The 142,967-nt window shown below is 45.0% G+C and overlaps 4 protein-coding genes and 1 non-coding gene across 16 annotated transcripts in view; 2 read left to right on the top strand and 3 right to left on the bottom strand.

Annotated features, from left to right (window-relative positions):
• The window catches only part of CSRNP1 (cysteine and serine rich nuclear protein 1), a 13,190-nt gene extending 9,356 nt beyond the window's left edge, over nucleotides 1-3,834 (top strand). For all 10 annotated transcript variants that reach the window (XM_072793279.1, XM_072793280.1, XM_072793282.1 and 7 more), the window contains exons 3-5: nucleotides 477-736; nucleotides 1,254-1,568; nucleotides 1,652-3,834. In XM_072793279.1, the coding sequence (XP_072649380.1) occupies nucleotides 477-736; nucleotides 1,254-1,568; nucleotides 1,652-2,632 (1,556 nt within the window). In that variant the 3' untranslated portion in view covers nucleotides 2,633-3,834. The remainder of the gene's footprint in view (nucleotides 1-476; nucleotides 737-1,253; nucleotides 1,569-1,651) is intronic.
• A 3,177-nt stretch (nucleotides 3,835-7,011) lies between these two features.
• Nucleotides 7,012-39,237, bottom strand: TTC21A (tetratricopeptide repeat domain 21A). Its single transcript, XM_072793290.1, has 29 exons — nucleotides 38,899-39,237; nucleotides 37,488-37,617; nucleotides 36,565-36,675; nucleotides 35,816-35,982; nucleotides 34,353-34,475; nucleotides 32,164-32,321; nucleotides 29,264-29,348; nucleotides 27,358-27,456; nucleotides 26,177-26,369; nucleotides 23,028-23,125; nucleotides 22,660-22,860; nucleotides 22,071-22,200; nucleotides 20,247-20,404; nucleotides 19,802-20,017; nucleotides 15,271-15,509; nucleotides 14,394-14,466; nucleotides 14,162-14,272; nucleotides 13,625-13,763; nucleotides 13,337-13,440; nucleotides 11,942-12,130; nucleotides 10,923-11,033; nucleotides 10,127-10,208; nucleotides 9,101-9,251; nucleotides 8,708-8,869; nucleotides 8,394-8,574; nucleotides 8,091-8,312; nucleotides 7,524-7,644; nucleotides 7,338-7,405; nucleotides 7,012-7,203 (listed from the first exon to the last, which is right to left on the bottom strand). The coding sequence occupies exons 1-29, from the start codon at nucleotides 39,220-39,222 to the stop codon at nucleotides 7,126-7,128; spliced, it is 4,224 nt and encodes a 1,407-aa protein (XP_072649391.1). The 5' UTR covers nucleotides 39,223-39,237; the 3' UTR covers nucleotides 7,012-7,125.
• Nucleotides 39,126-49,281, top strand: GORASP1 (golgi reassembly stacking protein 1). Of its 2 annotated transcripts, none has more exons than XM_072793292.1 (9): nucleotides 39,126-39,283; nucleotides 42,524-42,604; nucleotides 43,161-43,364; nucleotides 44,605-44,691; nucleotides 44,829-44,959; nucleotides 45,209-45,401; nucleotides 46,182-46,329; nucleotides 46,809-46,958; nucleotides 47,207-49,281. In XM_072793292.1, exons 1-9 carry the CDS (start codon nucleotides 39,221-39,223, stop codon nucleotides 47,458-47,460), a joined length of 1,311 nt encoding a protein of 436 aa, XP_072649393.1. In that variant the 5' UTR covers nucleotides 39,126-39,220; the 3' UTR covers nucleotides 47,461-49,281. The 2 variants fall into 2 exon arrangements, with proteins under 2 accessions (XP_072649393.1, XP_072649394.1); XM_072793293.1 differs by lacking the exon at nucleotides 39,126-39,283 and adding an exon at nucleotides 40,117-40,383.
• WDR48 (WD repeat domain 48) lies at nucleotides 49,282-98,948 on the bottom strand. 2 transcript variants are annotated; one of them, XR_012015139.1, is made up of 20 exons: nucleotides 98,798-98,948; nucleotides 83,263-83,403; nucleotides 80,996-81,074; nucleotides 79,649-79,731; nucleotides 79,404-79,533; nucleotides 77,402-77,490; nucleotides 76,914-77,015; nucleotides 71,765-71,989; nucleotides 69,709-69,783; nucleotides 68,096-68,198; nucleotides 66,871-66,968; nucleotides 62,731-62,838; nucleotides 62,101-62,197; nucleotides 59,819-59,914; nucleotides 57,481-57,586; nucleotides 56,460-56,547; nucleotides 54,003-54,079; nucleotides 51,934-52,126; nucleotides 51,078-51,288; nucleotides 49,282-49,379 (listed from the first exon to the last, which is right to left on the bottom strand). XR_012015139.1 is itself a non-coding variant. In XM_072793291.1 (19 exons), exons 1-19 carry the CDS (start codon nucleotides 98,843-98,845, stop codon nucleotides 51,193-51,195), a joined length of 2,034 nt encoding a protein of 677 aa, XP_072649392.1. In that variant the 5' UTR covers nucleotides 98,846-98,948; the 3' UTR covers nucleotides 49,282-51,192. The 2 variants fall into 2 exon arrangements, 1 of the variants encoding a protein (XP_072649392.1); XM_072793291.1 differs by having other exon boundaries at nucleotides 49,282-51,288.
• On the bottom strand, nucleotides 53,716-53,819 carry LOC140614561 (U6 spliceosomal RNA). The gene has a single exon (XR_012015398.1). It is a non-coding gene; the product is annotated as a U6 spliceosomal RNA (small nuclear RNA).
• Nucleotides 98,949-142,967: the final 44,019 nt, after the last annotated feature.

Here is a 142,967-nt window from a genome sequence, read left to right on the forward strand (position 1 = left end):
AGCTATAAAGGAAAAGATCAATATATTTTAAATTTCATGGCCTTAGAAGTTATTTGGTAAAATGCCTCGAACAAAAATAAAAGACTAAAATATTTCAAAGATAAAATATTAGATGATCAGTGTCTTTAATATCATATATAAAGAGCTCCTACAAATCAATAAAAAAACTATAGAAAACTGCATAAGGAACCTATAAATGGCCAGTAAAGATGGGAAAGATGTTTAATCCCACAGATGCTGTCATTTGGATTGGTAAATAATGGTAAGCCTGTGTTGACCTAGGAATGGCATTCAAATTTACCATTCTGGCTCTAATCTCAGCCAGGCTGGCTCTTAAATTCAGATCCATTTCTTTTTCCATGGTGGGAGGTCAGAGCGGGAAGTGTGAGGAGAGGCAAATGAGCGTCATCTTCCTGGAGGTTATGCAGTCCCTCATGGAGAACTAATGCCCTGCCCCTTCCCTCCCTGCCTTCTAGCCCTGTCCATCCTGAAGAGGGCTCCCCGGAAGCGTCCAGGCCGCGTAGCCTTCGATGGCATCACTGTCTTCTACTTTCCCCGGTGCCAAGGCTTCACCAGCGTGCCCAGCCGAGGTGGCTGCACTCTGGGTATGGCCCCCCGCCACACTGCCTGCCGCCGCTTCTCCTTGGCTGAATTTACACAGGAGCAAGCCCGGGCACGGCGTGAGAAGCTGCGCCTACGCTTGAAGGAGGAGAAGTTGGAGGCTCTACGGTGGAAGGTAGGGAGACCTTCTGCAGAGCCCGTGCCTTGGGCCGGCTTCTGAAGGCCTAGCCTGGAGGGGTGGAGCTTTGGGGTGGGGGCCAGTTAGCTCACTACATACGCATTTAGGGAAAGAGGCCCCTGGAGCCAGTATTGCTCCATCAGGGCCTGTTGACTGGATTATCTGCAGATAGAGTGGGATGTGGAAGGGCCTGCGTTTGCTGTGGGGGCTGGGGGTGTGGTGCCTGATGTTGTCTGACCACACTGCAGGGGGATGTGGAATTGATGGGACATCAGGGGTCAGTGAGTCGGGCGGGCTGTGGGGGGGGGAATGGGGGGGGGTTGTGCGCAAACTGGGGAATGGCAGGAACAGGAGATATCTTTACAGATGCCCTGAGGGTGGTGTTCCTGGCCTGAGGGTTCACGTGGTATCCGAGGTTCCCAGCCCAGAGTAAGCATGCAGGGAGCATTTGTCAAGTGACTAATGGTTGTGGGGGCCAAGACCCTCACGTCCCTCCTCTCTCCCATGCACACAGTTTGCGGAGTCTGGGGTACCCGAGACGGAGGCGAGCCTGCCACTCACAGTGGACGCCATCGATGACGCCTCTGTAGAAGAGGACCTGGCTGTGGCCGTGGCAGGTGGCCGATTGGAGGAAATGACCTTCCTACAGCCCTACCCGGCCCGGCGGCGACGGGCTCTGCTGCGGGCTGCTGGTGTGCGGAGGATTGATCGCGAGGAGAGGCGGGAGCTGCAGGCCCTACGCCAGTCCCGGGAGGACTGCGGCTGTCGCTGTGATCGGGTCTGTGACCCTGAGACCTGCAGCTGCAGTCTGGCAGGCATCAAGTGCCAGGTGTGGGCCGGGAAGGGGAGCTGGAACTCCAGGGCTCCTCCGCTCCGTGGGATCCCTGCTCACACTCTGCTTTCTCTCTGCAGATGGACCACACTGCGTTCCCTTGCGGCTGCTGCAGGGAGGGCTGCGAGAACCCCAAGGGCCGCGTGGAATTCAATCAGGCCCGGGTGCAGACTCACTTCCTGCACACGCTTACCCGCCTGCAGCTGGAGCAGGGGGCTGAGAGCCTGGGGGAGCTAGAGGCTCCTGCCCCGGGCAGCCCAGCCAGCCCCGCTGAGCAGGCCCTGGCTCCTGCTTTTCCTCTGGCCAAGCCCCCTGTGAGCAGTGAGCTGGGCGAGAACAGCTGTAGCAGCGACATGACCGACTCGTCCACAGCTTCGGGTACAAGTGAGGCCCCCAGCAGCGCCACGCACCCAGCCCTGCCTGTCCCTGGCTTCCAGCCTGACGTGGATGATGACAGCCTGGCCCGGGTCCTGAGTCTCAGTGACTCTGACCTAGGAGGAGAGGAGGAGGAGGAAGAGGAAGGGGGGGTGGGGGGCCTCGACAACCTCAGCTGTTTCCACCCCGCTGATATCTTTGGTACTGGTGACCCTGGTGGCCTGGCCGGCTGGACCCACAGCTATTCCAGCTCTAGCCTCACGTCGGGCATCCTGGATGAAAATGCCAACCTGGATGCCAGCTTCTTCCTAAATGGGGGCCTTGTGGGGTTGGGAGAAGGAAGCCTCCCTGGCACCTCGGTGCTGCCCAGCTCGGACGCTGGCCAGAGCGACTCTGTGGACCTCAGTTTGTCTTCCTGTGACTCCTTCGAGCTGCTCCAGGCCCTGCCGGACTATAGTCTGGGGCCTCACTACACCTCCCGGAAGGTGTCTGACAGCCTGGACAACCTCGAGGCACCCTGCTTCCCCTTGCCTGCCTTTTCTCCACCAGGGGACGCTGGCGCTTGCTTCCTGGAGTCCATCATGGGCCTGCCTGATGCAGCTGCTGAGGCCCTGACTCCCTTTGTGGACAGCCAGCTGTTTGAGGATACTGCCCCCGCGCCTCTGGTGGGGCCAGTGCCTGTGTGAGGACAAGGGTACCTCCCACGGTCCCGAGAGCCCCAAGAGCTGCCTTGTAGTAATAATGGGGACTCCCTGAGGTCTGTATGTTAAGGGTTTCCCTTTGGCTGGCTCATCCATGTGGGCACTCCTGATTTTTGTGCAACACTCTGGATTGATTTATTTATTTTTGTAACTTTCTGTGCTGGAGAGAGGGCGGGGAGGGGGCTTTCCTTTTCAGCCACTTGGCCCCCCACCCCCACCCCCCAAAGCCCATACAGTCTCTACTTCCACTTCCACGGTGTGTGCCAGGAACAGGAGGAAACAGGGCTCCTCTGGAGCTTTGCAGACCCCTTTTTGGTCTTGTGTGATGTTCCTTAGCCCGAACAATACAAGGCTGAGATCAGCCACTTCTAATGGCTTCTCCTGCTACCCTGAGCCCCAGACCCACCCAGGTGGCTGTATTTTCTGGACTGTGAAGACTATAATTTATTTCCATAATTTATTTGGAGACTAGATGGCACAGGCTTCTCCCCTCTGGATGGGGGGCCGTGCCGGGGTCAGGGTGGGGCACAGACCCCTGTAAGGCCCTTTTGCCTTGTAGTCCCACAACCCTGCCCTGCCTGGGCTTTGGTATAAAGCAGGTGTGAACCTGGGCCCTATGTCTCCTGGGGCAGATGCCTGGCTCTTGGTGGGTGGCTGAGGACAGCATTGCGGTAGGGGGCTGGGCCGGACTGCTCAACCGTGACCAAAACCCGCTTCTGCCCCACACAGCCCCCTCTGCTTCCTGTCCTCTGCCTCCTCATCTTCCTCCCTGAAGGCCACAGCCTTTACCTGGGCCAGTAATGTAGAAGGGAAGCAGGAGGCCCAGAGAGGGCAAGGGGCTAACCTTGGGGCCCGCAGCATGCCCCTGACTACTATCTCAGGGCTTTCTGGGCACTGCCTGCCTGCCTGGGCCACCTGCCCATGCTCTAAGGTCAGTTGGCTGGGGTGAGGGGTAGCCCCTTTGCAGCTCCTATGCCCTTCATTTGCTGGGGTTGAGTTTTGCATCCTTATTTCTGTATCGTCCTTGAGTGTTAGAACTATAATTTATTCATTTTTCTCTATGTCTGTGCCAAGAAGCCCAGGCTCTGGGCCTACCTTCTTGCCCAGGAGGCCTTGCCAGCCTGTGTGCTTGTGGGAACACCTTGTACGTGAGCTTACAGGTACCAATAAAGAGGCTCTATTTTTAACAGTGCGGCCTGCACTTTGAGGAGTTGGGAGATCGCGGTGGGGGGTACACCTTCAGGACGTAGCAAGGAGGGAGGGGGGATAGGCCCTGTGGGGCAGTGTGGACATTGAGGCTATGTTGGGGTAGGAGTGGGGGGCACAGCACAGTGGGCCTACTTCCATGCAGCCTGGTCACATCGGAGACAGGAAGCCAGCTGGGAGGTTGGCACTCCAGGTGGAGCCGGTTTCCCTCTCCCAGAACCCCTCTGTCTCCAGTGGTCACCTGGGATGGTGGGGAGCAGCAGAGCAGTCTCCGGAGACAGGGCTATCTGCTTAGGCTATTCCCCACTTGGTGACACTGAGCTGGGTGGGGCCTGACCCTGAGGGCAGGGTCCCCCCAGTCAGGGGCAGGCACCAGGATGTGGCTGGTGGAGGCCTTCTGTGGGGCTGAGCAGCTGAGGGCCCTGGGGACCAGAGCTGTAGGACCTCCTCCATCTGGGCCAGCCAGACCCGTCTGACCTGTCCCCAGCAGCCTTGTGGCCCGCAGGCCAGAGGAGCAAGCCACACCCTGCCCTGGGGAGTCCCAGCCAGGGCCTGAGGAGCAAGGTCCTTTCTCCCTTAGGAATAATGATTTCCAAGTGCTGGAAGTGAGGACCAAACAAGACCAGATTTGAGTCTCTTTCTCACTCTAATGCTGGGCCTTTTGCTCTGTGCTGGGCTCCCCTTATTTCATCTCAGTGGCTTACTGGGTAAGAGTATGGACTCAGAGTGCCAGGTTCAAATCCCAGCTCTTCTACTACGCAGCAGAGGTGACTTAGGCAAATCACTTCCTGTCTACTACTACTGTGTCTTTATGTCCTCAGTACTGTGCAAATAATAATGCTGCTTGTCTCAAAAGCTCGTTTAGTTCACACATACGAGTGCCTGGGGTGTGTAAGCCTCGCGTGCATGTTTGTAACTTCGTTTTGTTTTCATAGTTCTGCCTCTACTTCTACATTTTATTCTTTATCAGTTCTGACACTCTTTGGGTGTCTGTCTCTTGCCTCTGGACATGCATGGACATGGCCACCTGGCCATGAGAGGACCCATAGCATGGAGCCTGACCTATGGGCAGCCTGTTCCTGTAACCAGCGTAGCCAGGGGACAGCCTTAGGCTTCTCAGGGTGGAGTGTCCTGGTACATTCAGTTGTCCTGTCTCCCCTCTTGCTGGTCCCTGGGAAGCATCTTGCAGAGATTGCTTCAGCAAGCATAATTCAAACTCTGGGTCTCTCCAAGGGCTCTGAGGCCCTGCTTTGATTAGCCTGGCATTCTGGGCAGCAGCCCCTGAAGGCTCCAGTTCCCTGGCTGGAAGCCCCCATAGTCTCCTAACCCATGGACAGCCTGTGGCTGGACCGAACCTGCTGGCTTCCCTTCCAATGCAACAGTATCACTTCCTGGCTTTTTTTTTTTTCTTTTCAGATAAATGAAGACAATTTAAGTTTTACACCAATAAAAATGTGATTAATGTACAATCCTTTACAGCATCATTCTCCATACAGACAAACCTCTCTCTCAACAACCCGCCCCAAGAAACCAGATTGTAAAGCAGATGCTAGTAAAGGGACTGGTTTCCCATAGGAAAGGTGGTAGTAACCTGGAGAAAGCATTCCAGATCATTGACTCAGACCAAGAGGCCATGCATATGATCAACAGGATGTTATAAAAACAAGGCTCAGCTATCACTAAGGACAATTTTTTTTTTTTTTTTAGATTTTATTTATTTATGAGGCAGAGGGAGAAGCAGGCTCCTGCAGGGAGCCCGATGTGGAACTCAATCCCAGGACCCTGGGATCACACCCTGAGCCGAAGGCAGACAACCACTGAGCCTCCAGGTGCCCCAATTCTGTCTGTTCTAAAAGCAACCTCTACCTGTTCAGTTTCCAAACTGGTCACTGGACCACATCTCTTGAAAATATTGCCATAGCTGCATTCCACTCATAGTATATCGCTTTATATCAATTTTATCAATATGCTTAAAAATTAGAACCATTCTGAGTAACAGCACTCATGAATTCATGAGGTCATCATGCTAGTTACTTTTATCTAAAGATCATATTTAAACACCTAGTTATTAAACTTTAAAATATTTGCTCTCTATCATCAGCAGGGATTTGTATCATGGTTTGGGAACATGCAGATCGAGTCTAATTTCCTGCTACAGAGGGGGACACTGAGGCCCGAAGAGCAGAAGGTCTTGGGAAATTTATACTCCTGAGTTCCTTCCTCTAAGGCCAGACTGGCCCTTTATTGCCATCGTGAAAAACAAGGAGAGAGGTGTTGGGAGCTGCAGCAAGAGTGGCCTTCGTCACCCTCTTCCCAGTTACAAGTGACATAATTCATCTAATTAGGGACCACTGCTTTCATCCCCCAAGGTGCTGAAAGGGCTTCTGGAGGATAAATTTGTCAGTGTCTTTTATGAAATCTGAAGAGGGAACTATTTTTTCTTGGGCCGTATTTTCCTGCACCAGGCATGGGTAATCGATTGTGTCCCAAACCAGTGAGGACTAGCAGAGGCCAGCCGAGGACTTGGGGAGGCAACAAAATGTATGGACAGTGAGCCAATGGCCCTCACAACCTGCAAGATGGTGGTCTCCCTCACCCAGAGCCTCAGTGAGGACCTTTTGAGCTGGTCCTCCTCTCTGTGCCACAGCTGAGCAGGATGGTGTGGGCAGGGGTAGGGAGGAGTGGCTGCTTCTTGAGCTCTGGGAGTCTAGAGACCAGATAGGAGAGGGGAGGCAGGGCAGCCCCGGTGGCATAGCGATTTAATGCAGCCTGGGGTGTGATCCTGGAGACCCGGGCGGGCTTCCTGTATGGAGCCTGCTTCTCCCTCTGACTGTGTCTCTGTCTCTATGAATAAATAAAATCTTAAAAAAAAAAAAAAAAAAAAAAAGGATAGGGGAGGCATTTATAAACTGACATAACAATATTAAAATAGCTGTAGGAAATTTTTAAGGGCCACCTCTTAGTTCCCCTCTGCTCCCTTCCAGAGCTTGGAATAAAAATGCAGCTCAAAAGAAGGTGCTCTGAGCCCAGCATAGGCAAGGCCAATTGCAAACTTCTTTCTCAGAGCAAATTGCTTCTTGTGCCTTAAAAACAAAGCTTTGGGATGCCCCTTAGACGAGATGAGGCGTGATTCAAATAAACCACACACATTACAGAAATGGGTAAGAATATGTCATTTTTTAATCTCTTCTCCACTGACCCACTTCCTGACCCTTCCATGAAACCTGCGTAGGTTGATGGCTTCCACCCGCCCTGACTCCCACTGACCACAGCTATGGCCTCAGAGACCCTCGGGCCTTTTCCAAAATTTCTTCTCTGATTTTGGGGTAGTTAGGATGCTCTCTGAGGACCTGGAATGGAGAAAGGAAGAGTGTGCAGCATCAGGCCAGGGGTGCCCGTCTCAGCACCACGACCAGGCCACTGCACCAAGGTCCACCCCCCACCCCCCACCCCCAGTGTCTCACAGTGCCTTACAATGGCTTACATTGTGGCAGACTTCAATGGCCTCCACAAATCTCTTGTCCTTCAAGTAGTTGAAAGCGAGCTTGAAGCCTGTCAAGGGGGGCACAGGGCACACAGACAGTGGCACCGTAATGGCCCAAGAGCCAGGGTGCTGGTCCTCCTGCCCAGCACCCTCCTCGCCCATGTGCACCTTGGCCGGTTGCCTTACCAATAGCGGGGTTGGCATGATGACTGTACTTCCAGGCCAGTTCGTAGTTGGTGGCTGCGTCTTTGTAGGACTGCTCCTTCTCCATGATGAAGCCCATGTACTCATAGGCCTTGCAGCAGGACTGCAGGGAAAGTCACACCCGGTCCCAGCACAGGGGAGAACCCATGGGGGGGGGCAAAGGAGGGTGATGAACCGCATTAACCCAAACCTCTCAGGGAATCCAGCAGCATCTCCCACCTTTGCGAGGGGTCAACTGTGCACCCCCTCCTGGCTACCCTGACCCCCTGCATGACCCCTTTCCAGGTCTGACCCCCAGGCTCCTTGATTTCTTGAACCCTTCCTATCTCTCTCCCATCTCATATTCCCCTCTCAAGTCTGCCGGACCCTGTGCGCCTCCTCTTGCCTTGCCCCCCCCCCCCCCCATTTCCACTGGGCCCTAGCTTGTCTGGGCCCCCTTCTGCCCCGCCTCTTGTCATTGGGTTCCAACCCGCGTTTCCTCGGCCCTGACGCCTAGGCACCGCTCCTGGCATCCCCGCCTCCCCCTGGCCGCGGTGGGGGGCCCCCTGCCTTGTTGTACTGCACGCAGCTCCGCAGCAGCTCCGAAGCCAGGTCGAATTTGCCGCCCTGGCAGTAAATGTCAGCCAGCAGGAGCCAGCCCTTCTCCAGGTCCTCGGCCTTGGCCAGCGCCCACGGGGCCTTGGCCAGCCGCTTCAGCTGCATGCGCGCCTTGGGGACCTGGTTCAGCAGCACGTAGGCCTGCGCCACGGCCACCAGGGCGGAGACGCTGTCCTGCGGGAAGCGGGCCTGAGCGCGCTGCCCCCCCGCCCCCCCCCCCCCCCCGCCTCGCCCCCGCCCGCCCGCCGCGCCCACCTCGGCCTGCACCATCTGGGCGAAGGTGCGCAGCGCCGCCTCCATGCTGGCCCTGTCCCGGGTGGCCAGCAGGCAGAGGCTCTGCAGCAGCCGCAGCTGGGTCTGGCCCGCGGCCGAGTGCGGGTACGACTCCCGCAGCAGCTTCTCGGCCGTGCGCACGCCCTGCTGCTCCGCGTCCCTCCTGTCGGTGGAGCCAGGCGTGGGGCGTCGGAAGGGACGGCAGCCGCCCTCGCCCGCCGGCGCTCACGAGGCCTCCCCCCTTCCCTGGGTGCTGCCCTGCCCCGCCCTCCCACCCCGACACCGCCGGGCCCTACTTGCTCTCAGCCACCAGGTTCTCAAAAACCTCTCCGCCCACGACCTCGTTGTCCGGGTTCAGACAGATCTGCACCATGTAGTAGGTGGCACTCTGGCCCCAAGTGCTGTCCTTGCGCGCTTTGTTTAGGAACTTCAGTGCGTCGTTGGGTTGCCCGATGTGCCTGGAGTGGAGCAGAGACATACCAAGCACCAGAGGGGGAAACTGAGGCCCTGGGAGAGCAGGGAACGCCGCAGGGCTGCTCCCCTGCCTCCCTGATCTGCGAGCTGAATTTCTGTGGAAACCCAGCGTTTCTGTTAAGAAGGACCACACCCTCCCACCCACCCCCACCCACCCCCACCCGCCCGGGCCATTGCGGAACTGCCCAACACCCCCCACCCGCCCCCCAACTCACCAGCAGTAGATGCCTCTGCAGTAGTTGAAGCCTGGCTCTAAAGGAACGCGGCTGGACACCCTCTTGGCCAATTCAAAGAAGGCAGGGGCATCTTCAAGTCTGCCACTTCTCCATAGCAGATCAATTAGTTTATTCAATACCAAAAAATTGTCTAAAATAAGAGAGCAGAAATCTCCAGGCTGTGAATAGCCTATAGCTATGTCCAGTTGGGTGCCGCGGGCTGGCAGGGAGAAGCCAGGGGACCAGCAGACACAGAGCTTTGGGACTGAACGGGGACATCCCAGCAGCTTCAATGTCTCCACTGGTCTCCAGAGTTGAGAGGATAACAATAATCATACTGAAAAGCAGTAATAATAGCAGCTAACACTCACAGAGTGACCTAGCAGGAAGTGCTTTGACCTAGATATTAACTACATAACCAGGTGCTTGTTTTTCCCATTTCACAGGTGAGGAAACTAAGACATAAAGAAGTTATCTGCCAAAGGTTACACAGCTGGTAAGTAGAAGGGCAAGAGTTAGGCGGCGGAGTCTGGCTCCAGGACCTGCACTCCTGACACGCGCAGTCGGTGGGCCTCTGCAGAGCTGGCGGGGGGCCTGCAGGGGTTCTACTGAGCCTTGGGTGTGGCCCCTGCCCCCAGCAAGAGGGGTAGTTTGATACTGCAGTGAGGGGGAATATAGCTCCCTTTCAGGGAGAATTTCCAGCCACCTCCGGGTGATGTGACCTCAGAAGCAGGCCACGCCCAGTCCAGGGGCTGTGATGTGGGGACAGACAGGCTCTCCTGGGTTCAGTGCCAAGCGCTGCCCGGCCTGAGACCAGGAACTGGCCCCTCAGACTTGGGAAGGGCCAGCATGTTCCATCGGGGCTTTATCAGTTTCCTGTCTCTCTGGGAACAATCAGAGAGGAAGGGGCTTCCTCTGTCCAGTCAGGAAGGAGGGGAGGGGGCCCATCCTTGGGGAGAGCAGCCCTTGCAGGGCGGGGTACTGAAGCAGGCCATCTCAGTGGGCAGTCTTCATGCAGGCAGTTACCTGGCGCTTTCTCCAGGACTTGCTGGTAGAGATTGATGGCATCTTCGTATTTCTGTTTTCTAAACATCAGTTCGGCCATCATCTATCAGAAAACACACAGTGCTCCAGAGTTCCGGACAGAAGTTCACATGGGCATGGTGGGGAGGGGGGGTGAGGATGCAGATAAGTAGGGAAAGTAGGAAAGGACTTCCAGGGTAGCCTCTCTGGGCACTGGGAGAAACAGCCACAGAAGGAGCCCAGAGGGTAGAATCTGCCTGGGGTTGGGGCAGGGCTGGGGTGAGGACAGAAGCGAAAAGATAAGCCCAGGGGTAGACCCCAGTGGGACCCTTTGACAGCCATCAGAGGTAGCCTCTCCACCCATGTTTGAGAACTGCCAGCCACAGGCAGTGGAGGCAGAATGAGGGCCCCCCCCCTCTTCTGTGGAGTGGCCCTGGCAGTTGTCTGGGTGTTATGGAGGAGAGAAGCCAGACAGGAGAGGGTTTTTGCCACACACTTCTTTAAACCCAGGAACCTGTCCCACCCTTGCCTTCACCAAGTGTGGGTGTGGTTTCCTCTGGAGTGAATCAACCTCATAGCCTCCCCTTGGGTTGGCTCAGGAGGCTGGGATGTTGCCCCCTGCTGCCAGCCCACCCCTCCCATGTGGAGGGCAGCAGGCCCAGTGCTCAGTCCCCTCCACCCGGCAGCCCCTGCCCTGGGGGTGGGTCAGCCAGGCATCTGAGTTAGGGGGTGGGAAAGCAGCGCCTGTGTGATCCTGGGGACCTGGGGAAGGCAGGGAGAAGGTTCTGTGGCCCCATACCACTGAGGCAGACTCGTGGTTCTTCTCGGTCTGCAGGATGACGGCACAGTGCTGCTCACACAAGTCCAGGTGCCCCTGGAGCATGTAGAGCTTCGCCAGCTCCAGCACCACCTGAGACAAGACCAGATATAATCAACCAGTGAACACGGTGGGAAAACTCAGATTGCTGTCTCACTCTTTCATAATCTATTTCTGTTAGTTCTGCCTTCAGAATATGTCTCTAGCCAGCCCCTTTCCCCCACCAATATTCCAATCATACCATGTGTTTTACTAACTAACCTCTGAAGCTTGGGGTCTGGGTCACTCGCACTTACCCTTCGGTTTGGCTCTGACCTAACCTCCTCTGGGCCAACTTCTGAGCCCCAGACTCTGGGGCAGGTACCTATATTCTGAGTTCCCACAGTGGGCAGGCCCACATGTGGGCATGGAGCATGGAGACCTGGAACCACAAATGTGCTCATCTGTCCCCCTGCCTGAGGCAGTCTACGGGCAAGGGCAGGTCTTGGCCCACTGTCTCTGAGGCCTAGCACATATGAAACATCTGTTAAGTGAGTGCATGTTGAATGAATGAATTGAATGAATGAATGGCTCTGCCACTAAGCTCTTCTTCCGCTCTCCTAGTGTAGGCTCCAGCCACCATCGCCTCATCTGGGCCATGCCACCCTTACGACTCTAAATCTCCTTGGGGAGACTGTCCCCTGGCAGTCACAGCTCTGTGGCCCCACCTCACAGGGGCCCTGAAAATGCCAAACTGACATGACTTTCAGCAGCGTCTTCCCCACCCCACCTCCCACAAGTCAGTTTTGCAAGTGAAGCTTTCCAGCCTTGTCCAAGGGCTGTGATGGCTGAGGGCCCGGGGGTCAGCTGGAGCAGGCTCCCCACACCGGGGGGCCTGGGGCCCTACATCTGCAGCTCCTCAGGGAGGTACAGGGAAGGACCTGGCCTCTGCCCTTGTCAGGGGACTCTGTAAGGCATCATGGCTTGAGAGAAGGTACAGGCTCTGGCTCGGAGGAGCCCACCTTATTGTCAATGGGCGAGTAGACGAGGGCATCCTTGTAGGACCGCGCTGCCTTGGCAAACTGCTTCTCTGCCAGATAGTGCTCCCCAAATTGGACACAGATGGAGGCTGCCAGTTGCTTCTGGGAGGGGATCATCTCTGGCTGCTCCAGTGGAACACGCTTCAGTATCCGAGACTGGAGGTCCATGGCCTTGGGAAACCAATAAACTCGGGATCAGAAACTCAGAGCCCAATGTGCTAGGCCTCAGGCCAATTGACAAAAAAATCTCTACTTTTTGGACCTGTGGTCGGGTCAGCAGATTATCAGAAAGGGCATCTCAAGTGCCCTTGAACCAATCTGGGTCACTCCAGACAGGCCAGGCCACTGCTATGTACCTAAGAGGCAAGCTGCTCTGCCTCTGGGGCAGGAGTAGAAACAAAGGCACCCAAACAAAAACCCTATTGTACTGTACTTGTTTCCCTTTTTCCATCATGCCCTGATACTTACCATGTCTAATTTGCTCTGGCGGTCCTAAAGGTAGAACATGCACACAGTAGGTGCTCAGAGCAGGCTGGATTTTAAGAGATGCATTTGTTCTGAATACTGCCCCGCTGGGAGTTTGAGGCAGCCTCCGCACATATTTTCCACAGCATAAAATGATCAAGTGAGTAACCAGGGAGCACGGGAACAAGAGGAATTGATGATGCCACGATTAAGTTTTGGGCTTTCTGAGTGGGAATCCAGTGGAAACCAAAGGAATAAATCGTCTCGAGCAGTCAGACAGTGGGCTTTCCTGCTATTACTGAGGAATGTCCCCCCCCTCCCCCGGAACAAGTGGCAGGCCACACCCTTGCTAGAAAGAACAAGGAAGGTATGGGTAAGAATGGCCAGGAAGTGCCCCATCGAGGCAGCTTAATGGGGAAAGAGCTTCGGCCAGAGCAGGTCAGACCTGGTTCAAATCTCAGCTCCGCCACTTACTAAGAGTGTGACTTTGGGCACATTTTTTAACCTCCTGGAGCCTTATCTGTGAAATAGAAATGTCACAGTGCTTCCCTCAAATGGCTACGGCGAGAATTAATAAGAAAGCAAAAAACCTAATATAGCACTACTCAATGCTCGGGAGCTACTGGCTTTATCCAGTATTGTCACCACAGCATCCTGTGGACACGGGCACCTTCTTATGCCCTGCCTTCTCCAGCCAAGCCCAGCCCAGGTGGCCTTAGGGCACTTTGGTGGATCATCAAAGAAGAGCGCAGTGCAGGAATAAATGGAAGGCAGAGGTCTGAGGTAACCCAGGTCCTCTTTTGAGTGCCAGCCCTGGAGCCTTCCAGACCTGCAGTCCTCGCCCTCCCTTTTATAGCTCCCGTCAGGAAATGGCAGATAAAGAGCTGGAGTCTGTTGTCTCTTGTCAATTACCTTGTTTAAAGTTTCCATAACATCTTCTTTTTTATGACTCTTATAAACCTTTGCCAGCAAGAGCAAGTACTTGACATCGTTCATCATGGATGGGATGTCTTTGACTGCAAAATGGAAACTCAAATAAATCAGTGTTCTGGAGCCCCTGGGAAGCTGGGGATGGGCGAGGGAGGGAGGGGCCTGGGCTCAGGACCCCTGCATCATTCTATCATTCTGCAGGAGAAGAGAGTGCGGGTGTGGGGACGGGGGCCAGTATGCTGGGGAAGTGACTTTAGGACGTGACCTCACCAGAGTCATGTTCCAGTGCCTGTTTCAAAACTTTTTCTGCCTTGTTGAACTTCTTTAACTTCAGGAGCAATTCAGCCAGACTACAGCACAGAAAGTCCTGCCCACTGATCTTCTGGGCAGCCTCATAATAATTAATTGCCTTTAGGTGAACAAGAAATGTGGCATTGGGTCTGGTTCTACCTTGGAAGGGCCTCATGTTGTGTTCCCCGCAGCGGCCACCGCACCTGCGTGTCCCTCCAGGACACAGAAGCCTGAGATGAAAAGGCCCTCCCAGCTGGCAGGGAGCTCAAGCTGAGCAGGTGTGTGTGTGTGTGTGTGTGTGTGTGTGTGTGTGTGTGTGTGTGTGGCAAGGGTAGGGCTGAGGGGGTGGGGGGGGGGAGGTGAGTGGCTTCAGAATTCTCTCCTTGGTACCTCATTCAGCAGGGAGCTAGGGTGGAAATGCAGCTCCCATCCAGACCCTCCCACCCACACACCCTCCTCTCTCTTCCCTGCTAGGCTGCCCACCCCCCCACCTACCCCATCCCAACCTTGCCTGACCTTGGCGTACTGGTGGGTCTTCACATAGGCTTGCCCAATCCTGCTGACCAGGGAAGCATCATGTGGGTTCTTTCTATAGGCCTCGTCATAAACTTCCAGGGCCTTCTCAGGCTGGTGGGGAAAGTGTCCAGAGGTTTCTCTCTCTCTCTCTCTCTCTCTCTCTTTCTCCCCGCTCCCACTGGAGACATGAGACTGAGGGGCTGCTTGGCAAGGCCATGAGGCTTTCACTCACCTCCTGAATGTTCATGAAAGCATCACCCAGTAGCAGGCTGGTGTGGGGACCAGGCAGATGTTCACAGAGCTCCCTGCAAAAGTAACCAAAAACTTAGCTCAGACCTATGCATCCTTCATGTTTCTGAACCCATCTCCTTCTCTTCTTTTCCACTAATTCATCCATTCATTCCTTTATCACTCAATAGTTATTGGAAGCCCACTGTGCATGAGGCACTGGGCTAGCTACCTTAGTCTAGGCGCTCATCTGTTTTCTGGAGCATGCCAGAGCTTCCGCCCTTCCCTCTGGCCTCCACTTCTAACACTGTAGACTTCTCTGCATACGCAGGCATCCTGCTTTTTCTAAAACTCCAATATGACCACGTCACTCCACTCTATTGGTTTCCCACTGCTCTTGGCTTCGCCTCCTTCACCCTGGCCCACCAGCACTGCATCCCACTGGGATTGCCTAGACAGAGTTTGTTTGAGGGAGGGGCTGGGAAGATATTTTTGAGGCCCCCATGTCAAATCGTAAAGACAGGGCTTCTAATCCCAGCTCTTCAGCATCCTGCTCCTCACATTGGCCACATCAAGCCACTAGACATTTCTTCAAGGAGAGGCAGAGTCAGGGGCCAGGGCAGGAGTGCAAATGAGAGGCCACACAGGACAGGCAAGCAGGACAGATTCAGTTCTCTGTCTTCAGAACTCAGCAATGAGCTGGCCTGATTAACTTATCACATTCAAGTTCTGACCCATGGGTAGTTCCATACTTGCATCTGACACAGTTGGAGGAGGTGGCCTGAAGGTCCAGGTGGAAAAAACACAACCTTCAGGGAGGAAATACTCACTAAAACACTGCTGGAAATGGAGCTGTCAGGGGGTCACCGCCTGGGGCTTACCGGTAGCAGCTGATGTAGAGCCGGGTGTCTTTGCGGGTCTGCAGGTAGATATTGGCCATCTTCTCCTTGGCTTCCGTGTACCAGGGCTGCTTGGGTGTGATGTTCCTCAGCATGCTCAGTGCCATGTCCACGTTCCCCTTGCTCAGGGCCAAGTCCACGTTGGCAATGGTGATGCGGATCTCCTCTGGTGTGCCACTGAACTCATTGATGGCATCTTGCATGACCTTGGTGGCCTCGTGCTAGGACACAGGAACCCAACAGACCTGTTAGCTGTCACAACAGGTGGCCTGACGACCCTTGGAACCTCTTGGAGGAGACTTAGTGATCCCTTTTCCCACTCCTGCCCCCAGAGAGAAATGAAACACACACACAGCCAGAAGTAGTCCTGCTACATGGAAGCCAGGGATAGGATGGCTCACATTCATCTGCGGAGAGGCTCCAATGGCAGAAAGGAGAGAGCCCTTCAATGCCCACAACCACTGTTCCTGGGAGGGGGGGGCGGAGGAGGGACAGGTACCCAGATAGCTGGGGGTACAGAAACCCTCAACAGCAAGAACTGGCCTATTCCTTAGCATCTCAATGTCTGTTGGTGATTCCTTCCCGTTGGAGACCTTTGGACACATCTCCTTGTACTTTCCTGCTTTTGATCAAAGATATGCTTATTTATCTATTTAAAGATTTTATTTATTTGAGAGAGCGAGTGCACACGCATGTGCATGCATGTGCTTGTCCAGGAACAAGGGGCGGGGCAGAGGGAGGAGGAAGCTGGCACCAAGCTGAGGCTTGAGATCATGACCTGAGCTGAAGGCAGGCATTTAACCGACTGAGCCACCCAGGTACCCTGAAGGTTAATATTACAGTATTTGGCACATGAAAGTCTATTTGGATTTTTTTTTCATTATATTTGTACCCTAGATTATTTTAACAAAGTTATTCTCTTTCCCCATTTTGGTGTTTTTTTGACTTGGATCCAGCCTTACCAAATGTTTCTTCCTCAACCTCTGCTTTGTTTGCTTGGTATGTTTGTACCATCTTTTTACTTTCATTCTGGGTCCTTTGGTGTTTGAAACCTAGACAGTAGGGGTTCCTTTTGTTGTTGGCTTAAATCACTCTTACTCTTTTATGTAATAGGTACATTATTTCATTTACAATTTTATTTTATTTATTTTTTTTTAACAATTTTATTAATACAGATTCATTCTCGGGTTTTCTGCCAACTTGTTTTTCCACTTTTTCTTGTTGTTTTCATTTGTATATGCTGCTGTGTTTGGCTTTATTTCTGCCCTTATGTGTGGTCCTGCTTTCTTATCTTGATTAATGTGGTGGGAATCGTCTAAGTTCTAGCAAGAATCACCTCTCTATCAAGAAACATTTTTGGTAAAATTTTTTTTTTCACTCTATAAAGATGGAAAAAATTGGCTGCTTATAGTAACCCCACCTTCCCTTCACAGCCTCCTCCCTGAATTTTTTATGGGATACTATTTTTATTTTGACTTTAATAATAATTTTTATTTGAAGAACTTAGCAATTATGCTGGCTTTGAGTTGAAACGACTATAATTATTTCAATATAATTATATTTATTTAGGTTAGTTCTATGTGTCCTTTTAGAGCTTAAATTTTTTTCCCACTTATAAAAACTTTGTGTTTTGGTTGTCTGGATTATATCGACAAGTAGGTTTTCAAAAAAGTTTAGGGGTGCCTGGGCAGCCAGTTGCTTAAGCATCTGCCTTCAACTCAGGTCATGATCCTGGGGTCCTGGGATAGAGCCCCACATTGGGCCCCCTCCTCAGCGGAGAGTCTGCTTCTCCCTCTCCCTCTGCCTCTCCCCCCTGCTTGTGCTCTCTCTCTCTCAAATAAATAAAACCTTAAAAAAAAAGCTTAATTAACATCATAATTCTGGAGTTATTCAATTTTTTAGAGTATCCTTTATTTATTTTTTAATATTTTATTTATTTATGAGAGACACAGAGAGAGAGGCAGAGACTTAGAGGGAGAAGCAGGTTCCATGCAGGAAGACGCTTAACCACTGAGCCACCCAGGTGTCCCTAGGGTATCCTTTATTGTTTTCATATATGAAAGATACCCTGAGAGACATCCCTCCCCCATAGACATCGTATAAATACTGTTGTTGTCTTCCTGAATTTAGTATTGTTGAGTAAAAGTCTGAAGCCAGTGTTATTTTCTTTCTCACAGCAGCTAATATGCTGCTTACTCAGATGCTTGTTGGAACTTTCAATGACATTATGAATCCTTGATTCCCATAACTTTATTAGGATATTACTATTAGGAATTTCTCAGTCTTAATATTTTACTGCTATTTCTCCAGCACAGAGTGCCTTTGCATGTCACTGATTTGTTCTTCCCCAAAGGAACAGTTCTCTTGGTGTGTCTCTGACATGTCCTCTGTCCTGCATTTCTCCTGCAGGAACACTGATTTTGCTCTTGCTGGCTATCTGCTGTCTCTCCCTTTCTTATCCGTCATCCTCTCAAATCACTTCAATGACTTTCTCAACCTTTTCCTCCATCAGAGAGCCTCAGTGAGGGTTTAGCCACTTTATATTTTTAATTATGGGACTAAGGGAATCACTGCTTTCTGTGCTTAATTTCTTTAATTCCGCTAGCTGAACTGCTTTGTGGATCTCTGGTGCTCTGCTTTGAGCTGGTTTTACAAGATTCTGTGTTCTTTTTATTTTGAGTGCAGAAAAGTTGTTTTTTTTTTTTTAATTTTTTTTTTTAAGATTTTATTTATTTATTCATAGAGATGCAGGCAGAGAAGCAGGCAGAGGGAGAAGCAAGCTCCATGCAGGGAGCCCAACGTGGGACTCAATCCCGGATCTCCAGGATCACACCCCGGGCTGCAGGCAGCACTAAACCGCTGTGCCACCGGGGCTGCCCAGAAAAGTTGTTTTGTTTTGATTACTTCTTCTATTTTGTATAGTACTCTTTCTCCCAAAGTTGTCTTTGGATTTTGTTTCTTCTCTCCTTCTTCCCTTCTGCCTTTCTTTCCTTCCTACCTTCCTTCATCCCTTCCTGTCCTTCCTTCCCTCCTCCCTCGCCTCCCTCCTTCCCACCACCTTGTTGGACTCCTTCTGATCACCACTCATTCTCAAGTGAGATTTTCATTTCCTTTACTCAGGAACTAGGCTCGGGAGGGAGAGGGCGTACGGAACACAGCTCTACTAGAAGCATGTTTCCCCTGGGCTTTCTGTGGGTCTTCCCTTTTGGGATAGACTTCGTGAGAAGCTGGGGTTGGGATGGAACCCCTGGCTCACAGGTAAGGCCACAGTTTGCAGATCTGTTATCCTAGCAAAGCAAGGGGCAGAACTGATTTTCCAGTTATTTCCCTCCTTACTTTCCTCTGGCAATGTCTCCTAGAGAGGAGCCCAGACAGAGAGAAGCAAGGAGGCATTTTAGCAGAGTTCTTGTTCATTGGCTCTGCCCTTCCAAAAGTGGAATACCCTTTCCTGGCTTGACAGTTCAGAAATTTCAGTTCAGAAATTTCAAGCAAATGCAGGAATCAGGCCCCCACTCACAGCACCCAGCTTCCTCCCCTCCCCCCATGGTAAGTTCTGAAAGGACAGAGACCTTGCTGGTTGCTCTCCTCTACACCCCCCTACCCCTGCCGCCACATGGTGCCTGGCATGTAGCTGGCCCTCAATCACCAGCTGAATAAATGGCCAACTGAATCAACTATTCTGGGATGTGGCTCTTCCCTAATTTTGTTATAGATGGAGATTCCTTCTCCACTTTTAGTTCTTGTGTTCCTCTTGGCAGACTTAAAGGAGGAAAGTACAACAAGCAGGCTTCCACATTCCCATCTTTGCCCAGAAGGCAATTTTTAACTTTAAGGAGAAAGGGCCTCATGGGCTGTTCCTTCTCCATGGCAGGATCATCACAGGCAGCCAGATACCCCAGGACTGCTGGGTCACAGAGATGGTCCTGGAGCTATGCTGACAAACCCCTTTCTGGTGAGCAGGTGAGTGAGTGAGGACAGTGAGGATCCGAGGCAGCATGTGGGGCTAGCTCCGCCCCCACCCCTGCCTTAACCCCTGCCTCTGTGCTCTCCACTGTTCTTTTACAGCAGCTTCTGTCTTTGCCTTGACAGACCTTCCAAGGCCCCAGGGCTGCCTCATACAGTTGAGCAAACTGTATACTACAAAACTCCAAGGGACACAATTCGTAAAGATTGTGGTGTGATGATAGCGTCCATTGGAGCTGTGCAGTGCCCACTCTGCACAACCACCTGTGGCTGCCCTGATGGGTCTCTGGGCTCTGCCTTTATGAAATCCTCCTGGGGACAGTGAGGTAGGCAGGGCACAGATCATGCAGGACTCAGTAGGGTTTGGACTTTATCTTGAAGGCAGTGGGAGCCACTGAAGCTTTAGGCAGGGGGAAGATGTGCTCCCAGATGAATAACAGCTCAAATAATAGCACAAACAAACATCACCCAGAATTCAAAGAGCCTGGTGTGATTACCCTGGACCTCCAAATGCCCCAATCCCAAGGGAAGAGAGCACGGAATTTCTTACCAGCTCCCCATTCATCCGGAGGGCATCCACCAGTTCCAGTAAGATGGATACCCGCTCGCTGGGCCGTACAGAGGGCCCACGGAACTTCTTGCCTTCTTCCATCTTCCGAGTTGGTAGTTTTATGATCATTTTCAGTGTCTTTATGGCTTCTGGATGGTCTCCAGACTTGTTGAGGGCCTTGGCCTTGATGAAGTGGTACATGGGGTGGTCTCGCACCTAGAGGAGCATAGTGCAGCACGGGACTCCAGTGCACTCTGCTGCTACTCACCGCACTCAGATTGGAGGAAGCTACAGAAGCCCACTGAGCCTACATTTGCCTTTGGCCAGCAGAAGGGTCTGAGGGATGGAGGGAGTTCCTGGGGCTACTCTCCCAGGGGCAGGTAGGGGCTGCAGCTAGCTGAGCTTCAAGGTACTGAGTGGGCGACTGGGCACAGAGGACCCCCACCTGGAAGTTGTGGCTGACGCCCAGCTCTAAGCAGTGGGAACACATGGCAAAATTGCCCTGCGCCAGGTAGATGTGGGACATGAGGAGGTGGGCATCCACGTAGGTGGGGTCCAGCTCCAGGCAACGCTGCAGGGTACTCTGGGCATTCTCTAACTCTCCTAGAAATGATAAACAGGCCTCTATATCCAGGGATCCCTGGGAACTCCCAGGACCCAGTATATAAAGGCAGAATGAAGTTTATATGTCCAGTTACCCGGAAATACCCAAGTCAGCCATTTTACCTGGGTCTGTTCTGTTTCACTCAGAGGTCTCTTCTTAAAATTAGAACTCCAGTTTTTCCCTTGATGCAGACAAAAGCCAGGAAACTCAAACCATGGTGTAACCCTTCCTTTCTCTCTGTAACCCTCAGGGAGATGGCTAAGTCACATCACTGCTCTATTTGGAAGCTCGGGGGAACACTTAAGTCTTGATTCCCACACCTCATAGCAGAACAAAACCTAACAATAATAGCAACTATAATAGCCCTGACTTATGAAGCACCTGCTCTAGGCCCAGTACATGCAAAGCACTTTTAGAAAGGCTGGTTTAATATTTGCCCAGCCCTACAAGGTTGGCAGTATTATCTGTGTCTTTTAATTGTAGGACTAGAACCCAGTGATGTTAAGGCACTCAGCTTACAAGGGACAAAGTTAGCATTTAAATCCAGGGCCATTGGCTCCTGAGGCTGAGCTATGAATGCCTTGGCAATATGGGGATAAGAGGTCTTCCTGCAGCCAGGCTGGTGGCAGCCCAAGGCTGGGGAACACTGAGCTGGTAGGAGAGTCCTTCTTCCTCTGCATTCAGGCCTTTTGACAGCTCCTGCTCAGAGTCTGTAAGCTGGCGATCTGGGAGCACCTGTTTCTGGATCCCAAACTCCCTGCTCCTCCTTGTGTGCTGCAGAAATGTGAAGATGTCACTATGGCAACCTAAGCAGCTGGAGACCTGGCTTTGGCCCTAGACTTGCTTGCTGGCAGGTGCTAGCACCCCTGGGGGAGTGCTCCTGCCCTTGCCTTGTACCCAGGAGCTCTGGAAACTGTGGGTAAGGAAGAAGATGGGGGAACTCTCTGCACAGTGTGACCCACGCAAGGCAGTGCCAGAGGCCAGATGCATGCCGCGGCATTTGGGATTCTTCAGAAGCCCCGAGCACACCAGAGATTGGCCTGTCTTCCAGATGGATGGGAGTACAAGACCATAGGGGGAAAGCACTCAGAGAGGACTATAAGGCTCCCATGGAGATTTCTCCCACTTTCTCTCTTTCTCTAGGACCTGAGCCTTGAGATGGAAGAAGCTAGAAGGATATTGCTCAGGCTATCCTGAGGCTCTGAAAGCCGAAAGCTACAGGGTCTATCCTTCCCATGAGGCCCTCTGGGCCACCTTTTAAAAACTGCAACACTGCCATCCCATCCCTTCCCCTGCTTTAGTTTTCTCCGTGGCATTATTGTGTCTTAGCAAGCAACGCAATGTGTTTATTTGATATGTTAACTATTTCCCCTTACTAGAATCCAAACCTCATGAGGGAATCTCTGCTTGTTTTGAGGACTAGTCGATCCCAGTGTCTGCATGACCCCTGTGTATAATGGAAGTTCAGAGACTGTGACCTGGCTCAGAGCATGGAAGCCAACAGCAGCAGGCCAGGTGGGAGAGACCCCTGCTGGGGAGGGAAGTCAAACCGGTTTCAGGGGAGTGGAGACCAGAGATGGGTGTGTATGTACGCCTGTGAGACATCCCAGGCAGGCGGCCTGTGGATGCTAGCCCGGGGCAGTGTATTCAGACGAACAGGCTCACCTGAGAGGTACTTGACCTGAGCCATCACATACAGGGGGTCGATCAGGGCTGGCGCTGCTTTGACTACAGGATTCAGGATCACAGTGACTTGTTTGAGAAGCTGAGACACGATCTGGCCTGGCGACCGGGGCTGTAGGAACATGGGGCCTGGCTGTATGGTTTGTCCCATTGCAGACAGACTCCTAAAGCTCTTAGAAAACACTGTTTCAGTGAAGGAATTTTACTTTATTCCACATGTTTATTATCATCCACTCTGAGCCATCGAGTGCTAGAGTGTAGGCTCCAGAGAATGAGGCCTTGGCTTTGCTCACCCTTGTACCCCCCAGTACCTAACATGGTGTCAGGCGCACGGCCGTGAACTTAATATTTGTAGAGTGACTCATTCCTCTGCACTGGGGGCATATCTCAGGTGTGTGAGATATGACCCTTGCCCATAGGGGGATCTTGACTGGCTGTGAAAACAGGCAAACAAGTAAAGCAGACAAACAAGGAAAGAGTAATATACTCCCTAGAAGACATCTGGAAAAAAAGGAGCCTGATTATTCTCCAGGATAAAGGCAAGGGCATGGGGGCTAGGATGTGCTCTCACCTGCTTGGGGCAGAAGAACAAGTACTCCTTGGCGATGCATACCAGGAAGAGGGGGTCCAGTTTTTCAAAGTACTCACAGCCCAGGGGGAGGCCCTGCATGCTGGAGAAGTGCAGCTCTGCAGCCTCCTTCAGGAGGGCAGTGGCCTTCTGCCCCTCCTTGTGCTTCCTGGATGCCAAGAGGGCCTGGAGGAAAACCAGCACCTGTGGGAGGCAGGTCCAGGTCTTGGCACCAACACCGCCAGCTGGGTGGTGGGTGTGGGGGGCGAAGCAGGAGTCTAAGCCATGCTGGTTACTGGATTTTGGAAACTGAGTGGGAGGAGAGAAGGGACACGATCCTGGAGCAAGCCATTAGCCTCAAGAGCTCTGACCTCAGACTTCCCAAGGGACTGCTGCACCTCCTTCAGGAACTCCAGCTGCTGCTGAGCCTCCTCCAGGTGACCTTCCAGGATCTGGCACCAGGTGACCCCTGGGAATGGGAGAAAACAAGCATGGACAACTGGCTCTGACACAGAGCCAGCAGGTCAACAAGCCAAGGAGCACAGATGAGACAATGGAAGGAAGGGTGATACATGCTCATGGTTAGGAATTCAAAACAGGAGGCAAGATGGACAACCATACCTAGCTCCTGCTCGGTTTTACATGTGTCTCTCTCCAGAGGTAGCCACTATTAACAACTTGCGGTCCCTTCCTTTTTTTTTTTTTTTTTTTTGCGGTCCCTTCCTAATCATTCATTTGTTGGCGATGTGTACACATCTAAGGTATATGGCCCAGTTTATACACATCCACCTGGTTCTCTTTAATGACAACAGAATATTCCACTGTGGATGGGACACTGTATTTGATGACTGCCCCACTGAAGAGCACCTCATCTCACATTTGGTTTGCTCTTGATGTTCAAATGTTGTAGTGCCAGGGTAAACATATTTCTGTGTTCTAATTCCTGAAGTTGAGTTGATGGGTCAAAGGGCATGTATATCTAAAATGGTGATAGATAAGGCCACTTGTCCTCCAGAAATGTTTCAATTAATATTACTGCCAAGAACTTGAAAGTGGCCTTTCCCCACAACCTCGCAGACATGCTTTACTCTTTGCCAGACTAAAAAATGAATGGTAACTCATTTTAATTCACTCTTTTTTATTGCTAGGGAAAAGGAACATTTTTTTTTCCCATATATTGAATGGCTTTTTTCTTTTCTGCTATGAATCTCCTGCACACAGCTTTAGCCTGTTTTTTTTTTAAGCCTGTTTTTCTTTTTCTTTAGCCTGTTGTTTTCTTTTTTATATATTAGGATTATTAACCCTTTGTAGCAAAATTTTTCCATTAGTTTGCCATTTTATCTTTTTAGTATTTTTTTTAAGATTTTATTTATTTATTCATGAGAGACACACACACACACAGAGAGAGAGAGAGAGAGAGAGAGAGAGAGGCAGAGACACAGGCAGAAGAAGTAGGCTCCCTCTGGGGAGCCTGATGCAGCACTCCCTCCCAGGACCCCGGGATCATGCCCTGAGCTGAAGGCAGATGCTCAACCACTGAGCCACCCAGGCACCCTACCTCTTCAGCATTTTTCAGTGTCTTTTGCCATCCATTAGTTTTAAATTTTTACATAGTCCAAAAGGTAAGACATTTTCCTTTCCGATTTCTCAGTTTCCCTCAGGGAGCCCAAGTCTGATTGAATTTTTTGTTTAAGTATTTAATTCATCTGGAATTTATTTTTTTTTAAGATTTAATTTATTTATTCATGAGAGACACAGAGAGAGGCAGAGACACAGGCAGAGGGAGAAGCAGGCTCCATGCAAGGAGCCCAATGCGGAACTCGATCCCAGGACTCTGGGATCACGCCCTGGGCTGAAGGCAGATGCTCAACCGCTGAGCCACCCAGGTGCCCCTGGAATTTATTTTCTAACTACTCTTTACCCACCTCCTCCCAACATGGAGTTTGAACTCACAACCTCAAGATCCGAGTCATGTGCTCTATCAACTGAGCTAGCCAGGTGTCCTTGGAGTTTATTGAGAACGGTGGAGTTTATTAAGACCGGATAGTCAGATGCCCAACCACAAATTATTGAAACCTACCACAATATTGGTTTGAAAGGTCACCTTCGAAAGACCTGTTTCCGTGCCAGTGATGGGCTTCTTTATTCCATGTTGGCTTCAAGCTGACATTACTACTGTTGTTTCGTAATGTGTTTTGAATTTGGGAAGACAAATCCATCTATTCTTATTATTCATCCTTTAAAGATATTTCCTGGTCATTTCAGTGTATTTATTCCTGATTATCTTCTAATTACCATCTTGGTTTTCACTTATATCCATCCCACTATTTGGCTCGTCTGTGGAATATTTTACTTTGCAATCACATTTTTAATTTTCAGTAGCTTTTTTGTTCCCTAGAACCTTTTTCACAGTAGCCTGTTCTTTACTTATTGACTGACCTCAGGGCCCTTGCAAACACTGGAGGGGTTTTAGTGGGGGAGGGGAAGGGTTTCTGTATCCAGCTTTACCTTTTCTCCTCAGAGGGCCATGGCTTTGCTGCTCTACCTGGCCCCTCTTTCAAACTATTTGCAGATTTACTAATGGACTAGACTGATGAATATTAGCAGCTAGGGCAGATTTCCCAAATTGTTAAGGTCACTGATTTTCCCAGGCAGGTCAGATAAGAGGGGCACTCCAGGGATGCCAGGGTGGCTCAGCAGTTGAGCATCTGCCTTCTGCCCAGGGCATGATCCTGGAGTCCTGGGATCCAGTCCCATATCAGGCTCCCCACAGAGAGCCTGCTTCTCCCTCTGCCTAAGTCTCTGCTTCTCTCTGTGTCTCTCATGAATAAATAAAATCTTAAAAAAAAAAAAAAAAGAACAGGAGGAACTCCAGGACACACCTGAGAGGGCTGGCCTGGGCTGGTGTGTGGGAAGGGCATTCTGGCCAATGGCCTTCCCTTCTGGCTGACGGGCTAGGGGTCTCCCCTGAAAGTGGAAGTGGGGAAGGACTGAGCCAGGTGGGGGAATGTCTTACGGGATGTGGCTTGCCTGGGGAGCAGCAAGTCTTTTTGTCCTTCCTGTCCCTGGTGGCAGTGGGAAGCATCAGGGGCTTGGTTCTGCTCCCTCCAGCCCCACCCCTCCTTAAGGGCCTCCTTGATTCCATTCTCTGGTTGTCAATAATCCAACCATTATTTCGCTGACTGCCCCATGGCATGTTTTGCTCCCAGCCTCCACTGACCCTGAGCTTGGTTTTTGTTTTTTTTGTTTTTTTGTTTTTTTCTCTTTTCAACCTTTGTTTTTCCTGGAGCATTCTGGGAGAAAACGGGTCTACTCATTTCTTTAGCTGTTGCTTCTCTACCTATGTTGGCGTATAGGTTTCCATTTGTATGTTGTGGAAAGGCGCCCCATCATACAGTGTATGCCCACACTCACACAGCCTCTAGGGAGAATGCTTCCCTCTCTTCTGGATCCATGGAGGCTACCCTGCTACCTGCCTTCCTGCGCCTCCCACTCCCCACCCTGCCCAACCAGCACGGACCTGTCAAGGCAGCCACACTGTTCGCGTCCAATTTCATGGCCTCCGAGTACCACAAAGATGCCTCCTTCACTTGGTCCTGCAGGATGAAGAGGTAGCCCAGCTCTGTGGCCACATGGGCATAGGAGGATGTGGCCATGAATATGCGCTCGATGAAGCTGCACACTAGCTGTAGAACCGCCTGGTTCCTCCCACACTGCAAGGAACGGGCACATGGAAATAGGGAAACCAGTCAGTCCAACCTATCTCAACAAGGCCACACCAGAAATGGGGGACACTTTGGTAGGCCTGTTGGGTGCTGCTCAGGAGAGCCTAAGGGATGCCTGTGACCCATAGTCAGGTCTCTGCAGTTGACCGGCTGCCAAAGAACCTCACACTGGCCCCATCTGTGGAACCTGCCTCCAGACACAGGGCCCTCCAAAGGACCCATCTCCTGTTTGGCCACAATAATTGGTCCAAATCACCAAGAAGTTTTTCAAAAACTGAAGCTGGTGGAGAGAAGCTGTTTGTCTCCTGCTGATGGGAAGTGGGCCCAAAGGCTGTGAGCAGCCACATCCCCTGCCGGATGTGCAGAACAAGCAGAGAGTATCAGACACGGGTATGTGTTTCTGAGGGAGAGATTGCATCCCAATGGCATTTGACTCCACGGTTCTGGTTCCTAAGGCCCCAGAGCTACCCTAGTTTTTTGTAGCAATTCCTTCTAGTAAATCTTGCTTTGGGGCTGAATGGTCTGGCAGAGACAGATTATTTGGCAAGTTGGTCTGTTTGCTCCTGCCTGATGTCAGAGAGGTCCAGGCAGGCCCACCCTTCCAGGTCACTTCCACAGGAAGATTATAGCAGTTGGGTGCCCCTGCACCCTGAGCCAGAGCTGGGCATTGCTCTGCTGTGTGATAGCCATATGCTGCCCTCTACCCCAATTAGGGGCCTCCTACTCTAAAAGCACTTCTAGACTCAATTACTCTGATCTTTTACAGCATCTCCAAGCAGCATTTGGGTCTCTAAGCAGCACAGAGCCTACGTGATAGTTATTGGCCAGAGGCAGACAGGGGCTGCTGGGTATGGGCCACCAGCCTGAGAGGCCAAGTTTGAGCCAGGGAGGGGAGGACAGGGTACCCGGGAAGCTTCCAAAAGGGTGGGCATAGGGCTTAAGAAGCATATAAGAGACCTGGGAAGAACCTTCTTACCAGCCTGCTAACCACAAGAATTTTTTTAAGATGGAGGCTTGGATTTCGGGGCTCTCTTGTCTCCAGTGCTTTAATCAGATTTCTAACATGATTGGCAGCCTGCAGGGACAAAACAGACAATGTCAAAAGCAATATACAAAAATGGGAATTGGGCAGAGGTTTGCAACCCTGCTGCACATTATCATCCCCTGGGAGATCTTAAAATATCTACACTCAGAAGCCAGCCCCAGAGATTCGGATCCAACTGGGATGGGGAGATCCCAGGCACCAGCCTTATTTTAAGCCCCACAGGTGGAGCTTTCAGGAACACTGTTCACCCAAGAGCTGGCACTGCCTCTCTGTCTATGGATTTGTGAAGAGAAGCTGCCCTTTCCGACCCCTACCCCCAACCCCACCCCCAGCCAGAAGCCAGCTGTCATGGTGCCCACACATGCCCCCCAGGCTGACAGCACACCTGCTGGGCTGGCTCAGGAGCAGATGGTCATAGCGGGGGCCCTGGACCTGAGCCTCTGCTCCATGTTGACATGAGTCACCACATTGGTGCCTCTCTGTCACTCCAAAGAATCCTCCCTATGGCCCTGTAAGTCAGTACAACTATCTGAATTTTCCAGTAGACAAAGGGTCAGAAAGGTTAGGTGATTTGCCTGGGGACATTCAGTAACTGACTCCAAAGCCTGCGTTCTTTCCCATGGACTCCTCTGCCCCATTACCCACTAAGAGTGAGGAGTTCTTAGTTCCTGGCTGCAAAGAAGTGACAGAAGGGAAACCCTGGATGGGGCAGGCCTACTCTGCTCAGTAGATGCAAGCAAATCAGCACTGAGCATCCAGGGCTGGGGAGAAGCATAAAGCCTAGGGGTTAGGGTGGGGGGGTGAAGGAGAAGTATCAATGCTAACTCTGCCCTGGGGCTAAACCTCAGGCCAGGCCCTAGGAAGGCCCACCCAGGGTGCTTAGGACAGGCCCATTGTCCAGTTCCTACCCAGAGATGGCCTGGGCCCCTTGCTGAGGGTTCCTTTCAAATATGGACTGTCCCCTCCATCTCACCCCTGCCCCCACAAAACCCATAGTCTCAGAACTGGGCAGAAGGAACCAAAAGCTTCCTCTTTGCATCGTGAAACCCTTACAGACTCCTGATCTGCCACTCTTCACAGAGGCAGTGCATTTTTTCAAAAGGCAATGTTGTGGCTGAAAACACAAACTATTCTGGAAAATAAAGACCTGTCTGGGCATTGAAGTCTTCATAAAGAATTCCAGATATTTCTGTGTTTGAGGACAGGTTTGGGTTTCTTTGGAAAAACTACAGGGCTTAGGAGCAAGTCTGAGGCTAGGCTCTACCTGGCCAATACCTGAGCAATTCCAGCCACTCCTTAAAAAATGGCATTTCCCAGGACCTGGGTGGCTCAGTGGTTGAGTGTCTGCCTTTGGCTTGGGTTGTGTTTCTGGGGTCCTGGGATTGAGTCCCGCATCAGGCTCCCTGCAGGGAGCCTGTTTCTCCCTCTGTCTGTGTCTCTGCCTCTCTCTCTGTGTCTCTCATGAATAAATAAATAAAATATTTTTTTAAAAAGTGGCATTTCCCAGGCACTCCCACTAGTCATCCCATTTAGTCCCTCTAACAACCTCACAAAGTGGTTGGAATTATCTCCAATTTATGGATGCTGATCCCAGGGCTTTTCCAGGTGAACCTGCCCAGGCTCACATGAGGTAACTCATGGCAAAACCAGACTTAACCTCACTGCCTGCCCAAAGCAGTCCTTCCGACCTTCTTACAGGGAATATGAGGTGAAGGAGATGGGAGGGACTGAGATCCAGGGAGGACCCTCAAAGGCCCTGGGGATGGTGGAGCTCAGAGCGTTTCCTCCTAGGCTGCACTTGTTTCAAGGCCCAACTCCTGAGTCTTGAAGAACTTACTGTAGTCATATTTCCTTCTCTTGCAAGCTCATGCATTGCTAGAATTTGGCAGGCATCGATATTACCGTCGTCTTTTTCTAGGATTCTGAAAAAGGAAGAGGAGCCACATGAATTTTGAGTATGCATAGACCAGGCTAGCATGGCACTGCAGCCACTTCTGATTGTCTCCTAATATCCTGTCTCCCTTTCTCCTTTTAATAATGGAACTCCTGGGCAGCCCCGGTGGCACAGCAGTTTAGTGCCGCCTGCAGCCCAGGGTGTGATCCTGGAGACCTGGGATCGAGTTCCATGTCAGGCTTCCTGCATGGAGCCTGCTTCTTCCTCTGCCTATGTCTCTGCCTCTCTCTCTCTCTCTCTGAATAAATAAATAAATAAATCTTAAAAAAAAAATAATGGAACTCCTGATCTGGCTGGGCACACAGCTACCCAGCATAAAGACCACATCTCCCAGCCTTCCCCTGCAGCTCAAGTGTGGCCCTGTGGTTAAGTTCTGGCCAACAGGATGTGACTGCAAGTGCCCCAGTGACATCCAGCTGTTTCCTTACAGCACATCTCTTCTTTCTTCTCTTACTTCTTTCTGCTGGCTGAAACATGGACCATGTAATCAAAGTCCTAGGAATATAGAACAGTAAGACAGAAGGGTCCTGGGATCCTAACAGAGTTAAGCTGCTATGCCAGTCCTGGACAACCTCCCAGACTCTTATCTGATAGAGGAATAACCTTTCATGTTATTTAAGTCCATGCATCTGGGGCAATCTGTGACAGAAGCCTATTCATATGCCAACTAACATAGACTTGATCATGGCCCTGTGGTCCCAGGGTGGTGAAGAGGTCCTTGATGGGTCATCTGCAGCTATAAGATGGAAAGGGAACCTTGCTTTCCAACATGTGTCATTGTGAAGACACAGTTTCCGGTCATACATACTTTGGGGTTTTCAATATTCTGTTTCTTTATGGGAAACTTCCTATTTTTCAGCCTAGTTAGGGATGGCCCTGCACTTCATAGAGGGTTACTCTAATTAAGACACAAAATCCCAATATGATTAGTTAGGCAGTCAACATTCAAACAGTTCTAATCCTTTATGCTGATTCTGTAGGTACAGGGAAACAAATACATTTGGAAATTTAAAAAAAAAATTTTTTTTTGAAATAACCTACGGACTAAAGAAGAATCAGAATGGATATTAGAAAATTCTTAGAACCAAATGATACTGAAAATATCACATCCAAATGTGTAGATACTGCTAAAATAGTACCTTGAGGGACATGCACAAATCTAAACACATATATTCTAAAAGAAAATTGAGAATGGATGAGCCAAGCATCCCACTCAAGAGTTAGAAAACAAGAGCAGGATAGCCCCACAGGAAGGAGTTGGCAGGAAATCACAAAGAGCAGACATTAACACAGTAGCAAACAGATACTATAGAGACCATCAACAAAACTCAGAGTGGGGTTTTTAAAAAGACTAGTCAATGAAACAAATTACTTTGATGTTGATGAAGGAAATTTAAAGGGAGAAATAAATAATATTAGGGATGGAACAAGAAACACACCTAGAGGGGCACAGATTTAAAAAACAATAGGGGCAAGGTGCCTGGCTGGCTCAGTTGGTAGGGCCTCTGACTCCTGATCTCAAGGTTAGGAGTTTTAAGTTTTTAAAAATAAAAAACAATGGAGGAAGTTCTGTGAATGCCACTAGCTGCAAAAAACTCCATAAGGGCAGGCATCGGTTGTGGGACTCAGCCCGTTGGCACTAAACACTGTTCCCTGCAGGCAGGGCAGCAGGGCCTTGGGCGAGGGAGGCCACGCACACCACGGTTGTGGCCGTCAGCCAGGTGCTCCCAGGATCCCGCTGGCCGAAGGCCAAGCCTCCAAAGCAAGCTCTTCACCCAGTTCCTGCCAAGGACACTGGCCAGGTGTCAACTCTGAGACAGAGAAGCGAGGCCTGCACAGGCACCGCATGTGGGGGGCCCCAGTGCACTGAGCAGATCCCAATTACGTTCATTTGCTCCTGGGTGCCTCTCTCGGGGACTCAAATTCCAGTGATGATCATCAGAGGAATTGCCATCCCTCCACAGGGAAGAGGTCTGCTTGTGTTTTGTTTTGTTTTTGAACTGTGCTGTATAGTACCACAACTTAGTCATGATTCGTAGTGATGACTCGTGGTCACTCAGAAAAAAAGTAGTCTGTTAACTCTTTTTAGGGAGAAAGTTAGTAGCACACATTTTAGAATTACTTAATAAAACTAGTGAAAGCATTAGTTTAAGGAGATAAGCTTCAGTTATCTAGAAAATTCCATCCTCAAAAAACCTTCCATCTGACATCCCTCCCCCCAAGTGGTCTTTATTTCTAGAGACAGTGACAATGCTCCAAGGTCACCCACACTTGGTATCTGGCTTCCACAGCCCCAGGAGCTCCCCGGCTCTTGCTGTCTGGCTAGAAGTCTTCTCAGTCACCGATGACCTTTTTCCCTGAAGTTTTTATTACGGTGTATCATACCCATAATTTAAAAAAATTAAATAATGCAATAGTTCCTTTATGCCCCTCTAACCCCGCTCTTTAGAGGCAACTGCTTGTCAGCCTGTAATCCTGGTTGCTTTGGGTTCCTTGGGTCGCTCCTCTGTCTCTTTCTCCTAAATAACATGCTTATAGCTCTAGATATGCCTATTTCTTTGTCTATCAGGGGCCATGTCTTCCTGGCCTCCTCCCCATATGATCGCATCACTCTCTGTACCTCCTCTTGCCAATATTTACTTTTATGTCTTGTTGCATCAAACACACGCTGTCTCCCATGTCCCCATCTTGTAAGATGGGAACATGTTAGCACGCTTGGCTCGCAAAGAAAGGGAAGAAGCAGCGGTGTGGTGTAGTGGTGCCGGTGGACACCTGCCTCTCACCTGTGTCCCATTTCTACTGTCTGCTCCCAGTCCTGCCGTGCCAAGAACAGCTGCATCTTCAGGATCAGGGCAGGCAGGAAGCTCCCTGAGGTGACGGTGATCTGGTTCACCACCTCCAGGGCCCCTGAGTAGTTCTGCTGCATCATTAAGTATGTTGCCTGTTGAAAGCCCAACAGAAGAGCCTCCATCAGTGCCCACAGAGGGAGGTCCAGGGGTGTCAGGGTCTTGACCAGAACAGGAGCAGAGCCTGACATATGTGTGCTGCGGGAATCCCTCGAAGCCCCTGGGGAAGGAGTCACCATCACTCAGAGTGACAAATCAAAGTCCACACCAGTCCTGGCTTCTTGGACAGGTGAGGCCAGGGCTCCAGGGAGATTGGGGCACCCTGGCAGGTATGGGATACAGCAAGACCACGTGCGGGCCACCCCTAGAGGGAGACCTCAGGCTGCTGGGCACCTTCCACTTCTACTTTTCCTTTTCCATTCACTGTCTTGAACCTTATCAATGAAAATTGCTCCCTGGGGCCCTGGGTCAGTTAGGGCTTGCAGGGAACACTCTGGATTGGGGGGCTGAAGTGGCACTTTTTCTCCATCGAGGATCATGGGGCTGGAGTTCTGGCCTCTGCTGGTCAGTGCCAACCACCAGGTCCGAGTGCGTGAGTGAGTGATTCAGTGAGTCATGGCCCAGGTGCTTGAGGGGCAAAGAGCAATGCTCCTAAAGGACTTGAAACATGACTCTGAAAACCAGAGCGTATGTTAGACCTTTGGCAACCTGCCCTCAAGAGACTTAATAAAAACAAGAGGAAGAGGCACCTGGGTGGCTCAGTGGTTGAGCATCTGCCTTTGGCTCAGGTCGTGATCCCAGGGTCCTGGGATCAAGTCCCACATCGGGATCCCTGTAGGGAGCCTGCTTCTCCCTCTACCTATGTCTCTGCCTCTCTCTCTGTGTCTCTCATGAATAAATAAATAAAATCTTTAAAACAAAACAAGACGAGGATTGTCCCAGGTAAAGATTTATGCATATGCGTGTTCACAGCAGCACTCTTTCTAAGTGTAAACTGGGAACAATCTCAGTGTCCAAACAGTAGAGGACTGGCTTGGCAAATGATATTAGGCCCATACAACAGGGGATGGGCTTGATGGCACGGTTCAAAATGACAGTTACTTATGACAAAATCTTACATGAAGAAAAGGAAGTCAAATGATAAGATGCCCTATCATGACAACTCTATGCTCCTATTAAATGACCACAATATCTCCCGCCCAGTGGAGGGCACTCAGTGGGATCCCCTTCAGGACCAGGAGCAGCAGTAGCTCTCCGGGGAGCCTAGCCCTGGGGCTGCCCATGGCTAAAGGAAGCTGCCTCGTGCCAGGTCACGTCCTTTCCCAGGGGCAGCCCTCATCCAGCCTGTGGTCAGGGAGGGGGTCAGTGAGGGGCCACCCAAACTCTAGAACTCTGAGTTGGCTGAGACCTTTGCTATGGCCGCATCACAGCGCAACTTCTCCCCCCACAGGTCCTGCTTCTGTCCCTCTCCCCACAGATGCTGGTCCCAAGGGTGCCCCCTGGTAAACCTGCAGAAAGCCAAGTGAACGCACACTCTGAACCGCACACTCTGGAAAAAGCCTGAAAGACCCTAAAATGTCCACATGAGTTGTTTGGAGTGGGAGGGTGAAGGGTGTCATTTTAATTCCTCTTTTGACTTTTTCAGCCTTTTTTTTCTTAATGAGTACATATTCATTTTCTAAGAAGATATATAAGAGGAGAGAACGAGAGGGTCAGCTTTTCTTTCATAGATGGATTCAGTGGCGGCACATGAGAAAAAAGGGACTTCATTTAAATTGAGATAAAAAAAACACAAATCACATATCTCCCTTCTCTTACGGCCCACTGAACTGAGCAGGTGAGAAGAGAAAGCATGATAGAGAAAAAAGGACATCTCCTGAGATGACCCCATGCAGAACAAGACAGGCACTCAGACAGGGCGAGCCAGACTGTGAGAACCGAGTGGGCCCTGAGCTGTTGTGTGACTCTGATCCTCTGTGTGTGTATGTGTGTGGGAGGCCTGCTCCTCATCAGCCAGGTGAGGCCCTGGAGACAGAGGGTCTAGCCCAAAGTCACCTGGTGGGTCTTTGGCTCCAGTGGTCCCGGTGGGGATCCTCCTCCCCTCCCCTCTCCCTGCCACTGCCCACCTTTCCCATCAGCCCCAGCACATCTTTCGCATCCTGAATTCCTTGTTCCAGGAACTTGGTGGATTTCTTCACGATATGGGACTTGTCTGAGGTGAGGTCCACCCAGCCTCGGAGCACAAGGCCCTGGGATCAGAACAAGATGGAAGATAAAGTCATTGGTCTCACAGAGCCTTGACCCAACCTGCTCTCCCGCCTAATGTCCCATCCCTGTCACGCTGCACCCCGAGACCCTGCCAGGCACAACTATTTGCAAACCCCAGGGCAGCCCTGCTCCCTCTCACCACCAGGAATTCACTCTGCTCCTGTCCTGGCACAGCCCTCCCAACCAAAACCTTTCACCTGATTAACTACCACTAGTCTCTAAAATTCAACCTAGGAGGACCCTCCTGTCGAAGACCTTCCATGATATTCCAGACCCCTCCCTGGGACCCCCGGGGCTCTGCTACCTCTACTGACCACTCTCACCTGTCTTGTCATTGCCTATTTACTCTACACTGGGGTCAGGAGGCCACCATAGGCCACTGTGCATGGCCACTCCTGCTCCCTCCACACCTTAGCCCAGTAAGGGGAGGTGGGAATGCCTTCTAGGGGGTTAACAGGAGTCCTTCTGAGCTCTAGGGCCTCTCCGACTCTGCTCCAGCCTTCATCTAGCCTCTGCTGGCAGACAGGTGGCCAGACCTGCAAGGTGAGGTCAGAGGGGCACTTGGATAACATTGCCCTGAAGCATCCCTCATGCCTTAGACTGGTGTTTCTCAACTCTTTCCCATCGCTCCCATCCTAAGGAGCCTTTTCAGACCTTTTCCCTAATCCTTTTCTCTCCCTCCAAGACTTTTTAATATCACACATATAATATTTATTTATGCAGTGTGTAACTCTGTGTTTTATACATCAACAGTAAGATTTCTTTTCACTCCCTCCTTGGGGTACCAATTTTCACCCCTTTGCGGAGGGAGATCACCCCTGCTGAAGTGGTGACTACACTGAACCTAGATTGAGGCTTCAAACTCTACCAGGAGTCCCGACCTACCACATGTGAGATCTACTGTATGCGCCATCACGGATATCCAGCAGACCATTGCTAAGAGGGAGGGTAGGTCCAGTGCAGCCAATTCCTCTTATTTTCCCAAAGAGCCAGGAAATCTGGGCTTTTAGGTAAAGATCTTTTGCTTTCTAAATGTCGGCAACTAATTCAAGATTTAAAAAAAATATAGTACAGGCCACAGAACAGCTGTCTGCAGACTGGACTCTGGACACATGCCAGTGTGCACTTGGCTAAACCCTGACACAACGTGGGTGGGGGCTCCTGGGAGCCCTGGGATGGTGTCAGTGCCCAGGTGCGGACCTCTCCCAGTCCCAGGGTGCTCCGCAGGAGCTCCCAGTTAACTGGTTCAAAAGGACCAGTGGGGATGTGTTTGGACACTGCTTTCTGCAGCTGTTGTCCTCCTGATGCCCACAGCAGGTACCTCTCTGGAGTTGTTGGAGAGCTTCAAGTTGCAGTCGATGTACTCTCTGGCCTTGTCATAGTGGCCTATGAGCCAGAGGAAGAGGCCGGCATAGTACAGGGCCGTTGTGCTGGCGGTCTTGCGGATTTCCTTCAGGCTGCTCTCAAGCTCCTGAATGGCTTCTTGGTCTGGGAATCCGAGACGGGGAAGAGGGCGAGTCAGAGTGAGGAGGGCCGCCTGGGCCTACAGGATGCATTGAGGGCCCATCCTTCAACATGTGGCAGACTACTGTCAGCCTGGGGCCTGGAAACCACAGGAGCCGCTGCTGCCTAGACTTGGGTTTGCTGTCTGAGGGTTATCTTTTCTCCCCGGTACCCAGCAGTTTGCCAAATCCCCCACCTCAGGCCCACAATCCATCCCGAGAAGGGAGAGAGTTGTTTAGAGTGTGGAATTATTTATATCAGCTTGATTTGTTTCCACAAGGTCTTGGCGAAGGAAGCAGGATGTCTCCCCAACTCCTAGGATTTGGAAGGAGAGGACCTCTCCCATTGTCATGCTCTTTACCAGTGGCTCCCACGCAGCTGGATCTGGGCACAGGCCTTCCTTGAGGACCCCAAAGGGAGGGAATAGAAGCCACTCCTCCCTGGCTACCAGCCTGTGCGGTCACCAGTGCACCCACCTCCCGTGGCAGCCCTTGAGGGTGCTGCATCTCTGCAGTGGGGTTGTCTTCCCCCAGGGCACCAGGCCTTGTTGGGCATGGCTGCACTCACCGATGGTTTCACAGCGCTTGTGAGCATAAATGAGGGCCATGATGGAGCACAAGGACACATCTGGATGATTCCGGATGCTCTCCAGGTTACTGATGGCATCCTGTATGTGCTCTGCAAAGAAGAGCCCACCTGGTTATGCTCTTGGGCTCCAGGCCCAGAGGGCAGGAAGTCTATGGCCAACACAGGGGAGCCCTTGTCAGAGCTGACCCAAGGCTTGGCACTACCTGACTTCAACCAGAATCATTGGGTTAACTGGTCCAAAACATTTCTAATGACCCAAGTTCCCTGAAGGGGCTGCTGACACCATTGCCCATGCTGCCAGGTGCTGGAGGGGTTGGAGCTCAGATATACCTTTGAGTACTTGCAGGATGTGAGGCCAGGATTTGGGGCTGGGGGTCAGTTCTGAGAAAGGCCAGCAGGGTATTCCCAGCTAGCTGCTCAAGAGCCACAGGTTATACTTATCCCTCCATGTCCACTGTGGTTGGCCATGGGCAGCTCAGCCAGCCCTCAGCCCAGCACTACCTTCTGAATGTCAGCGAGTCAGCACCTGCATGAGGCTCACCCCTCCCCCTGCTCCTGTACCATACCTGTCTTGACCCATACCTACCACTTCCTCCTTTTCCTGCACTACCAGCTCTCAGTTTCCAAGCCTGGGATTCGTCCAATAATCATTCAGTCATGTCTCCCCACCCACTCACTTTCCAGATAGGGAAACTGAGGTGCAGAGCAAGGGTGGTGAGCTCTCTGATGTCTCAAAAGTCAACTAGATAATGTATTACACAGCCATCTGGGGGATTAACCTGGGTGTAAGACTCTTTCCATGGCAACACGGCTGGGGTATAAGCAGGCATCCAGGTAAAGCCAGAGTTGCTGGGGCTAGGCAAGTGCCGGAGGCCATGAGGCCGACCCTGGCAAGTCCTTACCTTCCCTGAGGATCCCATAGGTTTTAAAGAACTGCAGGACAGGGTCATTGCTGAATTTTTCCAGGCCCAAGGCCGCGGCCCGCTGCACATGGCGGAAGTACTGTTCCTGGCTGTAGTAAATGATCTCAGCCTGTGGGGAGGAAGACATAGTTGCAACAGCCCCAGTCCCTTCTTTCTGTTCTGAACCACTTTCTCCCTGACTCCCTGCTCTTCCTCCATTCTGCAGAAGGAAGGAGGGAAAGAGAACATTCAGGCTTCATTTTGCTCTTCATCAGCCCCAAGAGTAGCTCCATGCAGTTCCCTGGGAAGGAACTTGGAGGGTTCAAAAGTGATGGAGAATTCAACTGAGGCTTTGTCTTAGGAAGGGAATGAGGGAAAAGAGAGAGCACCAATAATAACAGGTACACCACTAGTTAGAGTTGTAAGTTACTGTGTGTTAAACACTTGTTGGGAACGGTATCAAGGGCTTTACACCCACTATCTTATGTATTATTCTCTCCATATCCTTCACAGTTAAAGAAGCTGAAACCCAGGGAGACTATGGCTTGACAAAGGTCATGCAGTATTAGGGGCTGAGATTTCAAAGTGAGGTCTCACTTCCCCTAAGGTTTGTGGGTGCTGGGCTTGGGGAGAGATGTGGTTGGCTTGTCAGTCTTGTGGGCCATATGAAAGAGCCCAGACATCATCCTCAGCGTAACAGGAATGGTTTTAAGTTGGAACGGTTTTAAGTCAGAGGAGGGATGTGTTCAGGTGTGTGTGTGCATGTGTGTGTGTGGTGGTGGTGGTGGTGGTGGTGGTGGTTCTGCTGCTGGTGCTGGTAAGGGGACTGCTGGTGAACAGAGAGCTGAAGCAGAGAACTGTTTGGGGTGTGTGTATGGGGGATACTGTTTCAGGTGCCTGCAGAGAGATGGTGTTGATCCTGGGCTAGGAGATGCAACGCCGTGGGTGCTGTCAGGGGACTTGTAAGAGCTGACATTTCCCGCTGATAGACAGGACCCGAGATGGGGACGGGGAAGAGTGAAGGCTGTGGGATCAAACAGTGGTGTGGTCTATCGAGGTGGGGGACTCAGAAGAGGCGGAGGCAGGGGAAGGGGAGATGACGGCAAAATGACAGGGATGGGTTTTGGATACGCTGGGTTAGGGGAGCTCGAGGACAGGACTAGGTGCGGATGCAGAACTGGAGCTCAGGGTGCACGAAGAACACGAGAGGGGAAAGATTCGCTCGCCAGGAACCGAGCGGCCGGAGGGGGCCAGGCCCTTCATTAGCGGCCGGCCCGGGACAGCGGAAGGCGGGTAAAGGGGACAGCAGGAGCGGTCCACGAGGTCCCAGGAGAGCCGCGGGGCGCGGGGTCTCGGGGCTGCGGGCAGGGAGGCCCGGAGGGAGCCGCCAGGCCGCGCTCGGGCCACGCACCATAAGGGAGTCATCGTTGCTCATCTCCGGGCGCCCGCGGCTCCGAGGCGGGGTCGGCTGCGGCGGCGCGAAACCGGATTCCCGAGTCGGGGTCCTGGGCGCGGCTCTCCCGGCCGGAAGTCGGCGGCGCGCGTCCTTGGACACGGAGGCCGGGCCCGTTGCTAGGAGCGTCGGTGCGCGGTGCGCGGTGCGCGGTGCGGGAGGGGCGCCCACGTGACAAGGCGCTGGCAGTCGAGCGCCGAGAGGGCGATGCGCGCTGGTGGCGCCGGCTCGGGCCGCGGGGAGGGAGGGCCCAGCCGTCCGGGACCCGGGCGCCGCCGCCATGGGCCTGGGCGCCAGCGCCGAGCAGTCCCCGGGCGGCGCCGAGGGCTTCCACCTGCACGGGGTGAGTCAGCCCCGCGGCGCCGGCGACCTTGGCGGGGCGCCCGCGCGGCGCCGAGGGTTCGCCTGATGGCCGGCTCCGGGGTCTCGGCCTCGAGCGTGCGCCGCGGCTCCCTGCCGCCCCCGCCCCGCCTCGGGTCCGGTGGGGCGGCCCCCGGGATGGCCCTGGCGGGGAGGAGCGCACCGCGGCCAGCCCGGACTGCCTGCTGCGCTTAGGTCGTCTGAGGGCTCCCGGGATGAGCCTGCGAGGCCGAGACCCCAGCCGCCGCCCTTGGGTCCGGGGGGGGGGGGCACGGGAGCGACCGGCGGAAACCCGCGGGGAGACGTGGCCGGGGGAGCCGCGGGAGGCCTGGGCGCGGCGGGGGCGCGGGGGGGCGGGGCGGGGCGCGGCCGAGGGGGCGGCCGAGGGGCTGTCGGAGCTCCGTGCCCGGCGCGGGGCGCGAGCGCTGAAGGGAAGGACCGGGCCGAGGGCGGGCTGTCGGGTGGGCGTCCGGGGCAGCTCCGCAGGGAGGGCGGGAAGCGGAGGACCCGAGGGCTTGGCGGGAGGAGGCGCGCGGCCTCGTCCGCAGCGCCGGGGACCTGCGCGCGCCGCCCTGGCAGGCGCTGTGGGCGCTGTGGGCGCTGTGGGCGCCGGAGACGGGCCTGCCCGGGACCCAGCGTCCCGCGTCTCGAGGCGCTCGCGGTGCTGCGGGCAGGGACAGGCGGGGCGCGCGGAGACGTGGCGCGGGGATCGGTGCGGGGATCGGTGCGGGGGGCAGTGCGAGCACCTGCGGGCGGAGCCTTCCAGCGGGGCGGGCGCTGAGCGGGTGGCGCTGGCGGTGGAGGAGGAGCCCGGGAGGAGGCTGCTGTGCAGTCACGGGCGGCCCGCAGGGGGCACAGGCCAGACTGTGTGGGGCCTCGGGGCATTTTCGTGGAAGTTGACATTACCTACTAAAAAGTTTTAAGGCTTTTATTTATTTATTCATGAGAGACCCCAAGAGGGGCAGAGACATAGGCGGAGGGAGAAGCAGGTTCTCTGTGGGGAGCCCGGTGTGGGACTCGATCCCAGGACCCCGGGATCACAACCTGAGCCCAAGGCAGATGCTCAACTGCTGAGCCAACTAGGTACCCATTTTTTTTTTTTTTTTAAGATTTTATCTATTTATTCATGAGAGACACAGAGACACAGGCAGAGGGAGACGCAGGCTCCATGCACCGGGAGCCCGACGTGGGACTCGATCCAGGGTCTCCAGCATCGCACTCTGGTCCAAAGGCAGGCGGCAAACCGCTGAGCCACCCAGGGATCCCCCCCCCCCTTTTTTTTTTAAACACTGAAGAACACGTGTGCAGCCTTCTATAAATACTGGCGTTCTCACTATGCACCAGGCACATGCAGAGGTCCCTGCCCTCCCTGAGATTAGAGGCGTGGAGGTTCCCCGGGAGATGGTCCTTACAGGGCAGCGGAACAGAGCAGGCTCTGGGTTGGACTTCCTGAGGTCAGATTTCTGACTAATGGAGTACTTCTCCGAAGTATTAGTACAAGGGCTAAATGCAGGGTAGCGCAGTCCCCTGGCACCGAGTCAATCCTCAGCAAGTGTCAGCTGTTGTCACTTTAATTACACTAGCTTCCCTGATGGGGGAGCACAGCGGAAAGTGTTATGAAAGCAGCAGGCATTGTGGGGCTGTGGGGGTGGGGGTGATGGGAGCCCCCAGGAGAGAGCTGGACAGTGGGCAGCACTTGTTGGGGAGGCAGTGGGGGGCGGTGGCAGCCACATAGGTTATTTCTGTGCTAGAGCCATAGTGGGTGATGGCAAGGCCCAGGGCAAGGGCAGTGGGGTACAGCCAGAGAGGACGGGTCATGGCAGAGGGTGGGGAGAGGGCTGGGGGATTGGAGGCCTGAGCCTCTGGGCCTCCATAATGACAGAGGGCAGCTGACCGCTGGCTGGGTGGCATCGGCCTCAGGAGCAGGGACCCTCCCAGAGGGAGGCCTAGTGGCATGGAAGTGGTCCTGAGCAGGCTGTCCCTGAGTAACTGTCCTATGGCTTTCAAGAAAACGCCTTGTTCCAGCCGTCCCATGAAGGGATGTGGCAGGGCTCAGAGCTCCCCTGTCGCAGGCCAGTTGGGCTGAAGTCAGTTTCTGGGCTCACTGTCATTGGAAGCCACAGCAGCTTCCGGGAGTGGCAAGCAGGGGGCTTGTGTCAGTTGGCGGTGACATGGCCAGAAGGGAGTCCTAATTCCAGGGGCGAGTCTGCCTTCGTCCCAGGGCTCTGAGCAGGGGAGCTCTCCTTCGGCTTGGGGACTCCCAAGACTACAGGCAGGTGGGTGGTGGGCGGCAGAAGCCGCAGGGCCTTCCTATTGTGGAAGCATCCAGAACCTGAGGCCACGTGAGCCCCGTGTCCTCTGGGCTGAGGCCTGACCAGCAGGATATCAAGTGCTCACAGCCAAAGGCCTGAGGGTGTGGGGCCCACCGCAGGGTCTGGCTGGGGATAAAGACTGCATTGTTCGAGTGAGGCTCCGTAAATGGGGCCTTTGAGAGGGATTTCCACCCCAGCTGGGAGGCCTGGTTGCTGTGTTTTTGGAGATGGCCGGGAGTTCCTGGATTTGGGCAGGAGGCACTCTCGGGCTGGGAGTGGACACCAGGCTGTGAGGCAGGGATCCGGCCCTGCTCCCTGTGAGGCTCCCTCTCACAGGCTCCCTGCTCAGGCATCCCTGCCGGTAGGGCTGCTGCCCTCAGCCACACTCCTCAGCTCCCACGCCCGCCCAACTGAGCCTGGATCTGTTACCACAGGCTCTGGGGCCCCTTGGGATCTGGCCACAGACTGCCTACCCTCTGTCTTTCTGAGCGCAGCCCTGGTTCCTTCTGTTCTGGGGCCCTCCCTTCCTGCCCACATCTAACCCTTTCTGGCAAACCTTCTGGCTTCCCCACGCCCCGAGCTTCCCCACAGGCCTAGGCTCCGCTGTGCCTGTGTGGCCTACTAGAAGCCCCCCGGGCTGCCCTGGGCTCTCCTCCTCTGAGGCAGCTCAGGAAGCAAGATCAGACAAGAGCCGTTTCCTACAGAGGAATGTCTGTGCCCAGGAAGGTAGCAAGAGGATGGAATTACCTTGACAGTGGCCACGTGTGACCTGCCTAGGGCAGTCAGTGTAGTGCCCGCGTCCTTGCTGGGACACGGGAAGTGGTGATGGCTGGTCTCTGGAATCGGGGGCTGGGGGTCTCTCGGGGTGTCATGAGGTTGGTGCAGTGACTGTGGCCTCCTCTGTGAGACAGGTGCAGGAGAACTCGCCAGCCCAGCAAGCGGGCCTGGAGCCCTACTTTGATTTCATCGTCACCATCGGGCACTCGAGGCTGGTGAGGCTCCCCCGTGCTGTGTCTGCCTTGCTTGTGTGTGTGTGTGTGTCTGTCTGTGTCTCCTGTCCCACAGCAGGCCCCACCCTGCTCCTCCCTCCCTCTCCTTCTGGAGGGAGGCCTAGCCCATCTCTCTTAGGCCTGTGCTCAGCCTGATTGGGGCCCTGCCCTGCTCCTGACCTTTCTGAGGTGTCTGGGCGGTGAGGGGACTCTTGGAGCCAGCCACCAGGTTTAAGGGGCCTGCCTCTCAGGGCATGAGAGGTATCAGGGTGGCCAAGGGGCATTTCAGTGAGGCGCAGCCCCACAGTGCTCTGGACCAAGGAGGCTCTTTGTCATATTTCCAGGGGGCTGAGGGAGGCGGGGTTAGTGGGGCTTAGGGATGGTAGGGGTTGCGGTGGTCACAGGCCCAGACCCCTACCCTGGTCCATGCCCACACCAGACCCTGCTGGGCAGCCGGCCACTGAGGCCCTGCCTCGTCTCTCAGACCCAGACTTGTCTGAGGGGCCCCAACCCGGGGTGTGGGTGGGGAGCCTTGGAGTCAGCCCCGCTGCCCCCACAGAACAAGGAGAATGACACACTGAAGGCTCTGCTGAAGGCCAATGTGGAGAAGCCTGTGAAGCTGGAGGTGTTCAATATGAAGACCATGAAGCTGCGCGAGGTGGAGGTGGTACCCAGCAACATGTGGGGTGGCCAGGGCCTGCTGGGAGCCAGCGTGCGCTTCTGCAGCTTCCGCAGGGCAAGCGAGCACGTGTGGCATGTGCTGGTGAGTGGCGCCGGGGAGGTGGTGCCTGAGCAGGGGGGAGGCAGGAGGCAGGGGGTAAGAGTAGGGTGTGGGAGCAACTGGGAGGTCCCTGAAGGCTGCCCATCATCACCTGAACCGTGTACCCTGCTTGTTAGCCAGGTGACTTTGGGCACCTTCTCACCCTCTAAACCTTGGTTTCTTGTTTTGGGAGGTAGGATAGCATCTGCTGGAGGGGTGCTTGTACTGCCAGAAGGCTGCTGCTGCTAGTCTTTAGGAATTGTGTCTTTTCTGGAATACTCTATAGTAGACCAGTATTGAGTCTTTTCTGGTGGGTCCCCTGAGAGCCCTTCTGGGCCTTGGGCTAGTGCCTGGGGGCTGGGTCTTCATGAATCTCAAGCGACTGAGTTGCACAAGTGTTGCCATTAGTGTCTGTTCTCACACACACACACACACACACACACACACACAAACACACACACACACACGAGATGTACATTAATTGATGGTGCCCACAATCTTGAATGCTTGGTCCCAAGGCTTGGTGGAAGGAGGGTGCTCTGAGCCGGGAATGGACCGACTTGATTTCTAGCCTCTGTTGCTCACTGACTTCTCATAGGAGACTTCTCCACCTCTCAGCCTACCTCAGTTTGTCCATGAGTGCAGTGGGGGTGATGATTCAAATCCCTTGACATTTCTCAGGGAGATTGGGAGTGGTAGTTTCCCAAAGGAGGAAGCGTTCCTTGTACCCAGTTCTGCTCGCTGCCCCCACGTCCAGCCCCTACGCAGGGTCTTCAGCCACATACCTGCAGCAGTAACGGCACTGCAGTTGGGCGCTTACTGTGGGCCACCGTGTGATTTTCATTCTTCTCCTATATTCTATTTGTAATCCCGGCAACCCTACGAGGAAGTACTGCATATCCTACTTCTAATCATGAAACAGACACTACGGGGTTAAGTATTTGTCCCTAGTCCCAGTTAGAGGTTGGTGGAGTCCAGGACTCCAGCTAGAGGTCTACCGGGTCAGATTCCAGAGCTCAGGGCTGTGAGCAGTGCCGTGGTGCTGCCCTCTGCTGGGCAGGCCCTGCACCTGGGGGAGGTCTGGAGGTGAGGGAGCAGAGTAGGAGGTCCTGGCCTGGAGACAGATGACAAGTGCCCTACTCAGTACCTGGAGAGGCAGCCTCCTCCATCCTCCCCGCCACCCACCCTTGCCTCCCCACCTGGAGGAGCAAGATAGGTAGGTAGTTGGTGATTCTTTCTCCAGGACGTGGAACCCTCTTCACCTGCCTCACTGGCTGGCCTGCGCCCCTACACAGACTATGTGGTTGGTTCAGATCAGATCCTCCAGGAGGTGAGCAACCTTTGATTTGCCCTCCCCAGGCCCCCTGGGTAGGGTGTGGAGATGGTTGCTGTCCTTGAGGAGGGCCTCGTGTTGAGGCATCCAATTCCAGTGCCGGGAGCGGGACTCAGGCGCTGGCTTTGTCGTAGTCCGAGGACTTCTTTACACTCATCGAGTCCCACGAGGGGAAGCCCTTGAAGCTGATGGTTTACAACTCCGAGTCCGACTCCTGCCGGGAGGTGACTGTAACTCCCAACGCAGCCTGGGGTGGAGAGGGCAGGTACTTCCTCAGTCGGAGGGCTGCAGGGTGGGGGCCCGGGACTCTGGCTGGACCTGGCCACTGGACATGGACCCCCAGAGTCCCACGGTGGGGGTGGAGGCTGGGCTCTGGGTCCAGGGATCCTGAGGTTGACCACTGGTCCAGGAGGCACCCTTTCCTGCCCCTCACTTCCAGTAGTGGGTGGGGTTGGCAGGCCTTGGAAGGGCTGTGAGACAACCCCCTGGATTGAATGTTTCTGGACTTTGGCAGTCTGGGGTGTGGTATCGGCTATGGGTATCTGCACCGGATCCCAACCCAGCCTTCCAGCCACCACAAGAAGCCACCTGGTACCCCGCCACCTGATGACCTGCCACCTGATATCCCACCAGCCAGACCCACACCCAAGGACTCTCCTGCCCCTCCTGGCCCAGAAAGAGGCTCCGGGCAGGGTGACTACATGGAGGTATGTGGGCAGCATCTGCCAGTGGGGAGAAGAGGGGGAACTGCATATGGGCAAAGGGGCCTGCCACCTGGGGAGAGGACTCGAGGTCGCTGTCACCAGGGGCCCATTTGCAGAGCCCTTGGGAGGCCTTTTCTTGTTTCTGGGACCCAATGGAAGTAGGTGGTTGCCCACCCCCTGCCCCAGGACAGTGAAGCCCACTTTAGTTCCCCTGCCACTTGGGTCTGGAGGTGAGGGTGATGACAAGGCACTAGTTGTCATTTTCCTTTCATGAGTAGGAAACTGAGGCGTGGGTGGGCAGAGCCTTGTGCCGTGCCTTGGTGAGTCTGGTAACATTGGGCCAGAGGCTGGGCATCTAGAGCCCCCCCGCTGGGCTGGTGGGCCAGCTCTGTAGGGGAATGCCAGACCTGCCTTCCTGCCTGTTGAAAAAGTCACCTGAGTGCCATGACACACTGGCCTGGTGCCTGGGGTCTGGACTAGGAGGCATGCGACGATTGCTCCCCAGGCATGCTGGAGTTTGGGGAAGGCCATCTCTTCTGGGTCATTGGAGGGGCCCAGCCAAGGGGGCCCCTGGGGCTCCTCAGCAGAGCAGGAAGCGCTCTCCCTCCTTGTCAGTACTGCAGGAGGGGCCCGTGATTCCCTGGAGGGGAAGGGGCAGACCACCAAGGCTGTGTGCTCCTTCGGGCAGTGCGGTACTTCCATGGCAAGTGTGGGCCAGGGGTTAGGTCGGACTCTGTCCCGGCTGCCCCTGCACTGTTCCCTTCTTCTCCCCGGGCCCCCTAGGCCCTGCTGCAAGCGCCCGGCTCCTCCATGGAGGGACAGCTTTCTGAGCCTGGGAGTCCCAGCCTCGGCGCTCCAGACCTTGGGGGACTTCCATGTCCCATGGAGACTCTTCAGCCTCCACCTCCAGTGCAGCGCGTCATGGACCCAGGTAGTGAGAGTGGGCTCTGGAGACGAGGCTGAGGACCCTGCCACGCCGGTGCTGAAGTGGGCCCCGGGTTTAGGGGGAGGCTTCAGTGGCAGTCCCAACACCTTCCTCAGCCCTGCTGACCCCTCCTAGCTTGTATGGCCCAGATGGCTGCAGAGGAGCCAGTCCACTGTGCAGATCTGGGGACTGGAGTCCACGGAAGAGAAGTGGCCTGCCTGAGGTGATGCAGCATAGTGGGAACAGAGCAGGGTATGGGCCCTCTGCCACTGTGCTATTCCCATGAGGCCCAACCCTAGACTCCTTTCTTTCCTCAGCAGCAGGCAGTGGGGACCTCTTTGGGGTTGGCGGAGGCACCCCCACAGGCTGAGATTACAGTTTGAGGCCGGGCCAGGTGTCCCAGGAACGGGGCTCAGTGAGCCCAGGGTACCGGCCTTCCAGCAGTGAGGGTTTTGTGCTGGTGAAGACGTGCACCCTTCCCCTAGGCTTCCTGGACGTGTCGGGTATCTCCCTCTTGGACAGCAGCAATGCCAGTGTCTGGCCCAGTCTGCCCTCTTCCACAGAGCTGATCTCCACAGCTCTCTCAGCCTCCGGGCCTGAGGACGTCTCCAGCAGTGGTTCTCACGAGCGTGGTGGTGAGTGGCCCTCACCTGTAGAAGCTTTCCAGGAAGACCCTGGATTAATGGCAAGGCTGCCCTGAATTTCTCAGCCAGGTGGGAGGCTGGCGTTTCGGTGAAATACAGCCACGTCAAAGTATCCGGACACTAGAGCTCCCGTTCCCCATCAGGACCTGGGGTGGCAGTGGGGGGTTAGTGGTGGCTGCCTCAGGCCAGGGTGGCCTGGGGTTCTGCAGGCCTCCTCAGCAACCCCCTGTATGTTTCAGGTGAGGCCACATGGTCTGGATCAGAGTTTGAGGTCTCCTTCCCGGACAGCCCAGGCATCCAGGCCCAGCCAGACCACCTGCCTCAGCTAACCCTTCCTGACAGCCTCACCTTTGCAGCCTCACCAGAAGATGGGCTGTCTGCTGAGCTGCTCGAAGCACAGGCTGAGGAGGAGCCGGCAAGCACAGAGAGTCCAGATTTCGGGGCAGAGGCTAAGGGGGCAGCCAGCCAGGCCCAGCTCTCCACCCCCGAATAACACCGTAGGCTGTGTTGAGGCCCCTGATGGCATCTCATGAGGCCTAGATGTGGGGAAGCAGCTTAGGCTACACTATGCAGCCCAGTCCCTCCCTGATCCCGGCCCAGCACATACAGCTTCCTAGGCAGTGGCTCCCCGGATGTGCAGTGACTTCTGCAGGGGAGGGCTTGTGTGTCCACATAGACCCTCCTGGTGTCCAAGAATGACCTCCCAGCATTAATTCTGCCTGATGGTCCTGGCTTTGGGGAATCTTGGGGCAGTGGGGGGCTGGGAGCAGTGCCCAGATGAAGTTTTGCAGGAGCTGGGGTAGGAGAGGAAAGGATTCTGCTGCTTGGGTGGTGCAGAGAGCTTCAGGGGGTAGGAGGAGGCAGCGTGGGCCTGGAGGAAGGGCATCTTTTGGCCGCATAGCTTGAAGTCCAGTGCTCCTGCTCTGGTCACTCTGGCCGCCCTGGAGACAGCAGGGTCCACACAGGGTCAGGTGTGCACATGGAGCGGAGGAGCAGGGAATAGGTTGGAGTGTTTGCCTGACATTTCGTAGGGCTTGCCTTCAATCTCGTACAGCTCAGCTAGCCGTGTGTGTGCTGGAAGGCAACCCCCTGCCCTGGGGACCCCTGAAACCCCCATGACTGTCCTGTCATGTGCTCTCATCTCTGTGCTACACTCCACAGTTGGCTCAGGCTGACCTGCACCATCCCAGCTGGAGAGAAGCAGTAAGCTTGTCCACCTCTCTGGAGAGACGGGCTGGAAATTTAGGCCCTTCAGCAAAGACTCACTTGTTCTTGGACTACAATGTTCTTCCCCAGGGCCTCCACCCCACAGGACCCCATATCCCTAGTGGTGACTTCTTTTGGCTCCCAACCTTAATTAAGACAACCATCTCTTCTAAACATAAAGGGCATCTGGTCAGTCCCAGTGGTGAATAAAAATGGCAAATTTAAGTTCACCATCCTGAGTAGACTCTCAAAGCTGGTCCTGACTTTATACATAGCTCTTTATACATAGCTCCCACCCAAAGGGGGAATGAGGGGCCTGGGACTAGAAGCCATTCTAGTCTTTCCCACAGTATGGGAGGAGGCTGTTCCCTCCACCACAGGTGCCCCGAGAGGCTGAGACCAGGCCAGGTCTTCGGCCCTACCTGGTTTATGAAGGAAGAGGAGGGCTCCATGCAGGAACAGCTCCACCTCCCCTCACCTTCCCACATGCTGGTTGCCATGAAAGCTGCCTCTGGCCTGGTCTTCTAGTTGCTACCCAGTTAAAAGTTCCGCCTCTGCCGCTTGATCTGTAATGTGTGCACTTAACAGGGCATTCAGAGTTGTTAGGCCCATAGGACAAGGACTGTCTGCTTTGGGGGGCACAGACCCAAGTATATGCAGGGAGGGCCCCCAATAAGCAAACACTAAAGATTTCTAGCACTGCCACTGCTTTTAAAGGCAGCCCTTGTTGAGCCTACCAGAGCAGCTGATACGCCTGCAGAACAGGGAGCCATTGTGTCTGAAACCGGGGCTGGAGCTTGTTTCTTGAATTGTCTGGGAGCCCAGTATCTGCCTGGAGGAATCCAGGAAGTAGAAGACAACCTCCACAGGACTAGCCGGAGGCCAGCTTCGTGAACTGCAGCCTGGCAGCCTGGCCCAAGGTCCCCCTCGCCCTAGGATGCTGGCTCTTCCTTCCCTCCTTTTACACACTCCCCACCCTACACAGGGGGATACAGTGGGTACTGACTCTAATTATTGCCAGGATAAACATGGAACCAGACGTTTCTCTGTAACCTGCTATGAAGGAAAATGACAAGTGATTAAGAAATAAATGTGTACTACACTGAAATATTGTAACTAAAGCCTTTATTTTATACAACTGTGAAATACAGATTTTTACCCTTTTGGCATTGCAGACTCAAATTCTCTGGAAACTTACTGGTTTGACTGGAAGGAAAAAAAAAAAGTAAAAGCATGCTGAGGGTCAGATCTGTGACAGGAAGGGAGCATAGATGCCCCTCACGGCTCGGCAAACGGGACGAAATGGCCCAGCAAAACCCATTCTGTTAGTCCAAGGGCCCCTCCTGCAAACCCAGTGGAGGGCTGATAAGTGAGTTGGGGGTTTGTTTTACCATTAATTCATAACTATTGCTAAAAAATGTGCACCAAAAGCACACTGTTGTATTCAACAGATAGAAAGAATTGATAAAAAAGAAGCCGGCTACTCTCTAAGGGAGAAAGACTCATTGGAAACGTGGCGTGTCTTTGCTCACTTCTTCAAAGTGACCAGTCCACTTTCCAAAGGAGGCTGACCAGCAGTGAGGGAACCCTGTCTCTATGGTTGTGCGGGTAAGAATATCTCAGTAAGTCTGGACCCAGGCCCATCAGCTGCCTCCAGCTGAACCTGTGAAGATGTAGAAAAGACAACACCTTCCTCCCACCCCCTTCCCCAGTCCCTGCTGTGTGGAGACCGACCACACACACTAAGCTGGAGAGGCAACTGGACTGGAATAAACTGCCCTCTGAAGGCACTTGTGCTTCTGGCTTCATACAGGAGGCTTGTCTTACATGGTTTTATGGGGCTGGACCACTGTTCTGTTCTGAATACAAATGACCTTGGGGAGAACCCAAAGTATTTTTTTTTCTGCCAAAAGTTGAAGTGTTTATCCCCAATAAGTTATATTCTGTACAAGACTCAAATGATTCTATGAAAGCTTTAGATTGTTACAAAGAACAATGAAAAGAACTCTGGATACAGGTACCACGGCAAAAACCTGCATATAAAACTCTGGAGAAAGAAATATGTATATTTCTGGATGTGAATATCAAATTAACCCACTAGGATATGCTTGTTCTCGGACACCATACATTTTAGGTAGCATTTGAATGAAGCTTGCATGTCCTCATGGTCTTGAGTTTTGATGGTGTCACACTGCTCACCCAGAGCAAAAGCTGTGGTGTCACCTGGCTTGGCCCATACACAAACCAGGACACAGTGGAGCAGGGAAAGCACTGCACCTGCCTGTGGTGGCCACACAGCTGGGAGCACTGGGGGGTGCAGCATCCCTGGGTGCTGCTGGGCATACTCCCATCTGGCGGTCCAAGTGCTACGGTCCGGCTCCCAGAATTTCTACACGTTTTCCTAAAAGAATGCATCTGAGATGCAATATTAAAACAAGCCCAACAAGGATAATTTATTACGAAATGGGCTGGGTTTTGAATTGTACAATAGCATATTCCTATTAAAAATAACTGTCTTAAATGTGAGAACAACTTGTCTGTTTTTCATGGCCGACTTGGAAAAAGCCTTCATAGGTGCTGCATGAATGGAATGTACTCGTTTAGAAAAGCTCCAGAGCGTGTGGGTTTGAAGTCAAAACACAGTGACAGATGTGGCTCTACCTATGTGTCTCTAACAAGTGCTAACAAAGATAAGGTCCTTTGAAAGAAAAGGAAGAAACCCAGTCTGTGCTGGCCTGTCGTCTGTTCTCTGTATATCTCACAAGACATGTCCGCCTTGGGGGGGGGGGGTCTTCTGCTCGCACTCTCTGCCTCCCTGGGGACAGCTTAATCTACACATGGAGACTGGTTTCTATTTTACATCTCAATTAGTCACTTCAACTGAAAGAGAATCTCGGTCCATACCAAATCAGCCATTAGAAGTCTTGCTCCCATTGGGGCTTGGTGGGCTTCCTAGGACTACTCTTGGGGCCAGAGAGGAAGGTCAATAAACGAATACCCAGGAGCACTCGCCCACACTTCACGTGGATTTCTGTCGGTAATGGAGGGTGAGGTCGCCACCACTCTTCCATATGAAGTGCTTCACTGTTCGGAGGTCCATGTTTGGATCCAAAACCTGAACAGCAAAAGATAAAGAATAAAAATGTCAAAGCCTCTACTTTGTAATATCCAAGACCTTTACTGTGAACTCAGGGACACTGGTGATCCAACCTGTCCTCCCCTCGCCCACACCTGGTGCCTGCTCTTGCCAACACAGCTCCCATGCAGGCAGACATGAACCCGGATGCTGAGAGACATGTGACTTGTGCAGCTAGGCCAGAAATCCCAACCTCAGCCATTCCTCTGAGGAAATGCCTCACAGGGAAGTGCACCTTTATTTAAAACTGCTCCCCCATTGCTCCATCCACCTCCACTTCAACACAGCAGATACTGCTCTGCAATCAAGGTGATCATGTGTCTTTTTCTTATCAGGGTAAAAGAAAAGCCACCAGTACCTTCACCATCTGTGTGTGTATTTAAATCTCCATGTCCTTTTCCCAAGAATCTCCCTGGGGTAAATAGAAACTTTAGGGTGGGCTGCGGAGTTCCTCCAGAAGGGGCCTCACCAATAGGTGGGAGAGACCCAGTATTCCTTAGAGCCCTCCCCAAAAGCAGAAGCACCCCTACGGGTAATAGATGTGGGAACCATAATCACACTACATGTAATTTTCTAAGCACTGGCACTAGAAAAAACGGGGCTATGGTCCTCAAGTGCATTTACCTGGTCCTGGCACAAAAGTTCAATTTTCTCTTCTGCCAACACAGCAATATCCTCTTCTTTTTCCTGTTCGCCTGGTTTTTCATTATTAGAAGAGCTGGTGGTTTGTGACTCGTTATCCAAGTTGATGATTTTTTCATAAACATGTTCCATTACTTTCCGGACTTGGAGCATGTCACTAGCAGAGAGTCTATCTCTAAAAAGCAAGGGCAGACTGTGCCATCAGGAAATCACTGGATATTGTCTCTTACATATTCTTTGGTGTTCATATTTGAGTGGTTTGTTTTTCTATTTTTTTTTTTAAGATTTTATTTATTTATTCATGAAAAACCCAGAGAGAGAGGCAGAGACATAGGCAGAGGGAGAAGCAGGCTCCCCAGGGTAGCCCAAAGCAGGACTTGATCCCAGGACCCCAGGATCACGCCCTGAGCCACCCAGGTGCTCCTGGTGTTCACATTTGATAAAGATTAAAGCACAGAAACATAAACCAAGAAATGTTTTTAGTCATTGCCTTAAATCTAATCTTAGAATTGCCAGCACATTTCCAGGATTTCCCTAAGACACAGATTATGTGTGAGATTAAATACATGTTCTTAAAATTTACATACACATCAAAAAGAGCCTCCTGGGTTTTATTCCCTTAAAGACGTTCCTACAGCATGGGCAAACTAAATGTTCCTGGGAGGGAAGGCAGCCCTCAGTGTTTATAAGGTTCCAGTGCCCTAGGTGCACATTTTTCCTGCAGCTCTCAGCCCTACAACCAAGACCTCCTGCCTGAACTCTAGGCCACAAGCTCAATAGCTGGCTGGGTATCTCCAGATGGACATCCCACAGGCACCTCAAACTCTATTGACGTGTCCCAAACTAGATTCATCAACTTCCTCACCCCCATACCTACTTCTGCATCGCTGACGTCAGTTATAAATGGCCAACCCAGGCAGCCCAGGTGGCTCAGTGGTTTAGCGCTGCCTTCAGCCCAGGGTGTGATACTGGAGACCCAGTATCGAGTCCCACGTAAAGCTCCCTGCATGGAGCCTGCTTCTCCCTCTGCTTGTGTCTCTGCCTCTCTCTCTCTCTGTCATGAATAAATAAATAAAATCTTAAAAAAAAAAAAAAAAAAGGCCAACCTAAGTAGCTCAGGCTCAAACTCTGAAAGCCATTTTAAACTTCAGTTATTAATCTAGTTGAAGTGCTATCTAGGACTTGCTTTAAAATAATCCAGGGTGTGTCTGTCTGTGTGTATGTAGGTGGGTGGAAGGGAGGCGAGGTAGAGGTAGAGATGAAGCACGGGTTAAGCCATGTGTCGAAAGCTCTGTGGAGCTGTTTGATAGGATGATGGGTGGGAGGGTTCATGCTCCTCATCTCTTTTTTGTATGTTTGGAAATTTCCCTAATAGAGGGTGATTTGACTTGCTCGAATATATATCTAGGACCCCTCGAATTTCCTTTTCCACTTCTGGCAACCCTTGCAACCTCTGCTATAGCACCAGTCCTTGTACATTTTCAGGATCTTGTGCATGCTACCACTTCAGTCCTTGCACATTTTCAGAATCTTGTGCATGCTACCACTTCCACATCCCCAATCAAACCATTTCCTGGACCTGGAATACCTCTCTCTGGAAATTCCATCCATCCCTACATGGCCAGCTCAAATTCCAGGTCTTTAAAGAAGGCTTTCTGGAAAGCTCTAGCCCACAATTCATTTCTTTCCTCTAATCTCACCATTCCCTAAGTATCCATAAAAGCAGTTCTTATACACAGATTGTGTCCTAAAGTATGCTGTAGCAAGAGACAGAAACTAATGTCATGTCATCCTTGCACAGGGGCCATGCTAATCTTATCTTCTCTGTATTGTTCCAATTTTAGTATATGTGCTGCCGAAGTGAGCAGGAGAAAGAAACAGTCTTACTTTTTTGAACATCTGTGGCCTACCACAGGAGGTCCCTGGTAAATGGTACTTTCAATATTACAAAACTAGCTTTCAATCTCTTTTACTATAAAAGCAATTATAAAGAATAAGAAAGCTCTGGTAATAATCAGATCAAGGCATCACATGACACGACAACTACTTACTTTTTTAGAGTTTTTGCTCCTGAAGATGCATGAGGTTGGAGGTAGAAAGGAATTTTGTTGAATTTGGGCATATTTTTCTGAAATATTAAAAGTAAAAAGAAAGGTATGATCATTGCTATTAGCTGATGAAGGAAAATGATGTCAATAGAAAAACATGATTTGCAAGTTAATAGTTATTTTACAATTAAAACTGACTTTCTAGGAGATTTATAGTAAGCTATCAAATTATCCAAGTCAGCTGTAACGAAATATATCAGAAAAGTATCACATGTAGTTTTGTAATAAAAGATATGTGAGACAAATGATATGTCAGTGGCAATATGAACTGCAGGATGGCTCTTCTCAAATAACAGTTCAAGATATGAAAGGAAAACAAATTTTATTCTAACTCTTAAAGCTGTAGAAATAAAAATCTCAATTCTACATTAAAACATTGAAGCTGATACCTAAGGGCCCAAACAAAAAAGTTCAGTGTCTTGAGAAAAACCTGCAACATTCACCTTTGAGCAAAACCATATACTCTATGCTGGTGAGGCCCATCATCCAGTCGAAAAGGCCACTCAGGTCCTCCTACTTTATTTCCCCTCTGCCATCAGGTCTGAGGTTTTAAGCAAGAGTGGAAACTTCAGCCAACCACCAAGAAGATGTCTACCATGAAGTAAACCACATCCTTAGATGAAGGATAAAATTAACTGGTCATCTTTTCTCTGGGTATTAGTTCCTTCCGAGTCTCCATGTCATAACCTGTCTGGATGTCTCCTCTCAGGAATAAGCCACAGGCCTAAAGTCAGCAATGCATCCGAGGTGACTTTCACACTCAAAGGAAGTAGTGGTTTTATGGGGAACTCGGACTTAGAGAGGAGCACAGAATATCCATCAGGTGTCACACTGGCTTTAAGTTCTTGGAGGTCTATCAGGGACAGAAAACAAATTTTCTCAAAGTTCTAGAGATTAAATCTCTTTTCATATGGCTTTAGAAATATATAAAACAGGTCAACAGCACATAAGACAGTCTAGAAACAGACCCATGTGTATATAGAAATTTAGTATATGATAAAGATAGCATTTCAAATTAGCAGGAAAAGGACAGATTATTCCAAAAACTTGTTTTGGCATGCTGGCTATCTATTTGGAAAAGTCAGCATCCTACTTCACACCAAACAGAATAAATTCTAATAGATTACAGATCTAGACATACACAATGATCACAGATGTACTAGAGAAGAATATATTTTTGCTACTTTGGATCAGGAAATACCCAAGCAAGACATGAAACTCAGAGCTATAAAACATCCTCTGATTACATAAAAATTCAAACTTTTTGCTTGGAAAAAGACACCAGCCATGAACCAAGTAAAACTTCAATTGAGAGACACAGATAATAGTCAAAGGGTTAATATTCAATATGACAAAAATCCTACATATCAGTAAGAAACATAAATTACCCAAAAGAAAAATGAGTGAAGAACAGAAAACAAGGCAACTCACAGAAGAAATACAAATGGCCAATGTGAAAAGATGCTTAACCTCACTACACATGAAAAAACAACATCCCACATTAAAATAAGATTTTTGTCATCTTTTAGTAAAGTTTCAAAGTACCCAGCATCAGTGAGAGTGTAGAAGAAATGGGCACTCATACAGTGTTGGTGAGAGGAAATGCTGCTATAGCTTTTGTCGGAAGCAACTTGGTAGTATCTATCAAAATTTAAAACATGCATTCCCTTTGATCCAGCAATTCCACTTCTAGGAATTTATACTAAAAAGCACATGAAGATACATGTACAAGGATGTTCACTGAAGCATTGTTTGTAATAGAAAACATTGGAAACAACCTTAATGTCCATCAATAGGAGACCAATTAAATAAATTATGGTACATTTATACAAAGACATACTACGTAGTCATTAAAGAGGAATGACCCATATGTACAGACATAAAAAGATGTCCAAGATATATTTTTAAATGAAAAACAAAACTAAACCAAGTTGCAGAACAGTATGTAGAACAGATCTTGTGCAAAATAATGAACTGTGTATGTATACACACAAAGGTACATACACACAAACCCTAGTAATATCTGCTTATGAACACACAGAAAAAAGCCCTGAAGATTATGCCCTGAACTAGGACTAGTTATCCCCGCTAGGGAGAAGGACAGGAATGAGTGGAAGAGAGGAATGACTGGGAAAGTGATGGGAGTTTCACTTTATTCATTTATTATTTTCTTTAATAAGCACATGTTACGTGTTTAACTAAATCCAACAAAGATATAAACAGATTCATAACTAATTACCAGTACTTCTTCTGCAACCTTGGGATGGCAGGGAAGCAGAGGAGGACTCCACTTGGCAGCCTAGATTTTACTAAGTAAGACTGTACAGTCTAAAGCTGCTCTTAATTTCCTTCATGATTTGGACAGAACAAAAGGGCAGAGCAGCAGTGGAGGACACTTACATCCACAGTGATGTCAATTACCCATTGTGGCACCGTCTCATTAAGAAGCATCGACTCAGTCTCACCCCCGGAGTCTCGGCAGAGCAGCCTAAACATAACCCGTCAGGTAGTCAGTGACACAAGAAGCACAAATGACAAACCACTGTCAGCAAATATTACAGGGAGGGGCCCTAGAGTTCATTTGGGATAACCCCCACTTGACAGCTGAGAAAATGAAGTGCACCCAGGCAGAATGACTCACTGCCTAAGAGGGGGAGCAGGGTCTAACACTCAGGCCCCCACATTCTGAGGCCACATATATACTAGAGCTGCTTCTCTGAGTCCTCAGGTGACGACAGGAACACTGACTGTAGGCAAAGCATTCAAGAAACATCCCCTGCCAGGGCTACAGTCCATGGTACTGGCCTCCACACATCATAGGGGTCAGTTTTAGTCATCACACTCTCAGGAAACCACCATAAAGGAAGAGAATTCTGAGCTTAAGGGCAAGACGAGCATTTTTTTTTTTTTTTTATTTCTGGCTCTACAGAAGCCTCTAGTGAGCTCTCCCCTGTGATTCCACCAGGGCCTTGCTGGCAACCTAGCTGAAGCTCTAGGCCAGCTTCCTGGCAGGGCCTCACAAAGGATGGCCTCACACCTAAGGTTGGGCACCTTAGGTTCGTTGAGCACATATGGCCCAGCCTGAGGGAAGTTATCTACTCTGATGCTGTTCTATGAGCAGGGACTTCTGGTGATTCCTTGACCCTAGCAGTTACATTGGCTAAGTGAGAGAAAGTGACAGCTTCCTATAGAAACCACCAGAGAAGCTGCCTTAAAGCAAAGTATCGACCTAAGTTTAACATGAGAGGCTCAGCTCTCAATTAGAATGTGGTCTAATAGCACCAGACACATAAATATCTCATGGAGATGGAAAAGCTTCCAAATCCCTCATATCCCTAGAGCAAGTTACCATGTTTGAATCAGTATTCTCAGCAAATGGGATGATTTCTTAGGCAGGGTCTCTAGCCTTCTTTATCCATACCTGAACAGTGTGCGTCCTCCAGCTTCACCAAAGATCACCGGGGTATGGGGGGGCACTTGAAAATATCCATTTCCCTTCTGTACCCGGTTCTCCTGCTCCCCATTTACTAGGAAAAAATGCAGATTGTGTCAGTATTTAGAACTAGTGCTAAAAACACGGATTCTAGATATTTTGTTTCCACAGGCTTCGAATACTGCAAACTTTTTAAAACTTAAAAGTCTGATAAATCAGCCAGTCAAATAATGACAAAAAAACAAATCAAAGTTAAATTTCTACACAGAATAAGAAGCAAAGCAACTTGTGATGTACTTTATGGGAAATGACTGCATAATTTTAGAGAATTTTAATAGAAGAGATTAATATTTGAGATTTGAAACAAAAAGAGAACCATCTACTTCAGCCATAGCAAAGTCTAGGACAGCCTGTTTGTGAATGTTTATAAATGTGTGTGTGTGTGTGTGTGTGTGTGTGTGTGTGTGAGAACACCAAGCTCAGAAAAATTTCTTGGGCCAGAAAAAAGTTTATGCTTAATGAAGCCATAACTAATGGCAGAGGTACTGGTGAAAAATAAAATCCTCAATGAACTGAAAATCTCTTTTTTATTATTCTCTGCAGATTTCATTTCACTCTGCTTTCTTTATAATCTTTTGACCAAGTACGGTTGAGTCCCACTCCAGTGCCACCTTGTTCATAGGCATCCCTAGTGAATATGGAAGCAACCTCACTCTCTGACCCTACAGCACTTTCAGACCCTCTCTTGTAGCAACAACCAACACTTCACTCTGACCTAATATTCTATCTGCTTCTCTGAGGAGCTCCCAGCCCTACCAGAATGTTATTCCCTAATGGATATAGTCCATACCCATGTATTTCTATCAACCCCGCGTATAACACCACAGGCCTCTGAGCACCTGAGATGCCCAGTGAGTAGAATATACACAACTCTGGACAGTCCATGATTATGGTGCTGGTACAGCAGATTACCACACAGCCATCTGGCTAGGAGGTGGGTGGGTCCTGCTCTGTCTTTACTATGGCAGTTTGATTTTAAGGATGATCTGGAATTTCCTGTAACTTTTCCCTTACTCCAATAACCAAAGCCTGGATGCCAGGGGATGCTGACTATACTACTGGTTTTTGACCTTCATCGTCTACTTGGGTCTCTGAGGGCATCCTGTCTGTCATGTTGCAGACAGAGAAGGATGAGCCAAGAACTGGAAATGACATGCCCACAGCTACACAGCTGATAAATGACAGAGCCCATACCAAAACTTAGCTTTTTCAAGCCTCTATAGAAAGACCTTTCCATTGAGTTTCTCTGGCTCAGAGCCTACTGTACAATTCTGATGGGGAGGGGAGTGGGCCAGGTGACATAAAAGAAAAGCCACCATAGCTGGGGGTCAGTGGCCTCTCTGACAGGGACTCAGACGAATGGCTTGCAGAGAAGTATGCCATCCTTGCACAAGAGATTTAAACTCCAAAAATCATTACAGATGAATCAGTCAGCCAGAACGAAGTCTCTGGCCAGAGGTCCTCATCACTGTTGACCACCAGAACTGGGCAATCTTCAGCAGAATCTTCAGAGAATTCAGAGAATATTCAGCAGAGTAAGCCCTTAGTAGGTGGGACTCAAGGACTCTTCAACCAGCTGTGGGTAACATATGAGCTGTGAAATTTTTAAGTTTTTTCCTTCTTCAATCAAACTGAACCAAACTTACAAATTCACAACATGTTCTCTGCTGCCCAGAGAAAGTTACTGTCACTGCCTGTGGCACACACAGCTTTTCACTGTCCTCAGTGACATTAATTCTTACACATACTTGTTCACTTATCCTGACACTTCTGAGTTGGAATTAGATTTTTTGAAACGTTTAGAGCCAAAATCACGTAGATCTTCAGACTTGGTAATGTCTATTTTTTAGGCCAACATGAACTATAACTAGGTAAGGACAGAAATGGCTTTCACTGTAGCTCATTAGCTAGCTCTGGAGATAAGTCTAGCAGGGCCACAGCTACTCTTAAAAATATCTTTGGAAGAAGGCTGCTAAGCTGCTTGCTTTTAAGGGCAAAGGTCATTTGAGTATGTAGGGTTTTTTTTAAAAATCCCTCTTGAACAGCTTCACTGATTGAAAATGCTCTTGGAATCTCAGTACAGACTGGATGTTCTTTGATATGTGGGAAGGAGGGTGATAAACTGAGCATACACACAACTATTATGTCATGACTTAGCAAATGCTTCTTAAATGTTTCTTAAATGATCTTGAAACAATAAACACTCCCAGGTATCTTAAACTTCTAAGTAATTTTAAAGCAATTATCCTGATATATAAATACGAACCATGGTTTACTTCATTTTCTTCTTCATCCATTGGATTCACATGTGTTCTAGGCCAATATTCTAGGAGTGCCTGGAGTAAAAGTCCTCCTAAGTTCACTGCAAAAGAGTTAATTAAAATGAAAAGAAATGGAAAAGAGTTATTAGTCTTAGCCTAAAAACAGAGAGATAGGAATAAAAGTTATGTTTCCACATGTCCTGATATTAAATTCTTAACCCAATGCCAACGATGTTCAAAAGCAAGACTTGAAAGATTTTGCCACGTCTATTAAAATGTATCTCAGAATTTTTTTTAATCTTAGAAGGTCTAAAGCAGTGATAATATGGAACAAACATATTCCATCTGGTTGTTTAGATATAGCTATTATTTAAAAATGAACAAACAAAAACAGGAATTACATTCTTTAAGGAACTATTTCCATATAGAGCCACTAAAACTATATTTATAGACATCAGGTATGCGTACATGCTACATTCTCAGAATAATACCAACCAAAGATATAATCAACAGAATATAATAGACTCTTAGGAGTTTCTTTTCACAATACACCAAAATTAACTCAAAACTGATTAACGACTTGAATGTCAGACCTGAAACCATAAAACTCCTAGAAGAAAACATTGGCAGCAAGCTTCCTGAGTTTGGTGATGATTGTTTGGATCTGACACCAAAAGCAAAAACAACAAAAGCAAAAGTAAGTTAGTAGGACTATATCAAACTAAAAAGCTCCTGCACAGCAAAGGAAACATCAATAAAATGAAAAGGCAGTAAGGGGTTAATATCCAAAATATATAAGAACTTCATACAGCTCAACAGGAAAAATACAAGCAATCCAATTAAAAAATAGGCAGAAAAAATAAAATAATAAAAAATAAAAATAAAAAATAGGCAGAAAGGGCACCCGGCTGGCTCAGAGGAATGTGCAACTCCTGATTTTGAGATTGTTAGTTTGAGCCCCACATTGAGTACTATTAAAAAATAAAATCTTCAAAAAAAAAAAAGGGGGGTGGGGGCAGAAGATCTGAATAGATATTTTTCCAAATAAGATACAGATGGCCAAAAAGTACATGAAAAAATGCTCACCATCACTAGTTATCAGGGAAATGCAAATCAAAACCACAAGCTATCACTTCACACATGTTAGAATGGCTATTATCAAAAAAGACAAAAAATAACAAGTGTTCATGAAAATGTGGAGAAAAGGGAACCTTTGTGCACTGTTGGTGAGAATGTAAACTGGCATAACTACTGTGGAAACGAAGTATGCAGGCTCCTCAAAAAATTAAAAACAGAACTGCTATATTATCTAGCAATTCTACTTCTGGGTACTTACCCAAAGAAAATGAAAACACTAACTTGAAAAGATACATGCACCCCCATGTTCACTGAAGCTGTATTTACGATAGCCAAGATACGGAAACAATCAATATTTATCAATGGATGAATGGATAAAGAAAAAGCATATGTATGTACAATGGAATTCTATTCACCTATAAACAAGAACAAAATCCTGCCATCTGTGATAACTTAGGTAGACCTTGAGGGCTGTGTGGAAGAAGTGAGACAGAGAAAGATAAATACTGTATGATCTCACTTATACATAGAATCTTAAACCAAAACCAAAACCCAAACACCAAATTCAAAGATACAGAGAACAGATTGCTGATTGCCAGAGGCAGGGGATATGGAAATGGAGGGAGTCAAAAGGTACAAACTTCCAGTTATAACAAATAAGTAACTTCCATTAAACAAATATGATATAATGTAGAGCATGGTGACTATAGTTAATAATACCGTACTGAAGTTGCTAAGAGAGTAGATCTTAAAAGTTCTCATCACAAGGGAAAAAACTGTGTAACTATGTACTGTGGTGACGAATATTAACTGGACTTTTGCAGTTAATCATTTTGCAGTATATACAAATATTAAATCATGTTGTACATGTGAAACTAACGTAATGTTATGTCAATTATACCTCCTTTAAAAAAAAAGAAAAACAACAGAACTGTTTCTTAGCTTCAGTTTTCCTAACAGATTTCCAGAAAGGCTTAAGGGCAGAAAGTGTATTGTGTGTTTATTAAAGCTAAACCACAGATTGTGAGAAAAATCAAGACCCCCCATTTTTGTTTTTTTAAAGATTTTATTTATTCATGAGAGACACACAGAAAGAGAGGCAGAGACACAGACAGAGGGAGGAGAAGCAGGCCCCATGCAGGGAGGCCAATGTGGGACTCCATCCTTCTTTTTTGGAAGGAGGAAGGGAAGGCAAGACACATAAACTCACATTTTGGATCTGACCCATCAGGGCTGCTGAAGCCAGCATCTTTTGCAGAAACCCAAGCAGCAAAACAATCACTCTCATCCAAAGTAATAGTCAACATCTGTCAAAAGAAAAAACTGTTAGTGGCGTTCCTGAATTTCAATACATTCTCCAAATAAGTCTTTAAGGCCCTATTTATCTGTACTATTTCATTAAAGTGCTAAGCTGCAGATTGAGACCCAAAATGATTCACTGCAACTACAATTTAATTTACTGGGATACCAAAAGGCATTTAAAAAAATTTATTTATTCATTCATTTATTTATTCATCCATTCATTCATTCATGAAAGATACAGAGAGAGAGGCAGAGACATAGGCAGGGAGAAAAGTAGGCTCCCTGTGGGAAACCGGATATGGGACTCAATCCTGGGACCTTGGGATCATGACCTGAGCCAAAGGCAGATGCTCAACCACTGAGCCACCCAGGTGCCGCCAAAATGCATTTTAAACTTCATTTTACAAGTATTAAGATGAAAAATGTACTGCTTTCACAATTAAAAACATAGGACTCTATAACTAGTAATACTTAATTTTGAACTGTATTAGAAACTTTCAACTATTCCAAATTGTATAAATATCAGGTGCTAACTTACCCCTGTTTTTAAGTCTACTGAGAACCAATTTGGCACATATACCATCTTAAATCTTTTCTTAATTTCATCTTCAAAATCCACTTTGCCCAAATCTTCAACTTTACAAGCCTATACAGTAATAAAGAAAGTATGATAATTATCAATAACAAGTGGTGAACTGATTCTGACTTAGGTATTCAAAATTTTACATTTTCACATCTGTGTCTAAATAAAATGGAGTCTAAAAACATCTTGGATGACACTGACATCCACTTAGGCCTCTCAAATCCTTGCTAATATTTCTACCATAAACATACAATCTCCAGCTGCAACACTGCTGCTACCTGGGGTCTCTGGGGTTTCCAAAGTCAGTTCCCCACAACATCTCAGCAAATCTTTGGCCTTGCCACTTCCCTCACTTTGCCTCAGCCCAGGACTCCTCAAAACAGGAGAAGCCTTGACAAAATCCCCTGAACTCTGTGCTACCACTCTTCCTGGCAGGAGATAAAAAGTGCCCCTCATTGCTGCTCTGGACCCCCTCACTTCTTGGGGACCCGGTGCCACCATCTACCCTCTCATGTCTCTCCTGGCTTCTCCCCATGAGTAGTGAACACACTCCAATTCCTCCCACCTCAAAAATACCCAAACACCAAAACAAGACCTTTGCTTCATCCTCCCATCCCTATATCCTCTCTCACTACTGCCTCTTCCTGCCCACCTCCCGAGAGTCAAGTTTCATTCAAAGACTGCTTCCCTACCTCCCAATCACTACTCTATCTGGCTTTTTCTCTTAGGACTCCCTTAAGACTGTCCCCAACACTATCCTCCCTACTGGTTAAACCCCAGGTACGTTATATTCCAAATCAGACGTGAACTCTCCTCTGCAGGCCAGTGCCAACTTGTGGTTACAAGCCCTTTCTGGAAATGCTTGCTTAGGTCTTGAGCCACCATTGGCTCTTGGTTTTCCAACCCCTTTTTATTATCCACCTCTTTTCTAACAGTTCCTAAAAGGGTGATGGCTGGTTTCTTCTCTCTTGAGTATAGATGTATCCCTTGGAAACTCTGATGTTCCCATCACTTCAGTTATAATCAATGAGCTGCTGACTGTGGAGCCAGTCTCTCCAGCCCATCTCATTTACTGGCGCATGACGTCATACCTACCTAGACATTTACATAAACTCAAACTCATTGTCTTTCTCAGCATGTCCCCTTCTAGGAACTACCCACTTTTCCTCTTACATTCCACCCCCCTCCCCCCCCACCGCCCCCTGCCATTACTTATCAAACTATCTGACCCAGGAACCTGGGACTCACTCTGCTGCTTTCTTTTATACTCCCTTTTATTCAAGCTCCCTCTTAACCATAGGCCTAAATATCTTTCTCATCATTCTGGGTTTTTCTCCATCCTAGTCCACATGAATACTTGATCTCTCACCTGCATTAGTATAACAGTCTCTTAACTATTATATGCCAGCCACTATGTATAAATACTTCTCGAATATCTCCTTAACCTTACCAATAATAGGTGCCACCCACATTTTAGGAATAAAGACAGGGGCTTAGAGAGGTTCAGCATGTTCTGGAGATCACTTGGCTAGTCGCTAGCAGAGCCAAGATCAGAATGTAACTCTATCTTACTCTGAGCCTATGTTCCTAAATAATCCTGACTCCCTACTTCTGTTTAATGTCATGTCCATTATGCCCAATCACTTGATCTTGACACTCCAGGGTCTAGTGTCTAGGTACTAAAAGCTGTTAGGGACACAAAAATGTCAATTATGGAACAGACCATGTCAGTGCCCCATCTAAGAGCTGCCTCCCATTCAGACAGCAGGACTCTACCAAGGCTTTGGCTAATTCGCCCAAGAGAGGATATCAGACCCCCAAGCCATTCAGCCCACCCTGAAAGAGTAGCTTGGCCCAATTAGATTGTTTTGTTCTGGAGAGCATCAGGTGTTGGGCAGCATGAAGCCCAGACACAGGGCAGAACTAGGGCTACGCAGTAGTGGAGTAGCAAAGTTCCTGCTGACAAGGTCCTCAGGGCTGCTCTGGTTCCTCCCAGTCTCCACAGGACCCCTCTCTGAAACAAACATGAGTCTTTAGTCCCATGAGAAGTGTATCTCTATCATAATAAAAACCAATTGGACTTTTGGAGTCTGCTGTAATTTAATTTTCCACTCAACTAATAAAGCCTCTTGTTCTGCCAACCATGCTCACCAGGCAACTGCTTCATTATATGACTTTTTGTACACCTGCCCCACTGGGAGGGAAAGTGTTATTCAGGTCAAAGTTTCTTTTTTCGTTTCTTTTCTTTTCTTTATTTATTTTTTAAAAGATTTTATTTATTCATGAGAGACACAGAAAGAGAGGCAGAGACAGAGGGAGAAGCAAAGCAGGCTCCTCACAGGGAGCCCCATGTGGGACTCAATCCCAGGACAGGGATCACGCCCTGAACCAAAGGCAGACACTCAACCGCTGAGCCACCCAGGTGGCCTTTTTTCGTTTCTTTATAGATTTTATTTATTTGAGAGAGAGAGAGAGAGAGAGAACGCACCCCAGCAGGAGTAGAGGGAGTGGCAGGCAGAGGGACAAGCAGACTTCCAGCCAAGAAGAACCTGACATGGGACTCAACCCCAGGATTATAACCCTAGCAGAAGGCAGACACTCAATGGCTCAACCAACTGAGCTACCCAGGTGCCTCTAGGCCAAGGTTTCTATTCAGAGACAGTCTCTTCTTCTCAGAAAGAAGCTGTTGGTCTTATTCTTTAGATATAGACATTTCTTCTAACTAGGAGTGTAATCAAAACACCAGAGCTTTTCAATTCTTTCTTATAATGTATCCAACATCTGTCTCTTCCTTTAGATCCTTATGTCATTATGCTGAAGACATGGCCTTCCAGCTTCTTCCCCTCACACAGACCACTGTCACTCTGGGCATGGGACTTTTCCTGCTCCAATAAGATCTAAGATTAAGATTCTTTAGGGAATAGCAAAGAAGGCCAACTGTGTGGCCTGAACTCAAGACTCTCTGGGAAATGACTTGAATGGCACCTTTCACCCTTGCATCCCCAGTGTCCCCCTACATTCACTCTAGTCTCCAATTACACAAAGCTCAAAGTCACTGAATGAGCATTATCTTCCCTCCTGTGTCTGTCACTCACTCCCTCTTCCTTAAAATGCCCTCCTAATAGTCATCTGCTGGAGTTCTGTAAGACCCTTCTTAAATGATTTCTCCACCACGAAGCTCACTTGATTTCTCTAGTTGTAAGTAACTGCCCTTGTCCAAAAACTACCCTTGTAATCCATCTGTTTTTATCTGTAAGGTGTTCCCATTCCCCATTCCCTCCCAGAGGGGAGAGGGGATCCCAGTACAGACATTCTGTCATCTATGACTCTCAACACAGTTCTCTGTACCTGATATTCATTCAGTCCAGGAAATATGTGTTGAACAAATATACCACCACCACCACCAAGAAAAGCAAACCTTTTGATTTGCCTATAAATTCTTTAGTGCTATTTAGAATGTGGCTGAATGGTTTAATACATCTAACTATCCCCCAGGGAACCATCTTAACATGACCCAGAGTTGTAACTGATGCTTACAGTGATGTCTATAAATCCTAAGCAACGGCTAAACTTATTTTGTGTAATCTAGGGGTTCTCAATCAGGGTGATTTTGTATCCTCCTTCTTCCTTCCTTCCGCTAAACATCTGGCAATGTCTAGAGAGATTTTTGGTTATCAAAACTTAACTTGGGGGTGGAAGGGAAGATGGTTACTGGCACCTAGTGAGTAGAAGCTAGGGATGATGCTTAACATCCTATAATGCACAAGACAGATCCCAATCTACCCTGTCCCCTCAACAAAGACTTATTTGGCTCAGAATATCAATAGCGTCAAGGATGAGGAACGGTGATATATTTACTGTAAGGTAAGGCAGCATTTAACACAGAGGAAATGGTTCCAATTTTAGGTATTTAAAAAGATAACTATGGCCTTATTAATATTTGTAAAAAAAAAAAAATCCACCCCCAAATTAAAGTATTACGGCAGATCTTAATTTACATACTTATTACTCTGGTTATTTCATATGTGTTTTATAATAAAAAATAAATGGGATACATGATCCAATAACTTATATTTAATACAAAAAGATACTCACCTTCAATACATCCCAATATGCCACATTATTATTGGTATCTTTGGTTAATATATGTCTCTTATCATTAAGAATGTGGCACTGAATAATACTCGCACCCCCTAAAGGAAAAAAAAACAACACAAAATTAGCAAAACTATTCTCTATTTAAATTCACCATATGGCAGTAACTACTAACTGGCATGTAACAACAGAAATCATTTTACCCACCAGAATGAAGGTGAGTCAAAAGATACACACATAGTAATATATGTACGTATAATTATATCTAAGGCAGTTTAAGGCCAACCAAAGAAAAACTGTCTGGTTTAAAAAACAGACTATAGATGAAAAAACTACCTCCTTCGAAGGCCTGCTAGTGGAAAATTGTTAAGGATGAACAGTTTTACCCATTGGGAAAAGTTCAAATGATGACAGGAAATCTCTGAATCAGTTCCATCTCTAACTTTTGCCTCCTGCATGGACATTTGATTCTAAAGGTAACAGCATGGACATGGATGGAGCTGCAGATGAATGCACTGGTCAGTATTCTACTCTACATTCGAGCATTCAATTAAGAATTGCTACTTCCAGCAGTGCTCTAGCTGGAAGTGGAAGGTCTGGTCAGGGACCAGATCTGACTTTCTCTGCCTTGTGCCAAAAGACAACATTCAACTCTCTCTATATTTTACAAAATGGTTCTTGGCTCAACCAAGACCATGACTAATCTGATGCTGGACAAAGAAAGTCCACTTTTTAAAGTTACTAAATCAAATTTTTTAAAAAAAATTTTTATTGGAGTTCAATTTGCCAACATATAGCATAACACCCAGTGCTCATCCCGCCAAGTGTCCCCCTTAGTGTCCATCACCCAGTCACCCCAACCACCCACCCCCCGCCCACCTCCCCTTCCACTACCCCTTGTTCATTTCCCAGAGTTAGGTGTCTCTCCTGTTTTGTCACTCTCACTGATATTTTCACTCATTTTCTCTCCTTTCCCTAATTCCCTTTCACTAATTTTTATATTCCCCAAATATAGTGTTTGACTAAATCGCATTTTAAAAATACTTTTCTTCTATTAGAAATAAACCAATATACTTGTCTTCTGTTCACCTCAGAATTACATTTAAAGAAGGTCATCTCCTTTATTTTTGACAATCCCTTAGTAACTATAATTAGCCTTGGTAAGAGGTATAATACCTTCTACCTTCCTTACTCATCTTTATTATTATTTTTTTTTCTTACTCACCTTTAATAACCTGGTCAGGCTGCGTACAAAGTGGTGTTATAGGATTTGTACAGTCATTGTCATAATCTCCAGAGGCTCTAAAATTATGAATTCCCTTCAAGGTCTAAAGGAACAAAATTAATTTTTTAATCATTTTGTGCTTTATAGGCCTTGCTGATCTGTTTAAAGCAGCAAGAAAAACAACAAATGAGAAAAACCAAAATAATAACATCAACCACAAAATATTCAGTCATAAAGTACAATTGTCTACCGTGATTTTAAAAAACAAAACAAGTGTTAAGAAGGGAATACTACTACTGTCTTTTTGGAGGGAAAAGTAGGCACTCTTCCAGGTAAAGCTATGTTGATCTCAAATTGGCAAAATTAAATTTAGACAAGACTTAAAATGTTTTTTACAAGTACCAATAAAGCCCATTTGGTGTATAAATAGAAATAAATGGAAACACTCTCCCTTTTGTTATCCCCATATAGTCTGGTAAGCAACAAAACTTCAATCTTCCTTAATTAACATTTAAGAATTAATAGCACTTTTGATGACTTCTCTCTGCTTACCCTCTATTTCTGTCCCTGTTCTTCATGCTATGAGGAGAAAGGAAATGAATCTAAAAGCACAATTTTCTACTTTCTCTAAACACTTGGAAAACAGAACCCTGGTACACCTGGGTGGCTCAGTGGTTAAGCGTCTGCCTTCAGCTCAGGGCATGATCCTGGAGTCCCAGGATGGAGTCCCACATCGGGCTCCCTGCAGGGAGTCTGCTTCTCCCTCCACCTGTGTCTCTGCCTGCCTCTCTCTCTCTCTCTCTCTCTCTGTGTGTGTGTGTGTGTGTGTCTCTCATGAATAAATAAAATCTTAAAAAACAAAACAAAACAGAATCCTAACAAGTGTACCAGTCATGTTGGTACAAGTATTCCCTGCTATCCAAAAGTAAAGTGTTGGGACGCCTGGGTGACTCAGTGGTTGAGCGTCTGCCTTCAGCTCAGGATATGATCCCAGAGGCCCGGGATCAAGTCCCACATTGGGATCCCTGCATGGAGCCTGCTTTTGCTCCCTCTGCCTGTGTCTCTGCTTTTCTCTGTGTCTCTCATGAATAGAATAAATAAATAAATCTTAAAAAAAAACAAAAACAAAAGTAAAGTGTTCATATGAAGCCTTTCGAAAGCTGAGATGGTGTAAAGACAAAGAAGCAATCACCAGTTCATAAAGGCAAAAATTCTCTTCTGATTTCTTTTGGTTAGAGAAAATGGTAATATAGGTCCTCTGCAAAAGTGAAGTGGCATAAAGTGAACTTTCCAATAGCAGGAGAAACCTGTACCTGGGCTACTTGTTTTCAAATGCAGTTTTGTGAGGTCAGACATTGTGCCAGTATTTATTGGTATTATCATACAACACTGCTTATTCTAAAGACACCAAATGTCTATCTTGGCTCCTGACTACTATCTTAATTTTAGTACAATCTTTATATTCATTCACACAGGCTTTCAGATTTTTGACACTGTTCAAAAGCATGCTGAGTGTCAGGTTCATCCTGACATTTGCTACTGGTATGTGGCAGGTCTGTGATAACAAACTACATGTTTACAAACCTTTGCCAGGGACACGGTGGTTTGCTTACCCATTTATTTACTGTAGACTTAGTCGTGGCAACCCAAATTGCAGGAGGGGGATCAGCTGATCTATCAAGCTCCATCTGAAAACAAAGCACAAAAACACTGCTTTGTGGAATGCTGACTCTCCTGAGCTGCCGGGACTAGCTATATATTATTATTAGGCAACAACATCTTCATTCAGTGTTTGTGTGCTGACTGTACTAGAGTATGTGCTAAAGGCTAGGGTTGCATAGGATAATGAGGGACTCTCTTTGCTAAAGGAAGCATGGCCTTATAAAAGTGTAATAGGGGTGACTTCTCACCAAAAACAGTGGCTGAAAGTTTCCAGTGTGATTTTAAATTAATTAATTAGTTAGGGAGTCTAAATGAGTACAGTCAAAAGGATGACTTACCATAATTTTGTTTTTGTTACTCTTTTGTTTTTATGTTCTTTTTTAATAACAAGGAAATGTCTTTTTCTCTTTGAAAATATTTGTAATAAAAAAAATTCTAACATAGCAAAAAGTGCAAAGTACCCACATAATTCACCTCCCTCACTTAAGAACAGTACACCTGCGAACAGTTTACTATGTGCCTTCTGTAGTTTTAAAATAGTACATGTATAGGAATACATATCCATACCCATTTATATAGCATGCACAGGAAATCACTCTACGGTCAGTTATCCACTATTCTTCCAGTGCCAGGAAACTGAAGGCTGGAGTCATGGGACAGGCTGCACTCCTAGCAAGTAGGAATCCTCTTCAGTTCAAAGTGACATTTCTTGTAATGCACAGTTATGTCACCACTAAGTTTTTTTGAAACTTTTCCTCCATAGCCAAGAGATTCTGGAAGCTACAGGACTCACACTGCAGTGTTTCTCCTCCCTGCTGTCTGCTCCTTGCAGCCTGCTTCCTGCACACAGGCTCTGATTTCAGCCTTAAATCCCTCACTCTCCTAGGACTATTGGTTTTGTCCTCTGCGATGTGCCACCTATTTTAAAGAGCTGTATTCAGGAGCACCTGGGTGGCTCAGTCAATTAAGTGTCTGCCTTAGGCTCAGGTCATGGTTTTAGGGTCCCAAGATCGAGCTTCTCTGCTCAGCGGGGAGTCTGCTTCTCCCTCTCTCTGCCCCTCCCCCTGCTCATGCTCTACCTCTGTCTCATTTGCTTTCTCTCGAAAATAAATAAAATCTTTAAAAGGAAAAAGAGAAAAAATAAAAAAAGAAAAAAATTGAAAGAAAAAAAGAGCTGTACTCAGACAGGATGTGTGTGCTCGCATGCCACAAGCATCCCCTCAACTGTTTCATTTGACTTCTGTTCTTTTTTTTCAGCTCTCTTCCTCTTCTACTGTGGTTTGGGTTTCAGATATCACTTAATTTTTCGGGTATTTGCAGTTTTATTTCATGCTTTCCTTGTTTTTGAATGATTTTTGTGAAAAGGATGTAGTGCTATCTTCATGCCTTCATTTTAAATCTCAAAATTCTTTTCAGTATGGTTTGAATGTGTAATTTTGTGATTATCAGGGAGGCCGAACATCTTGTCATATGACAATATGCCAATTTGCAGTCCAGGGTTCACTTTCAGCAGGTGTCAGTATGGATGGCTTTTCAAGTACCCTTTCACCCTACACAGTAGATGTTGATTTAGCAATCGGGACTACTCTGAGATAGGAACCCTTCGGAGTATGAGCTGGCTTGGTTCTCTCTTCTTTTGAATCACTCTTCCACATCCTCCCTCTTGAAGCAGTGGACACACTCGTGCTTTGCTCTGCTCACTCAAGTTGAGTGTTGTCTGCTTACAGATACCTGAACTTATCATATTCCTTCATTAAAGACAGGTTAGGAAAGCCAGGTGAGTTCAGGAGCAATGTGGGGCAATTGCACTAGGATTTGCTAGTGGGACAGCTACTGGTCTCTGAGGTACCCAAGAAGTCACAATTTCTTCTACAGGTAACTAATAAAAATCTAAATATATTCTTTTATCTATAACTCCACAACTGATTCCTGTTTTAATACAGATTTTGCTGGATTTGGCTGGTACACGTAACAGTTTTAACCACAAAACTAAAATATAGGACATACCTTGAGAACTGGTGCTTTTTCTTCACAAATTAGTACCCGAATGTCAGGGTTTCTAAGGTCTGTACAATAAATCTTCCTGTCCCTTCCTCCAGAATACACGTGCGTGAAGGCGTCATTGACTTGCAGAGCCCAGACACCTTCATCATGGACTCGGTATGTTGCTATACATCTCTGCTGGCCAAGGGACCAAAGGCGAATTGTCCCATCAGAACTGCCGGAAAGGCACTGAAAGCAGAGAAAAGTTAAAGTGAGAGAAAGTTCTGGCCAGAAAGTTCCTGCTTTGCTGTGCTCTGCCCTTGGTGCCTCTCCTGACTCTACACTGTCAAACACACACCTCTAACAACCTGCATTTCTACCTCAGATAAAGACTTCTGAAAAGCATGCACTTTGGCTGAAATGACCAAAGGCAACAGTGTATGCTCAAGCAGGGGAAAAGTCTGAGCAAAACTGCCGCTGTCCTCTCCACCTGGCCACATGTAGAATCAGCTTCACCTGGGAACTTGTAAAAATGCAGATTCTCAACCTAAGGAGGCAGAAATTCTGGTGGGCCCCAGCAATCCGTATTGTGATAGGCTCTCCAGGTCATTCTGGTATGCTAAGGTCAACAAGCTTTGCAATAGGCCACAAGCCTTTTAAAGGCCTGGGTCATACCTGTGTCTCATCCCCTCCGCATGGCAATGGATTCCTGATGGCCTCCCAGGTCCCTGAGATTCTAACAAATAGAGGAGGCAGCAGGAACATCTAGTCCCAGGCTTACCACTCCCTATTTGTGACCTTGGATACTTCCCATCTGAGCCTCAAGTTCAACATCTATTAATATAAAATGTGGACCATCAGCATTTAGAGTTAACATTAGTGATTCTGACACTTTCTAAAGGCTCAGGAGCTGACACAACTACACAGAAGTTGCTGACACTCAAATTAGGGCCGAGCACACTATGAGTCCAAGAGAAAGAGGCTAAATCAGCCACCCCACATTCACACTCAGCATGCCTGGTGTTCACTGCCAGTTACCGTGGTGACTTGCAGAAGAGAATAAAAACTTACTTCTCTGGGGAAAAAATGGCCTCAAGAAGAAGTAACTGCTGATGTATGAAATTAAGTAGGCAAAGCGCTTCAAAGATGAGAAGTTAGTTGTGGGCTTGGAGATTTGCAAAGCTTTTCAATAGATGAGGTCTTCAAGAATATTAAGATTTACTGGTATGACGTGTGACTGGAAGGGGCCTTTAGAACTCTGGACGTGTTTAATTAAACGAACAACCACTAGGAGACACCCCCTGTAAGTTGCCAGGAGCATCAGTGTTTTATTACCCTCTTCCAACTGGTTTACAAGGCAACCAAGAGCCTAAGCAACAAAGAACTGCCTGGAGTAAGTTACAAGCAGTAAGTTACAAGCAGCCCTCCAACATGTCTGTGGAAGGACCCCTGCAATCTGATGGAGAGAGGGCAAGGAGGGGCTCCCACTTCCAGGAAGAGCTGCTACTCTGAGGTGGCAAAGCTGTTAGCATATCCTTGATCCCTCAGATTCTAGGCCATGAATCTACAGGAGTAAGGTCTGACAAATTTAGGATAAGGAAAGCTAAGGTGATGGGTTGGAAGTCCTCATAGCTTGGGCAAGTTGCAGCAAGGAAGTCCCAAACCCAAAAGCATAAGCTGAAAGCAGATAAGGGGACACAGAGCTGTATCAACTCTGATACTGAACAAAATAATCTCTGATCGTAATTGTATTCTAAATCTGCTAAAAAGCAGGCCCTGAAGTAGACAATAATTACTTTTAAAGTACAATGCTGGTAAACTTCTTTGCAGCATTTGGTAGTACAGTTGAAGGATGTGCCTATTTAATAGGAAAGAGTGCCTACTACCCTGTAGGACCTAGAGTAATCATCAAACATTTCCCACTACCTCCACCCTTCCACTGGATAAACGTGAAGACGCTATCATTAGGAGGTAATTCTTAGAACTAGGACGGAAGGCCCTGAATGGTTCTGCTACACAAGACTCAGAGGCACAGAGTCTACAGTCCTGATCAGGTTGTTGTGCTTTTGCCAATAGAAATGAGAGGGGAGGGCAGCCCGGGTGGCTCAGCGGTTTAGCGCTGCCTTCAGCCCAGGGCCTGATCCTGGAAACCTGGGATCGAGTCCCATGTCGGGCCTCCTGCATGGAGCCTGCTTCTCCCTCTGCGTGTGTCTCTGCCTCTCTCTCTCTCTGTTTCTCTCATGAATAAATAATAAAATAAAATCTTAAAAAAAAAATAAAAGAAATGAGAGGGCACAGTGTATTGAGGCCTGGCTGCTATGACCAACATACATGTTTCTGGGATGGTCACTTATACACAATTGTGACTGCCAATACACAGGAGCCAAGAGGGCAAGGTAAGCTGGGGCAAGGAGTAACCTGATGCTTAAAGACCCCTAGACTTTTTTTTTTAAATAAAGATTTTATTTATTTGACAGAGAGAGAGTGTGTGCACACGCATAAGCAGGGGAAACGGCAGGAAGAGGGAGAGAGAGAAGTAGGCTTCCTGCTGAGCAGAGAGCTTGATGAAGGGCTCAATCCTAGGACCCTGAGATCATGACCTGAGCTGAAGGCAGATGCTTAACCGGCCGAGCCACCCAGGTGCCCTAGACCCCTAGACTTTAAGCTAGGTTCAGCAGGACTTCAGTTACAGGAAAACCCTGTGAGGGACACACAAGGATGTCACTGGCTCAACCAAAACAACAGATTATCCCAGTTCCTCAAGCAATTGCCTGAGCAAGTACAAAGGACGAAATGTCATGTGGCTTGTCCCGGAAATGTTGGCACCAATCAAAACAACTGCAGTGGCAATAGATCTCAAACGGTAAGATTTGCTAAATAACAATACAACAAAGGAAGGAGATGTCCATGGGATTTACTGGTCTATTAGACATATCTTATCACAAGTCCCTGACTTCCAATGTCATCAGAAATCCTACATTATTAGAAGCTTGCAGGGCAACTCTGAGGGATATAGTACATACTCTGGTCCAACAACGATTAATTATTTCTCTCATATGTTACAAGATTTTGAGAATCAGTATGTAAAGGTTTCTTTTTTCCTCCTTTGACCCAAACCAAGTAGTTATTATTGCTGTTTTGTTGATCAATTCCCTAATACAAGTATGCTGTGTATTGGTGGTTAAATTTACAGTTAGCCTCTAGCTGCCAATAAGGATAATGGATGGAGGAGGAACCAGAGGAGGATGCTACCTGCCTAATTATGCACTCTACAGCCCAAGAATAGCCTTTCAAGGGGTCTGCTTACAGTAAGTGGAGCTGACTTCATATGAAGTACATCTGTAACCATACATGCTATTTAGGTTATCTTAGTTTTGTAAAAGCACATTCATGACTATATATATAGGAAACAAGGCAAGGAGTCTAGAAACAAGAGGAGTTTTAGAACGTTTGCCAAGCCCACAGCCTCCTTCTGAAAATCATCTTGTCCACAGTTCCCTATTTTAGAGCAGTCCCATGAAGACCATATGACACAGTCAAATTCTGAACAAAGCCCATGGAACAGGCAGGGGCGGCCATTTCAAGTGTAGCCCAGCAGCCACACCGCCAAACAGTGAGGAGCTGACTGAACTGGACTTCTTAGACTCCCATGAAAATGGGGCTGGCAAGGATCTCAAGAACATAGAAAATGCCATGGCCTCAGACAGGAATATACTTACTACTTCTAATCTTCTTACCAACTAACTATACAAACTAAATATTATGGTCCCTACCCCTACTTTGCAGATGAGCAAACTAAGGACTGACTAGTAACAAGAAGTCCTCTTCTCAAGCCCCACAGTACATTAACATCAAGACCCTTCCGCATTTCCAAAGACCTCTATTGGCATCTTCAAGCCTCTCTTTGCCTGGTTCTGAGGATGATTTCCTAGTTTTGGCTGGTTTTCCAAACCTTCCTCTCACCTCTGGAGACAAAGGTTTCTTTAATTCCCGTGTGAGACAGTTTCTATGATGTAATTTCCACGGTAGTGACAGCACCTCTCATCACATCACCTCCCTATTCTCTTTCCCAACCTGCTCACAGTCAGTTCCAGTTAGCTCTGGGCTTCTCCCTTGCCCATAACAAAACATGGCTGGAGGAAGCATGGATATAGAGAAGAGGTAGGCCATAAGGGAAAATGGTCCTCGGTTTTTGTTTCTATTATCTATATTGACACAAGATCATTTTCCTACTGCTACAGAACAAATTGAATTATATACCAACAAAGTACCAGAGTACCAGTACATGTTTTAACATTACTGAAATATTTTTCTTTGAAACGCCGACTCTTAAATATTTTGTTAGATGACTCAACTTACAGACTGTATCTACATAGTCAAATGACAGGATTCGCACCAAAGTCAGACAGACTCATTATCAGGAAATTTCCCCTTAATACATTCACTAGTAGAAAGACTTCAATACCAAAACGTCCTTCCGCTTTACACAAAGTAAAATTTTAAATTATTTTTATTCTATACACATCAAAACTGCATATATGCGTTGGCATTAGAATTATTCTGAGGGCATTTTCTGTTTGACCTTTATTTAAAAGTGATGCTCAGGGGCAGCCCGGATGGCTCAGCGGTTTAGTGCCGCCTTCAGCCCAGGGCGTGATCCTGGGACCCGGGATCGAGTCCTGCGTCGGGCTCCCTGCATCGAGCCTGCTTCTCCCTCTGCCTGTGTCTCTGCCTCTCTCTCGCTCCTCTCTGTGTATTCTAATGAATAAATAAATAAATAATCTTTAAAAATAAATAAATAAATAAATAAAAGTGATGCTCAAAGGGTTGCACAAGGGAAGGTAGGTGGGGGGTTGGGGTAACTGATGATGGGCACTGAGGAGGGCACTTGATGGGATGAGCCCTGGGTGTTATACTATATGTTGGCAAATCGAACTTCAATAAAAACAAATGGAAAAAAAGAAAAAAATAAAAGTGATGCAAACAGAGTAATTTTAAAAGGTGGATAACTATTATATACAATGGAGTATTTTAAGGATTTAAGAGTAGACCACAATCTATAATATATGTGGCTTTGGGTTTAAATCAACCTAGGCAACAAAGTGGGGAAGTTTCTGGTGGAAGGAATTTTGGACAAGATCATTAGGTAAACGTCCACACTGCAAGTGCGTACCTGTGTACCATCTCTGTTCAACAGCAGTGCTTTGACATTGTCTGTGTGTCCTTTCAGCTTCATTAGTTTTGCACATGTTCTTGGATCCCATACCCTTAAAACCTGTGCATTTTAACAAAATATTACACAAACTGAGTATATACACGAACAAATTTCAATAATAAATGAGAAGTCAAATGACAACCATTACAGTCTGAGAAGGAAATACTGTTCTGCCAATGACACTGTCTGAGGCCCCCAATCTTTTTAAGTAGGAGGAAGCCTTTTAAATGTCAAAACACGAAGAGGCCTCCCCCACCCAGCTACCCCGCCCTCATCACCACACATGACAGAAATTATATAGTTATATTCTTCTTTCTTCAAATAAAACTTTTCCCTTAGCACCCTCCAGGCAAAACCAGTTTGTATATTTAGTAATTACTCAGATCAAATTATTTTGGTATCTTTGTGTTTCAGTGTTAAAATATACCCGTTAGGCTCCCCCTTACCTTCTCAGTAGACCCTGATACAATGATTGTTCCCAGTTGATTCATTGCCAGGCTATAAATGGAATCTTTGTTCCCACTTAAAGAAGAAGCTATTAAGGATAAATGAAGCTAAATGTTAACAAAATCATCAGCTGTTTGGCAGAGAGTCAGCAAAAATTGTAAGTTTAATTATTTGGTTTAGAAAATCTTATCTTTGTGAGTGCTCTAAGGAAAAGAAATCTAGCTATGATGAAGGTCATTTTCAACAACACTGTTATCAAAATTTACATCTTATCTAGATTTGAGCATACACAAGTGCTCAATAAATATTTGCTAAATTGAATTGCACTATCCTTTAAAAACTATCCACATAAATAATGTACTTTTAAAGATATACTTGTGCCAATAAATATAAAAAATATATCCAAACTCATCATTTTCAAGGAAACACAAATCAAAACACAAAAAAATTATTTTCACCTACCAATCAGATTTTCAATGAGGTAATAATTCTCAAAAAACAGTACAATGGTACTCTCCTACATTGTGGGATAATTACAGCTTATTTGGTACAATTCTTGGAAGGACATTAGGCAATAGGTAGCAAGAATCATGCTCATGCTCTTTGATTCAGAGCTTAGTTTCACTGTGGTGAAAAAAGTTGCATATGAAATTGTCTATATAGTATGATCCTAATTTTCAATAAAGAATAGAAACAAAAATACTGAGAAGTTATGAGTAAAGGAGTTAATACATATATTTAGAAAACAACTGTAGGAAGTACTCAATAAAAGTTAGCTATCAACCTGTGGTGATAATCTCTCTAAACAATTCTAAGCAAGATAGATCTGTTGTAGAATCTGTAACCCTAAGCCTTGGGACAATTCTGACTTCTTTTGCTTTGTTCCCTCTTGTTAGTGTCTCTTTGAGGCAGATACTACATGTAGAGAGAACTAAGTGATGTGTCATGACAGCCCCCAGCAGGGACCAGCTGCTGAATCACTACAATAATACACGGTGAAAAATCAAGAACAAGGAGAGAGTAGTGTTCAGAGCTTTGCATACTTCCTGAGGAAAAAGGAAGAACAATATTCAAGAAATTATAAACACCAGTGTCCTAATGCACCCTTCCTGGCTTATCCTAGGTTATATTGACTGTTTTAGCTTTGTCATTGTGAGAATTCCACAGTCATGACAAATTGGACCTATATGTAGGGATCTAGATAGTTCAGATCTGGAACACAGACTTCCTAGGCCAGGTTTAGCCAAAAATGTGCTCCTAAGAGTCCCTTCTGCCACTAAGGCCTAGAGGACTCTAGTAGGTTAAGCCAACTGTGAGGCTGAGTTTCAAATCTAGACTTGTTTGGGTCTGACCTGGTAATCTAAGATCTCTTAGTTGATGAGACACCTGTGGTCTTACCCTGCTGTGAATGTCTCTGGATTGCCTCTGGAGGAACCTAACCTCTCTGAACTCTTTTGAAATTGGATGGATTGTTTAGAGTGGCTCTGATAGGGTCCCACAAAACTGGTATTGGAGGCCTTTTCTTTCTTTCCTTTGGGTATGTTCCATCCTGGCCATCAACTCAAGGGCTCATAAGACGTAGTAACACTTTTAAGAGTCAGAGACTGCCTACTTTGTCAATTAATCGGCACCTTTATCAACAGTGTCTACTGAGATTGTAGCTTTGGGCCAGGGGCCAGGCAATGCTGTGGGAGGTACAAAGTGGTGATAAGAGACAGATTCCTCTGCCCTGTAGGAACTTACACTTTAGCCAGGAGCTAAGACATGCACATGTACAAAAATAACCAGGTTACACCTGGAGAAGTTACCATTTTTAGACTGCTGTGAGGAACTAGCTCCTTGTTGTTCAATCACACTCTTGGGGGCTAGAATGCTGTAGGTAGAAGCACTCTCAAAATATAAATCACTGTCTTGATGTAAGCCTATCAAAGATGTTTCATAAGCCATTCTTTATTTATGTCAACTTGAATCACTTAAAAAAATTTTTTTCAAACACCTTACTTGTGACAGTGTTATTTGAGGCAGTCAATGCTGTTAAAGTATTCACGTCCCAAAGGAATATTTGTCTGTCCAATCCAGCCGAAGCTACCAGTTCTTTATCCTTAGCATATGCTAAGGCCTTGACATAATCCTGTAACAGAACATACATAAAATGATCTACTAGATCAGTAAGAAAATGAGCAACATAAAGTAGCAAGATCTCAGTATTACACTAGAAACACAGAAAATTACGTTTGTTGTTTTACCTTATGTGTCCTTAGTGTTGACATGCAAAATCCCTTATGTGCATTCCACACTTTCACTGTCGTGTCAGAAGAAGCAGATATTACTAGAAGAGGCAAAGAATAAACAAACCCCTGAGTAGTAAGACTTTTTACCATCTTAAAGACTTAGAACAATGCAACATACTTTCAAACCAATGTTCATAGACACACATATGCTGAATATTTATAAAATTCTTTTTTTTTAAATTTTTAAAAAATTTTTATTTATTTATGATAGTCACAGAGAGAGAGAGAGAGAGAGAGAGAGAGAGGCAGAGACACAGGCAGAGGGAGGAGCAGGCTCCATGCACCGGGAGCCCGATGTGGGATTCAATCCCGGGTCTCCACGATCGCGCCCTGGGCCAAAGGCAGGCGCTAAACCGCTGTGCCACCCAGGGATCCCTATTTATAAAATTCTTAACGTTAATTCAAGTATCTATTTTTTTTAGATTTTATTTTTATTTATTTATTATTAATGAGAGACAGAATGAGAGAGAGAGAGAGGCAGAGACACAGGCAGAGGGAGAAGCAGGCTTCATGCAGGGAGCCCAATGTGGGACTCGATCCCGGGTCTCCAGGATCAGGCCCTGGGCTGAAGGGGGCGCTAAACTGCTGAGCCACCCAGGCTGCGCCCCAATTCAAGTATCTATTAATGTTCACACACAGACATACACACACACATATATATTTAAATGCTCTTCCTAGAACCTACTGTATTTTGCCTAAAACATTTTTTCATTTATTTATTTTTAAGCTTTTATTTTTATTTATTTGAGAGAAAGCAAGAGAGGGCGCGCACGAGTAGGGGGAAAGGCAGAGGGGAAAACAGACTCTCTGCTGAGCAGGGAGCCCGATGCAGGCTCCATTCCAGGACCCTGAGATCATGACCCGAGATGAAGGCAGATGCCTAACCAACTGAGCCACCCAGGTACCCCTCAAATATTTTTTTAAGTAGGCAGGGCAAACTTTTTTTAATGCTCCAGTTGAAGGAGCAACTTATCTGACATTAATAAGGCTACAAGAATACATATTGTTATGAATCTATTTATATATAGTTTGAATGCAGGCAAAACTAATCTATAGTGTTTAGGAAAGAGTTATCTTGGTGTTTGAGGGAGTGACTGAAAGGATAGTCCAAGGGGGCTTCTGGTAATCTGTATCTAGATATGAGTGTTTACTTTATAAAAGTTTACTGATCTGTGTTCTCAAGGTGTGTGCGCTTTTCTGTATGTATGTCAAACTCAATAAAAAAAAGTACATAAAAAATGAAAAGCTTATCAAATTGAATGAAAAACTTCCAGACGCCCAATAACACAAAGAGGTACTTACATGTTTTCCCATTACAACAAAGTACAATGTCGTTTACCCAATCAGTATGGTGTTCCATAGATGCTATATATGGATCTTGCTAAAATTGAAAAATTGTAAGAATGTTATTAGTTTATATTACAGGATGGAATATATTACAAATTATAGATATGTTTACATTCTTCAATTAATGTGACAACCTATCTGAGAGAGAGAGAAAGTGTACACATGATCACGTGCACAATGAGTGGGTGGGGAAGGGCAGAGGGAGAGAGTCTTAAGCAGGCTCCACACACAGAACAGAGGCTCCACACACAGAACAGAGCTTAACGCGGGGCCTGAGCTCACAACCCTGAGATCAGGACCTGAGCCCAAATCAAAAGTCTGACGCTTGACCAACTGAGCCACCCAGGCGCCCCCAGAGTAGAATTTCATCAAACATTTGTTGCTTCCATATAACAGACATGAACAGACGTTTTGTTTCAGGAGTTTTATTACTGATGAAAGCCTAGGTTTCTAGGACAAATGCTTAATTTTTATTTCTTAAGTTAGTGAAGGCAACAAGATATGGGCAAGGTACTGCATATGACACAGTGTGCTGCAGGCAGGAATTTCTTAGGAAGGACAGGATGTGAGCAGATTTGCAGGCTGGAGGGATTTGGATCAGGGTGATGGTGAAGGCTCACAGCAGACAGCAGGCCCAGAAATGAAGACTTTGCTGATGACGTAGTGAGGAGCTGAGCCTGACTGCAGAGGGAGATAAACATTTTTGCTCTTAACTTCCTAAGGTCTTTTTACCTTTTGAATTAAATGCTTTCCTCATAATATCGATAGTCCTTCAGGGAAGAACTGGAAGCTCAAGGTTAAAGAGGCACAACCCATGCCACCGTATCAATTCAGTAACTTGAGATTCTTCCATTCCTCTCTTGGCTTAATTACCAGGAGAGGCCTTTTAAAGAAAAGCATTTAGTTACATCCTACACCTAACACAGGCAAGTTCATGACTCTTCAAGGGTGAAGAGAACAGCTCTCTGTAAGTTACGTGAGAAATGATGCTACTCAGTCTTGTCATGAAACGAAGACTGAAAAAAGATGTATAAGGGCAGGATAGGCAGCTTTCTAGATTCTTTCAGGCTTAAGTTCTTGTGAGCAATTTCCTTAATTTATTTGAAATACTGTCAATTCCCAGAAAGGTGACATTGTGATTCAAATGTGAGATCCAAAAAGTATTTCAAAGCCATAGTATTCTTAGTTCCCATGTTTTTGATACTGGGCCACCACTATTTCCATTGGTTAAAAAATTTAAAGTCCCCTGGAACCAAAGTCCATTTGAAGAAACATTATCCAGCAACTGTGTAGAGCAGTGGCTCTTTTTCAGACAGGACGTCAGACTTGCAGAGCTTGCTAGAGAGACACAGACTTTTAAAACTACAAGGTCAAACACCAGCGTTCTGAAGTGAGACTGGGATATAATTCTCTGTCACTTGCCAGCTATTTAACCATGGGTTTCTCTGAGTCTGTCTTCTCATCTATGAAAGTGAATCATAACAGCTACCTTGAAGAGTTGTTGTGAGAATTAAAACCACATTGGATAGGAAAGTGCTAAGAGTGTCTGGTATATAGCTAGGAGTGCAATAAATGCTTTCTCCTTTCCTGAATCTTCCTTCCTATGTCATTCAAGATACAGGCATCCGAACAAAATACAAAAAGGCTTCCTTTCCATTTGACTGAGGATTTATTTTTACATAGATTTAAGTCCTTTCTCTGTTTAAAAAAACAGACTTTGAATCTCCTGAAGAAGTGAGCATGTTGTCTTTATATTTTTTGTATCAACCTTATATTATCTAATAAGGCCCTATGGATTTTTGGGGTACCCTAATCACTTTTAAATAAAGAAATCAAATGTTTGTTCCAGATTAATTACAAATGTAAAAAAGCATATTCAATCTTTTTTTTTTTTTTAAAGCACTAAAAAGGGTTACCAAGAACCTTTTGGGGAACATACTTAAGACAGAAAAATAACTTGCTGAAAGTAATCCTCCTACCAGACAAATCTCTTTGCTCCTTTGTAGCAGAGAGTGCTTATCAAACACCCAGTTTATGGAGTTTAGCTAAAGTGGTTTTGAATACCCTCCCAGGGGTGTTTTTCTCAGAGGCTTACAGGATTCTGGTTATAGTGTAAAATAATTCACTGCTCAGAAATTAAACCTGAAACTGTGAAAGGTGCCATATTAGACTAAAATTTACTGAGTATAGATTTAAAATGTAAAACTCAATCCCTGCCTTACCTTGTGCTGATTGACACTCCATATTCTTATGATTGAGTCTCGACCGGCCGTGAAAAGTCTGTTCAGTGCTGGATCCAGTTGCAGGGCATTGACTCCATTTCGATTGTACTTCTCCACTTCATCTCGAATAACATAGGAAACCTGATAAATAGGTCCAGATTTGTTTTTTATGAAGTTGTAAGACATGCAATAGCTTACCTAGTAGCCCATCTGAAATTCAAAATCCCATGTTTTCCAATATAAAACTTGTTTTTCAAGTTTTTCAACAAAAACAAACAAAAATGTTAGTTTATTCCGTAGAGACTGAAATGCTGAGAAATGGAGAAGAATGACATTAATGGGACAGCCTAGGCCAGGATAAGCAGGTATAAAGCTAACTTACTGCAACTGCTTCCTAACCAGACTCCTCCCTACTCTTATCTGTCTTGAACCTATTTTCCACAAAGCAGCTGGGGAATCTTTTAAAAATGTAAATTGGAATGTGTCTCAACTCTGCTCAAAAGCCTTTTCAGCTGTTTACTCTCTCAGATTCATGATTTGATCTGAACTCCTTGACTGGCCTCAAGTGCCTTCCTCACTTTTGCCACTGATCTTTGCACACTTGCTAGAGATTTTTGCATACTGTGCCTCCAGATCATCATAGGTGCTGGCCCCTCTGTGCAGAAGCTCTTCCTCCCACTTGTGGCAAATCTACATGTATTTAGATGATGCTTCCTCAAAAAGGCCTCATCTGACCTGCCAAACAAAATGAAGTTTTGTGCTCCTATAATATGCTCAACATTTCCTTCAGAGTGCTCCCCTCTGTTTTGCTCCTGTTGGTAGCCTGTGTGCTCCATTGAAAACCCTAGAGAATTAACCAAAAGCAATTACAAGTAAGAAAAAAGCAGCCAAAAGCAAAACGTTTCTAATCCAATTAAATATCTAGTTAAAAAACTGATAGGGGTGGGAGGGTTTGGGACTCACAATAGGAACAAGAATAAATACCTAGAAGCACATTTTACAAGGAAGATACATAACCAAGGTACATAAAAGAATCACCTGAATAAAGGAGACATGCCATACTGTAGCAGAGGAAGATTCAAAATTAATAATTGTTTCCTTAAATTTGTGAATTTAACCCAACTTTGGTCAGAATCCTATCAGATTTCTTTCTAGAAGTTGAAAAATACAGAGTACAGTATCTCTGGGGGAATATCTAATCATTTTTAAAAATGAAAGGATTTTCTTTAAAGATCTTAAAAGGTGAAGCTACTAGAATTACAATGGAATACCACAACAGGAACATAAAAAAAGGATCAATAGAATAAAACAAGATTTGGGAACATATTTTCCTATTACAAAGTTTTAATTTTGGGATCCCTGGGTGGCGCAGCAGTTTAGCGCCTGCCTTTGGCCCAGGGCACGATCCTGGAGACCCGGGATCGAATCCCACGTCGGGCTCCCGGTGCATGGAGCCTGCTTCTCCCTCTGCCTGTGTCTCTGCCTCTCTCTCTCTGTGCGTGTGACTATCATAAATAAATTAAAAAAAAAATTTTTTTTTAAAGTTTTAATTTTGATACAAATGTAGTGTTTCAAATCAATGGGGGCATGCAACCTCTTTAATAAATTATCTAGGAGCATCTAGTGATTCTACTGAGAAAAATTATATCCTTTCTCCAAATCTTAAATCAAAATGAATTTGCATATGAAGTAAAGATTGGAATTTAACAATTCAATCATAAAAATACTTTTTTAAAAAGACAAGCAAATATGTATAACCTCTACATAGAGAAGGTTCCACTAATGTGACAAGAAACAGGGTAATCTTTTCAAAGAAAAAGACCAATGCTGCTCTGGGCAAACACAACTCAAAATCTTCCATATGTACACAACTGCTCACAGCGGCATTATTCACAACAGCCAAAAAGTGAAAACAACTCAAATGTCCACCAACTGATGAAGAGATAAATAAGATACGGTATATCTGTGCAATGGAATATTATTCAGCTATGTAAGGCAGTGAAGTACTGGCACAGGCTTCAACATTGACAGAACCTTAAGAACATGATGGTAAGTTAAAGAGACCAGTTAAAAAAAGCCACCTATTTTACGAATCTATTAACATGAAGAGTCCAGAAAGGGTAAATCTACAGAGAGAGAAAGTAAATCAGTTGCCAGGGGCTAGGAAGAGAGGAAAATGGGGGTGAATACCAATGGGTGTGAGGCTTCCTCCCAGAGTAACAAAAGATTCCGAAATGGTGGTCAATGTACAACACTGTGTTTACTAAAAAGCACTGAATCATATACTTTAAATGGGTGAACTCATGTAAATTTTATCTCAATAAAGCTGTTATTCAGGGAAAAAAATCTGAATGTCAAAAAATAAGATGAACAAGGTTAAAAGGTAAACATCCAACTGGGAAAATAGTGAAATAAATATGAAAGATAAAAATTTACTCTTGAGAACATGCAAAGAGTCCTTACAAAACAGTAAGAAAAAGTCAAAGCTTAACAGAGGAATAAAGATCACAAAGAGGAAATTTTTTTTTTTTTGAGGAAATTTTTTATGTAGAAAAGAAAACGGCTAACAAACACATATATAAAAACATGAAAAGGCCCAGGGTTCCATGCACAAAGACAAGACTATTGTTTTTGGCCTAGTCTTTTGGGTATGGGTAACTATGGGAGATATTTATATTGAAACCAGCTTAAATTAAAAAGAGAGAGAGAGAGAGAATTCAACATAAAGATATAAGGATATCTATCAGAACCCAAGGGCAGGAAAGATGGTCATAAGACTCATAAGAGACATTTAAAAAATATTTTCGTGGCAATTCTCTGAAGCCTTCTAAATGTTTTTCACTTCATTAAAGCCCAAATTCCTCACGTGCTTTGGATCTACCCTGCATCTTTACACTCACCTCAAACTAACCACCGCCCCCCTCAGCTTCTTTCATGAGAATCACCCCAAACTCTGTTCTGTTCCTCAAATACATCAAGCTTTTTCCTACCTATTCAGGGCTTCTGAATTTACTGTTTCTTGTGCCAAGAACATCCCCCACCTCTATGATCCCCACAGGAATACCTCCCCCTGGCTTTTACCTTGTCTGGCTCATCCTGCCCCTTTAGGTCTTAGCAGAGAAGTCACCTCTTCTGAAAGGCATCCTCCGATCTCCTTCCACCATTACTTACCCTATTTATTTCTTCCACGGTTCTTACCACACTCTGTATTTCTCTTTTTTTGCTATATCTTTTCCCTTAGAATAAAAGCTTCAAGAGAGTAAGGAACTTGTCTGCCTTGTTCCTTCTACCACTGTACCTCATTATAGTGTCTGGCATGGAAAAGACACTTAATAAATATTGTTGCATGAATCAGACACTGGAGAGCCAGCAGGAGCCAAGAAGGCTTCAATGTCAATTTCAATCTCTCTCAATCTCTTTTTCTCTGGGACTCTAAGGCCCCTTGTCTACTTCTCTCAGTACCTTTCTAAGTGGAAACTATGTTGCACGTAGGAATCTTAATGTTCAAATTTCTGGGAGATTATCTGATTGGTCCAATGGGAAAGATCAGAGAATAACAACAGATTGTCAGGTCCTCATCCCAGGTGGAAAGTAATTCTTAGCAAAACAAATTCACACCTACCTCTTCAAGGGTATCTACTACAGATCTATGATTAAAAATGGTAAAGAATTAGAAGTATTCTAGTTGTGAATTTTGGCACACATTTTATATATATATATATTTTTTAAATTTTTATTTATTTATGATAGTCACAGAGAGAGAGAGGCAGAGACACAGGCAGAGGGAGAAGCAGGCTCCATACACCGGGAGCCTGATGTGGGATTCGATCCCGGGTCTCCAGGATCGCGCCCTGGGCCAAAGGCAGGCGCCAAACCGCTGCGCCACCCAGGGATCCCTGGCACACATTTTATAAATGAGAATGCTATTTAATCTTTAAAAACGTTGATGTAGATCTAGACTGACCAATACGGGAAGAAAGCCATGATGTGTGTTTTTTTTTAAGTGAAATATGTATGGTCCAATAGAGTAGTGTATAATAGTTATTGTAAAAATCTTGCAGAATATTAAATGTATGTTTTAAAATAATACATGTTTGGAAGTATATACGTCTATAAAACTACCAGTAGTTATTCCATAGTGATGGAATTATGGTGACTGTCACTCACTTGTGCCTTTTTTATATGGTATGGATGTTTTACAATGGATACATGTTAGTTTTTTGAATTTATAATTTAATTTCTGTCTAAGTAATTCTTGCCTGTATTCAGAAGATCAAATACTGTAGTACTGAAAGGATCATGCCCTGGGCCAAAGGCAGGCACTCTAATGAAAAACTATCTCCCTATTGTCTGGGTAAAACTCCCGTACCCAGTCTTAATTCCTAGGGGTAACTAATTTTAGCTCCTGGTTGCTTCTGAAGAGTTACTGCATTTCTCAAAATATTGTGCTTATCCTACAACCTTCTGGCTTATACATTTTAGACAGTATCTATTTACTCAGGCTATGGTAGACTGGGATCCAGCTCTGGACTAACTCCTCCCTCTACTCTTCTGATATAGATGTATCACAATTTTGGAGTCAATAAATCACCAGCACTACACTGTTTGACATTGCAATTGCTGTCAACTGACTAGACAAGAACTATATTATGAATACATTTCCTTTCTTTAAAAAAAATTTTTTTAAAGATTTTATTTATTTATTCATGAGAGACTCAGAGATAGAGAGGCAGAGACACAGGCAGAGGGAGAAGCAGGTTCCATGCAGGGAGCCCGGTGTGGGACTCAATCTTGGGACTCTAGGATCATGCCCTGGGCCAAAGGCAGGCACTCAACCACTGAGCCACCCATGTGTCTCTACATTTCTTTTCTTAGAGAGCTTTTTGTTTTCCCTGGTATTCTCCCTTTCTTTCCTTCTTCAATGCCTTCCTCTACTTTAACTCCCCTTAATTGCAGCACCACATGAGACATTCTACCAAGACCCCAGACTACCCCATTTGCCCAGAAAGTCTTTCCTCAGAAACACACATCTTTTCACTCTGGTCTAGGCGGGCTGCCCTCTCTGTCTGCTACCACAGTTATCACCTTTGATGCTTCCCTTTACTGCTCTTCTGGGCTGGGTTATAGCTATTGTTTCCTGATTTCCAACATCTCCTTTGTGTGTTCACTCCTCAGTTTTGCTGAAGCACATTCCCAGGACCTTAAGAAACTAACACAGGAAACGGTACACAGGAGGTGACTTAGGCCTCGCAAGCCTAAAAAAGTCTTTACCTTTACACTTGATTTGGCTGAGTGAAGAAGTCCACGTAGGAAAAACGCCTCCGCTTCTAAAGGCATTGCTTTGACTTCTAATCCAGCACCCAGTGTTGCCACTGAATTTAATGCTGTTCTGTTTTCATTCCATTCTAATCTCATTTTCATTCTTTCCTGTACTGCCACATGCCCACCCTCCTCCTCACTCCCAAGTCTTTAGAATCTTCTCTATTTCTTGCTGCTTTATTTATTTCTTGGTCCATTTATCATTAACTTTGCTATGCATAAGAAAGCCCTTTCGATCTAGAAGCTTGTGGCACTTCAGCTCTGGAAAACTTTCTTGTATCAAGTCATTAATAATGACCTCTGTTTCTCTGCTCCTTTTTAAAGCCCCATCAGTCAGATGTGAAACTGATCTCTCACCTTTTATGTATTCTATATTACGGATCTTTATTGTTTTGTTTACTTTTTTAAGACCTTTACTATTTTTTAACTGCTATTAATTTTTTTGGGAAATTTTAGCATGATGGACAAAATAGTAACGGTATCTTCAAAAAGGAAATGACTAAATTATCCATTCTAGGTGGTCATTAAAGAATGAAGATAAAAAAAAAGAAAAAAAAAGGAAAAAAAGAAAAAAAAGAATGAAGATGAACTGTATATGCTGATACGTTCTAAGACATGTCACATTAAAAACTTATTGTTTGGAATGCCTGGGTGGCTCAGTCTGTTAGATGTCTGCTTTTGGCTCAGGTCATAATCCTGGGATTGAGCCCCACGTTGGGATCCCCGCTCAGTGGGGAGTCTGCTTCTCCCACTCTCTCTGCCCTTCCTCTGCTCATGTTCTCTCTTTCAAATAGATAAATAAAATCTTTAACAAAATTTATTATTTACTTGAGAGAGAGAGAGTGTACACAAGGGACAGGGAGAGCAAAGGGAGAGGAAGAAAGAGAAAGAATCCCAAGCAGGTTCCATGCCCAACATGGAGCCGAATGAGAGACTTGATCTCATGACCCTGAGATTGTGACCTGAGCTGAAATCGAGAGTTGGATGCTTACTCGGTGTCCATCGAAAGATGAACGGATAGGGATCCCTGGGTGGCGCAGCGGTTTGGCGCCTGCCTTTGGCCCAGGGCGCGATCCTGGAGACCCGGGATCGAGTCCCACGTCGGGCTCCCAGTGCATGGAGCCTGCTTCTCCCTCTGCCTATGTCTCTGCCTCTCTCTCTCTCTGTGACTATCATAAATAATAAATAAAAATTAAAAAAAAAATAAAAAAAAAGAAAGATGAATGGATAAAGAAGATGTGATTTATGTATACAATGGAATATTACTCAGCCATTAGAAACGACAAATACCCACCATTTGCTTTGACGTGGATGGAACTGGAGGGTATTATGCTGAGTGAAGTAAGTCAATTGGAGAAGGACAAACATTATATGGTCTCATTCATTTGGGGAATATATAAAAAATAGTGAAAGGGAATAAAGGGGAAAGGAGAAAAAATGAGTGGGAAATATCAGAAAGGGAGACAGAACATGAAAGACTCCTAACTCTGGGAAATGAACTAGGGGTGGTGGAAGGGGAGGTGGGCGGGGGGTGAGGGTGACTGGGTGACGGGCACTGAGGTGGGCACTTGACGGGATGAGCACTGGGTGTTATTCTATATGTTGGCAAATTGAGCACCAATAAAAAATAAATTTATAAAAACAAAAAAGAGTTGGATGCTTAACCAACTGAGCCACCCAGATGCCCCTAAAAACTTGTTAAAGAAAAAAAAAGGGGGGTGTGTCAGGCTCCCTGCTCAAAGGGGAGTCTGCCTCTCCCTCTGCTCTTCCTCCTTGCTGTGAAAAAGAAAAAGAAAGCAAGAGAAAAGAAAAAAGAATGAAAGCTCTAGGAAGACTTTTGTGCTCAAGCACAAACTCCTCAGTGTTTAAAATTGAGCCTGTGGGTGCTTCACCAATATTTGTTGAAAGAACCGCATCCTATTTTTATCTACAGCCAATTTTTTTTCTTTTTTAGATTTTATTAATTTATTTGAGAGAGAGTGAGGAGAGAGCACATGGGTAGGCACAGAGGGAGAAGGAGAAGCAGACTCCCCTGCTAACCACAGAGCCCAACACAGGGCTCGATCCAAGACCCCAAGATCATTACTTGAGCTGAAGGCAGACGCTTAACCAACTAAGCCACCCAAATGCCCCTGGAGCTTTCATTCTAGTGGAAAAAGAATATAAGAGAAGTCATAGCAAGTTAAGTGAAGTTTGCTTTTCCCTCCCAAGATACAGGTAAGCTTTGCAGGCAGAAGAAATGGAAGTAAGTGAAAGAAAAACAAAGTGCTGAAGATAGAAATAATGAATGAGTGAGCAAAATCCTAGAAAAACCTCATTTAGACAGTCAAGAGTACAGGCAAAGGCAGAGAAGATGAAGACTCCTACAGGACCCTTTTGCCTTAGAAAGGTGGGGGGAAGGGAAGAGCAGAGGGCACCTTTAAGAACTCTGCAAGGTGCAGGAAGCCAGACCTTCAGTAGGAGCTATGCATTTTGGAAGAGACATAAAGGGACTGACAGGAATACGGGGGTGCCCCAACAGCAAGTATACAGTCAGGTTACATTCTTAAGTATTTGTAGCTGGCTTAGTAAGCACTGTTTGATTAATTTCTCCATCTGGGACCCAAAATAAAGAAATCAGACAGTAGGGATGATCCATGATCTCTATGTGATCTGTCTCTGTATTACAAGCTAAAATACCCCTAGAGTTACTGGTAATGTGCCAGAGGGTATAAGCAATCAGAAGAAAAACTATCCTTGATTATTTTAATTTCATGATAATCAGATTAATTTTTTGTTGCCGACATAATAAATGACCACAAACTTAGTGGCTTTAAACAACTCTCATTTATTATTTCACAGTTCTGAAGGTCATAAGTCCAGGATGAGTTTGGGTGGGTCCTCTGCTCTCACAAGGCTAACATCGACAAGTGTTGACGGGTCTGAGTTCCTTCCCAGAAGCTCTAGGAGAGTTGACCTCCAAACTCATTCAAGTTGTAGGCCCGAAGGTCCTGTTTCCTTGCCAGCTATCAGCCAGGGGTCCAACCTTACTCCCAGAGGCTGCCTGCAGTTCTTCTCATACTATCTCTGTGCCCCCTCTTAGAAGAAAGGGTCCCTCTAGTGCCTCAAATCTGACTTTTGCATCCACTAGGAGAACATTCTCTGTTTTTTAAGGGTTCACAGGATGAAACTGGGCCTGCTGCGATAATCCAGGAAAATCCTTTCTTTAAGGTCTATAACCTTAATTATATCTGCAAGTCCTTTTTTATCATGCAATATAACATATTCACAAATTCCAGGGATTAGGGCATGGGCATTTCCTTTGGGGGTGTGTGTGTAATTCTACCTAACAGTAACAATTTTTTATATGAAAACAAATATGGATATATCATGGAATAAGTACAAAATTCACAATCTCTTTACGAAAAGAAAGGATACTTCGAAGCCTTTCAGACTCACAATGGAGGCACTCGGCTATTTCCCCAAGCCCTCCCCTCTTCCCCAGTGCATGCTGACTCACCTCCACTAGGATGTCTAACAGGCATCTTAATTGTGCATTGCCCAAACCAAGCTCCTGACAGTCCTCTCCAAACTAGCTTTTCCTTTAGTCTCCCTCACTGAGGGCTGTTAATGGCAACTCCATTCTTCTAAGTCTCTTAGGTCAAAAACCTTGGTGCCCATTGTTATTTCAGTTTGTTTCATCTCATATCCTGTCAGTAAGTCTAGTCTTCCAAAATGTAACTACTTCTTACCACCCTGTGTGCAGCACTATCCCACAGCATCTGGATTTCTTAAATAGCTACTGGTCCCCCTGGTTCTACCCTCCCTCACCTTCAGTCTGTTCTAAATACAGCAGCCAGGCTGGTCCTATTAAAACATATATATATATATGATATATATATATATATATATCATATATATTCCTCTGCTCCAAATTCACCAACTGCTTCCCATCTCACTCAACAGCAAAAGCCAAAGCCTTTCTATGACCTGTAGTGCTCTAAAAGATCTGGCCTACAGTTACCTCTCTGATTTCATCTCCCGTTCCTCTTCCCACACTCCACACCAGTCACGATGCATCATTAGCGTTCCACAAATAAGGCAGATACATTCCCAATCAGGACTTTTGCATCTGATATTCTCACTGGAATGCTCTTCCAGATGGCAATCTCATTTCCTTCAGATCCTTACTCTAAAGTCAGCTTCTGAGCATGGCCTTCTCTGACCACCACAAGTAAAATTTCACTTCTCCCTTCTTTTACTGCTTATCACTAACCATTTTTTTTTAAACCTTTAAAGCTTATTTTCCGCCAACATTATACTATGAAAATTTTGAACACATACAAAAGCTGAAAGAATTACACACCAAATGTCCATATATCCACCTCTATTCTACAATTGACACTGTTGATATTCGCTTTATCCCATACCCATCCAACCATTTGATCTGTTATTTTCAATGCCTTTCAAAGTAACTTGCACATCAATACCACTTCCCCCTAAGTACTTCAACATGTATATCATTATCTAGTTTATTATTTATTTATGGCTCCTTTAAGGTAAAATTTACATACAATGAAATGTAGAAATCTTAAAGTACATATATACGTCTAACAAATATATGGATCTATAGAATACAGACCTCTACCAAGACACAAGGAACATTATTACTACCCTAGAAAGTTCCCTCCTCTGCATCCCAACCTCTACACCCCATTCCTAGGCAATCTAGATCTGACTTTTTTCATCATAGATTAGTTTTGTCTGTTCTATAACATTCTTTAAGTGGAAGTGGAATCATATAGCTCTTTTGTGTAAGGCTATTTCCAGCTATCAGGCTAAATCAGGCTAAATGTGGCCAAGAAAAATTGGCCAAATATTAGTAATTCTCACATCGGTTTTCCCTGTTCAATCTTGTGAACCATTACTTTCTACTGTACGTAATTTCAAGAGTGATTTTTTAAAAATATTTTATTTATTTATTCATGAGAGATACAGAGAGAGAGGCAGAGGGAGAAGCAGGCTCCCTGTAGGGATCCCGATGCAGGACTCAATCCCAAGACCCCAGGATTATGGCCTGAGCTAAAGGCAGATGCTCTGCCACTGAGCCACCCAGGTGTCCCACAAGAGTGCTGATTTTAAGAAGTATTCTAAAAAACAATCTTGCAGATAAAAACAGGACATCTTCTAGTGTGACTACTCCTAGTCTGGGGTGGGGTGGGGTTAGTAAAAAAAAACCACCCATGGTCCTAATCCATGCCAAAGCCTATTTTTGTAAACAAAGTTTTATTGGAACACAGCCACCTATTCATTTAGGTATGGTCTATGGCTGCTTTCACGTTGTAATCACAGAATTGAGTGGTTATGACAAAGTATCGTGGCCTGCAAAGCCTAAAATACTTACCACGTGACTCCTTAGAGGCAGTTTACTAACCTCTGTTCCAAGGGATGCCACCACATTGGTATAAATTTTTTACTACCCATCCTACATAAAAAGTAACTCATTTTGGACATACAGCTAATTTGAGAAGCCAGGATTTGGCTTCATTCTACTTCCTTTAAAAAAAAGTCTCAAAGATTAAACAACCAACCCAGAACTGGGATTCTAAATCAGAAATAAGGACCCATTATTTAAAAAAAAGAATCGTGTCTCCATTTGTACTTAAGCACTGTTCTCTTTTGCAAAAAAAAAAAAAAAAAAAAAAAGAAAAGAAATAAGGACCCATACTGAACTCTGAATAGAAATAACTAAATATTTGGCAAAGAAAGAAGGTAAGTACTGAAGTACTGATAGAAGAGACTTTTGCTGGTTACCTCTCCATCCCCCATTTCTGCTCCCAATATTTTCCTCAACGCAAGCAAATCCTAGAAGAAAATGTACAAGAGCTACTTATGAGACTATAGCCTTGAATACTGCATGAAAGGACATGAAGACTGGAATGGGACAGACACCATGCCACCAAGAGGGAAAGCCTAGAGCTGGGAGTTTGGGAATAGAAGATAACTCATAAGCAGCCCAATAGTAAAGCTGACTTTATAACACTTCTTAGATTAGAGTCACAGTAAACCTGCTGGTTCAGGATTTGCATGAAACCAGCACTACCTCTTTGACTTTTCATTTACCTGAGCCAATGCCATGTCTTTTATTATGTGAGCCTGGTAAGTTGGACTTGGGGTCATTTCCAAGGAAAAGAATCTCGTTACAGAAGGCCTAGTATGTGTATGCTTGAAACATCACTGGGTACTAGAGCATGATTGTTGCTCCTATACCAGAATAGCAGTGACAACCTCATACCCAGAATTCTGTAGCAAGTGAGGGAAGAGGCCGTTGAAGGAAAGATGGAAAGAGAGAGAGGAAGAAGGACAGAGAAGGAGGAAGGAGAGAAAGGGAAAGAGAGAAAGAGAGTGAGCCAGCCAATAGACTTTGGATGCTGGAAAACCATAACAGTAAGGGATCACCAAAGAGTGAAATGATTTGTTTTGACACCTTGATTATCAGGAAAAAAAATCTACAGCACATATCTGAATTCACACATTTGAATGTCTCATCATATTTCTGCCAATCATAAATCCACTCCTTCCCTTCATACTCACCTCCAGGCTGCTTAGAAGTTGAGGACAGTAGGACATGTGTTCATTCTTCATTATGTCTATAATTAATAAGCAGTATATCTGGACCCCTCTCCACTGGTTATTTATAAATATTATAAGTCTCAAGGGTTCTTTTTGGCCTACAATTTAATAATGAGGCTCAGGGCTACTGCCTTTTGGTATAAGACACTGATTGCCAAGAGGCAAAATATAATTATGTAGCCATATATAGTTTTTCTAAAATGTTTTTTATTTATTAAAACAAAGAATGTTGTAAAAAGCTCAAAAATATAAAAGTTTACATATATTTTAAAATAAAATATACCCCATTTTTTCCTTACCCATAATCACATAATCTAATACATAGAAATAATCACTGTTAATAAATAGCCTTCCAGACTTTTTAAAGACACATTATTTCCTTTGTGAAAATGGGACTATGTTATGTTGACTTGTTTTTTGACTTCTGGACACCTTTCCTTTTTAATAATACAGATCAAGCTTATCTTTTTAACAACTGCAAATTAATCCACTACATAAGTGTACTTAATTTATCTGCCAAGTGACTATTGATGGACATTGAGATTTTTTTTTCACAATGACAGAAATCCTAAAATAAACACTACTGAACAACTAGAGAAAGATATATGCATATGCACTTTAAAATTTTTAAATTTTATTTATTTAATAGAGAGGGTGTGCATGCATGTGAGAGAGAGGGAGAGGGAGAGACAGACACAGAAGCTGAGGGACAGGCACAGGGAGACTTTCCACTAAGCAGGGAGTGCAACGACAGGAGCGTGACACATAGCGCAACCGATCCCAGGACCCTATCCTGGAATCACAAGACCAGAGCCTCTGAGCCTCTGAGCCGAAGGCAGACATTTAACCGACTGAGCCACCCAGGGGCCCCTCATACACGCTTCTCTAAAACAATTTTTTAGATGAGGAATTGTTTGGTCAATGGGAATGTGTATTTAAAATTTTGACAAACAGCAAGATACTGAACAATATATACTATGACTTTGTGTAGCGTAAAAAAGAAAAAAAAATCATATAAGTTGGTACATATGCACAAAAGGTATAGAACATTGGTTTTCAACCAAGGGCAATTTTACCCCCTAGCAAACATTTGAAAAGTATTTAGTTATTTTTGGTCAACACTGGGGATATGCTAATATCTAGTAGACAGAAGCCAGGATGATGAAAAACAACTTACAATGCATAAGACTCTCCCCACCCCCCTAAAGAATCATGCAGCCCAACATGCCAACAGTGCTCAGAGTACAAAACAAACAAACAAAAAAACAAAACAAAACTAAAAACTGGTCTAGGATTATATATCACATCATCTACAGTAGCAATCTTTGAAGAGTAGAGGACAATTATTATTTACCTTTGTATTGTTTGTGGAGTTTTTTGCACTAACTTGTGCATTAGTTTGAAAAACACTTCCATAACAAAAGTTCTCTTTCACACTGAGATACAAACAAAAGTTCTCATTCATTTGGGGAATGTAAAAATTAGTGAAAGGGAATAAAGGGAAAGGAGAGAAAATGAGTGAAACTATCAGTGAGGGTGACAAAACATGAGACACCTAACTCTGGGAAATGAACAAGGGGCAGTGGAAGGGGAAGTGGGTGGGGGTTTGGGGTGACTGGGTGTTATGCTGTATGTTGGCAAACTGAAGTCTAATTATATATATATATATATATATATATATATATATATATATATTTTTTTTTTTTTTTTTTTTTTTTTTTAAAGTTCTCTCTCACACTGAGATACAATCAATCTCCGTAGATTCTCAGGTTGGTCCTATACCTTGGGGACAAATTCTGAAAGCAGCTAACAAGATTTACTGAATCTTTTTTTTTTTTTTTAAGATTTTATTTATTTATTCATAAGACACACACACACAGAGGCAGAGACACAGGCAGAGGGAGAAGCAGGCTCCATGCAGGGAGCCCGATGTGGGACTGATCTCCCGTCTCCAGGATCACACCCTGAGCCGCAGGCGGCGCTAAACCGCTGCGCCACTGGGGCTGCCCGATTTACTGAATCTTCTCTTCAGAGGCTAATCTTAGTTCTTTTGACACTCTTCATAGGAAATTGTTACTTCACCAATCTGATTGTTAGACCTATCAAGAACAACGTACTAAGTGCTGAACCCCAAACTAGTTTTGTACTCTGACCAGGAAAGAATGGAATTATTTCCCTCATTCAACATGTAATGGCTCACATTCAGCTATTAAAAAACTCAATTTTTCCATACACACTGTGGTGAATTTACATTTCCTCATCTTATACTTTTATATGGCCTTTTAAATTTAAATGCAAGAAACTGAATGCCTGATTAACTCTCCTTACTACCCAAGGAGTGTACCACTTTAGTGTCTAGAATACAATTAAGACAATTTTGATTTACATTTTAGTGCACAGCACACATTCTCACCCACCTGGCTTGGATGCTGGGATTCTGTTACTGATGTACTTAAAAATCACCTAACAGGGTAAGCTATTTTAGATTCTTATTAATTTCACTCAATTCGGAGATACCTAGTGAATGCCTGGGACATTGCAGTGATCAATGATATCAATAAAACAAGTAAGTGAACTGCCCAGAAGACAGTGGCCTACAGCCATTGCTGGGGTTACCTGACTGAAGGATCACTTTGTCCTGTTTACCTACTCAACAAACTATTTCCACCTGTGGAACTACATATAATGCTGTGTTTCATAAAGAGATCTTTATTCCTATACTGTCACAATTTTTTGCCTATCTTCGTGTCTAAACTAAGTGCTCAGTAAACGCTTAATGAACAGATGCACAGTCACTGACTCCTATATACAATATACTTGCAGGCAAACAGCTGTAATAGGGCTTTTACTCCTTGCACCGCTGAAAATAATAGGCAGCACTAACTCTTGAGGGTATCCCAAATAAAGGTGGATTCACGAAGGCATAAAGAAAGAACACACAGAAGGGTTAGATAACTCTTTACCCTTGGATAATAAATCTTTAGAAACTGAAAAGAAAGAATCGAGGATGCACAATGAAGATGAAAAAAATTAATAAAAATAATTTCCCCACTAATACCAGCACACTCCCACGTCGTTTCCATCTCAAAGGGACAAAGCTTCCGGAGGGGGGAAAAAAAAAAAAAAGCGGAGGGCTCCCACGTGCCGCATCCTCCGCAGAAACCCCGCAGGGCCCTCTGCGCCCCGCTGCCCCGCCACGCCCCCGCACAGGCGTTTAGCCCGCCCGCCAGGGAAGTGTCCGCAGGCCTCGGCTCAGACGCCGACAGGGAGAAAAGCAAGGGAAGGAGGAGGCAGGTGGGCGGGAGACGAGTCCATCCAGATCCCGCAAACTCAAGCCTGCGAGAGAGCTAGGGTCGGTCAAGCCCGACCTCGGAACCGCTCACCCAGGGGTCCCGGGACAGGGCTCCGGAGGGCCCAGCCAGGCGCCCCCCGCCCCTTCCTCAAGCCGTTAGCGCCGCGGCCCCACCCCTCGCCGCCGGCCGCGCCCCGTCCCGCTGGCCCCACGCCGCTACCCTAGCCGACCGCGGCTCGAGGCATCGTTAGCTGGAGGTGGGCGCCGGGCGGCAGGCCGCGTCCGGGGGACCGAGGAGCGGGACTCCCATACCTGCACTTTCCTCCGCCCTGCCGTGTTCTGCCGGTGATGGGCCGCCATCTTGCATGTTGACACTCCTACGTCACTTCCGGAAGCGTCTCCCACCGGGCGGATGTCCCTCCTCTTCCCCTTTAGCCAAGGGCAGGTGGTGAAACCGAGGTCGAGCTGCTCTCGTGTAGTTAAGGCTGTTGTGGCCCTGGCCGGTGGCTCTCTGGTGAGGGAGAAGCACCTAAAGGCCGTTGCGGAGAGACAGCCGCTTTCCAAACCGAAGGAGCGGTTCGACTTCAGCTCTGTGGTCTTAAACCATGGGTTGTGCTGCTCTCCGGGGCGCCTCCTCCAGGTCCAGGCAGGCATAATGAAGACGCTGAAAGAACGGATGCTGGGGGTGCCCGGGTGGCCCCAAGGTTTAGCGCCTGCCTTCGTCCCGCCCAGGGTGTGACCTGGAGGCCGGGGATCGCGCCCCACGTCGGGCTCCCTGCATGGAGCCTGCTTCTCCCTCTGCCTGTCTCTTTCTCATGAATAAATAAATAAAATATTAAAACACACACACACACACAAACTGGATGCTGCACGTGGAAGACTTAGACACCCCTCAACCCCGCCCCAACTTTCCTGGGCAGCCCAGGGAACATACAGATTTGCCATGAAGTTCCTAAAAACGGAGAATTAGATAAATTGGCTCTAAAGGAGAAATAGAAGGGTTTGCGAAGAAGGTGGCCCAATACCTACAGGAGATGCAAAGTTAATATTTAAATACGAGATAAAAGGATGTGATAGGAAGATGAACATTAAAATTGTTTCTAGAGACAAGTTTCTAAGTTAATCCTGGAGGAGTTGGGGGCTAATACCTGGTTTAAATCACCTGTTATACTGGAACAGTTAGATCTGGATGAAAATTCGACTTCAGGATGCTTTCCTGGCACTAATTATAGGTGCCAAGGACGGTCAGACTCCTTGTGAAAGTGAATTCTATAGAACTGCACTGCCATGTACAGCATCAACTAGGCACCTGTGGCTACTGAGCACTTGGAATATAGCTAGGTCTGAGGCACCTGGGTGGCTCAGTCAGTTGAGCCTCTGCCTTGGGCTCAGGTCATGATCCCAGGATCCTGGGATGGGGTCCCACATCAGGCTCCCTGCTCAGTGGGGAGCCTGCCTCTGCCACTCCCCCTGCTTGTGTTCCCTCTCATTCTCTTTCAAATAAACAAAATATTTTTTAAAAAGAAAGAAATACAGGCACCTGGGTAGCTCAGGGGTTGAGCATCTGCCTTTAGCTCAGGGCATGATTCCAGGTCCCAGGATGGAGTCCCTCATCAGGCTCCAGGTGAGGAGCCTGCTTCTCCTTCTGCATGTGTCTCTGCCCCTCTCTCTGTGTCTCCAATGAATAAACAAAATCTTAAATATATATATACATATATATATATATATACACATATCGAGTTCAAACAGATATGATGAAATTAAAATACCAAATTTCAAAGAGAGGATAAAGAAAAGAATGTAAAAATATTAATAATTTTTATACTGATCTCACTTTGAAATGATGTCTTGGAAATACTGGTCAAATAAAATAGTAAGATATTTCTTTTAAGTTTTTATAATGTGGCTGATGGTGTATTTGAAGATATATATGTAGCTCACATATTTCCACTGTATTGTGCTAGTATAGAGTCAGACAAATGCCTTTTTAAATTAATAAAGAATTGTGAATTAGAGGAGTAGGAACTGATAGCAGAAAGCTTTAAGCAAAATTGGCAGTGATAACTTGTAGATAAATTACGTATACTACATTTTCTTACAGACACATTCATTCATTTATTCATGTATTCATTCAATAAAATACTATTTAGCATCTATTAAGTGCCAGGCAATATATTAGGTGCTGGGGATCCAGTGGTGAGTGCACATAATCATAGTACTTAGAGTCCCAGAGTAAGACAGGAATTAATTAAACACATAAATGAATATGGAATTAAGTACAGTGAAGAAAAATGGTTATAAGACAGGAAAGAATCCTTTAGTCCAGATCTGAGGATGGAGTTAATTTGGCAAGGAGAGGGAACAGTCTGGGCAAAGGTCTTGTGGCAGGAGGGAGCATGGAACATTCCAAGAATTAAAGACCAATGCTTAGAGTTCAGAGAACAAGGGGAAGGAAGAGGCAGAGGCCACACCCAGCAGGGTCTGTTAGAGCAATAGGAAGCTGTTGAAGGAATTTTTTTTTTTAAAGATTTTTATTTATTTATTCATGAGAGACACATAGAGAGAGGCAGACACAGAGGCAGGGGGAGAAGCAGGCTCCCCATGGGGAGCCTGATGTGGGATTCAATCCCAGGACCCAGGGATCAAGACCTGATCCAAAGGCGGGCACTCAACCACTGAGCCACACAGGTGAAGGAAATTAAACAGGAGAGGGAAGGAATTTAAACAGGAGGGGGAGGGGAATGATAGCATTTTTTTTCTTCCTAATGTTTATTTAAATTCCAGTTTTGATTTGCATTGTAAAAGAATGATTCAACAAATGACTATTGAGTGCCCATGATGAGCCAGGCATTATTCTTCAGGTTTGTTGCTCTGCACAATATGGTGGTACCTGCCAGAAACAGATTGTGAGGTTGTTTGGGTCCCACTTTGGACCTGAAGAACACTGAAGTCATGAAGTCCTTTTAATGTGTAGCCTTGTGTGTCTTGAAGTTCACTTTGCCTGAAAGGAGAGTTGGCCTTGGGTAATAATTCATGGTGCAAGGCTAATTGTTTGGCCAGGTGGTCAAGGACATTGGAAAGAGCAAGATTGGAAAACTGATGACAAGGAATATTTGGGAAGGGATATGCTGATGGACCTAGCAGAATGAATCTTATAAATCCTATGGATGAAATGAATTGCTCTGGGAGGAAACTCAGCCTCCTTTTCCAGGCTCAGTGCTTGCTCAGTGGAATCATGAATGAAATGGAATTGATAGCAGGATTGGAACTATGCCTATGATCACTAAACCACTATTGAGTGTTGAGGTTGCCAGCAATAATGACCAATTCTGAATTGGTGAGATACCCCCTGCTCCAGGAGAACCAGCCAATCACATGGAGGCAAGTCAATTCCTTTGGTCCCACCCAACTATTGAGAGAGAATAATTATTTGTCCTCTCTGAAATATGTTTACTCTAGATTTAGATTTGCTTACCTGCTTGCTGTGCTGGGGATTTATTGACTGTTTTATACACAGTCATTGTGTCTGACACCATATAGCTTCTGACCAAGAACTCATCTGTAATGAAAGAAGTAATGCAATGGGCTATTGCCTATAGAATTCATCGGTCTAATTGTACTGTTTATCACCAAGAAGCATATGTCTTATTGAAGACTTAGTTATGATGCCTTCTGGGATATAACCCTTCTTGCAGCATTGGCTTTGAACTAGTGTCCAATATTTGGGATTTTTCTTTCATGTCTTTGCTGTCTGTTGCTGTATAACTACATCAAAACTTAGTGATTTAAAACAACTACAACATTTACTTTGCTTACAAATCCATAACTTGTGCAGGACTCAGGATGGTTTATCTCTGTTCCACTTTCCACTTGATGCCAGCTAGGACAGCCAAAAAGTTGGGGGCTAAAATCATCTACAGTTTCACTCTTTTATATGTCTGGGGACTGATGCTGAACACCTACTTGTAGCCTTTCCACAGCGCTATTTGGTTCCTCACAACATAGTAGCTGGATTCCAAGGGCAAAACATCCCCAGAGAAATCAGGATGGAAACTATAATGCCTTTCTAAACCAACAATGGAAGTCCTGTAGTGTCAGTTCAAAACCACATTCAGTTCATTAGGACTTAGTCATTAAGGCTGGTTATATCAAAGGAGACTCCTTTTCTTAATGGGAGAAGTGTTAAAGAGTTTGTGGATATGTTTTAAAACTATCAGGCTTCCATATGCAAAATTAATGGATTTAGGAACAAAGGATATTAAAGGACTTTTTTTTTTTTTTTAAACTGCCAGTCTCTGAGATTCTGGGTTTTGTTGGTTTAGAAGTTTGTTACCAAAGAAAGGAATTCTTCTAGGGGCAGCTCCGGTGGCTCAGCGGTTTAGCACTGCCTTCAGCCCAGCTCCAGCGTGATCCTGGAGACCCAGGATCGAATCCCACATCGGGCTCCCCGCGTGGAGCCTGCTTCTCCCTCTGCCTGTGTCCCTGCCTCTCTCTCTCTCTTCTCTGTCTCTCATGAATAAATAAAATCTTACAAAAAAAAAAAAGGAATTCTTCTAACAAAGGTTGAGAAACGGTTCCATTGATTTGGGGGTGAGACTGGCATCTAACCATTTTGTGTGTCTTGTGTCACTTGGAGAGACTAAGAGAGGAAAAGAAGAACAAGGTTATGGTATTGGCTGGAGTGATTCACCCTATCATCAAGCAGAAAGAGGTTTGTGCTTTATACCTTTAAACACATAGTTCTATCAAATACACAGATTCCTTAGCAATGAAGTTACTGGCTGAAGGTAAAGGGAACACAGAATGGCTGGTGGAGAAAGAAGTCATGAAGGGTGGTGAAGTCCTCATGATCAGGGGAGGAAATGAGAGCTGGTATCTTGTGCTTCCTTTCTTGAAGAGTATCATGTACACTTTTATGTGTCTTAATTTTCATTTTCTTGCCCTCTATTTCACTATTGTATGTAGGGTGTGCTATTGTTGGTAAAGTTCATTATTTAGCCTACAAATTGCAAAGGACTGGATATCAACTAAAGCTTCTGGACTTAGAAATGGACAGATGGATGTGGTAACTTTCTTGGAGGGTGATAGAATGAGTGCATCTTTGACTATATGAAGGATATTTGCAATATTTTAAGTAGGAACTTTTTTGGAAGTGTAAGCATTGAAAGCGGTGGTTGTATCAGTGTTGGGCAGCCAAAGGGATGACTTTGAGTTAGACACTTTTGTGGTTTTATTTTTTGCTCTCCACCATTTAAGTTCTCTTAATGTGTTTGGGGATACACCCACCGTGTATCTCGGTGGTGATGAGCACTGCTTACAGAAAGTGAGAAAGACGGTTACTCACTTTTTCTAGCCTTCTTACAGCAAGAGTGTAGGCATGTGACCTCAGCTTGATCAGATGACATCTTGAACTGCAGCTCTATGAGAAATCTGAGCCAGCATGTTCAGCTAAACTGCTCCCAAATTCCTGATCTACAGAAACTGTGTGAGATAGTGTTTATTGTTTTAGGTACCTTCCTGGTGGGATAATTTGTTATGCAGTAATAGACAACTGATACACCCTACGTCCTCCTTAAGAAGGGAATATGTCACAGCATCTTCATAGCTGCAAATATATTTTTACCCTAGCCTCTGCATCACTATTTCATTTTTTGTCTTCTCTGATGTAACTGCAAGGAGGCTTATCCTGACAGAACTCCTTCACCAATCTTAGTACTTCCTGCATGGGCAGATTGGCATTTTTATTCAAAATGTAAGAAGGCTTGACCCCTATTATATTGTTCTCAGATTTTGAGACCTCTGCCTAAGGTCCTAGATAACATAAGAACTTTAGAATCCTGAAAAAAAAAAATCCGCACACATATTAAATAAAAATGCAATAAATTTAAAAAGTAAATTAGGGTTCTAGAAGGCTTCTACTTCCAATTAAACCAGATATGTTCCTTTTTAATCTTTCTCTTGAGGTTGATCCTGTCAGTTATTCATATGCAGTTTCTTTATCTGTACAATGGAGTAACAAGGGTACCTATCTCATGTGGTTTTTATGAAGATGAGATAATCTTATGTATATACCACACATACCTGGTATGTGAGAAATATTCAATATATTTTATGTATCATTTTTAATCATCACCTTGCTCAGGAAACATTGCCAAAGTGCTATATTTTCCTAGGGTAGATTGTCTCAGAAATTTTATGTAATGTAGGCTCTTTCATTTTTTAAAGTTTTCAAACCAACTTGAAATTTCATATCTTTTGTTCTTGCCTCCTCTCTTGTTCTCAAAAGCCTGGAAAAAGATCTGTGAAATGATGAGGACTTTTTACAGCTGGTCCTCATGATTAAATCCATTTTTTTCTGGCTCCATGATCAGTCCAATTATTGAACAAAGTAAAGGTAACCAGGTATGTCTTTGTACCATACCCCAGATTTGCCATCACCAGGGGGAGACGCAAATGTTGTCATGTTTTTTGTATTAATTGTTTAAGAGGAATTAATAACGTTTTGAAAATTCATTTACAAACATGAAACCCTATAGAGTCTTGGTTTGCAACTACTACCATCTGCTAGTACATTAATTTGGATATTTGAAAGATGAATTTTAAAAGCCCCTGGGTGGCTCAGTCAGTTGAGCAACTGTCTTTGGCTCAGGTCATGATCTCAGGGTCTTGGGATTGAGCTCTACATACTCCATGCTAAGCAGGGTGCCAGCTTCTCCCTCTCCCTCTGCCACCTCCCCTGCTTGTGCTCTCTAGCTTGCACTCTCTCAAATAAATTTTTAAAAATCCTTTTTTTAAAAAAAGATTTTATTTATTTATTCATGAGAGACATAGAGAGAGAGAGAGAGGCAGAGACATAGGCAGAGAGAGAGAAGCAGGCTCCATGCAGGGAGCCTGATGTGGGCCTCGATCATGGGACTCCGGGATCAGGCCCTGGGCCAAAGGCAGGTGCTCAACCGCTGAGATACCCAGACATCTCAATAATAATAAAAAAAAAAATCCTTAAAATTTTTTTAAAAAGTATCCAATTTTAAGCCTCACATAGATGTGCTAAAATAAACTTGTTAATGTAAATCTGCCATGATATCAATCAGAAACATGAAGAAATTGATAAGCCACATACATTTTCCTATAACTCTTTAATGATTCTCTATTAAGAAAGATGTTTGATATAATAGACTACAACATCATAGCTACATAAGTATGTATAAGTAAATCAATTGTATATAAGTAAATATAGAGACTCAGAATGCTTAAGATGTTTATGTCAAAAGTTGTGAGCTATTTTACGTCTTGTCAGTAACTCCTCGGGTTTAAATGTGGCCTTGGAAGGCGTGGTACTAAATGACTCATCATTCAACGGTTCACTTATTTCTGAACACACTGGGAGAAAAACAGCCGTTGGTTTTTTTTATTTCTTTGGGTCTCTATTTTTTACATGCCAATGTTAGAAATATACACCAGTCTCTTTCATTCCAGAGATGTTTCCACCTCTATCCAGCTTCCCTCTGGAGGGCAGTAGAGGACCATTCAGACTATCCCTGACTTTGGACCTCATTGGCTCTATGATGACAAAATCAAACCTCAAAATGGATTTCCTACTGCTAAAATGTCGTAATCAAAATGTCTTTTCAGGAAGTCTATTTGCTCCCATAAAAAGCCATAATTGATTGTGAAAATAAAAGAAAATATAGCAAAAGTTATGCATTTATAAGCATTTACTAAGTGGAGGGAAAAAATTAAAGCTACATCACAAATGTACTTTTTTTTGGTGGTGGGCCTTTTGTACAGTAGCTGACTGGCTGGATCTTCCCAAAATGCTAGTCCTAAAAAGTACATTGAGTATGAATCTTACTCTATAAATGCTAATATGTAAACATATCATATGAGATTATTAAAATTATATTAAATATAATTTTGAGCTTCCAGCCAAAATGATGGCAGAGTCTACCTCAGTCATTGCCTGTACCTTCCTAGCCACCCTGATCCACTGTAAGTCACCCATAGATATCAGAAAGCACCAAATAGTCCCAGGCCACAGTGGTTATGGCTGAGATGCATAGTGTCCTTTGAAAGTGACCAGGCCCTTGATGTTTTCCTGTACTGGGACTGGGATTTTTTGTTTCAGTTAGAAATCCCAGTGCCTCAGTCCCTACCTCCCTAAGGTCGCCAGCCATCATTGATTAGGTTCAGTCACTGTTAGGAGGAAAAATTTTCCTTTACCCTTCACAGTTCTTTTGGCTGGCCTAAGAGTTCAGTGGACATGAGGCAGATTAACAGGAAAAAATTAAATTTAGGTACATACATAGTAGACTTCATAAGAATATGAGACCCCCAGGCAGCCAGGCAATTGAGGCTTATCCAGAGCTAAGGAGAAGGGGGTAGGGATCTGGGACTTTAAGAGGGAGGAAGATAATTCACAGGAAGATGAAAAAGATAAAGGTTTGGTAAGCAGATGTCTGCTGGGCCATCCAGACACAAAGGGACATAGAGAGGAATTTACACAAACAGACTTTGCTACCTTGCTCCCTGTCTACACCCCTAGTTCACATTATACTGTAGTTTATGGTGATTATTCCCTTCCTGAAGCAAGCAGGTCCTCTGTCTAAATTCTTATAGGCAGTCAAGGGGAAGGTCAAAGCTTCTTCCTGAGCCTTTGGTTTCTTAAAAGTAATTAATCAGCCTAAAATAATCCAGATGCCAAAGAGACACATTTTGAGGTGTCAAATTTTGCTCCCCTTACAGTCACCACCCTGGCTGCTTTCAGCAGTGGCCATAGGTCGTCACTCATGGTAGAACCTCTCCTCCTGATTTTGTTGACTTATCTGCCCTCCAAAGAGAATGTATTTTTCCTCTGCACACCCTTTCCCACCTAGTTTAACCTTTTCAGTTAGCCCGGACTTCCACTAAAGGCAAGACCAGAGGTCTTTAGGCGTAAGGCCCACTAGGCACTGTGGACTGGCAACCATCAGTAGAAGGTAGGGGAGGAAGGAAAATTGCAGCAAAACCAAAATACAGTCTAACATCTTAACAAATTATCCTCCACAGAAGCTGGAACTAAGGACAATTCCTTTCCTAGTAATTTCCCTGTTTACCAAACCACAGGCATTCTTCATGCCTCTAAGCACCTTCAAACTGCATTCAAATTTAGGGTTGTGAGTCTGGAAATCTTTCTTTGCTAATTTGTTGTACATGAATGCCTGTAGAAGCCTTTGAATGGTAAATGCTGTGGGAGGGGCAGTTTCCATGGTGACTTTTCAATACACCCTTTTTCTTGCACTTCAATTAGATCTTTATTGCTGAGGGACTGTGAATGAGAAGGTGAGGACTCAGTCACATCTGGAGGGCAGGAGATGTGAGAGATGCAGCCTTTCTAGAAGCAGGTACCTTCTGAACTCACGGAGTTGTGCTATTCTTGCCTGGCCCCATCTCTTCACAGTTGCTCCCTCCCTACTGTGGGAAAAGATGTTTTTAATACCCATGACAAAGGGCCGATTTCCTTAATATCCAAAGAGAGCTTACAAGTTAATATGAACAATATCAAAACAATAGAAAAAAATGGGCAAAGGACATAAATTGGTAACTTACAGAGAAAGAGAATTGATGGCTTACGGCTGTATGAAAATATGCCAATCCAATTCATAATGAAAGAAATACATATTAAAGTAAGATTCCATTTTACACCTACCAGACTGGAGAAGATTCAAAGGTTTGAAAATGTACTGTGTTCAGAGAATATGAAAAATTATCATTTTATACACTCTTAGTGAGAGGATAAATTGGTATAATTTCTTTGGACAGTGATTTAGTCCTTCTAGAAAGTCATCCTACAAGTGTAATTATATTGGACTTAAAAACACAAGTTAAAGTGTATTTATCGAAGCCTTGTTGAAGCAAATGACTGGAACAATTAAATGAGTTACTGATACATCCAGACAATTACAGATACAGGGCAATGAGAGATAAAAATAAAGCTGAGTTTTCCTCAAATCCCATGAGTTATGTGTTCAACCAATTGGCTAAACACTGTTAAAGGATAATAATAATAATAAAAGTAAAATCATGGCTCTAGTGCAGATATAAAATGAACGCATGCTGCAGATTTTATTTTGCTGATAATGAAGGAACTAGGCAGATGTCATTACTGGCTCAAAGGAGAAGTCAAATTCGTGTGGAGTAAGGGAATGTTGAAATGAATGAGCAAAATGGGGGCAAAACTGGTTTTTCCACGGGTGGGGGAGCTTGTCCTTGCACCTGCCGGAATTGATTTGCATATCGATAGACAGGAATATACTTTGCATTGTTATCTGTAATTTACAGAGTTGTAAAATAGCTCTCAGAAACAGAATCAGTTAGGCTGCAGGCCGAGGTGCACAGTTTCTACTGTAGCTATTTTCTGTACAAGATTTAACTGACTTAAGTGATAAATGCAAGGAGTTTAACGGAGTATAAAACACTGGGGTCCTAATTATATTTAAAAAAGGACATTTCAAGTATGTGCACATGTATATATACACATACACGTTGACTGTTCCTCAACAGAGACAGAAGAAATTGGTAATTGTGGCCAACACTCAGGGGTGGGATTGGAAGTTGGGAATTTGAGGTGAGGGAAATCTATTTTTCACTGTACTCCTTTATATATTGCTTGATTTTTTTCTTTACTTTTGCCATGAGCATGTATTATTTTTCTAAGGCAATCTTTCGTAAACCTCTGTGTAACAAACAATAAAGCAATGGCATCTATAAATCAAGCATTGCAGGAAATACAAGGAGAAATGGATAGAAATGTAATTAGTCAGGGGAGGGGACACCTTAACAAACCTATTTCAGGTTTTGATCGTTGAGCAGACAAAAAATAATTAAAGCTATGAAAAGCAGTTTTCAATGTGGATTGCATATTAAGAACAATCAGAGAGCTTCTGTAGAAAAGGTTTTTTAAAAAATTTCAAACCTATGCAAAAGTATAGACTGGCCTAATATACCCAGAGGACCCAGCACTCACCTTTCAGTTTTACCAAGTCATGGCCAGCTAATTCTCCATCCACTTTCCCCCTTTCCATACTATATTGGAGTAATCCCAGAAATCATATCCTTTAATATATAAACATTTTGTCCAGTGGGTATCCCTAAAATATAAGGAATCATGGGATACCCAGGCGGTTCAGTAGGTTAGGCATCTGCCTTTGACTTGAGTCATGATCCCGGAGTCCTGGGATTCAGGCCCATGTGAGGCTCTCTGCTCAGCTGGGAGCCTGCTTCTCCCTCTGCCTGCTGCCCTCCCTGCTTGTACTCTCTCTCTCTCTCTCAAATAAATAAATAAAATCTTTAAAAAATAAAATAAAATATAAGGAATCTTTTAAAAACATAACCACATTACCATTATCACTTTTTTAATTAAAAATTCATAAGCATAATATCATTGTTACACCTGAAAAATAAACACCAGTTCTTTAACTTATTCAGAGATTCAGTGTTAAAATCTCTCATGATTTTATAAATGTCATTAAAAAAAAAAAACAACAAAAAAAACAGTTTCGTTTGAGTTAGGACCTGAATAAGGTCCACACATTTTGTAGTTGATATGTCTCTCAAGTCTTTTATTGTAGTCTGTACATGATCTGGAGGGTGGGTACTTTTAGAAACTACGTTGTCTAGGCTCCATCATAACAATGTTGAGTTCTACTTGAGCCCTGCACTCCTGGAAAACAGTGACAGTTCAGAAGCACACACACATACACACACACACACACACTCACACACACAGAACCTCTTTTGTATTCTGGAAAAGAATTACTGCAAAGAACCATCTTTTCCCATATGACTTAGGTAAGACTCACATATGCCCCCTTCCTTACCTATGACAGGCCTAGGCACAGACCCTCTAAGTCCCCATCCATGGCTTCATAAATGATTAGCTGAGCTGCTTCTTCCCACTGACGAGTCAGAACAAAATGCTGGTTAATTAAACTTTGGTTGAGATTCTCTCTTCCCAAGTCCCTGAGCATTGGTCCACCCCTAGCCTGAACCAGTACATGAGTTGGGGGTTATTTAGACAGTTAGGAAGTCAGGACCAAAGTACCCAACAAGAAAATATGGAGTCAGAACAAATAAAATGAAACAGCACTAACATCCTGTTTACAGATTAGACGGGAGCACACTCACATTCTGCTTTGTAGCCTTTGGAGATATGACTTCTGCAAAACATCCTAAAATAAGGCAATTAACCACAAAGCATTTGTCACTATCACGGGAAAGGGCAGTTAAGACCTAAGTCCCCAGATGTCAGCAAAAAAAGACCATCAGCATGTTGACATTAGCCTAATAGGTAGACAGATATGTGACCAAAGCCCTGATTGGCATGACTTAGTACACCCTGATTCTTAAGATAGATAGTTCCACAAAGAAGCTCATAAAAGTCCCTAAACTTAGAAACTCCAGGGGCAACCCTCTTGGGTCCCCTCCCTCTCCAGGAGCTTTATAAAACTTGTGCTCTCTCTCTCTCTCTCTCTCTCTCTCAAATAAATAAATTAATTAATTAAATAAAAGTTTGCTCAGCAAACTTTGCTTTATTCTCCATTCTTTCAAGTGGTGTGACCAAGAATTGTGGGCACTAAAAGCAGAGAATTCCTGTAGCATCCTCAGAGAAAAACATTCTCAGATCTACTCTCCCATTAGGTCACACCTTCAAGCCACTTCTCTTCACTGAGTTCCTTCTAGTCTTGTTTCCTCTTCCCTATTAAAGAAAAGAAAATGAGTGGGAAATATCAGAGAGGGTGACAGAACATGAGAAACTCCTAACTCTGGGAAACGAACAAGGAGTGGTGGAAAGGGAGGTGGGCAGGGGAATGGGGTGACTGGGTGATGGACATTGATGGGGGGCACTGGACAGGATGAGCACTGAGTGTTATTCTATGTGTTGGCAAATCAAACGCCAATAAAAAATATACAAAAATAAATAAAGAAAGAAAAGCTCTTCTTGTCTAACCATTGAGATCTCATGGTCAGAGCTTCTCCTTGCAGCAGCAGTCCTTCCCACTCCCTTTACATTAGTTCTCTCCAATAGTCTCTCCTTACTAAATCTGGATTTGTTTTTTATTTGACAATTCCTAGAAATTTTGATGTATTTATCTTCAGTTGATTATAATATGAAATCAGATTTGAGAACTACTGCCTTGCGGATGTAAACCTTACAATTAGTAGGATAATCTAATACACTTATATCTGTGTTAGTCTGTGTTACTCCAGAAAACAGATTCTGAGGTGAGGTCTTATGCAAATGGTTTATTTAGGAGGTAATCTCAGGAAGCACAAGAAAAACAGTGGGGATAGCGAGCCAGGAAGGAGGAAAACCCCATCCAGGATGCATAACAAGCAGGTTTTACCTGTGGGTAACTGAAGCTCAGTTCCTCTGGGATATTCTTTGAGGAACATGTAGAATGTATCTTAGATATGACCTCTCCAGGGACAGCAAACCTGGGATATTTATCTACCTTCTCCTGTTCTTCACTGATTGAGAATTGCCTCTGAGGGTTTTAAGTACCAAACTTTGCTGGGCATTTTCAAGTGGAGATGCAGAGGTGTATAGGTTTTTGAGGGGATTGTCAACACATTGTCTCTTGCAGCAACTGGCAAACTCAGAGGGAGCCAAGGGGTTATGGAACTGGGATCAAGAGCCTGTGCTACTGTATTGAACTTTACACCTACAGAGAATACCCTTTTTTTCACTTCTTGCAAGTGCCAATTGAACAGTAAAAGTTGACCAAAAAAATTCCCTGTAAGTTACCCCAAATAGAAATTTTAACTAATATTTGTTGAATACTTATGATGTGCTAAAGGATTTACATGTATTATCTTATCTTAACTCTCAGGACAACCACCTGAGATAGGTTTTGATTATCATCTCAATTTTACAAATGAAGAATTGAGCCTTAGGTTGGATAGTCTGCCCAAGGTCATATAGCCAGGAAAAACAGAGCAGGGATTTAAATTTCAGCCTTCAGACTCAAGAATTCAGCTGCTAACCACTATGGGGTATGCTTCCCCATAGCCCTTCCTCATAGCCTCTAATCATAACATGGTTGTGATTCATAAAAATCATAAAACTACAAGTTAATAATAACAATGTATAAATATCCAACAATAAATACTCCCATCATTTGGTGATTTTTAAAAAAGATTTTATTTATTCATTCGTGAGAGACATAGGGAGAGAAGCAGAGACATAGGTAGAGGGAGAGGCAGGCTTCCTGTGGGGGGCTCGACGTGAGACTCAATCTGGGGAAATCTGGGGACCCAGGAATATGACCTGAGCCCAAGGCAGGTGCTCAACTACTGAGCCACCCAGGTGTCCCTCACTTGGGGATTTAAAAAAATTCTCTATAGAGAAAATGAAAGCACTAATAAGAAAAACCCTGTATGGCCAAATTTATGAGTTCTTGTTAAAGCTGTGATGAAAAGGAATATCATTACAAGTAAGAGTGACATTATATGAATTAAATACTCTGCCCAAAAGGTTAGACAAAGAGAAAATCAACATTGGATAATGTAAGTAAGGAACTAATAAAAATAACAATAGAACTTCCAATTCAACTCAAGATAGAGTAACAGGAATTAGGTGTACCCTCCCCCCTGGACAACCAAAACCAGACAAAACATATAAAACAGGGATTTACAAGACACCCAATATCAGGCAACAAAGGATTAGTGATCTCCGACAGAAAATGAGGTGAGCTCCACCTTGAGAGAGTTTCCAGGTCTTGGTGCAGGCAGGAGAACCCAGGGAATGCCCAGCAGATTCCTTAAGTTGAGGAGGAGCTGAGAGTCTGGAGGAGAACAAGAAAGCTGGAATTCTTAGGATGAGCAACCAAAGAGGAGAGAACTGCACATGGAGAGAAACCCAGAGACCTGTAGAGCCCTCTCAAGTATTCAGCAGAATACTGATCAGTGAACACCTTAAGCAAACAAACTGAGTGGGGCACCTGAGTACCTCAGTTGGTTAAGCAACTGCCTTAAGCTCAGATCATGATCTCAGGATCCTGGGATCAAGCCCCATGTTGGGGTCCCTGCTCAGTGGGATCTGCTTCTGCTCCCCTCCCCCCACTCATGCTCTCTCTTTCTCAAATAAACAAATAAAATCTTAAAAAAAAAAAAAAGAAGAAGAAAAAAGAAACAACCTGAGGACAGGGAAAGCAGTACCAAAGTATGGGAGGTAACAATGCACAGTGCTCACACAGAGCCAAGAATAGTTCCTGTTCCCACAGCCAGACTGGGAAAACTCAAGATTCTCAGGCACTGGAAAAGGTACACAGAAGAGTCTTACCTCTGTAATGGGAAATAATTAGCCCTAGAATGAGCATTGTGGTAGTCCCACCTAACAAATCATCAGAGACAGGACCCAAAAGGATCAAATACTTTTCAAGTAACTTAATAGTGTCCCAAAGTGAAGCTCAGGAATGTTTATTGGAAGACAAAATGTCCATTCCTAACAAGTAAATTTTACCATATCTGTTATCTGATAAATAGCTGCCAGGCAATGCAAAGAAATAGGAAATATAAGTCATAATGGGTAGACAAATTATTCAGTTGAAATCACACAGAATGGACACAGATATAAGAATTAGTAGACAAGGATATTAAAAGTTATAACCATAGGGGAGCCTTGGTGGCTCAGAAGTTAAGTGTCTGACTCCTGATCTCAGCTCAGATCTTGATCTCAGGGTTGTAAATTCAAGCCCTGTGATAGGCTCCACATTGAGCATGGAGTCTACTTTAAAAAAAAAGTTATAATCATATACATATGTTCAAAAAGTTAAGTAGAGACATGGAAGATGTGTAAAAAAACACCCAAATAGAGCTTTCAGAGATGAAAATTAAAGAGTGAACTATAAAACAACTTCAGGCGGCCTAAAAGTATAGTTGGAATCTCCAGAGAGAAAGAGGGAAAGACAGAAAAAAAAAACATTTAAATAAATAATAACTGAAAAATTCCCAAACTTGATAGAAACTATAAATCTCCCTTTTATATACATATATATACACATATATTTCATATACATATATGAAACTTCACAGATACTTGAGCATAAGAAATACTAAGAAAAAACATAGAGACCGATCATAATCAAATTGTTTAAAATTAGTGATAGAGAATCTTTGTACATAGAAAACCCAAAAGATTCTACCCCAAGATTGCTAGAATTCATACAGCAATTTGTCAGTGTGGCAGGATACAAAATCAATGCACAGAAATCAGTGGCATTTCTATACATTAACAATGAGACTGAAGAAAAAGAAATTAAGGAGTCAATCCCATTTACAATTGCACCCAAAAGCATAAGATACCTGGGAATAAACCTAACCAAAGAGGTAAAGGATCTATACCCTAAAAACTACAGAACACTACTGAAAGAAATTGAGGAAGACACAAAGAGATGGGAAAACATTCCATGCTCATGGATTGGAAGAATTAATATTGTGAAAATGTCAATGCTACCCTGAGCAATTTACACATTCAATGCCATCCCTATCAAAATACCAGAGAGAGTTGGAGTTTCTTCAAAGAGTTGGAACAAATAATCTTAAGATTTGTGTGGAATCAGAAAAGACCCCGAATAGCCAGGGGAATATTGAAAAGGAAAACCAAAGCCGGGGGCATCACAATGCCAGGTGTCAAGTTGCACTACAAAGGTGTGATCATCAAGATAGTGTGGTACTGGCACAAAAACAGACACATAGATCAATGGAACAGAATAGAGAACCTAGAAATGGGCCCTCAATAATACGGTCAACTAATATTCAACAAAGCAGGAAAGAATATCCATTGGAAAAAGGACAATCTCTTTAATAAATGGTGCTGGGAAAATTGGACAGCCACATGCAGAAGAATGAACTTCTGCAAGATACTTGCAAGATACATCTATGAAGGCAAGGGAAAAAAAGCAAAAATGAACTATTGGGATTTAATCAAGACAAAAAGCTTCTGCACAGCAAAAGAAACAGTCAACAAAACTAAAAGACAACCTACAGAATGGGAGACGATATTTGCAAATGACATATCAGATAAAGGGCTAGTATCCACGATTTACAAAGAACTTGTTAAACTCAACAGCCAAGAAACAAACAATCCAATCATGAAATGGGCAAAACACATGAACAGAAATTTCACCAAAGAAGACCTACACATGGCCAACAAACAGATGAGAAAATGCTCCGCATCACTTGCCATCAGGGAAATACAAATCAAAATCACATTGAGATACCATCTCACACCAGTGAGAATGGTGAAAATTAACAAGACAGGAAACAACAAATGTTGGAGAGGCGGTGGAGAAAGGGGAACCCTCTTGCACTGTTGGTGGGAATGGGAACTGGTACAGCCACTCTGGAAAACTGTGTGGAGGTTACTCAAAGAGTTAAAAATAGAACTGCCCTACGACCCAACAATTGCACTGTTGGGGATTTACCCCAAAGATACAGATGCAGTGAAAAGGTAGGACACCTGCACCCCAATGTTTATAGCAGCAAAGTCCACAGTAGCCAAACTGTGGAAGGGGTATCAGTGTCCATCAAAAGATGAATGGTTTAAGAAGATCTGGTGTATATATACAATGGAATATTACTCAGCCATTAAAAATGACAAATACCCACTATTTGTTTCGATGTGGATAGAATGGGAGGGTATTATGCTGAGTGAAATAAGTCAATTGAAGAAGGACAATCATTATTTGGTTTCACTCATATGGGGAATATAAGAGATAGTGAAAGGGATTATAGGGGAAAGGAGGGAAAATGAGTGGGCAAAACTAGAGAGGCTGACAAAACATGAGAGACTCCTAACTCTGGGAAATGAACAAAGGGAAGTGGAGGGGAGGTGGGTGGGGGGATGGGGGTGACTGTGTGACAGGCACTGAGGAGGGTACTTGATGGGATGAGCACTGGGTGTTATACTGTATGTAGGCAAATCGAACTTCAATTAAAAATATATATATATAAAAAAGAGAGAATCTTAAAAACAGAGAAAAAAGGCATGCTATGTATGGAGGAACAAGGGTAAGAATGACTTCAGAGTTCTTGTTGGAAACAATGCAAATGAGAAGATAACAGAACAATATCTTTAAAGTGCTTGGGCAGCCCGGGTGGCTCAGTGGTTTAGTGCCGTCTTCAGTCTGGGGCCTGATCCTGAGATTGAGTCCCACATCAGGCTCCCTGCATGGAGCCTGCTTCTCCCTCTGCCTGTTTCTATGCCTCTCTCTCTCTCTCTCTCTCTCTCTCTGTCTTTCATGAATAAATAAATAAAATCTTAAAAAAAAGTACTAAAAGAAAAAAAAAACTGTCAAACTAGAATTCTATACCCAATAAAAATATCTTCCAAAAATGAAAATGAAATAAGGTGAAAGATAGACTTAACCAAGGCTGAAAGAATTAATCATTACTACATCACACACAACAGGAAATATTAAAGGATGCCCTTCAGGCAGGAGGAAAATGATGCCAGATAGAATCTGAATTTATACAGGGAATAAAGACCACTAGAAGGGGGTACTTTTTTCTTTCTAAAGTAGGCTCCATGCCCAACCTTGAAATTTACCCACTGGCTAGCCAGGCACCCTGAAATGGGATCCTTTTAATGTTTAATTTGTATGCACATCTTTGAGCTGAGTGGATGCTCAGGCAACGCCTCATACTTGCAGCTTTCTCATGAAGATTATCCTTGAACAACTGAGGTTATCTTACCCAGAGGTGCCTGGAAATTATGCTGCTTCTCTGTTCTGGCAGCCCATAGTCAATGACTGACAAAGATGGAGATGCAAAGGCCTTTGGCTCAAGAAGGCACACATTCTGTGGCACAATTTACCCTCCAGAACTCCTTGTGGGATCAGAATGATGCTAGATTTCACCTGAAACCACATTCTTGCTTATCTCTTTTCCCTTCCCTACTCTGCTTCCTTCATTCCCTTATCAGATTCTCCGAAAAGTGCTTGAAAAATAAGTCACATATGTATGAACCTCTGTCTCAGGCTCTATTCTGGGAAACTCGATTTGGAAGAGGAAGGGAGAATAAAGATATTTGTACCCAGTGTAAATACCAACCAAAAGGCATCCATATCAGGGGAGCCTCACAACAATGAAGTGAATAAAGAACTATTCTGTCAATAGAAGTTAGTTCTCTCTCTCTCTCTTTTTTCTCTCTCTCTCTCTTTTTTTAAGATTTTAATATATTTATCCATGAGAGACACAAAGAGAGTTAGGCAGAGACATAGGCAGAGGGAGAAGCAGGCTCCATGCAGGGAACCCGATATAGGACTTGATCCTGGGACCCCAGGATAATGCCCTGAGCCTAAGGCAGATGCTCAACTGCTGAGCCACCCAGGTGTCCCAGTCAGTTCTCTTTTTTGAACCATGCTTTTGCTCACTCAGGAGTTCATGAATAAAGTAGCCATGACATCAAGAATGCAGGCCATACCTCAGTTTAACAGCTTGAACCTTTTCACACTAGGACTGATCTGGCTATTGCTACTGGTGAGCATACAATACGCCAACAGCAGTGCTGAGCCCTTCATATGGCATGATTCCCTTGAGGGTGCAGCCAGCCCCACTTGGTGGTAGGTCAGTTACTTTGGAGCCTTTCCATTATTAAGTAGGAAGCAATTTGTCCTCATTAATTGTTTTCTGAATATGGATTATTTCTCTCTGTCCATTAGCTTCTGCCAGCACCCTTGTCCATGGATATATGGCATTCCTATTTACCATCAAGGATTCCCACATAACATTGCTTTTAACCAAGGAACTCATTTTACCATATGTGTAGGAAGGGATTCAACTAGTCTTATCATGTGTCCCAAAATCCAGAAGCAGCTGGTTTTACATAATATTGGAATGGTTTGCTGAAGACTCAGTTATAGTACCAGCTGGGAGGCAGCATCTTACCAAATTGGAGTGTTGTTTTATAGATTATGAATTGAACTAACTGTTAATACATGTTCCATTTTCTTTCATGGCAAGAGCACACTGGTTGGAAGGAGCTTCTCTCTCATGTAAAACTCTTAATTCCCAAGAGTATAACGTTTCCACAAGCATACACAATAATGGGTTTATTGATGTGAAGGCATTTCTACACAGTGGAGACAGATAAGACTATGTCTGGAATTGGGATTCACTGGGATGGTTCTTCTTCTTCTTTTTAAAGTTGGCTCCACGCCAGTATGGAGCCCAATGCAGGGCTTGAACTCACAAACATGAGATCAAGACCTGAGCTGAGGGGCACCTGGGTGGCTCAGTGGTTGAGCATCTGCCTTTGGCTCAGGTGTGATCCTGGAGCTCCACATCAGGCTCCCCAGAGGGAGCCGGCTTTTCCCTCTGCCTATGTCTCTACCTCTATCTCTGTGTCTCTCATGAATAAATAAGTAAAATCTCAAAAAAAAAGGGGGGGGGACTGAGCTGAGATCAAGAGTTGGACACTTAACCAACTGAGCCACCCAGAAGCCCCTCATTGAGATGCTTCTTAATACTTTCATGTCAATAGAAAAGGTCAGTGTGGGGGAAGGGGATAATAGCAACCCCCAAAAGCAGGATGATTAGGGACTAAAGCCCATTAAGAATGAAGGTTGGGGTCCCCTAGGTAAAGAATTCCAAGCAGCCAATATTCTGAATGAAGTCAAGGGTAACATGAAATAGGTAGAGGGAGAAATATCAGTTATGACCTTGTGATCATTTATGAAATTGGGAACTAAGGCTGCTATATCATGTATATTTTTGTGAGTGATTTCAACACCCCTTCCTTTCCCTGTCAGTTTGCATAAAGAGTTTTGGAGGTGCTTAACGCTATAATTTAATTAAATGGCAACCAGGTTTAAGAAGTCACACTCAGTCCCATTGTGCTGCATATCCCTTGGAGATTGTAGACTTGATATGGGCCATATGGTAGATGGAATTGTGTTTCCTTTTGCTGAGGAGAGGGTGAGAGCATCTTCATTTGTAGGATACATCTCTTGCCTGGCATTATGTTGTGTTGATTCCAGCCTATTCATACTAATAATATTGGCTAGGAATGCCTGAGGCACTTGTCCAGACCTGTATTACTTTTAGCAAGCTCCCACAAACGTTTCCCCACTAGAGCCAGTGTTGTGGCTGGATTAGCTCTTGTGATTTTTATTATGATTTCAGGAAGAATTTTAGCAAGAAACTCTCAGAAAACTTTGAGAAACAGGATTTATTACTCACAAGTCCTGGAGGGCCATATAGTGAGGTCAAGGGTAAAGGGAGAGAGAAGGTAAAGGGAGAAGGAGAGAGAGAGAGAAAAGACCTAGGGTTCTGCCTTTATTAGGATCCAAGGGTGGGGTACATGGGGTCTCTTGGGTTCACTCCTCATTGGCTAATTTAAAGCTTAAGAGTGGGAATTAGAATGTGGGAAAGGAGAAGTGGAGTAATTCAATGGTCAATTGTCGTTACCAAGGGCTTTCTGAAAGGTGAAACTTCATGGGTAGTGGTGGCTTGATTCCTTATCTGGTTGTTTTGCTAGTAGCTGTGCCATGCAACAGGCAAAATGTTTATTCAAGATGGATGTCTTTTGAAATGGATACCTCAGCAGTCAAAAGCTTAATTACACTGCACTTACACTGCAGTTTTGCTAGGTAAAAACATGAAGTTGTATTAGAGAGTTAAGTATGGGTAGATAGGAATTAATGGTGAGTAGCAAGAGGGGTGGACTGTGCTGATGTGGTTCTTGTTTATGTCTCACCCTGTCCCTTTTCTGATTAATGGGGGCTTGCCTGGTGCTTACTGTACTTTCCAGACCCTCATGTCCAGTGGCTTCTGGCTGGGTTTGTCACTACTAGGAACCAGGAAAGAAAAGAAAGGAGGAAGCCAGGGAGTTTCTTCTTCCTCCCTGTTCTGGGCATCATTGCTGGCAGGGGCCATATCTCCTCCACAGATGAGCTACAGGCATGTACAAACTTTTCTGCATGTGACAGTGTGTGTATGCTTTTAAAACATATCTTTGAAAACTGTTTCTGGACCACTCTGTATACTAGATCTGCTGAGAAAAAGGATTGGAAGACACTATTTTTTAAAAAGATTTTATTTATTTATTTATTTATTTATTTATTTATTTATTTATTTATTTATTTATGAGTGTGCGAGCAGGGGGAGGGGCAGAGGGAGAAGGAGAAAGTCAATCCCAGGCAGATTCCATGCTGAGTGTGGAGCCTGGCATGAGCTCAATTGATCTTACAACCCTGAGATCATGATCTGTGCTGAAATAAGGAGTCAAACACTTGACTGAGCCACCCAGGTGCCCCTGGAAGGCATTATTAATGATACAGTCTATTAAAGGTGGTTTTCTTTAGGTGGTAATATTATTGGTGACTTTTCTTCATTTGGTTATTTTTAAAAGAGAAAAAAAATGCCCCTCTCAACTCTGTTAATACTCTTTGATGACTAGTGCAAACTGTCACCTGGTATTTATTTTCATGAGCCCCTAATTGCAGCTAATCAAGCATTTACCTTGCATTTACAAGCTCTTGTGGCAGGTACATTTTTAGCCATCCTCTGTAAAGAAACATAATTGCAGTAGAAACCATAGAAATGAATATAAGAAAAAGTGAGAGATGAGTATCATCACTTATTACTGAAGCATAATTCCTTTTTTCTAGTCATATAAAAATCAGGAAGAGAAAACAGCATCTTAAATAGAATTTATGAAGCAGAGAAGAAGCCTAGATAAAAACCTCATGGCATTTGCATGTAGTGAAACTGTATCCAGAACACTAATTTTATTCAAAGAATAGGATTATGGATTATTTAATTTATAAATCTCGAAGCTCAAATCATATATTATTTTCTTTTCCAAAATGTTTTTATTTCTATGTCAAAGATAAAAGAGTTTCCTTGTCTAGATCAATCTTACCTGCCTTTGCTGTTCAGAAAATCATTGATATAACATAACAATAATTTTTAGACTTAATTATAGTCTTAGTGACTGTCAAGTGTAGCCCTCTAATTTAACAGGAAATTGAGACCAAGTGACTTGGTTAGGTAAGTCAGTGGCAGAGCCAGAACCACAAACCATCCTCTTGACTCTACCCTCACTGTTTCCTAAAAATATTAGTCATTCTAAAACAGTGATTTGTCTTCAAATCATTCCTACTCCACCTTGGCATTCCCACTCTTGTGATTCTCTCATGTTACCATCTCCAGTTGAAAGACAACATAACATAATCTTCCCCTTCTCAAAAGAAGTATAAAATCCCCAATTTATTGTGTTATTTATTATCTATTGACTTTCTACTGTGGGAGATACAGATTTAGCTCTCTTTTGTCTATCTTCCTTTTAGCTCCCTGGTTCTACTCCCAGTCCCTAACATAGTTATGTCATACTTTTGATTAGACAATATCAGTTTACATGTAAATCCTTTTCTCAGCTGAGCCATGCAGTATGCTATGGATGTTATGGATACCTTTCTTTTCTGTGTGATTTCTTCTTTTCTCTGGAGTTTATGGTTTGTTTGCTTAGGTCTACATAATGTTAATGCAATTCAAACACTACACTAGTTGTGTAAATTAGCAGTTCTCAAACTTTTTGGTTTCAGGACCTCTTTTCATTTATAATATTATGGAGGATCCCAAAAAGTTTTTGTTTATGTAGGTCATATCCACTGACATGTACCATATTAGAAATCAAAACGGAAAAAAATATATTTAGATTCAAAGGCATTAATAAATCTATCTACATATAATCATATAAACATAAATATTATTTTTTATGAAGCATAACTACATTTTCCAAAACAAAATAAATTTAATAAGAAGGGTGGTACTATTTTACATATTTTCAAGTCTCTTTAATGTTGAATTTATTAGCAGACAACTATCTTGTCATTTCTACTTATGCATTCAATTTGTTTTATGTATGTTGTACGTTAAGTAGCCACTGGAAAACTTCACTGTATGCTCATGTGAAAATATTTTGACCTTGCAAATTCCCTGACAGTGTCTTGAGGACCCCCTAGGGTTATTGGACCTCACTTTGAGGATTATTGGTCTAAATATATTCAGATGCAACAAGTGTTCTAACAATTTAATCTTTTAAAATGAAATTGTTTCTGGATCCTTCTGACTACTCCAATATGTCCTGGTTTCCCTCTATATCTAGTGCTCAGCAGTTATCCTGGGACCTACCTTCATTTCTCTCCAAAGGAAACCAAGCCTTTGTTTCATATACCCCAAGGTTTCCTCTTTCTTGTTTTGGTGGAGTATATCCTGTAGTAGCTTTCCTTGAAATGATGCATGGGAAACACGTTTTCCTAGACCTTGCATATCAAAAAATATTCTACCTTCATACTTCACTGAGAAATTGGCTGAATTTATAATAACTTGGAAATTATCTTTCCATCATTATTTTGAGTATCCATTGTCTTTTAGCTTCCTATTTTGCTATTGATAAATCAAAAGCCATTATGATTCCTGATCCTGGTATTTTATACTCAGGGAAGTTTTAGTATTTCATCTTTGTTCCCAAATGTTCTGAAATTTCACAGTGATTTATCTTGGTGTAAGCCCACAGGTCTGGCATTTCCTGGGTCCTTTCAATTTGGAAATGCATCTTCTTGTGTGATATTATGGTATAATAAGGATTATATATTTTGTCTTCATCCCTGATTCCTGGCACAGTGCTTCTAAAACTCTTGGAATTTCTTGAATGGTAGGAATGAGAGGGGAATCTATTTATAACAACTCCCTTTCAATTATACCCGAGTTTATGTTAACAAAGTGACTCTTGAAGGTTGGGGCTGGTTTCCAGAGGATGTCATGAGTGAGGGGAGGGAATGAAAGGGCTAGGAATTGAGTTAATCACCATCGGCCAATTATTTAATTAATCATGTCTACATAATGGGACCTCCATAAAAACTCTAAATGAAGGGTTTGGAGAGCTTCTTGGTTGGTGAAGCTGAGAGGGTGTTGCCTCTCAAACTCCTTGGGGACAGTAGCTCCTGTGCTTGGGATCCTTATGGACTTTGCCCTATGTACTTCTTCATCTGGCTGTATATTTGTATGCTTTATAATACATTGGGATATTGAGTAAAGTGTTTCCCTGAGTTCTGTGAGCCATTATAACAAACTATTCAACCTGAGAAGAGAGTTGTAGGAACCTACAATTTGTAACCAAATCAGACAGGAGGATAGATAACCTGAAGTCTATGATTTGTGATTGGTGTCTAAAGTGGGGGGGAAGTCTTGTGGGATTGAGTCCTTAGCTCATGGGGTCTACACTAACTCTTAAGTATTTAGTGTCAGAATTGCTTGGGGGGGGGGGATCTACACATTTGGTGACAGAAGTGTTTTAAGTAGGGAAAAACAATTTCCCTTTTACTTTCCATCCAGTGAAATTTCCTTGAATTTCTGCTTTGATGATATTTTAAAAATCTTTTGTCTATTTTCTTTCTCTTTCTGAAACTATTATTCAAATGTTGGGCTTTCTTGGCTTGTCCTCTAATGCCTAGTCCCTTTTTTTCTATATCTGATTTATTTTTGCTCTACTTTTATGAGATTTTCTCAATTTTATTTTCCAATTCCTTCATTGGATTTTAAATAATTTCTTGTAATAGCATTACAGTCCTCTGAATATTCCTTTTTAAAATAATGCTTTGGGGTGCTGGGGTGGCTTAGTCAGTTAAGTGTCTGTTTTCACTTGGGTCATGATCCCAGGGTCCTAGGATGGAGCCCTGCATTGGATTCCCTGCTTGGTGAAGAGTCTGCTTCACTGTCTCCCTGCCCTCTGTTTGTGCTCTTATTCTCTCTCTCACACATAAATAAATAAAATCTTAAAAAAAAAATTAAAAAATAGTACCTTTATACAAAAATACTAATTCAAAGGGATTCATGTATCCCAGGGCTTATAACAGCATTGTCTACAATAACTAAATTATGGAAAGAGCCCAAATGTCTGTTGGCTGATGAATGGATAAAGAAGATGTGATATATACATACAAGGGGACTCAGCCATCAAAAAGAATGAAATCTTGCCATTCGCAATGACATGGATGGAGCTAGAGAGTATTATGCTAAATGAAATAAGTTGGTCAGAGAAACAGAAATACCAGATGGTTTCACTCATATGTAGAATTTAAGAAACAAAACACATGAGCATAGGGGGAAAGAAAGAGAGAGAGGCAAACCAAGAGACAGATTCTTAACTCTAGCTCTTAACAATGGTCCTCCTGGTCTGTTGGTTAACAGAGTTGAGGTGGGTAGGGGGAGTGGGTTAAATAGGTAATGAGATTAAGGAGGGCACTTGTGATGAGCAATGGATATTGTATGGAAGTGTTGAACACTAGATTGTACACCTGAAATTAATATTACACTGCATATTAATTGGAATTTAAATAATAACTTGGAAATAAAATAAAATAGTGCCTTTATCTTGTTCCATGCCTGCAACATCTTTCCCTAGTATTCTGAGGATACTGATGACATTTTTTTTCTGTTTTCTTATCCTTTGAGAATCTCTGTTTCCTCCAGTTTGCTTTTATCTGTAATTTTGCTAGTCTCCATCTTTCATATTAAAAGTTCTTCCTAGATGCCTGGCAATTCTTGGTTAGTTATATAGTGGTAGAGCATTGGGGGAAGGAAAGCACCCTTTAAAGAAATGGTGCTGAGACAACTGGATAGTCACATACCAAAGAATGAAGTTGGACCCCCTACCTCACACCATATATAAAAATTAACTCAAAATGGATCAAGGACCTAAATGTAAGGACTGAAACTGTAAAACTCTTAGAAACTAATATAGGTATAAATCTTCATGACCTTGGGTAAGATAATGTTTCTTAAATACGACACTGAAAACACAAACAACAAAAGGAAAAACTAGATAAATTGGACTTCATCAAATTAAAACTTTTGTGCATCAAAGGATACTATCAAGTAAGTGAAAAGGCAATTCACAGAATGGGGAAAATATTTACCAGTTGTAGGATCTAATAAGGACCTCATATCCAGAACATGGAAAGGATTCTTACATCTGAACAATGATGGGACAAATAACCCAATACACATTTCCTCTAAGAAGCTATACATGTAGAGGAGGAAAAATAGTTTTCCTTGTACATTTCTAGGTTCTTGGATGAGATCCCTTTATAATAAAAAAGATTATCAGGAGAAAACAAATTTAATTAGTATGTATATAAAAGAGCCCCACAAAGATATGAGACTCAAAGAAGTGACCAAAATAGGAACTTTTATACCTTTTAGACAAAGAAACAATATATTTCTGAAGAATTGACTAGTAAAGAGGTTTAGACCAAGGGTAGTAAAATGGTGAGAAAAAAACAAGGTTTGTTTATACATCCTTTTTGATCCTAAATTCCCTGTCTCTAGTGATAATGCTTCTTACCCTCCTGGTCCAGAGAGGGTACCTATCATATGGGAGATTTATCTCCTGCTTTCAGAGGAACAAAAGCAGGCCAGAATGTCTGTCTTGCATTGTCTGTTTCTCAAGTTTAATTTCATAATAATCAATATGCCAAATGACAAAATTTAGGGTGATATATTCTGAGCCTCAACATATAAATAGCCAACAAGGACATGAAAAAAATGCTTTAACATTAGTCAAAGAAATGGAAATCAAAATCACAGTATGAAGCCACTTCATACCCAGTAGGATGGCTATACCTAGTGTGCAACATTATGAATATACTAAAAGCCATTGATTGTACACTTTAAAATGACTTAAATATTGAATTTTATGTTGTATGAATTTTACCTCATTTAAAAATACTGAGTTCAGGAGGCTGATGTAACCTTGAACTGTTTGGCATCATCACAGTATAAATTCATTCATTAATAAATGTTAAGTGAATGTCTTCAATGTGCTAGATAACAGAATGCATGCTAATAAAATTAAATCATGACAGCTATACTCAAAAACTTGAGTCTAGAGGAGGAGATGGGTTATTTAATCACGTTCCACGTGGAAGTGTTGTAACAGAATTAAGTAAAACTTATTTGAAGAACAGAGGAAAGGGAGAACAACTTTGGAAGAGTTGAGAAGTCTTTGCAGAGGGGACATTTGAACTTGATATTGAAGGAGAACAGTTTGCTGAGTGGGCCACTGGTATAAAGAACACGTGCAAAGTCAGATAGGAAAGAATGACCCATATTCTAAGAGTGAATTTCCCTATTACTATGCAAGCCTTGAAGACTTGTATAGCCAGACTCAACCCAGTCCAGACCAAGCCAGACACAAACCCAGAATCTCTCAGCAGATAGAAGGGGTTTTAAGCCTTGCCAGACCTAAACTAATCTATGTAAGGCATAGACTGCAATGCATTGCCCCCTAGAGTCCTTTGTAGAGTCTACAACAGTAAAATTGGAAATGAAGCTTACTTTCAATAGGTGGCAGTGTTCACAAAGCAGATATTTGTGTCTTTTTCCCCCACGATTTTAGCTGTAGCAGTTTACTATAGCCATAGGTCTTAAATATACAAGGTCTGGAAGCCAGAGCCTGGAGAGACCTTAGGCAGACTCTCAGCCAGCATCAGGTTCTAACTGACCACCTTTACCCATGGTGGACTCCTCACATTTCTCCCAGTGGAGTCTTTTCACCTAGAAACTGCAGTACAGATTCTTGGTTTTGAGCGCAAAGGAACTGCATCATCAGAGTGTTTATTATTGGAGTACCCATAATTATACATTGGGAAGCAAAGTCCTCCCAACATGAAATGTTCACTAACAAATCCTTATAAAGCCAGTACCCTTCACATCTCCCTCTGGCTTAACTCTGACATCTACTCCCACCCAACATTAATGTCAGCTGTTTTCATATCTGACACCATTCAGATGATTACTATGTCAAACAACTGCAAAGTGAAATTGCCAGTCTTGCAAAAGACGTAGGATTTCACTAAGATAATGGAAGTGTTGGTGGAGGACTGGTTCAGTAATTACTATAAAGCCTCCAAGAAATGAGGGTCTGGCAAAATTTATCTGGTTAAATTAAAAAAGAGAAAATCAACAGTGATGATGGCATAATGGAGGCTTCAGAATGGGATGAATAGAAATTTGAAAATTTGGAGTAATTCTGGAGAAAAGTGATAAAGCCACTGAATATTTTGCAGAATTTACTTTCTTTAAACCCTGGCTGTGAAGATCAAATGAGAAGTGATGGATATCATATTTTGCTATCTTATAATTTCTTTTCTCAGAAAAAATTATGTCTCAAACAAGTCTTTTCTTTTATTCCAAACAAGTCTTAATTCATTCTTCTGTTCCAAGAATTAGTCCATAGTTGCAGTTGTAATCAAAATGTGGTTAAATATAAAATAAATTTACTATCATAATTTTTGGTTCCTTTTGAAATAAACCTCTAATTTACACTTTCTCTCACTCCTACTATTTGCTGTAAAATGCTGTTCCATTTAAGTGAATTCACTTACAGTGGCCTTTTGCCATCCATGACCAATTATCCTCAAAAACGTTGTTTCCTGAGGAACTTCTTAATTTTGCCCTGCAAGAGCCTGGAAGGCCCACTAAGCATGAGAGTATTTTAGATGTGCTGTATGTTTGGTTAGTGGAAATTGCAGACCTGGTTCCAGATCACTGGCCCAGCTCCTTCCCCTAAGAGGAGTGAGGTTTCCCTGCGATAGCTGCGTCCACTTGCTTCAGACTTGACTCATGAAGATTATGATCTGGCTCACAGAAGCTTTTCTCTGGACTTTGTGAAAAATTCAGCTGCTGATATAATTGGCTGTTCTTCCTTCCTTTAGTGCTGAAGCCACATTTCTTAAAAAGTGATATCTGGAAATAAAATATTTATCAAGTAAATCAATTCTATGGGAGGGAGAGTCCATATTTTAAAAACAGAGAATCCCCCTGTTATAGTAGGAGGGTGTTAGAGCAAAGAATCCCTCCTTTTCAGAAAGAGATTTTATGAAAAATCTTCCCCCCATTCCTAATTTATATATATTTAGTGTATTTCCTTTTTAGATTGCGTGACAAGGGTGAAGGTGGGGAGGTCAGTTAGGAGGCCCTTGTAATAACCAAAACAGGAACTGATCATCACTTAAACCAACATAGAGGCAAAGAAAGTGTTCAGAACTGGCTGGCTTTGAAGGTAGACCCAACATTTATCCTGATACATTGGATATGTGATGTGAGAGAAGTGAAAGATGATTCTAAATTTCTTAGCTACTGGAAGGATTGAGTTTTTATCAGCTTCCAGGGAAGACTGTGGTTCAGGCATGAGAAAATTTTAGCAGTTTAGCTTTGGATATGTTGAATTTGACATGTCTACTAGCCATCCCAATGGAAATATTAAATAGGCAGTTGAAAACAAGTTTAGAGATTAGGAGAGTGGTATAGGCTGGAGATATAAACTGGAAATATAATCTATTGCTTACAATAGATAGATGATAGTTAAAGTCACAATGATAGATGAGGTCACCAGGGTAGTAAAGAAGAAAAGGGGCTCAGGATGGATTCTCAGGGCACAAACATGTAAAGGTGTTACAGAGGATAGGAAGATCCCAAACTGAAGACTGAGAAGGAGCTGCCAGAGGAGAATCAGGGGAATACAGTGGCCTGGAAACCAAGGCAAGAAAGTATATATAAAAGGAGAGAATGGCCAACTGTGTCATATGTTGCTAAATGGCTGAAAACTAGTCATTGGGTTTAATCACTTGGGCTTCAGTGGTGACCTTGAAATGTGAAGTTTTTTTGTTGCAGGATAGAGGCAAAAGCCTGATTAGAATAGGATTCAGAGAGGACAGGAAGAAAAGGACTGGAGAAGCAAGAATAGATAACCATTTTGAGGAAGTTTTGAGCAAAAGGAAGTAGGGAATTGGGGCAGAAACGGGTAGGGGAAATGGAGTCAAGAGAGGTTTTGAGTTATTTTTTAGTATGGGGGAATATCAGAATGTTTGTAAGCTGGTAGGAATGATTCCTTTAAATGGGAAACATTTTTGATGCAAAAAAGAGAAAGGAGAAATGATGAAAATATGTCTCTAAACAAGAGGGGATGAAACAGATGTACAAGTAAAGGGACTGGCTTTAGAAGAATCACAGAGAGTCCTTCTAAAGTAATAGGGAGTGTATTGGTTAGTTTTTGCGGTATAATAAATTACTCCAAAGCTTAGTGGATTAGCAAATCAGTGGGGTGTTCTTTTTGTCTGGGCTGGCTTGACTAATCTTACCTGGGCTTGCTATGTATCAACTGGTGGGTTGGCTAGAAGTTGGGTGATTTGGATCATTTGGCAGTCATGTGCTGCTCATACATCTGGCAGTTGGCTGTCAACCGTGTTGCGTCGGTTTTCCACATGGCCACCACTGTGCTGGAAGGCTCACTTGTATTTGTTCATATGGTAGTCTCAGATTTCCAAGTTCAGCAAAAGAAGGCAAGCTCCAATGTGCAAATATTTCTCGAGCCTCTATTTGCATCACATTGACTAATGTCCTTCTAGCTAACACAGTCATTTGGCCAAGCCCAGATTCAAAAGTTACAAAAATAGATTCTACTTCCTGATAGAAGAAGCTGCATTATTACATTGCAATGACATGGTTTCAGGGAGGGGAAGAATTTGTGGCCATTTTTGCAATTTGCTACAGAAGAGAAGGCAGTGAATATGAATGTAGATACCAATAGGTGAGCAGATATAATTGTAGGATTCAGGGGAATTCTCTTCTGACACAGGCGAAGTGTCAGGTTCAAAGTTCATACCAGGCTGATGCTGATTTATTCTTTTACAATGAACAACAAAGCTGTTTAGAGAACTAGGTCTTTATGGCACTTTCCTAGAGTCCTCCTTTAGGGAAATGTTTCATGGAAGCCACCTAAACATGAAGCCTGGGATTTCCACAAAAGGAGCTAATTGGATAATCGATGACTGATGTCATGGAGTTTGACAGCAAGATGCACCCATCCTCAAAAAGGACAGACTTCTCAAGCCAATTGAAATATCCCATCTGTAGGCACTCCCCACTTTGGATAATGCTTTTTGACTATATTTTCTCTGTGGACCAGCCCCTTTATCTACCTACTTTCTGCTACATATGTTGACAACGAGGCTGCAGTGGACTCTGCTTTTGCTGCTTGTGATCCTGAGAGACATTTTGACTTTTCAAATATATTTCATCTCAGACATTACCTGTTAAATCTATTAGTTTAATTACTGGTGTTCTGAGAGGTATTTAACTCGGAGTTTTCTTTCTTTGTATAGATTTTTTTCAGACCTCTATTTCTTCTGGATTTTTAATGTTTCCCTGTAATTTTATGAAATCTCATTCAGTGACTAAAAGCTTCTTTTGGCCTGATTTTATGATCAATGCATAATCTATTTTTTGTAGCAATTTTTTAAAAAAGATTTTATTTATTTATTCATGAGAGACACACACAGAGAGAGAGGCAGAGACACAGGCAGAGGGAGAAGCAGGCTCCACGCAGGGAGCCAGACGTGGGACTTAATCCCGGGACTCCAGGATCGCACCCTGGGCCAAAGATGGCACTAAACTGCTAAGCCACTGGGGCTGCCTGTTTTTGTAGCAAATTTAATCCCTCTCTTATTTAGTTATTTAGTATAACTGTATTTGATTGGAAACTAATAACTTTAGAGGGAGGAAAATAAGCCAGGGTCAGTTTTATGGACTGAATGTTAACATCCCCACTCCCTCCCTCCCTTTAGTATATTGAAGCCCTAACCCTCAATATGATGATATTAGGAGGTGGGGACTTTGGGAGGTAATTAGGTTTAGGTGAAGTCATGAGGTGGGACCCTCATGATGGGATTAGTGCTCTTATGAGACCAGAGTTCATGTTCCACTCTCTCTCTCTCTCTCTTCACCATGTGAGGATAGCAATAAGGAGGCCATCTGTAAGCCAGAAAATGGGCTCTCACTAGACACTGAATTTGTCAGCACCTTAATCTTGGGCTTCCTAGCCTCCAGAACTGTGAGAAATATTTGTTGTTTAAGCTATCCAGTTATGATATTTGCTATAGCAGCCTGCGATGACTAAGACAGTATAATTTTGAGACACCTAAATATGGGTGACCTGGCTTTGGTTCAGTGTCTCTGAGTAGCACTGGAGATTCATTTTTGGTAGAGCTTTCTTTTTGCTGATTCGTGTAACCTTGATCTTACGTTCTTCAATGAGTAAGACTCTCAGGAGTGCCCCAGGTCTGAGGTCTATTGCCCCTCTTGAGGCCCTTCTACTCTTATGGGTACCCCAGAGAAGTCCAGATAGATCCCCAAACAGTCATAGCTGACCTGTGACAGAGAAGTACATTGGGAGAATCACATTTTCCTTTCCTCTTTTCATTGCAACTCATTCTTTGGGGCTGAATGGGCCATGTGTAGCATTAACCACTGTTCCTGAGAATCAACCAACTCTACCTGTCCTTGAAAATCGAGAAAAAGCACCAGATTAGAGTCATATCCCATCTGGGCAGTGTGATGCTTGGCAAGTCACTTAACCTGTCTGTGCATTGGTTTCCTAATCTCTTAAATAGTGTCCCTGCGACTCTGATGGGGTTGCTGTAAGAGTTAAGTGAGAGTAAAGGTGTGAAAGAATATTAGCAGAACATAATAACTGTAAGGCATTTTTACTATTTAAAATGAGTCAAATAGAAGGTAAGGGGATTCCTCTTTTTGTTGATACATGAGTCATTTATGCATGAGCACGAGAGAGAGGTAATGGGAAGTAGACTATCGATGGGAAAAAGATCAACCAAAGGGATGTAGGAAGATAACAGGAGTCAGCAGTTATATTTTAGTAAAACTATAGGCCTAAGGGAGAGCTGTGTATTGTCTTTTAATGTTTTGAGGCATAAAAGCACACAGCATTCTTGAGGAGGATTGAACATTGAGTTGCATGGATGATTTGGCCATAGCCAATCCCAGATAGATTGAAATCCAGATTTTTACTCTGTAATTAACCTTGATGGATCAATTCATCAGGCCTTCAATGAAAAGTTTCACTGATAGAGGATGTGCAGAATGCAAAGGATGTGTTGAACTTTGTTCCTGTGCTCTAGGATCTTGGGGAGAACAGATTTGTGAAACAACTGGAAACTATTTGCAATCTAAACCACAAACTGAAAATTCAGCTGCTTACCAGGACCCGGCAGGTGATGTAGCTGAGGAAGCAGGCCAGTTATAAGAAAAACAAGTTATAGCTGCAATATCAATGGCATTTGGCCTTAATATGAAAATATAGGGAGTGGTAAAGACAGAGGCAAAATGAACATGTGTGGCTGTTGAAAGGACCAAGAACCTCAGCTCTGCTTCAAGTTGCCCGATAAGAATGTCTTCTGGTTTGATCAAAAGAAGTAAGAAGTCCAGATGTTTGTGTGGAATTTCTGTTTTTGTAAGTTCTCAATTAATTTAAAAAATTGCCAAACATGAGTCTGGGTCTCTCTTTGTGATCTTTGCAAACACGTGGTGGTGAGTAGAAAGGTGAGGGGCTCTTAGAGAAGAGAGGGTGGGGGTGAGCCCGGCATTCTGGAACTGAAGGCCTTCTGATTGGCAGGATGGTGGGTCCCCAGCTTACTCTGGACACAGGACAGGATGCAGAGGCTCATCTTCCTTGCATACTTTGTAGCCCAAGCACTGGCTCTGATTTGGTCTGCTTTGCCCTCTTGAAAGCTGCATCCCTTAAGGGAATGGTGGGTCAGGGAGAGGAGAGTCTTTCCTTTGCTTATTTTTTACCAAACAATATTGAATCATAAAAGTGATTCAAGGCAAAATTTTCTCACATTTGTAGAGTATAAAATAAAAAGAGCTCCTTTCCCTTTACTCCACTCCCTTCCATTTCCATTTCTTTTGTTGTTGTTGTTTTTTCATTCCCATTTATAAGAGGTAATCACTGATGGCACTTTTGTGTGTGTATCATTCCAGGTGTTTGCTAAGCATATACAGTCATATACATCATTCCTTTACTCCCTAAGAGTCAGAGAAAAAGTACCATTGGTCATTGAACAAAGAGTGCAGTCCCACCTCTGCACCTCTGCACTTGTAGAGTCTCCTCCTTTCCTTTCCCCTCACCTGGGGCATTAGGTACCTTGAAAGGCAGCACAGTGTACTAGTAAAGAACACAGATCCTGAGTCAGACTTTCTGGCTCCATATCTACTCTACCATTTGCCACCTCTGATTCTAGCTGTTACTCAACTGTTTCATTCTATGATTTTCTAATCTGTAAAAGGTTAAAAGCAGAATCTATCTCAAAGGGTTATTATGAGGAATAAATATGATAAAGTGTATAAAGGGCTTGGGGTAGGATTTGGCAAAAAGCAAGCAGTATATAAGTGTTTACTATTATTATTGTTCTCAAAAGTCTAGCACTTATTTCCTCTCTACTAGGAAATCTTCCTCAATTATCCTGCTTCTCTGCCCTCCTCCAGGTTACCTCTTTTTTTTTTTTTTAAGATTTTATTTATTTATTAATGAGGGACACAGAGAGAGAGAGAGAGAGGCAGAGACACAGGCAGAAGGAGAAGCAGGCTCCATGCAGGGAGCCCGACCAGGACTCGATCCCGGGTCTCCAGGATCACACCCTGGGTTGAAGGTAGCGCTAAACCACTGAGCCACCCAGGCTGCCCCCAGGTTACCTCTTTTAATGATAATAATGCCACCCAATTTGGCACCCAATTATATTGCCTCATACTGTCTTACCATCTGTCATATGTGCACATGTACTGCTGACCTGTCAAGGCAGGCACCACACCTCTTTTTTGTGTCTCTGTAGAGGCACTGAATGAACAGAGTTAGGGTGGGAACGCAGGTATCAGGGCCACCATGTCTGTGTCCTTCCTCTGCTGTCTATTGTAGAGATTATTGAACTAACAGCAACAAGGAGCCTGGCCCACCTGTCCCTCTTCTCCAGAGCCTGGGGTGAGAGGGAAATTGAGTGCTTCTCTTGTTTTGAGCTGCTCTTTATATTCCCCAGAAGGTACCCTGCCAAAATTTAGAGCAAACAGTTTTAGAAACTCTTCCCTAGCACCAGGGCCCTAAGGGCGGCAGTGCTCGGCACTTCTCCGGTCCCCAGGGAGCTTCTGAGATCATTTCAGTAAAACTTTAATGCCTGGAAGTCAATTAGAGTGGAGATTTCTCCTGTAATCAAAAGAGGCAATGCTTTTATTGGAAAGGTGCAAACTAGAGGGGAAGGATGGCAGCTGCGTGAGGCTCTCGAGCTAATGGCTTGGGCTGGGAATGTTGTTTCCACTGAGTCAGGCTGTATCTCCCAGGCATCAAGGAGGGGGCCTGTGGAGTGGGCAGGGCAGGAAACAGTTGGTAGGTGGCCTCTATGATTATCCTTAGAGTGTACTGATGAGTTCTTAGAGCAGGTTTATGCCCTTGCTTTCCTGGACCCCCTGCAAGATCCACCAAATGAGAATCATGCTCCATCTCTCTTTTATAGAGGAGGAACTGAGGTCCAGAGAGGTTAATATGGCACTTGACTTGATTTCCCTAGTTTGTCTGCTTCTTTTTAGAAAGCAGATCTGGCTGTAGTAAGGAGTATGAATGAAAAGGGAGGAATCCCTGCTTTCTCTAAGCACGTCCTCCACAAGAGGCGCCTTTTTGTTGCTTGTTAAGGGAATTCTAGAAAGCTATTAGAAGTCTTAAAATTTATAACTTAAACATTAGCGGACAGATGCATGGCTTGCCCATGTTTGTTCTGGTTACTGCTGCATAACAAGTCACCCCAAAGCTGATGGTCTTCCAACAACCATTTTATTATATTCATAGGTTGTGTGGCTTGGGAATTCAGGCAGGGCAACAATGAGGATGTTGTGTGGAGTGTGTCTACTCCATTATGTCTGTGGCACCAACTGGTAAGACTTATCGGTGGGGGTCACTTGACAGCTGGGATTAAAATCTTCTGAAGGTCCAATGGGCTGGATGTTCAGGGTTGCTCATCACATGGCTGGAAGTTGATGTTGGCTGTTATCTGGGAGCTCAGCTAGGGCTGTTGATTAAAGCACCACACCAAATATAGCCCCTGTAGTATGGCAGTCTCAAGATATTTGGTGCTCTTATATGGGGGCTGGCTTTCCCCAGAGGAAGCATCTCAGGAGAACCAGGCAGACCATTTTTGATCTAGCATCACTTCTACTCCATTCTATTGATCAAAGCAGTCACAAGCCTGCCCAGACTCAAAGGAAGGGACACAGACTCCCATTTCTCAATAGTGCCAAAGAACATGCAGCCATTGTTTTTAAAAACCACCATATTGTCTTGTTCCTTTATGTCCTTATTCCTTTATTTTTTATGATCCCACTAATGCCTAACTAATTTAGAAATTGTATTTGGAGTTAGCAGGTGCTGAAATCATACCTTGGCTTTGCCACTAACTAGCTGTGTGACCTTGGACAAATTACCCTAACCCACCCAAATTTCTGTTTTCTCATTTATAAAATCACTTATTATAAAATAAATAAACTTTCAGATATATTTTGTCACTTATAAAATATCTTAAAATGTAGCTGTCCTAAAAAAATTCTGAACAGGATTATTGGAAAGGAATGGAATATTCTCAAAGTGTGGGCAGAATTTGTTTGTTGGGCAGAAGCTTGGTAACAGTGGAAAAATGGGGAGAGGGCCTTGAGAGCAATGGTGGAGAAATGGAGTGCATCTGGACACAGGTAAAAAGCTTGTGTGAAATTACTCGAGACAGGAAGAAACTGGAAGGTGATCCAAGAAGGCAGCTGTGGGCAGCAGGGCTACCACTGCTGCAAGACAGGAGGAGCATTGTAAGAAGGAGGGTTGTGATAGTCCAGAAACTTTGATGATGGAGACCACAGGATATGTACCTGGTCAGAGACATGGAAAGATGAAATTGCTGTGGCTTAGACAATAAGAGATGGACAATAAATAGAGTTTCCTTCAAAGAGTATTTATCTTTCAGGGTCCTGTGTGGCTCAGCCTAGGGCTGGAGGGGGGCACATAGAGAAACTGGCTGGATGAATGTCAATGGCAGGCATCAAAGCTGTGGGACTTAGGGGAAGTAACAGGCAGAGCTTGTTTGGTGTGTGTACAACCTTGTACAGCCGCACAGAGCCTTGCACTTAGAAAAGACTTGCACTTGATTTAATGCTCTGCTGTCACCATTTTGATATTCTTAATAATTTATGAACAAGGAGCCTCACAGTTCCATTTGCACTGGGAACTGCAAATTATGTACCTGGTCCTGCAGGCAGGGCAGTTTGACTATTGCCTTCAGGCTTAATCTTGAGGCTGAGCTGCAGAATTTGTGCTCAAGTCCTTCAGGGGGATAGCACAGTCAAGGTATGCACTTCTGTGGATGGAGGCTCGAGATGGAGACAGGTAGGGAAATGTCCTGCCACTGGTGAAGCCAGATGGGCATGAGGCATGGTCCTTTGTTAAGAGAACTCTTCTGTAAGTCCAGGCCTGGAACAAGAGAACACCTGGCCTCCCTGAGACAGCAGACCTGGGTCTTCACAGATCCTGGTCTTTGCATTTTTAAGGTAAAATTTCAGTAAATCTGATCAGTTAACATTCACAGAAGTGTCAGTTCCCAGAGTGAGTTTGATAGGTTTTCATAGGTTGACCATATCAGAACTCAAGTTATAGCCCTTCAGGTCACAGGGGTGGATACTTTTCTCCTTCCTGTGCAGCTTGCCCATAGTAGCTAACTCTTGGGTCTCAGAGGGTCTTGGTGAGATTAATACTTTCCTCAATACTCAACCCACACTCCTTGGGGAGTCCTTGAGAAGTTTCAGGCACTGGGAGAGATTCTGTCACCTGTGACAGAAGGTATTAACTAGGAATATGGGTCCTAGGCATGTCTGTGCTTTTGGCTAGCCCTATAAGGTCACAATGACTCTTATAAAACAAGAGAAGGGTGTGTGTGTGTGTGTGTGTGTGTGTGTGTGTGTGTGTAGGAGGAATGCTTGCACCTCAAAACCGACTAGTTGCTTTGGTTGATTTCTTTTATATCTTCAGATCCAGGTTTTCTCTTCCTTCAATAGATATGGTCACCTCCCTTTACCATGATTCATTAACTCTTGGGGGCCCCTCCGACATTCTGAACCCCAAACAGGAATCCACAAAGTTTTTGGCAAATAGGGCTTTGCGTCTCTCCAGCCCAGCTCCCCCTTTAATGGGGAACATCTGGCCCCTTTGAAGCCCATCCCACACATCTCCCTTTAACTCATTTATATCTCTAGAATCCAAACCATTCTGCTCCAACCCTGCCCATTATCCAGGTCCCTTCTTCCAGCCAGGCTCCTCTGACACCCTGACTGGCTCTGTCTACACTGTGTTCTGGCATCTGTGTGGAAAGTGTGGGAACCAGCCACAAAGACAGCCCTTGTGAGTCTTGCCTCCTGGGATCATGACCCTCTCACACTGAATAGGACGGATCTGTGTAACCAACAGGGTATTGTGGGAATAACAGAGTATGACTACTGAGGTTAGGTAATAAGAGATCTTAACCTCACTTGCCTGGAGTAAGGCAGCTGCCCTGTTGTAAGGACACTCAAATAGATTGTGAAAAGTTCCAGGTAGTGAGTAATGGAAGTTTCCTACCAATGGCCAGCACAACCTGCTGGCCAGTGAATGAGCCACCTGCAAAGCACATCCACCAGGCCCAACTAAGACTTCAGGTGATGTGGCCCCAGCCAACAGCTTGACTGTAGCCTCATGAGAGAGCATGAGTCAGAAGCCCCCAGCTGGTCACTCCTGGATTTTTGACCCACAGAAAGAGTGAGATAATGATAGTTTATTTATGCCACTAAATTTTGGGTCATTCGTTATGTAGCAGTAGATGGCTAATACAATGATAAGTCTCTTTCTCCTATGGTTTTCACCATCCCAGCAATGGCAACTGTGGAGTCTGTTCAGTTCAAAATCTAAGAGAAACCTTTATTCTTCTCTTCCCCTCACACCCAACATCAAGTTTTTTCCCCTCTTTTTAAAGAGAGAGAGAGAGAGAGAGAGAAAGAGAGAGAGAATGAGAGAGAGAGAGAGAGAGAGAGAAAGATAGAGAGCACAAGTGCAGAGGGGCAAAAAGAGAGGGAGAGAGAGAGAATCTTAAGCATGTGCCATGCCTAGTGTGGAGCCCAAAGTGGAGGTCCATCTCATGACCCTGAGATCATGATCTAAGCAGAAATCAATAGTTGTACACTTAGACTGAGCCACCAGGAGCCCTCAGTCAACAAGTTTTTTTAAGGCACTTTTCCTTAAAACTATATCACAAATCTATTCATTCTTCTTCATCTCTACTACCCTGATTTGTACCCAAGCCATGGTCACATCTTCATGGATGCCTGAAAGCATCCTTACTGGTCTTTCTGTTTCTATATTTGTCTTCCACAGAAAGTTCTCAAGACAGCCAACCAGAAAGATTTTTTTCTTTTTAATCAGAATATGTCACTCTGTTCAAGCCCTCCAGTGGCTTTTGCCACATCATAAAACCCAAATGCCTCACTGCAGCCTAGGGACACTTCAGGATCCACGTCCTGCCTAGCTCTCTGCCCTTACTTCCTTACACTCTCTTGCTCACTTCCTTGCTGCTCCTTGATGATATTCCCCCCTCAAGGTCTTAGCATTTACTGTTGACTTCCTAGAATGCTCCTTCCCAATCCTTTGCTCACCTTGTTTGCATACTTTATTGAGGGCTCAGCAGAAATTTTACCTCCTTAGAAAGGCCTTTCTTGACAATTCAATATAACCAACTTCCTTTCATCATCTACTCTCTTGCCCTCACCAGTGAGGTACTATATTGAAGTTAGGGTTCTTGGGTTGCAAGCAACAAAACCAACTATTTTATTTTATTTTATTTTATTTTATTTTATTTTATTTTATTTTATTTTTAGGGGGGGGTGGGAGGGACAGAGGGAGAGTGAGAGAGAGAGAATCTTAAGCAGGCTCCATGCCCTGCATGGAGCCCAACACAGGGCTTGATATCACAACCTTGACATCATTACTTGAGCCAAAATCAAGAGTCGGATATTTAACTGACTGAGCCATCCAGGTTCCCCAACTCTTTCCTATTTAAACTAGCAATTATGAGAAGCTAGAGGGAGCACATTTGATTGAAGGTGGTGTTAAAGAGCCAGGAATACAAAAGACATGAACAGAAATCTCACAGAGGAAGACATAGACATGGCCAACATGCACATGAGAAAATGCTCTGCATCACTTGCCATCAGGGAAATAGAAATCAAAACCACAATGAGATACCACCTCACACCAGTGAGAATGGGGAAAATTAACAAGGCAGGAAACAACAAATGTTGGAGAGGTTGTGGAGAAAGGGGAGCCCTCCTGCACTGTTGGTGGGAATGTGAACTGGTGCAGCCACTCTGGAAAGCTGTGTGGAGGTTCCTCAAAGAGTTAAAAATAGACCTGCCCTATGACCCAGCAATTGCACTGCTGAGGATTTACTCCAAAGATACAGATGCAGTGAAATGCCAGGACACCTGCACCCCAATGTTTCTAGCAGCAATGTCCACAATAGCCAAACTGTGGAAGGAGCCTCGGTGTCCATCGAAAGATGAATGGATAAAGAAGATGTGGTCTATGTATACAATGGAATATTCCTCAGCCATTAGAAACGACAAATACCCACCATTTGCTTCGACGTGAATGGACCTGGAGGGTATTATGCTGGGTGAAGTAAGTCAATTGGAGAAGGACAAACATTATATGGTCTCATTAATTTGGGGAATATAAAAAATAGCGAAAGGGAATAAAGGGGAAAGGAGGAAAAATGAGTGGGAAATATCAGAAAGGGAGATAGAACATGAAAGACTCCTAACTCTGGGAAATGAACTAGGGGTGGTGGAAGGGGAGGTGGGTGGGGGTGACTGGGTGACGGGCACTAAGGGGGGCACTTGATGGGATGAGCACTGGGTGTTATTCTGTATATTGGCAAATTGAACACCAATAAAAAATAAATTTATAAAAAAATATCAAAAGACAAATGAAAAAAAAAATAGCCAGGACTAAACAGGAATCAGGCAGCTCTGAACAGGTAATTTCTGAATAGAACACCTGCCACAGAATAGGGGCCTCAGTTGAAGAATGAGTAAACCCAACTGGAAAAATGTGGTTTGAGACAGCTGTTAGTGAGAAGGACCCATTGGTCATAGAGTAAAACTTCTCCAGGACTCCTCCTATGGCCTGGTGGTTGAGGAAGGGGAGCAGAGAAGAAAAAAGAGAGCTTGAATAAGGTTGACTTCTGTAGAAACCTTTCCAAAGCAATTGGACTGAAAAGAATTAGGAATGTGATGAATAGAACTTCATTTTACCCCATTCTCCTGGGAACAAATAAGTGAACTGCTCGTTATGCGTACCAGAGGCCCATTTAGAAAGAGAGCAATGGAAAAAGCGCACAGACCTGAGGAATTTGTAATGTGTAAATTCATCTCTAAGCAGTTTCTGTTTCTAACTTCCTGGTGGGTGAAACTCAATACAAGCTAGCTTAAGTAGAAAGGATTTTTTTTTATTAGAGGTAGATCATTTTTTTATGAACCCACAAGTCTCTCATGATGGCCATAGGAGTGGGACCAGAAACTTCACAGTTTTTAGCAACCCATGGATTCTTACTCTGCTTCTTACAGCCTCCCTATGAGGTAGGGACAATTATTAACTTGTAAGTGAGGAAACCAAGTTGAGTAACTTGCCTTAGGGTAACACCTTGTCTTGCCTCTAGGATAGAAAGGTCCTCATTCATCCTGGCACAGTCCCTGGTGATTTCAGAATGTCCTTCTTCATTTTTCCATTACTTCCTTTCCCCATTCAAATGAGACTCAAGCTTCTGGCTCAGGGGAGGGCAAGCTGTAAAGGACTCAGTGTCCGTTGAAACTCCATTTTAGAGGGCACAGTAGTGCCTGCCCTCAGTCCCCAGCATTCCTGCTTCCTAAGGGTCCTCGAAATGGGGAGCCCAATATCCGGTACACACTATCTAAGGCCTGACTATTGAGGAATGGCCTGACCACTCTGGGCAGGGTAGCATGGAGCAAAGAACATCAACTCTTAGGAGTAGAGGAGGGATCACTAAGACCATTGAATCCAGGGGCCACAAGCCCACTTGCTATAAGAACCATAAGATACCATAAACAAAATAAACAGTATGATAGGAGTGTGATGGTACGCCTAATGGTCTCATCTAAAACAGTATGGCTTTTACTCAGCTCTGACTTTTTCTGCCATGTTGGACTGGTGCCCAACATTGTCAGGGCTCCTGATTTTTCTCAGAGAAGTCAGAAATTTTCTTCTACCTCATTAGATCATTGTGACAATTAAATGAAATACTTATATAAGATGCTTGGAATGTGTATCGGGCATTTGGAGGAAGTTCTCATTAAGTGTCAGTTGCTATTATTATTATAGCAACTTCACAGATATGGAAACCAAGGGCCAGAATGGGCTCTCCCAAGACTACAGTTAGTGGTAGGTGTTACATGACAGCCCAGGCTCCTGAGACTGGGCCGGGGTCCTCCTTCCTGGCTTCCCTCTTCTGCTCTCACCCCTTTCCTGAGCCATCAACCATCTTTATTATGTAGCATGACACCATGCAGTATTTCTGTTGATTCCCTACTTTCACAGAAATTTCTTTCCCTTAATAAATGAAATGGTTCTTTAAGCTTATTTCAATAGAACAGTCCATAAGTGTTCTTTTATGTCCCTTTAGGTTCATATAAGAGTATCTGCTTCAAAGTAGCTCCCCACCCTGCTTTATTAACTCTGTGGGGCTGCATTCTATAAACTCAGACTTTTCCATTTAAATCAGGGGCTCACCTACTGTTTACCCAGGGCCCATTAAACCATTAAGAAAAGTGATGCTTAGCAGGCTAGGATGATTTGTGCACTTTGTTGGGTGTAAAGCTCATTTCCTCTTGCTCTGTGGAAAATGCCCTTTACACTCATTAAAAGTTCCAGGAATTCTGCATCCTGAGCTGGTTCAGGTGTGGTCCCAACAAAGCAGGCAGCAGGCTAGCATTACCTCCTGAGTACTCAGCTTTTTGGCCCTCCCTGCCAGCTCTAGTATTGACCCTAGTCCCTACTTTTGTCTTATACTCAGTCCCATAGTTCTGAGTCAATGCTGTCTCACTTTGCACTCTGTGTCAGATTCATCCCACACATTGGAAAATCTGAGGCCAAGTGGGGTCACTCCCTGTCCTTGATGGTTTTTGAACTGTGATTTCCCCCTTGATTGCTCTGTTGCTAGCCTCATCCTTTGACTTAGGATGGCCACCCACTATGGCACATGACCTCAAAAATCTGCTGTGTCAATGGCCTGCTGCTCTTTCCCAGGACCATGGGTGAGTGTGCAGAAAGACTCAAGACCAATTCCTAAAGACATCCCATAAATCTGGGCCTGGGAAGCACTGGTTGCCTTGGTTTTTAGTTCTCAGCTGACAGAGATCTGATTTATACTGGAGCCGACTTGAGGCCATTTTCCAGGTCTGCATTTCTGAACTGCTTCTTGGACATGTAATTAAGGTGTAAGGGGAGACAGACAGTTGTACC

The sequence above is a fragment of the Canis lupus genome, chromosome 22, assembly GCF_048164855.1.
Source record: "Canis lupus baileyi chromosome 22, mCanLup2.hap1, whole genome shotgun sequence".
Classification (NCBI taxonomy): Eukaryota; Metazoa; Chordata; class Mammalia; order Carnivora; family Canidae; genus Canis; species Canis lupus.

Coding starts and splice junctions, on each gene's coding strand:
- GORASP1 (XM_072793292.1), top strand. CDS start 39,221: ATGGGCCTGGGCGCCAGCGCCGAGCAGTCCCCGGGCGGCGCCGAGGGC. Junction 42,605..43,160: donor CCATCGGGCACTCGAGGCTG/GTGAGGCTCCCC, acceptor CTGCCCCCACAG/AACAAGGAGAATGACACACT. Junction 45,402..46,181: donor GGCAGGGTGACTACATGGAG/GTATGTGGGCAG, acceptor CGGGCCCCCTAG/GCCCTGCTGCAAGCGCCCGG.
- TTC21A (XM_072793290.1), bottom strand. CDS start 39,222: ATGGCGGCGGCGCCCGGGTCCCGGACGGCTGGGCCCTCCCTCCCCGCG. Junction 29,349..32,163: donor ACAGTAGAAATGGGACACAG/GTGAGAGGCAGG, acceptor TTCCTTTTTCAG/AATCCTAGAAAAAGACGACG. Junction 22,201..22,659: donor TGTTCTTCTGCCCCAAGCAG/GTGAGAGCACAT, acceptor ATGTTCCTACAG/CCCCGGTCGCCAGGCCAGAT.
- WDR48 (XM_072793291.1), bottom strand. CDS start 98,845: ATGGCGGCCCATCACCGGCAGAACACGGCAGGGCGGAGGAAAGTGCAG. Junction 62,839..66,870: donor CATATTGGGATGTATTGAAG/GTGAGTATCTTT, acceptor ATTACTGTATAG/GCTTGTAAAGTTGAAGATTT. Junction 57,587..59,818: donor AGAAAATGAAGTAAACCATG/GTTCGTATTTAT, acceptor ATTTTTTCCTAG/TAAATGGGGAGCAGGAGAAC.